Genomic DNA, 114,499 nt, shown 5'->3' on the forward strand with positions numbered 1-114,499 from the left:
AGGTAAGAACCTGTTAGCTTTTTCCTTTCCTTCCCTTTCCCTTCTTTTTCTTTCCTTTTTTTTTTTTTTTTTTTTTTTTTTTTTTTTTTTTTTTTCCTCTCCTGAGACGGAGTTTTGCTCTTGTTGCCCAGGCTGGAGTGCAATGGTTGAAATCTTGGCTCACTGCAGCCTCTGCCTCCTGGATTCAAGCAATTCTCCTGCCTCAGCCTCCCAAGTAGCTGGGATTACAGGCACCTGCCACCACACTCAGCTAATTTTTTTGTATTTTCCGTAGAGATGAGAGTTCACCATGTTGGCCAGGCCTCCTGACCTCAGGTGATCCTCCTGCCTCGGCCTCCCAAAGTGCTGGGATTACAGGCATGAGCCACCACGCCCAGCCAGATGCTGTTACCTTCAAACTAACTTTCCTAAGTTAACTTTATGTGTATATGTACACACATAAATTTTCTAAGCTTTCAAAATGTTTGGAATAAAAATTATTTTGCAAATCTTCAACTGGGCAGATGGTTGGTATCTGAAATAGAAATAAATGCAAACAAAATATTCCAAAGTGATGGAGAATGTCCACAATCTACTTAACAACATGAATTCAAGGTAGAGTGAAAAACCAAAGTGGTCTTCCTCATCATTCTCATGTCAATAATTTAGAAAAAATCCCTTCAGTACTACTGAGCTTTAGGCTTTGTAATGAGGACTGAAAAATTCCAGGGGAAAGGAAGAGGAAGAGAAAGGAAAGAAATGAGAACTAGCAAAGATCAACAAACATTTTATTAATTCTGATTCCTTTTATCTTTTGCTTTTTTATACAAAGCACTTTCAAATCAATTATCTTCAATTTATAATAGGAGTTTCTTTCAGATTCAGTTTAAAAATGACAAATAGCATTCGTTGTGCCCAAGTTGGAATTATACCAAAATTACCATGTACTGGCACATACAATCATCCCACTGGTGTCTGGAAAACTGGGTTGCAGGAGTGTCTGCCACTCAGATGGGCCACCACCCTAGTGGGCATATGGTAGAGATGAGGATGGACTAGAAGCACGCTGGGTCTGCTGGGTCTTCTGGGTTGTCTCTACTGCTTTTTCACTTCATCACCGTTTTCCCCACTGAGCTTGAACACAGGAATCTGCTGACCATCCTTGAGCTCTAAAAAGACCTCATCAAGGTGCCACCTGAGAGAAACCAAAAGTACACTATCTCTAATCTGTGAACACTGAGGCAACAGCCATAGTCAAAAAAAGGGGCACACAAAGCAGTTGTTTTGAATAATGCCTTAAATCTTTTTAAACATTTTGTGTGAGTACTGTGTCAACACAATTCGTAACATTCTACCATGGGCTTTCATTATTTAACCAGCTTCGACTTCAAGGCAGGCTTAACAATGACAGGCGAATGGAAGGGACATCAGGAAGGAGAAGGAGTAGTTTCTCATTTCCTAATTCACACTGACCTTCAGTTCCTGGCATGGAATCCAGCCAGCTCGTGCACTAATCCCAGGCTCAGAGGTCAGTGAGCCCAGGGTGAGCTAGGTGGGCCCCTCCTGCTCCTTTTGTCTTTGGGAATTAAAACACAGCCTGGCTAAACAGCAAACATCTATGAGAGAGGCTTCCCGTGGGGGAAGTGAGTGGATGTAGCTACTGGCAACCAGACAAGCAAAGCCAATTAAGGGGTGGAGAGCTTATGCGAAGAATGTGATGAATAAATTCTGGAACAAGAATCCATGCCCTTTATTCATTTGTAACAATCGAGGCAGTGAAGTGAGAAGCTGTAACATAGCATCAAATTATGACAGACCTAGATCACTATAACTGGAAAGTTTTACGAATTCAACGGCATAAGGAGAGGGCAATTCAGTAGACTGTATGGATAAACTGGACTCAGCTAAGAGCCACAGTACTGGCTTGCTGCCCAGGCCACGAAGCTTTCAGTTTCAAGCTTGAAATACAGTTCTTCCTATGCCCACAGCAATTTACCAACAAATGAAAACACAGTCAGGGTTGCTTCCGTCAGGAAGTCCTCCTCCCACCCCCTGGACTGCCGTCACCTTCCCAGGATACCTCTGAAAGAGGCCACCTCTGGAGGAGCGGACGTAGAGAAGGCCCTCTGACTTGGATCCAGAGACAGGAATCTTCAACTGTGGTGTAAAATGACAGAAAGGAGAGATGTAATTGGATACATTATTGTCATTGCAGAAGATGATGACAAAATGATGCTTTCTAGAGCTAAGCCTATAAAATCCAATGATTCTCCACAGAAGTGAGCTGTTTTCTAACAGCCCAGCTGGAGAATCCACTTGATTTTCCAAATGTCCTGCCCCTCTTTGGTTGGCTGGTAAGGTCAATGGCAGTCTTTGCATTTGGCACGGAGGCCTCCTATGATCCTACTTCCAATGATCGTTCAAAAGTCCACTGTTAAAAAGGAGCAAACTCCTGACACACGCAGCAACATGGATGAGTATCAAAAATACGCCAAGTCAAAGGGCTTTACACAGGAGAAGTATATAACTATTTATGTTCAATTCTAGAACAGGCTAAACTATGCTGGAAACCTGTTATTTTGATGGATTACAAAGTAATTTTCAAACATTAAAAGAAAAAAGAAAAGTGACTGCCTCTGGTAGAGTTGGAAGATGTGAGAAGGGACCCACTGGGTAGGGCACAAGGGAATTCAGGTGCTGGGAGCAATCTACATCTAGATAACGGCTTGAGTGACACGACTGGGTGTATTTGTTAAAACTCATCAGAGATAGGACACTTGGATTTGTGCCTTTCACCGAATGTAAATTTTACCTCAAAAAAAAAAAAAACAAACTAGGAACCATAACAAATATTAAACTCTACTTAATGATGTACGTGCTTACGTGTATAATGTTTGAAAATTACTTTGTAATCCATCTAAATAACACTATAGACTCACGGAAACAGAGCAAAATGCTAACTGTAGAATCCAGGTACCAGCTATAGGTGCTCACAGTATAAATTCTTTTATCTTTTTTGTATGTTTGAAATTTTTCATAATAAAATACCAAAAGAAATTCACTATTTTAAAGAGGAACCTATTGCCAGCAAATTGGTACATATTTTGACCTGGACCCTAAAGAACAAGCTTTAAGGAAAATATAATACATGAAGGCTTGTCTGGGAAAGACGACACGGAGTCCTGGGTTTCTCCTTCATCCCCAGCACCACAGGCTGGGTTTGCACCACAGGGTGCTGCCAGGTGCTGCCATGCCCATGCCCGGGGAGTCGGCCTGAGAGCCCCTGAGCAGTTGTTTGATTACAGTCCAATGTAGAAAAAAAAAATAGTGAATGCAATGTTTTTAGTTTCTCAAGAAAACCAAAGAAGCTATGAGCCACAATAAGGAAGCCCGTCATGAGACAGGCACCTCCCAGAGTGCCTTCCCGTGTCCTTGGTAATGGCCAAAGATACCTCCCGGAGCGGGGGCGGGGTGGGGGTGGGGGCGTATCCCACCCATTCCAAATTGCCACCAAGAAACTACTGAGGTGCACATCTGTGCTTTCCAAAACTCTTTCTTTCCTTTAAACACACCTGAAGGAAGGCACAGGATTTGGAACATGGCTCCATAACTCAGGTGAATAGGCAGTCAACTAGTCACACTTTAAGAACAAATCTTTAGCCGGGCATGGTGGCTTCCGCCTATATTCCTAGCACTTTGGGAGACCAAGGCAGGTGGATCACTTGAGGCCAGGAGTTCGAGATCAGCCTGGGCAATATGGCAAAACCCCATCTCTACTAGAAATACAAACAATTAGCCAGGCGTGGTGGTGCGCACCTATAGTCCCAGCTACTCAGGAGGCTGAGGCAGGAGAATCGCTTGAACCTGGGAGGTGGAGGCGGCAGTGAGCCAAGACCACACCGCTGTACTCCAGCCTGGGTAAGAGAGCAAGGCTCCATCTCAAGGAAAAAAAAAAAAAGAACAAATCTTCAGGGTCCCACTGTTTGAGTCAAGCTACAGCTTTTCTCTGGAGATTACAGAATTAAGCAACGGAGTATACACTGAGCATCTCTGGATGCTTTAACAAAAAAAAAAAAAAGGAAGGAGAAAAAAATGGGCAGAAGCAAGAAGGATTCTGAAGAACAGCAAACTCTGAGGGGCCAGTGTCTGAACTGTGCGTAGCTGTGCTTCCGTGTGCAGATGTGACACTTGACGGGTTGGTTCCTTCACCAGCCAGACCTTGCCAAAGATTAAAGCAGGAGTTCTGGTAAAGCAAACGTTGGTCACTGGTGACTATCTCACACACACTCTCTGGAAAAAATCCCAATGTACGACAATTACTTCATGAACAACTGAAACATCTCACCTCTGGAAAAACTGTAAGAAGTGCAAATAAAGGAATTTGGGATAAGAGGGCATATGCTGTATACAAGCATCCTTACAAACAGCTGATTATAAAGAAAGTAAGGACCCTGACAGAATGTCAAAAATAGTCCACAAATTGGAAGGCATGTGCTGAGGCTCCGGGTGGCTGTGATGCAGCAGACTCTGAACTCCTGTCACCGCGGAGTCACAGCATTTGGCAGCAGTAGAAGCCAGAACCTAGCACCACAGCCAACATAGTCACAGCATGGCCAAGGTCCCAGGGATGTGGGGAAGCCCAGGAAGGCGCCCTCTCAGCACCACTGGGTCCAAAGTGAAAGCTGGACAGAACAAAGCTCCCACCAAAACCACTATGGCCTCACCCTACTCTCACTGGGGTTCCTGGAGCACCAGATCATGGATGCTGCATCAACCAGCCCCAGCAAAGGCGCCTTTGGCACACACTTCCTCAGCGCTACAGCTGGGCTCTGTGCTGAGAGAAATGCAACAGCCAGACCTACCTGCTGGCTTTTCCAGGTTCTCAGGATTGCTGGGGTCTAGCCAAGTGACCAAAGACAAGGAAGCACAGACGGGCTCCGCCACACCATGGGAGCAATCCAGTGGCCTGGCACAGAGTGAGCACTCCACACATGCCCAGCCCTTCCCTGTGCTCCTCCCACGTGTCCTCTCACGCAGTGTCGCTGCCGTCCTTCCACTCACATCCATGCTGGACACTGGAGCATCACCTCCAACCCACCCACTCCTGATACATGACTCTTTCCAAGTTCTGCCACCTGGATGCCACGATGCCTTCACATCCATCTTTTGCTTCTCCAGGCCACACCTCTGGTTCATGCTCTCACCACTGCACACCAGTGTGGCTGCGTCTCTCTCCTAAAGGTGGCTCACTGTAGCCAGTCCCTGGACATCGCCAAGCTACACAAACACACTTTCTTTTAAAACGGAGTATTTTAATCAGAATACCAGAGCATGAATTGCTTTTGTAGTTCAAAAAAAGTCTCATTAGAGCTAGGTCCATTAAGAACATACTAAAAATAACAAAAAATAATGTAGGTCAGATCACCTCACTCTTATCCTTCCAATACTTTATGGGCTTCTGCTGCTAGAGTCAAGCACACACTTTCCAAGATGACACTGTGGCCCCCTGGTGGCCGCGGCCTCTCCTACCCGTCCACACCCACCTCGCCCACCTGTGCCTCCACTGCCATATCACACTGACAGAGGACACAGTGACGACCTTCCTGGTCATGCTGCTCCTCAGCCGGGTGTTCCTCTCCACCGTTCAAAGTCCTCACAGCCATCTCCCAGGCCTCCAGCCACTCCCCCTAGGCCTGCATAACAGTGACAGGGCTTGCCTCACCCCGTCTTACTCAGGAATTTTCAACTATAAAACCCCAAAAGCCTTCTGCACCTCTATTCCCCACACAGCTTAGAATCATTCCTCAAACTAGAGTATATACTCAAAATATGTTTGTTTGTTTGTTTTTGAGACGGAGTCTCGCTCTGTCGCCCGGGCTGGAGTGCACTGGCCGGATCTCCACTCACTGCAAGCTCCGCCTCCCGGGTTTACGCCATTCTCCTGCCTCAGCCTTCGGAGTAGCTGGGACTACAGGCGCCCGCCACCTTGCCCGACTAGTTTTTTTGTATTTTTTTAGTAGAGACGGGGTTTCACCGTGTTAGCCAGGATGGTCTCGATCTCCTGACCTCGTGATCCGCCCATCTCGGCCTCCCAAAGTGCTGGGATTACAGGCTTGAGCCACCGTGCCCGGCCAATGTTTGTTAAACAGAAGAACAAATGCATTTTACATGCAAGTGAGCGTCATCAAGTACAAAAAGATAAGTTACAGCTAAAAAAAAAATGGGTTAGTATTCTGTGGAAGCAATGTAAATAAATACACTTTAAAAATCAAAGTTTAAAGAGTTGGTTACATTTCAATGAGAACTGACTGGATACAGATGCTTTCTCTTTTTTTTATTTTAGACAGTTTCACTCTTCACCCAAGGGAGAGTGCAGTGACATGATCATAGCTCACTGCAGCCTCCAACTCCTGAGTTCAAGTGATCCTCCTGCTTCAGCCTCCTGGGTAGCTGGGATTATAGGTGTGCACTATCACACCTGGCTAAATTATAGATAGATAGATAGATAGATAGACAGACAGACAGACAGATAGATAGATAGATAGATAGATAGATAGATAGATAGATAGATAGACAGACAGACAGACTGGCTAAAAGATAGATAGATAGATAGATAGATAGATAGATAGATAGATAGATAGATAGATAGATAGATAGATAGATACATAGGTGATTGATTGATAGACAGACAGATAGATAGGCAGGCAGAGAGACAGAGAGATAGAGACAGGGTCTTGCTGTGTTGCCCAGGCTGGTCTCAAACTCCAGGGCTCAAGCTATCCTCTTACCTCAGCCTCCCAGAGTGCTGAGAGCTATCAAAGCCAACATGGTAGCAAACCGCCACTGGTCATTTCTCTACTACCCTCAATTCAAGATGGTGACTTCAGCATACCCACTGCATTCCCTGCCGCATCAATTCCCCAGAATGGAAGAAAAGTCTATAGAAATATATCTATAATATAAAATATATTTTATATAAACATTAAAATCCATAATAAAAAAACTTTTTTTAAAGGTGCTAAACCTAGCTTTACTTAGTGGATTTTCCCATCCCAAATCCATAACTCCAAGACTTTCCAGGAGACAGTAGATTCTCCTCTCCTTCAGCAGGCACCAGCCTACAGTTCGCAGGGAACGCACCCTACCTTGGCATCAGCAATGTCCACGAAGTTTTCCCTGTCAGTGAGCTTGAGATAATGGATGTTGAGAGGAGGGCCCAGAGCTTCCTGTGCCTCGGGATGGCTCTGCAGCTGTTCCATTGCCAACTTGTAATATAAACCCCTGGAATGAAGCTCTAAGGACGAAAGACACACTTATTTTCCTTATTGAACTTGGTCAGGTAGAATCTACTACAAAGAAAATTAAATAATGCAATTGACGTACAGGGTAGAAATAGAAACATGAAATTTGTGGATGGACGAATAATTAGGACCATCTACTCTAAACTGTCCATTTTACAGACTCAAAAACCAAAGCACAGGCAGGCAGTGTTTTGCAGGGATGTGCAGATGACCTTGGGCCTTGACCTCATGCAGACCCTTTCTGCTTCACCTCATTTCTACCCTCACTCATTGCCTTATTTCTACACCTAAGGGGTTTGATCAGCTCTTCCCTAAGTTTCCTCTCAAGTCTCTAAGTTTCCTCTAAAGTCCTATGATTCCATGACTTGTTCAAAGTGACACAGCTGGTCCACGGCAAAGCCGAGGCCAGAAGCCATGACACCTGACTTCTAAACATTGCCTGTTCCACTAACATGAGACGTAAAATAGGCCACAACATTAACAAAACCCTCAGGCCAAGAAACAGGATATGAGAATGTTCACTCATCGAGATTTAAGCCAACATTTCAAGTCAAACTGCTCTCAGTCTCAGGAATCATTCTGAGCCTACAGGCTACCTGGGAACTCTGGGCAGCACCTCCCAGAAGCTGTAAGTTCTAATAATCAGCTGCCCAAAGGAGGGAGCACAGGAAGGCTTCCCAAGCAGGCTGTTCAGTTTGGCCACAGAAAGTGCTTCCCTTCTGAAGGTCACATCACACTAATGAAAGGAAAGGTGACCTGACTCTGGAGAGGCCAAGGGAATCCCCTCCTGGGCTGCTTCCCAGGAATAGGGATACAGGGAATGCCACAGGAATGAACACGGTGCCAGCCATGGTAGGAAAAGAAGGGACGGAAGCAGAGTCCAGACAGGTAATCTTTATTGAGTGATTTCCATGGCCAGGCACTGTTCTCAGTACTTCACACATCTCACAACGTTCAATAGCTCTCGTGTTGTGAGATTCAATTCTCACCTCATGCACAGGCACTAATATTACCACACATCACACCAATAAGGTAACTAACGCCCAGAAAGGTGACGGACTCCCCCATAAGGCCACATAGCTGGTCAAGAGCTGGAGCCAAGATTCAACCATTCAACCCAGGCAGTCAGCTGCAGTGCCCAGGTCTCACCAACTTAGCAGCCTCCTAAGGGAGAAAGGCTGTCACACCAGAAGGCTGAACCCTGACCCAAAAATGCACCCATTCCTCTCATGTCCTGCCCCTGCCCTTTGGCAGAGGGAAGAGGCGGCCAAATTATTCAGTCTGAATCATTCCTGGGAATGCTCATCTCAAGCCCCCTCTAGACTCAGCAACTCCACCAACTCTGCAGGAAGGTGCAGAGAGGCTGCAGAGGACACTGGAGCCTGTCTGCTTGTCTGCTGGTGACACTCACATCCTGGGAAGAAGTGAAAATGTTGCAGAGTGGATGAGGAGCCAAGCTGAGTGGGGATAAAGGAGCCTTAAAAAAGTCAGTCTGGAAAAAAAATGCTGCCGCTTTGCCACCAGTAGCATTAAAATGACCTTAAATGTCCTGGCTGCTGACAGTAACTGTGGCCTGTCTTTACAAATTCAATTTTGAGTGCAGTGGGGCTGGAAGCTGCATGTATCGGGATTTTGCCATCGTGGTCTCTGCTTTTATTTTCTGCCCCTGTCAGAGTCGCTTGCTTGTGGTCCCCCCTCCATTAAATCAACAGCAGAGAATGAAAGTGCAACAAAGGCTGACAACACTGGACCCATACTCACAGCTTTCCCCACCTGTGAACCATCTGGTATTCCCCTTCCCTCTGTCCTTTCTTTATATAATCTCAGAATCTTGATGGAGCCACTGTGTGTGCACTGGACTGAAAGCCCACCGTGCTTTGCTAGGCTTCTTATGCAAATGAATCCTGGTCCTTTTATTTGTACTCGTTGCTCCTGGAAAAACTGAGATTACAGGACACAGAGGAAGCTACAGCCAATGAAATGGTGGACTAGCCTTTAAAATCACCCTCTCCTCCTTCTCTAATCTAAAGAAAGCATCTCAAGTATTTCCTCTGATAGAGGAGCAGGAGCAGGATTGCTAGGAGGAGGTCAGGCTGCACGTGGCTTGCAGGATACTTACTTTGTATGAGGTAATACACAAGGGCAAAGCCCCCAGCACCGAACACACCGCCGAAAAGGACCTTTATTCCCAGAGGAATTGACTGCCTGCTTCCTGGATACTTAAAAACAAAAGATACAAATTTATTGTAGGATTCCCTGTTTTGTGCCAAGGGGATTTGCCTGGCGTGGGCCCCTCAAGGAAAGAAGCATTAAGGAAGTCAGCAAGGAGGCCAGACCGCCCTCCCTCATTTGCTTCCTTTCCAAATGCCAGGGTTGGTTCTGGAGCCAAACTGAGTGCCCTTCTGAGGGTGCCCTCTCGAGAGTGGCCCATGTCCAGGACCCATGCTGTGGGGACCCTGCCGCCCCCAGCCTGCCCAGCACAGAGCAAGCATTCAGCCCACCATCCTGACAGACAGAGCCCAGACTGTGTGCCAAGCCCCGCGTGGCCAGGAAGCACAACCACTTTGTCTCAGGCCAACTGGTAAACAGGAAGCTTATCCTTTGTGGCAATGGCTGGTCCTTATAAGCCTGCAAATGGGCTGGAGCTGTCACTGGCTCCTTTCTTTCATATTTTGAAAAATGCCCCACCCTTGGGATGAGGAAACTTTGGTTATGACTTTCAGGCTGAATGAACAGATGGAGGGATGCCAACTCAGCAAATACAGCACACCACATCCACCCTGGCTTTAGCCCCTGTCCCCTGAAGGCCTGGGTGGGGCTGGGAGCAGCAGTGGACTCCCTGGAGCCAACTCTCCTCCTTCCTGGTGGCCATTTAACCACTGCTCACAGCAGCCTGAGGCTTTCTGAAAAGTGTAAGATACCTGACCATAAAACAGTAGGACGTGGGCTACAGGAGTAGGACAGGAAAGGACAGGAGAGGGGGTCACAATTCAAACGCCCACAGGGCCAAACAGGTCACATAAAAGACAGCAGACACTGCAAAGACAAGGACGTAAGGCCCAGCCAAGAAGACAGCTTCAACCTGGCTCCAGCTGACTGTGGCTATGTGGCCCCAGTCTCAATGGATCTTTCCATTTTTCAAGAGGGGTCAGAAATCTGATTTTTTTTTTTTTTTAAATGTGAAATTGCCTGGATTCTAAATGCTGACAACCAATTTTTAAAAATTGCTAACAAAATGCATTTGTGAATCAAATTATTTCTGTGGGTTTTCAGTTTGCTTTGACCATCAGCGCATCCCAACCCTAAGTGAGATTTAGGTAAATTCCTGTCTGTCTTTGCTGACATTTCTCCAAAACGAATAGAGATTTTGGACAGACATGGAAATTCCAGTTTTAGATAAAAGAAAAAACTCCGTAAGTGTTTGTGTCCCTACTTGAAGATTTAACCTCAGATTTTAATTGTGCTCCTTTCACAAAACAAAGCCTCTGATGTGTCCTAAAGGGGTCAGAGGTAATGCAGTGCAGAAAAGTTAGGTATAATGTGAGTTCCTTTGCTGGCTGGAACACATTCTCACCATCTGCTTCTCCACCTTCCAGAACACAGAGTAACAACTAATTGTCTACTCATCATTTCTGAAAACTTGAATGTAAAGGAATCCATAGAAACCCTGTTGGAGGAAGTTCCTCAGGGAGACATTCTTTCTGAGAACTAATAACTAAACATACCCCCTTGAATCAGGCTACGGGTGACCAGTTCTATACTAAAATATTTAATCCAGGTTTACATATATAAAGGGCTTTGATCAATTTAACAAATGAAGGAGGGTGACATTTTAGATTATCTTTGTATTATCTGCTTATATGCTGTTTTGTTCAACTAAGAAAAGGCTGTTGAAACCACAAACAAATGTACAGCAACTGCTGTGAGAGTTCTAGCTAGTGCCCTATAATATGTAAAAGTATCAAAATGAGTGTAAAGTCAATTACAGTAATGTGATCTGGGAAAAGCCATTTAGTTCTCATAATGAAAACGGTCAGAGCATCTCTGAAGAATGTATTAGTCAGATCTTGCTTAATTTGAAGAGAGCCCAACAGGGTGAGGCAGCCAGACTGGGTTATGCAGACGTTCCCAGAGTGTTACAGCTTCCAACGCCAGCATGGGACACCAGAGAAAGACAAAGCCGGAAACAATGCAGAAAATGCCCCTCCCATCCCTCCTGTGAAGTTAAAGCACAAGTGAACCCTAAAGACCAGGAGAAGCCCGTAACTATTCAGGGAGTGACTTTCTTCTATTGTCTAACTCGAGAATACCCTGGCACGTTCTAGTGGGGAACTTGGCCCTGGAATATTCCCTTACCTTTTGCCACATCATAGCACAACTCTCTTGAAAATCAGCAAAGGCAAGTTGTCCTGCAATCAGAAAAGATTTTACATTAAAATCATTTTTTAAAGCCCAATTCTCTCTAGTCTCATACAGCCAAGATTTATTACCAACCCAAGCTTTAGAACATGAACAAGAAGTTAAATTTAAACTCTAAAACAACCTTGTCTGAGAAAGGCCCTGGTTTTTCCCTCTTCTGCCAAATTAGGAAGAAAAAACAAAGCCTGCGGGTTTCCTGTCTGTGTCCTATGTACTTTTCGTTACAGCAACCAAAGAACCGGTGTGCGCAAGGGAGAACCGCAGGCAGCAAGTGCTTTGACCACAGCACAAACACGGGGCCAATCAGCAGGTGGCTGGACCCGCAGAAGCAAGATGCTAGCAATAAAAGCTGTACATGACAGAGTGAAAACAGCACTTCACAGTTAAAAAGAAACAATAGTACAATAAACCCATACATGAACTTTAACAATATTGATTAATACCTAACCTAACACTTCTCTTACTACTGTGTGTCTTGTACTATTCTAAGCACTTTACATAATTCATTTAATTCTCACAAGCCTTTGAAGTAGGAACTATTATCACCACCCTCATTTTACAGATGAGTAAACTGAGGCACAGAGAGGTTAAGTAATATGCCCAAAGGTGCACTAATAAGTGAGTAAGTGGTAGAACGGGGATTCAAACTCATGGAGTCTAGCTCCAGCATCTGCTCTTTCAACCACTGTGGTACACTAGCTTTAAGATATCTAATTAAAGCAATATTGATATGTGAAAACAGTGTCTCTGAGCTAAAATATATTCTTACTGTTCAGTGTAAAAGTCCTTGGCAGGCATGCCTTTCCTGCTATTTTTCCAGACAAGGTAGATACATATTTGTACCTTCATTCCTTCTTTTGTTTAGCAAACGGTTACTGAGGGTCTGATCTGGTCAGAGAGTAAGAATATAAAAACGGTATCAAGACATAAGGAATTTTCCTTAGTCCTGAAGGGAATACAGACAATAAAACAAATAATTATAACATAGACCTATCACATACAACTGCACAGCTATGCACTGCACAACCCTTGTAGAGCACCATGCACATTAGAGACATCAAAGATGTCTGTCTTTATTAAGACGGTTTGCCAACAGTTGGAAGTACTATGAAGTATCTTGCAGAAGGGGTGGGTGTCTTTTTCTAATTTGCACAAAGGTGCCTTCGGGCTAGCAGCAGCTTGGTTAGTGCAACCAGATATATGCACCAAGAGAGGAAGTAACGCTGAGGAAGTGGTCGACCCTGATGCAGGGAATCAGCGGAGGTTTCACAGAAGTTTACCAAGAAGAGAAAGGTGAAAGAGCAGGAAAACAGCTTCAGATCCAGGAAATGACAAACAAAGGCAGAGTGGACAGAAACAAGAACTGAAGTGTAAAGTGCAGGAGAGGGGCCACAGGAAACAGGTCCGGAAACGGAGGGGCGGCAGCATAGTGGGTGATTACTGCTAAGAAAGACCCTCGACCCTGAGCTGTGGGACTCTGCAGTTGAGGGGCTACAGAAAAATCTCTCTGGGACAGAGGGGTGGGCAGATGCGGGGAGAGAAGGCAATGCAGCAGTACTGCCAGAGGACAGCAGAGCCCAGAGCTAAGACCAAGGTAGCAAGTGTGCCGCAAAATGGTGGTTTCTTAAAATATTTAGGATGGGTCTTATTTATTTATTTACTTATTTTTATACTTACTCATTCCAAAAAGGATGATGGAGCTAACAAAGATACATACTTTAGAAGAGAAGAAAACAGATAGATGAGGAAATGAAGATAAATGAAAAATAATATTCAGAAAAGAAATAAGGCTGAAATAAAGTTAGAGCACAATAGGACATACTGTTATTCACTAGGTATTTCCTCAAGGTGCCACATAGTTGACACGGCTTCCTATCTGCTCAGCAGACAGGGAAGCTTGAGGAGCTACAAGGTCCAGAGTGTCCGTGGGGAAAGGCAAATCTACCACTGAGTTGGAAGACAACAGCTGCTAAGAATACATGAAGCCTCAGAAAGCCAAGACTCAGAGATTCTCTCGAGTGACTGGTGTCGCAAACAACCTGAGAATTAAAAACAAGATCACAAAAATAAAAAGTTCCCAACTACCAAATGACTATGTTTTATAACATCCAACTATGAAAGCCACATTCATACTCCCCCACCAACAAAAAAACAAAACAAAAAAAACAGAAGAATTATTTTACAAGCAGTCAAAAGAGTGAGGACTCAAGAGTGCTTAGGCAGTGAGGATCAACCAAGACTCCCCAGAGTCCTTCCACGTCAAAGAAGGGGTTGGGGTGCGAGTGGTGGGCAGGAAATGGATTCAGGAGTGAGTCAAGGGTAGCAAGAGCTCCTTTTCAACCAGCTTCAGTTTACCTGCTCCTTCAGTTGCCTTTTGAAGAGTGTTAAGTATTCCCCGACCTCACAAAAAAACAAAAATTAGAAAAGGCACTGTAGAGGAATAGAGATGGATTTCAGGCTAACTGCAGGAATGTTACCTCTTAGAACTAGTCTTCTAGTAAGAAGGGAAAATTTAAAAGTGTGATGTGCCATACTCTGCAATAAACTCAAGTTCAATCAGTCTACTACGTTGCCAAATAAGGGCAGATTTATTTGCTTAACAGTTTGCCAAAAGGCAAGGGTTGCATCTGTATTGAAAATCAAGGAACTTGTTAGCCACAGGAAGGTGGCACAAAGCACTGGCCAAGGTCTTTTAGGAAAGCAGTCTTAGCTCTGCTCTGATACACAAAGGGATGGCTTTGGCCTCCAAAGGCAAATAGTTTATAAACCTTTTCCAAAGTACTAAACCCTTTCTAGAGCCAAAGAACAGTCTGCTGAACAGATGCAGCAGACGCTCGAGCTGGCACAGGCTGGAGGATCCTGTCAGCCTCCCTTCAGCCAGGACCAGAGTAAGCATCACCAGGGAGATCAACAGAACAGCCAGGAAGTTCAAGCCATAGACAGGATCCCACAAGGGAAGGGTGGAAGCAGGAAGGTGGTGCAACTTCAAGCTGGGAAGCACACCAGAATCACAGGAAGAGCTTTAAAAAAAAAAAAAAAGGCCAGATGCGGTGGCTCATGCCTGTAATCCCCACCTTTCAGGAGGCCAAGGCAGGAAGATCACTTGAGCCCAGGAGTTCAAGACCAGCTGGGGTAACATGGCAGAACCCAATCTTTACAAAAAATACAAAAATCAGTCAGGTGTAGTGGCGTGCACCTGTGGTCCCAGCTACTCAGGAAGCTGAGGCAGGCAGATGGCTTGAGCCCAGGAGGTGGAGGTCGCCATGAGCCAAGACCATGCCGCTGCACTCCAGCCTAGACGACAAAGCAAGACCCTGTTTCAAAACAAACAAGGCAGATGTCCAGGCCACATCTAAACCAATTAAAATAGAATCAACAGGGGCAAGACCCAGGCAATGGTGGTTTTTAACCTTCTCAAGTAATCGCAATATGCAGCCGGGCTTGGCTGGGAACAAAGCACATAAAGCAGCATTACAGGTAGCTGAAGCAGGAGCAAGGTCAAAAGCCCGGCTATGAACACAGGCCATGTGACATTCCCAGCAGGCCTATTAACACCCAGAGTCCTCTAAAGCAGCGCTTTGCCAAGCATAACCTATTCACTTCACCTCTGCTCCTCTGGGTAACATGGCTGGCCTGGCTTGTCCTACATCTGGGTAACCACTATGGGCCAGGCACCATGCAGGATGTTTTATATGCACTACTCCTATTTCTTAAAACAATCATAAAAGGTAGATATTATTTTTGCCTTTCTGAACTAAAAAAAAAAAAAAAAAAAGCCTTAAGAAAGGTTCTGGCCGGGCGCGGTGGCTCAAGCCTGTAATCCCAGCACTTTGGGAGGCCGAGATGGGCGGATCACGAGGTCAGGAGATCGAGACCATCCTGGCTAACACGGTGAAACCCCGTCTCTACAAAAAAAATACAAAAAACTAGCCAGGCGAGGTGGCGGGCGCCTGTAGTCCCAGCTACTCGGGAGGCTGAGGCAGGAGAATGGCGTAAACCTGGGAGGCGGACCTTGCAGTGAGCTGAGATCCGGCCACTGTACTCCAGCCTGGGCGACAGAGCGAGACTCCGTCTCAAAAAAAAAAAAAAGAAAGGTTCTGAAACTTGCTTATGGTCATGCAGCTATTCCCTGTCAGAACTATTACATGCATCTGACTCCAGAGGCCATGGTTTCTCCACTAAGCCAAGACCATGGATTTCAGAACAATCAGCTTCTCACACAGGTAGGATGTGCTGTCCAAAAGCCATTTCCATCTGCCAGAAGCAAATCACTGCTACACTGGGAAAGTTTTAATCAATATATCTCCAAGTTATAATTTAAGGGAACAAGGTAAAACAAAGAGATACAAAATCACTTAGCGACTACTGGGAGGAAATGGAAAGATGATTCCTCCCTATTGTTGAATGGGCATGGCTCATTGCTACTGCCACCCCGCGGATTACATATATCGTTCAGCCTTTAAAAATCGAAAAATTGTCAAGGGCCATGGTAGAGGAGGTTGTGGGGGCAGCAGAAAGATAGTACAGAGAATTATGCTTAAGACAATAGAAATTTAAAAAGTAAGGCAATATAAATTGAAATGAAAAAGAATAAGAAACAAAACCCAAAAGGCTGAAAATAAAGATTAAAAATTTGGCATTTAAGAAAAAGAAGTATGAATGGCAAAAACAAAATAAAAGAAGACTAAACTTTTTTGAAGAATGAAATGTCTCAAATGTAAGGTAAGGGAGACAAAAGGATAGTACCAAAAAACATAATGATAAAAGCATGTGAGTAAACATAATAAAAGTTTTTTTTTTTTTAAGTAAAAGACTATGAAATTAAGCATTTTAAAAATTAAGCATACAAATGTAAGCGCTGACTTTTTAACCTCATTTTGGCTCTGAAATCATGGAATAACTTGAATGCTTGTAGAGGAAAGGCTTACTGTAACCTTTTATTCTTTTTTAATTTTTTTTTTTTAATTATACATTAAGTTCTAGGGTACATGTGCATAACGTGCAGGTTTGTTACATATGTATACTTGTGCCATGTTGGTGTGCTGCACCCATCAACTCGTCAGCACCCATCAATTCATCATTTATATCAGGTATAACTCCCAATGCAATCCCTCCCCGCTCCCCATGATAGGCCCCGGTGTTTGATGTTCCCCTTCCCGAGTCCAAGTGATCTCATTGTTCAGTTCCCACCTATGAGTGAGAACATGCGGTGTTTGGTTTTCTGTTCTTGTGATAGTTTGCTAAGAATGATGGTTTCCAGCTGCATCCATGTCCCTATCAAGGACACGAACTCATCCTTTTTTATGGCTGCATAGTATTCCATGGTGTATATGTGCCACATTTTCTTAATCCAGTCTGTCACTGATGGACATTTGGGTTGATTCCAAGTCTTTACTATGGTGAATAGTGCTGCAATAAACATACATGTGCATGTGTCTTTGTAGTAGAATAATTTATAATCCTTTGGGTATATACCCAGTAGTGGGATGGCTGGGTCATATGGTACATCTAGTTCTAGATCCTTGAGGAATTGCCATACTGTTTTCCATAATGGTTGAACTAGTTTACAATCCCACCAACAGTGTAAAAGTGTTCCTATTTCTCCACATCCTCTCCAACACCTGTTGTTTCCTGACTTTTGAATGATTGCCATTCTAACTGGTGTGAGATGGTATCTCATTGTGGTTTTGATTTGCATTTCTCTGATGGCGAGTGATGATGAGCATTTTTTCATGTGTCTGTTGGCTGTATGAATGTCTTCTTTTGAGAAATGTCTGTTCATATCCTTTGCCCAGTTTTTGATGGGGTTGTTTTTTTCTTGTATATTTGTTTGAGTTCTTTGTAGATTCTGGATATTAGCCCTTTGTCAGATGAGTACATTGCAAAAATTTTCTCCCATTCTGTAGGTTACCTGTTCTCTCTGATGGTAGTTTCTTTTGCTGTGCAGAAGCTCTTTAGTTTAATTAGATCCCATCTGTCAATTTTTGCTTTTGCTGCTGTTGCTTTTGGTGTTTTAGACATGAAGTCCTTGCCCATGCCTATGTCCTGAATGGTATTACCTAGGTTTTCTTCTAGGGTTTTTATGGTATTAGGTCTAACATTTAAGTCTCTAATCCATCTTGAATTAATCTTCGTATAAGAAGTAAGGAAAGGATCCAGTTTCAGCTTTCTACTTATGGCTAGCCAATTTTCCCAGCACCATTTATTAAATAGGGAATCCTTTCCCCATTTCTTGTTTCTCTCAGGTTTGTCAAAGATCAGATGGCTGTAGATGTGTGGTATTATTCCTGAGGACTCTGTTCTCTTCTATTGGTCTATATCTCTGTTTTGGTACCAGTACCATGCTGTTTTGGTTACTGTAGACTTGTAGTATAGTTTGAAGTCAGGTAGCCTGATGCCTCCAGCTTTGTCCTTTTGACTTAGGATTGTCTTGGCAATGTGGGCTCTTTTTTGGTTCCATATGAACTTTAAAGCAGTTTTTTCCGATTCTGTGAAGAAACTCATTGATAGCTTGATGGGGATGGCATTGAATCTATAAATAACCTTGGGCAGTATGGCCATTTTCACGATATTGATTCTTCCCATCCATGAGCATGGTATGTTCTTCCATTTGTTTGTGGTGTCCTCTTTTATTTCACTGAGCAGTGGTTTGTAGTTCTCCTTAAAGAGGTCCTTTACATCCCTTGTAAGTTGGATTCCTAGGTATTTTATTCTCTTTGAAGCAATTATGAATGGAAGTTCCTTCATGATTTGGCTGTTTGTCAGTTACTGGTGTATAAGAATGCTTGTGATTTTTGCACATTAATTTTGTATCCTGAGACTTTGCTGAAGTTGCTTATCAGCTTAAGGTGATTTTGGGCTGAGACAATGGGGTTTTCTAAACATACAATCATGTCATCTGCAAACAGGGACAATTTGACTTCTTCTTTTCCTAACTGAATACCCTTGATTTCTTTCTCTTGCCTGATTGCCCGAGCCAGAACTTCCAACACTATGTTGAATAGGAGTGGTGAGAGAGGGCATCCCTGTCTTGTGCCAGCTTTCAAAGGGAATTTTTCCAGTTTTTGCCCATTCAGTATGATATTAGCTGGGGGTTTGTCATAAATAGCTCTTATTATTTTGAGGTACGTTCCATCAATACCGAATTTATTGAGCGTTTTTAGCATGAAGGGCTGTTGAATTTTGTCAAAAGCCTTTTCTGCATCTATTGAGATAATCATGTGGTTCTTGTCTTTGGTTCTGTTTATATGCTGGATTACGTTTATTGATTTGCGAATGTTGAACCAGCCTTGCATCCCAGGGATGAAGCCCACTTGATCATGGTGGATAAGCTTTTTGATGTGCTGCTGAATCCGATTTGCCAGTATTTTATTGAGGATTTTTGCATCAATGTTCATCAGGGATATTGGTCTAAAATTCTCTTTTTTTGTTGTGTCTCTGCCAGGCTTTGGTATCAGGATGATGTTGGCCTCATAAAATGAGTTAGGGAGGATTCCCTCTTTTTCTATTGATTGGAATAGTTTCAGAAGGAATGGTACCAGCTCCTCCTTGTACCTCTGGTAGAATTCAGCTGTGAATCCATCTGGTCCTGGACTTTTTTTGGTTGGTAGGCTATTAATTGTTGCCTCAATTTCAGAGCCTGCTATTGGTCTGTTCAGGGATTCAACTTCTACCTGGTTTAGTCTTGGAAGAGTGTAAGTGTCCAGGAAATTATCCATTTCTTCTAGATTTTCTAGTTGATTTGCATAGAGGTGTTTATAGTATTCTCTGATGGTAATTTGTATTTCTGTGGGGTCGGTGGTGATATCCCCTTTATCATTTTTTATTGTGTCTATTTGATTCCTCTCTCTTTTCTTCTTTATTAGTCTTGCTAGCGGTCTGTCAATTTTGTTGATCTTTCCAAAAACCAACTCCTGGATTCATTGATTTTTTGGAGGGTTTTTTGTGTCTCTATCTCCTTCAGTTCTGCTCTGATCTTAGTTATTTCTTGCCTTCTGCTAGCTTTTGAATGTGTTTGCTCTTGCCTCTCTAGTTTGATTGTGATGTTAGAGTGTCAATTTTAGATCTTTCCTACTTTCTCTTGTGGGCATTTAGTGCTATAAATTTCCCTCTACACACTGCTTTAAATGTGTCCCAGAGATTCTGGTATGTTGTATCTTTGTTCTCATTGGTTTCAAAGAACATCTTTATTTCTGCCTTCATTTCGTTATGTACCCAGTAGTCATTCAGGAGCAGGTTGTTCAGTTTCCATGTAGTTGAGCGGTTTTGATTGAGTTTCTTAGTCCTGAGTTCTAGTTTGATTGCACTGTGGTCTGAGAGACAGTTTGTTATAATTTCTGTTCTTTTACATTTGCTGAGGAGTGCTTTACTTCCAATTATGTGGTCAATTTTGGAATAAGTGCAATGTGGTGCTGAGAAGAATGTATATTCTGTTGATTTGGGGTGGAGAGTTCTATAGATGTCTATTAGGTCCGCTTGGTGCAGAGATGAGTTCAATTCCTGGATATCCTTGTTAACTTTCTGTCTCGTTGATCTGTCTAATGTTGACAGTGGAGTGTTGAAGTCTCCCATTATTATTGTATGGGAGTCTAAGTCTCTTTGTAAGTCTCTAAGGACTTGCTTTATGAATCTGGGTGCTCCTGTATTGGGTGCATATATATTTAGGATAGTTAGCTCTTCCTGTTGAATTGATCCCTTTACCATTATGTAATGGCCTTCTTTGTCTCTTTTGATCTTTGATGGTTTAAAGTCTGTTTTATCAGAGACTAGGATTGCAACCCCTGCTTTTTTTTGTTCTCCATTTGCTTGGTAGATCTTCCTCCATCCCTTTATTTTGAACCTATGTATGTCTCTGCATGTGAGATGGGTCTCCTGAATACAGCAGACTGATGGGTCTTGACTCTTTATCCAGTTTGCCAGTCTGTGTCTTTTAATTGGAGCATTTAGTCCATTTACATTTAAGGTTAATATTGTTATGTATGAACTCGATCCTGTCATTATGATATTAACTGGTTATTTTGCTCGTTAGTTGATGCAGTTTCTTCCTAGCCTCGATGGTCTTTACATTTTGGCGTGTTTTTGCAATGGCTGGTACCGGTTGTTCCTTTCCATGTTTAGGGCTTCCTTCAGGGTCTCTTGTAAGGCAGGCCTGGTAGTGACAAAATCTCTAAGCATTTGCTTATCAGTAAAGGATTTTATTTCTCCTTCACTTATGAAACTTAGTTTGGCTGGAAATGAAATTCTGGGTTTAAAATTCTTTTCTTTAAGAATGTCGAATATTGGCCCCCACTCTCTTCTGGCTTGTAGAGTTTCTACCGAGAGATCTGCTGTTAGTCTGATGGGCTTCCCTTTGTGGGTAACCCGACCTTTCTCTCTGGCTGCCCTTAAGATTCTTTCCTTCATTTCAACTTTGGTGAATCTGGCAATTATGTGTCTTGGAGTTGCTCTTCTGGAGGAGTATCTTTGTGGCGTTCTCTGTATTTCCTGAATTTGAATGTTGGCCTGCCCTACTAGGTTGGGGAAGTTCTCCTGGATGATATCCTGAAGAGTGTTTTCCAACTTGGTTCCATTTTCCCCCTCACTTTCAGGCACCCCAATCAGACGTAGATTTGGTCTTTTTACATAATCCCATACTTCTTGCAGGCTTTGTTCATTTCTTTTTCTTCTTTTTTCTTTTGGTTTCTCTTCTCGCTTCATTTCATTCATTTGATCCTCAATCGCTGATACTCTTTCTTCCAGTTGATCGAGTCAGTTACTGAAGCTTGTGCATTTGTCACATTTTTCTCGTGTCATGGTTTTCATCTCTGTCATTTCGTTTATGACCTTCTCTGCATTAATTAGTCTAGCTGTCAATTCTTCCACTCTTTTTTCAAGATTTTTAGTTTCTTTGCGCTGGGTACGTAATTCCTCCTTTAGCTCTGAGAAGTTTGATGGACTGAAGCCTTCTTCTCTCATCTCGTCAAAGTCATTCTCTGACCAGCTTTGATCCGTTGCTGGCGATGGGCTGCGCTCCTTTGCAGGGGGAGATGCGCTCTTATTTTTTTGAATTTCCAGCTTTTCTGCCCTGCTTTTTCCCCATCTTTGTGGTTTTATCTGCCTCTGGTCTTTGATGATGGTGACGTACTGATGGGGTTTTGGTATAGGTGTCCTTCCTGTTTGATAGTTTTCCTTCTAACAGTCAGGACCCTCAGCTATAGGTCTGTTGGAGATTGCTTGAGGTCCACTCCAGACCCTGTTTGCCTGGGTATCAGCAGCAGAGGTTGCAGAAGATAGAATATTGCTGAACAGCGAGTGTACCTGTCTGATTCTTACTTTGGAAGCTTCCTCTCAGGGGTGTACTCCACCCTGTGAGGTGTGCGGTGTCAGACTGCCCCTAGTGGGGGATGTCTCCCAGTTAGGCTACTCAGGGGTCAGGGACCCACTTGAGCAGGCAGTCTGTCCCTTCTTAGATCTCAACCTCGGTGTTGGGAGATCCATTGCTCTCTTCAAAGCTGTCAGACAGTCGTTTGCATCTGCAGAGGTTCCTGCTGCTTTTGTTGTTGTTGTTAACTGTGCCCTGTCCCCAGAGGTGGAATCTACAGAGACAGGCAGGTTTCCTTGAGCTGCTGTGAGCTCCACCCAGTTCAAGCTTCCCAGCGGCTTTGTTTACCTACTTAAGCCTCAGCAATGGCAGGCGCCCCTCTCCCAGCCTCGCTGCTGACTTGCGGTTAGATCGCAGACTGCTGTGTTAGCAATGAGGGAGGCTCCGTGAGCGTGGGACCTTCCCGGCCAGGTGTGGGATATATTCTCCTGGTGTGCCCGTTTGCTTAAAGCGCAGTATTGGGGTGGGAGTCACCCGATTTTCCAGGTGTTGTGTGTCTCAGTTCCCCTGGCTAGGAAAAGGGATTCCCTTCCCCCTTGCGCTTCCCAGGTGAGGTGATGCCTCGCCCTGCTTCAGCTCTCACTGGTCGGGCTGCAGCAGCTGACCAGCATTGATTGTCCGGCACTCCCTAGTGAGATGACCCCAGTACCTCAGTTGAAAATGCAGAAATCACCGGTCTTCTGTGTCGCTCGCGCTGGGAGTTGGAGACTGGAGCTGTTCCTCTTCGGCCATCTTGCTCCGCCCCAACCTTTTATTCTTAATCACGAGGCAAGCTCCCTTTGTTGAGCTGAGTTAAGGATGTTAATAAAAGACTGTCCAACACCTTTCTACAGGTTGGCACAAATGTAATTGCGGTTTTCGCCATTGAAAGTACTGGAGAAAACCACAATTACTTTTGCACCAACCTAATATCAGAGATGTCTGTTACTCATCCCATGGAAACCAAGACTGCTTGGAGAGAGGGTCCCTGTGCCAATGGGAAGGATTAACAATTTTTTTAAAGATTAATAAACTGTAAGATGAAGGAAGATGCGGTTTAGTTTAAGAGGGCATCAAGCTGCCATTTCCTGATATGACTTCACAAATTCCATTTAAAATACCTATAAAGATACACACAAGAAAAGACAGAAAGTAGGGCCTGCTTGGAACCATAACAAGTTGCAAAAGTCTAAGGAAATTTCCACTAACCACAATGTAAGTGAAGAGAGAAGGAGAAACATGTCCATGGACAAATGAACCCTGGCACAGCTGGCCAGAACGTATGTCGGGAAATAGTTTGGCCCTTCACCTCTCTCCACACCCAGCTCAAAGTGTCTCAGTTTGTAGCAATCAGGAAACAGGCTGGCCAGCCCCAAACTGGGTATGAATCCTGCTTCCAGGGACAGCCACTGTCATTTCCCCACCCCACTCTGTTTCTATACCCATTCAGAGACTACAATCCTAAGTAAACCCAGCAGTAAGGAGACGCAGGATTGGCAGTGATGCAATAACAAACTCACTCTAAGAAATAAAAGAATATGGAGAAAAATACTGCTTTGGGTACTCAACTGGTTGTAGAAAGACTGCCTATAAGAACCACACATGATGGGAAAAAAGGACACTACACACTAAAGAAAGAAAGGGAAGAAACTCAAATAAGGAGTGATTTCAAGGAACTCACAAACTAGAATTAACACAGCAGAAAGCCAAATTCATAATGAAGTCATATTCAGGAAGTTATTGGAAAAAATCCAAATGTATAATGAAAGAACAAGAATATAAAAATGAAGAGCAAGAAAATGGCAAGTGGAGATTTAGAAACTAAGATCTATTCAACAGATCATTGCTTCTAGTGTTAAATAACTAGAGTAAATGCAAGATGAGATAAAACAAAAATGATACTAAAAGAAAACCTAAAAAAAAGACAAAAATGTAGAGCATGTTCCAGTTCCATTCACCAACACCTCCTGGTAAAATTTTACATACCATTTTCCCAAAAGGTATACCAACAAAGGATGACATATTGGAGTAGCCTTAGGTTTCTCTGTAACTACAAATTCCTGAGAATAAAGGCCCAACCAAACTGTGTGAAGAGGAAGACATTATAAATTTGGGACAAACTCAAGATACTATATAATCTATACAGACATCCTGAAAACATTATTTGAAAACATATTGCAACTTACTGAAAAAAAAGCCAAATTCCTTAAAAATAACAGCATATTAGGACTAGCAGCATGAACTGAGACCAATTAAATTAGTTTAATTCAAATAATTATTGTTTACTTATAAAATGAACAGAAACATCTAGTGCTTTATTATTTTACTTTTTATTATTTTAATTATTTTTAGTATTTTAGACAGAATTTCACTATGTTGCCCAGGCTGGTCTTCAATTCCTGGCCTCCAGTAATCATCCTGCCAAGTACTAGTACTTTTTTAAAAAAGACATACAATATTTAAATTTACAATACAGCCTAAAATTCCAGATATTGCCGGGTGTGGTGGCTCATGCCTCTAATCCCAGCACTTTGGGAGGCCAAGGCGGGCAGATCACTTAAGGTCAGGAGTTCGAGATCAGCCTGGCCAACAGGGTGAAACCCCCATCTCTACTAAAAATATAACATCAGCTGGGCGTGGTGGCAGGCACCTGGAATCCCAGCTACTCAGGAGGCTGAGGCAGAAGAATCGTTTGAATCCTGGAGTCAGAGTTTGCAGTGAGCCGAGATTGCGCCACTGCACTCTAGCCTCGGAGACAGAGTGAGACTCCATCTCAAAAAAAATAAAAAACTCCAGTATTAACACATAAAATGTAGGTAAAGACAGCCCCAGTGAACCACACCTCCTTATATCTTCCCCCAATTAATCCGACTGGCCATATGATTTGCTTCAACCAACAGGAGGAGGCAGAACTGATGCTGGAACACTTCCATATCTCCACTTTAAGGAGGCCTGGCAGTTTGCACTTTGGCACTCTTGGGAAGCCTAAGCCACTATATAAGAATTATGGTTATCCTGCTGGTGGGGTTCTTGCTATATAAAAAGATCATGTAAGAAGCCACTTTGTGAGGAAGAGGCCTAAGATGGGTGGGAGGGAGATGCCCCACTGTTCCAATATTCCAGTTGAACCCAGTCATCCCTACCAAGGCACTAGCCATGTGAATGAACTGTCATGGACATTCTAGTTTAAGTGGACTACCAGATGACTGCAGTACCAGCAGAACATCCATGGGGCAAAAGAACCATCAGCTGATCCAAGTTAACCTACAGAATCATGAAAGATAATAAAATTATTTTAGTTATAAGCTACTACATTTTGACATGATTTGTTATGCAGCAATTGAAAATGAAAATACCTTTTACAATATCTTCTGAAAGATTTTTAAAAACCTCTTTCAAATATGTTACTTTTTAGAGCAGCAATTTAAAAAGCAAAGAAAGACTTAAAAATAGAAGACTTGGAACATTCAAACAAACAAGAGGAGGGTAGAAATATTCAAAGAGCTGAATTTAAGACAAAAAGTAGGCCAGGTATGGTGGCTCATGCCTGTAATCCCAGCACTTTGGGAGGCCAAGGCAGGCAGATCACGAGGTTAAGAGATCGAGACCATCCTGGCCAGCACAGTGAAACCCTGTCTCTACTAAAAATATAAAAATTGGCTGGGCATGGTGGTGCAGCCCTAGTCCCAGCTACTCGGGAGGCTGAGGCAGGGAATCGCTTGAACCCGAGAGGCGGAGGTTTGCGTGAGCCAAGATCGTGCTACTGCACTCCAGCATGGTAACAGAGCGAGACTCTATCTCAAAAAAAAAAAAAAAAAGGCAAAAAGTATTTAATTGAGACAAAGATTAACAATAATATAGTAGTTACAAACATAACATAGCAAATATCATTATATCAAAATAGATAAAGCCAAAAACTACCACAAATATTTTAAAAAGAAAAGAACAGAACTAGACAGGGAGATCACAGATCGCTTTCCAGCTTTAGCAAATCCAGCTAACAAAAATGCAGTCAAGGCCGGGCGCAGTGGCTCACGCTTGTAATCCCAGCACTTTGGGGGTCAGAAGCAGGAGGATTCTTTGAGCCTAGGAGTTCAAGACCAGCCTGGGCAACATAGTGAGACCCTATCTCAAAAAGAAATAAAATAAAATATAAAATAAAAATAAACCAGTCAAGAACAGAAAATCTGAGTAATATAGTTTTTACCTTGCAATGTACAACATGTGTGTATGTGTTATCTGTGGCGATATATGTGTAAATATTGAGACCTTCCAGTGTCTAGTAGGTAGCTCCCATCCCATAAAGCTTTGTGGGACTGACATAACCCATCCTGTTTTCACTGCCCAGTCCTGTGACTACTTCCTGGAAAGGAAATCTGAACCACTCTGGAGAGGGCAAAGCAAGTGTACAGATTAGCAATTATATATCTTAAATCAACTTCATCTGAACCACAGTGGAAATTTCTCTCATACTACTGCAAGGGGCTAACCATTATCCCTACTTTTGAAAATTACAGTAAAAATTTGAAATTTAAGTTTTAAATTAGAAGATAGAAGATTGATGCCAAATCAGTTTGATGCCGTTTTCAATGAGAATAAAACAAACTGAAAATGTTAACAGTTGTTATCCATTCATTCAAGCAACAAATATTTGCTAACTGCATACAAAACCAGGCGCCATGCCAGGCACTGGAAATAAAAAAGAGAACAAAACAGACAGGTCATTTGTAGATGTTACCCTGTGCTGTAGTGTGAGGAGACAAACAGTAAACAAGTAAGATCACTTCAGTTAGTAATAAGTACTTAAAAAAAAGAAAATAGGGTGTTAAGAGAATAAGAAGAAAAGCCACAGACTGGGAGAAAATATTTACTAAAGACATCTGATGAAAGAATTGTTACCCAAAATATGCAAAGAACTTGTAAAATTCAACAATAAGAAAATGAACAACTTAATTTAAAAAATGGGCAAAAAAGCTAAACAAACATCTCACCAAAGATATACAGAAGGAAATAAGTATATGAAAGGTGCTCAACATTATATGTTTATTAGGAAATTGCAAATTAAAACAACGAGAGGCAGAGGCTGCAGTGAGCCAAGATCGTGCCACTGTACTTCAGCCTGAGTGACAAAGTGTGACTCTGTGTCAAAAAATAAAAATTAAAATAAAAAAATAAAGTCTATTTTATTTATTTATTTTTAAAAAGTTACCACTGAAGGCCGGTCGCAGTGGCTCACGCCTGTAATCCCAGCACTTTGGGAGGCCGAGGCGGGTGGATCACGAGGTCAGGAGATCGAGACCATCTTGGCTAACACGGTGAAACCCTGTCTCCACTAAAAATACAAAAAATTAGCTGGGCATGGTGGTGGGTACCTGTAATCCCAGGTACTTGGGAGGCTGAGGCAGGAGAATGGCGTGAACACGGGAGGCGGAGCTTGCAGCGAGCCAAGATCACACCACTGCACTCCAGCCTGGGTGACAGAACTAGACTCCGTCTCAAAAAAAAAAAAAAAAGTTACCACTGAAAAGAAATTAGCTCAAAGATGTGATAAAATGTCATCTGAGAATAAATCAAACCTCTTGAAACTAAGATATAACATAAACACCTGATAAAACGTATGCTAATGTTCACAATGAAATATAAAATCCAAATACTGAATGAAATCGAATTGTTTTCTAAACTGCACTTTCTTAAGACCAAATAACATAGTAAGGGTTGTTCTCCCTTTAAAATCTGCTCTAATTTCACTACCTCTCGCCAGTGCTATCAAAACCTTGAAATATTCAAGTGGGAAATGCCATGTGAAGACTCTCTCAAAAATAAGCAAACAAATCAATCACATGACATATACTAGAATATGAAAGGGAGAAGGCACAATTTTAACGTGGCAGTGAAGAACGGCACCTCTGCCAAGGTGACGTTTAAGTTGAAACTGGAGGGATCATTTGAAAACCAGGGGAAGGGCATGCCAAACACACCAAGGCCCTGAGGCAGCCACAGCCTCCGTATCTTCAAGAAGCCGAAGGCAGGCCATGAATGAGGTGTGGAAGAGGAGGCCAGTCAAGAGGGCAGGGTCTTCATCATGCAGGTTTTGCAGGTATGGTAGGGAGTCTGGATTTTACTCAAAGCGTAATGAGAAGATGCTGAGGGTTTCAATCAGGCAATGACACAGTATGACTTGTTTTTTGTTTAAGATTTCTCTAGAAAGGACAAGAATGGAAGGAGGGAGTCCAATTAAAAGGCTCCATGGCAGAGTTGGTGGTGGCTTGGACTAGCTGGTAGTAGCAGACCTACAAAGAAGTAAATACACTTGAGATATGAAGCAGAATTAACAGGACATGTTGACAAATTATTAACAGAAATTGGGGAAAGGGTGAAGGACAAGGCGCATAGCAGAGTGATTTCTGAATGTATCAATATTATCCTTAAACCTCCTTACAAAAAATTTAAGCATTCAAAACTACCATGCAGTTGGAACTTAGTAATGATAAAGAGTCTTGGTGGAAAGTTTTAAACAGAAAACCATGATTTCTAAATCATTAGTCATGACATCTCATCTGCTTGAACAAATACATTTCAAGGCCATTCTCTTGTACATTTTAAACCACAGCAAGAAGGTATTCAGTACTTTCTAGCATAAAAACTTCATAGAATGGACTCTGATTCATAACCATTTTGCAAATGAGTATGAGTAGGGCAAACCCTATTAAACATTTACTTCAGCATTCCTATTAAGAGCCTCCATTTTAGAAAAAGAAAGCATTTAAAAAATAAAACAATCTGGTATCAGTGACCACAAAAGGAATCTAGGAGGTTTGCGGTTGACTCTTCCCTCCCTAGAGCCCTCCCTTTATTCTCACAGACTCACATATTTGCCTTCTGCTTCTCTGGACAGTCCTCTCCCCTCCCCTGCCTGTTTTATATAGCCCCTCATTCTATGTTAGGGGCTGAATTGTGTCCTCCCAAAATTCATATGTTGAAGCCCTAATCCCCAGGTCCTCAGAACATCACAGTATTAGGAAAAAAGGTCTTTAAAAAGGTAATTAAATTAATATGAGATTTTTCAGGGTGCATCTTAATCCAGTAAGAAATCTGGACTCAGACATACACACACAACGAGAAAAGACTACGTGAAGACAAAAGGAAAGGCTGGCATCTACAAGCCAAGGCAAGAGGCCTCAGAAGAAACCAAACCTGGTGACACCTTCATCTTCAACTTCTACCTCCAGACCTGTGAGAAAATACATTCCTGTCATTTAAACATTTAAACCACCCAGTCTGTGCTATTCTGTTAATGACGAACCTAGCAAATTGATACACTCTATATACCCTTTCCTACTCCCTGAACCCAAGAACATCTCATTCAAGGGCATGAATCTAGGTCTACTAAAATAATTCCCACCTCTCTATCTCCAGGCCAGGTGTCCCTTCTGCACTTGAAATTCCTAGTAAATACTTCCACAAGTCCCCAGGTGAGCTCCTACCTTGACCCTCCTCCACTCCACACCAGCTCTCCCCTTCCTGCATTCCCTACTTGGTGAATGGAACCAACCCAGGTGCCTAAATCAGATACCTGGGAGTCACCCTCACAAAAACAAAAGTAGCTTCCATATGTTTACTCAACATGCAAGAGCTTTGCATGTATCTTATCAAATCTTCTTAAGGGTCTTACAAAGCAGGAATTACTCTCCCTATTTTATAGGTGAAGAAGCTGAGATTTGGGTTAATTGTCCAGAGCCATTCCTTTAAGAAGTGATAGAGTCAGGATTTGGGCCCAGGTCTGCCTGACTCCAGGGCCTATGCCCCTAACCTAAATTACCCCCAATCTAATCAAGCCCCCTCAAACCCATCCAATCTGTTTCCTAAATATCTTTTGATGTTTTCCACCTCATCTTTATCCCCCAAATGCCCTAATTTGGCCCCCAATATCTCTTTCAACCAAGGGGTTATCAAGACTGCTCTGCCTTTGGCTTCATTCCTCTCTAGTCTAGACTCCTTCTAATACAGAAAACTGTATCACATTCTTCAGTGGCTCCCCATCCTATTCAGAATAAAATCTAAGCTTCTTTGCATCACATGGTCCTACTGCCCAGTTTCCTCACCACATTCTTAAACCCAACTACGCTCCTGAGTTACACTAAGCAGAACATGGTAAGTGCCACAGGCCCTGGTACTTCCTGTCCACCCTGGCAACCCTAACTACCCTTTAAGTCTCAGTTCAAATGCTAATTATAATGTTAGAAGAGGTCTATGGCTTACCAAGGCAAACTTAATTTTTCTTTCATCTACACTTTCACAATAGTTACTTTAGTATGCTATGAGTGTTAATTACCTAATTCTCAACAGACATTTAACTATTTTAAGGCTAGGATTGGGTTTTCCATTTTAGAATGCCTCATATCTAACACATAGAATAGGAGCTCAACAAAATGTTTGTGGCATTAATCTAACAGGATGTTACTAGATTTGTGGTAGGTAAAGAGTGGGATTCTACTAAGAAACAGACCTTTCCAGGTCAGGTGCGGTGGCTCACACCTGTAATCCCAGCACTTTGGGAGGCCGAGGCGGGCGGATCACAAGGTCAGGAGATAGAGACCATCCTGGCTAACACGGTGAAACCCTGTCTCTATCAAAAATACAAAAATCATCCAGGCGTGGTGGTGGGCGCCTGTAGTCCCAACTACTCGGGAAGCTAAGGCAGGAGAATGGGGTGAACCTGGGAGGTGGAGCGTGCAGTGTGTGCCAAGATTGCGCCGCTGCACTCCACCCTGGGTGACAGAGCAAGACTCTGTCTCAAAAAAAAAAAATGGCTAAAGGTATACTCCCGTGAACAATATTTGGAGCATGTTTTTGTCCCCCAAAATCTCATGTTTAAATGTAATCCCCAATGTTGGAGGTGGGGCCTGGTGGGAAGTGACTGGATGATTGGGGTGGATTTCTCAGGAATGGGTGGGCACCATCCTCTTGGTGCTGTCTTCACAATAGTGAGTTATTGCGAGATCTGGTTGTTTGAAGTATGTGGCACCTCCTCTAGCCCTCTCTCTTGCTCCTGCTCTTGCCATGTGATATGCCTGGTCCTACTTCACCTTCTGCCATGAGTAAAAGCTCCCTGAGCCCCCCCTCAGAAGCTCCCCCTCAGAAGCTCCCCCTCAGAAGCTGAGCAGATACTGGCACCACACTTGTGCAGCCTCCAGAACCATGAGCCAATTAAACCTCTTTTATTAATTACCCAGTCTCAGGTATTCCTTTATAGCAAAATAAAAACAGCCTAATACAAGTCTAGTCTATGCCACTGATATATTTGTCAATCCTTGTGACAATACCACTCTGCCTTAATTACTTAGATTTATACGAATTCTTGATATCTGCGATAACTGCATTTCAACACATTTACTATATCAAAAATTAAAGACAAAAACGTACAGGCTCGTGCCTGTGGTCCCAGCTACTGAGCAGGCTGAGGCAGGGCAAGAGGATCACTTGAGCCCAAAAGTTTGAGACTACAATGAACAATGATCATGCCACTCCACTCCAGCCTCTGTGACATATAGGAAGACCCTGTCTCAAAAACAAACAAACAAACAAACAAAAAAAACCCTAAAAATCCACTGAACATTAACTCTCCATTTCCCCATCCCCCAAGCCCCGGCAACTACCATTCTATTAATACTTTCTACGAACTTTACTACTTTTAGATACCTCATTTAAATGGAATCATTTAGGCCAGGCACAGTGGCCACACCTGTAATCCCAACACTTTGCGCAGCCAAGGCAGGCAGATGGCTTGAGCTCAGGAGTTTGAGACCAGTCTGGGCAACATGGTGAAATTCCATCTCTACTAAAAAGAGAAAAATGAAGGATCTCCTGACCTTTAAGGAATCAAGCTTGACATGCAGAGCCAATAAAAGCCCCTTGGGGAGTACTGGCCTCATACCTTGTCTACAGAGTCCCCGAACAGAGATCTTAACCTGTTATCAGTAAAGAATGTCACTTTCTAACAGGTCCAGGAGCTCCAAGTTTATCTTGGGACCTCAAGAGGACAGGATCACCCAACTCACAGGTATTCTGAAGATACAAGCTCACAGCTGGACTCAGCTTTAAAGGTCTTATCTGAGATTCCTTGTGGAACAGAGTTCCATCAAAGCCAATCCAAAAGGCCTATGTAGAAATAACCATTCTTGCTGCACTTTATGCAAATAATCAAGCCAAGTGTAAGACTAAAGTTTATTCTACAAACAACACACACGATCCTATCATAATTTGTTTTTACCAAAAATAAGGGCTGGAGAGAGAAATTGTGCTCCAAAGCTTATCGTAGATTTGTCATTAAATCCTAGTCTCACTAATTGTTTTAAAGCTTTCTGCCTGCATTTTAGACTAACCCTGCTTATTCCTGTGAATCATGTGGTGATCTCCTACAGCGTGAAAGAAACAAAAAGAGATGGGTAACATAAAAATCTGGATCACTATGCTAGTTCTGGGCAATTATCCTGCAAATTCTGCCAGGTAATGAAAGTGAGTAGGGTGCCCATAACCCTGAGGTTTCTTTGTTTGGGAAATAAAAGCAAGGAAAACCCCCAAAGGGAAATTCTATATCTTGGCAAGTAAAATTTTAGATTAAAAGTATCTACTATACCACACTTGTGGGAATTGCTATACTCACTCTACTATTTGCAGTAGGGTTATACCTTCTAACTGAAATATTGGACAGAAAGCTTATGTCTTGTATTAATATTTGGACCCTGTATACTCAATACTGTAACTTGAATTGTTTCCTCTCACCTAGAAGCAAACTCCAAACAGTGCTGCAAACTGAACCACACATGGACATGCCATTCTTCCGAGGACCCTTAGATCAACCCTAGGAGAAGCCCTAGCTGCTGTTCCCCATTCGATGCCCCTTTTCAGCAGGAAATAGCCAGAAAGAGTCATCGCCCAAAACCCCTTGATGGTGACATCTCCACAGTGGGGAATGTTATAGGAGTTGATTAAGAAATTATTTTAGGCAGATAGGAAAAGGGGTCCTTGGGGAAGTTTTCATTTCCTTTAAAGCAGCTCCAGAAACACTTCTTGTCTAGCAAGAAAGCCCCAGCTCTTAGAGCCAAGTCAGTAACCTTTGATATGCAAATGCAGGCCATTAGAAACTGGGTCCACCCAAACATGGTGATTCCTGCTGACTTCTTGCCCTTGCTCACAGGTGCCTGGCAACATGGCCGTCCCCACATATCCCCATGTGTGTAGAGCATCATGGCACCCTGTATTTGCATATTAAAAAGCTAGAGTGGGAGGGCCAGTTTTTTCCGCGGGCTACGTGAGTGACATGCCTGGTCAAACCAATCCCCTGAGCCCTATGCAAATCAGGCACCACCTCCTCCAGCCTCCTCATATAAGCAGACACTTTTCTGCTGCACACACGGTTTTCTCTTAGTTCGAATCGCCCCCTCCCTTTATCTTTGTACAGGGGAGCTGTTTTCTTCTTCCTTCCTTCTTGCCTATTAAACTTTTCACTCCTTAAAACCAAAAAGATAAAAAAAAAAACCATCACATCAAATAACTTTACCCTACCCAGGATGTGCCCGACAACTCTGTTCTCGGGTGAAAATTTAAAATATTGGTTCACTCCCTGATGGAAACAGAGGAGAGAGAGAGGTGCTCAGTGACTCATTATGGACAGAATGAGGGCTGAAATTACTTGAGTGAGGAAGGAAAGGAAAGCAGGTCCCTGGCTGAGGTTAAGTACCAAACAGAAATCTGGGCTGAAGCAGGGAGACTTAGCCTGAGATTCTAGATTAGAAAAGAAAGTGTAACCTAGAGTAACTTGAATATAAAGGATTCCACTCTTATTTCCAAACTATTCTAACAGCTCTGAATAACATGGATATTTTAAAGGTTTATGTATATATGAATGGATGTGTATAAAACATTCAGGCCGGGCGCAGTGGTTCACGCCTGTAATCCCAGCACTTTGGAAGGCCGAGGCAGGAGGATCACTTGAAGTTAGGAGTTCAAGACCAGCCTAGACAACATGGTGAAACATGGTCTCTACTAAAAATACAAAAAAAAAAATTAGCTGGGTGTGGTGGCGGGTACCTGTAGTCCCAGCTACTTGGGAGGCTGAGGCAGAAGAATCACTTGAACCAGGGAGGCACAGGCTGCAGTGAGCTGAGATTGTGCCACTGCACTGCAGCCTGACTGACAAAGTGAGACTCCATCTTAAAAAAAAAAAAAAAAATCAAAAACTCAGTCCCCAAAAGTAATTAATCTATTTATTCATTCATCACAAACCCACTAAACACATACTATATCTAGATGGGACAGACTGGCAAAGACGGACCTTGACCTGAAGAAGTGTTTAGCCTAGTCGGGTAGATTACACGTGCATATAAAAATATTAACTATAAACACGGCAGGAAGACCTAAATGCACTAAAAGAGACATAGAAGGTTATGTGAAGAAAACAAAGTAATGCCCACAAACATATACTTTTGCCCTTCTCTACTGTTCCCAAATGTTTTATATCCTTCACATATCTTTTCACTCTCCACTAAAATGTAATCTTCAAGGTCAAGGGAGTCTCTGTCTTGTTTGCTGCTGTAACTCTGCAACCTAGGGCAGTGCCTGGCTCACAGGATATGTTCCATAATCATTTCTCCAATAAATTATTGGTAAATTTATTAAAATTAAAACTGCCATTTAAAAACATCTGATGAGAGTTCGGAAGTAAAGCCTTTTATCTAAGGTCATTTGATTTTCAACAAGAGTACCAAGACAATAAAATAGAGGAAGAATAGTCTTTTTAACATACGATGCTGAGACAACTTGATATTCACATACAAAATAATAAATGCAGTTGGAACCTTTCCTAACACCATACACAAAAATCGACTGAAAATGAATCAGACCTACATGTAAGCACTAAACTCTAAAACTCGTAGAAGAAACATGAGAATAAGTCTTTATTAGCTTGGATTAGACAATGGTTCCTTGGTATAACACCAAAAGCGCAAGTGACAAAAAACAAACAGATAAATTAGACTTTAACAACATTAAAAATACCTATGACAGCATGAGGAAAGTGAAAACAACCCACAGAAATGGAAAAAAAATGCAAATCATATATTTGGCAATGGACTTGTATCTAGAGTACATATAAAGAACTACTGAACTCAATAATTAAAAGACAGCCCAATCAAAAATGAACAAAAAATCCCATTTATAATGGCCACCAAAAAATTAAAAAAGAAGGTACCTAGGAATATATCTAATGAAGGAGGTTAAAGTCTGCAAGGAGAATGACAAAACATACTGCTCAAAGAAATCAGAGATGAAACAAACAAATGGAAAAACATTCCATGCTCATGGCTACAGGCCATGAGATAAATATTTTTCTACAATGAGAGAAAATATTTGCAAACTACGTGATATGGTTTGGCTGTGTACCCACCCAAAATCTCATCTTGGACTGTAATCCCCATGTGTCAAGGGCAAGACCAGGTGGAGTAATCAGATCACCGGGGCGGTTCCCCCATGCTGTTCTCCTGATAGTGAGTCTCACGAGATCTGATGGTTTTTAGAGATGACAAAGTGCTGGCGGCCCTCGCTCGCTCTCAGCGCCTCCTCGGCCTTGGCATCCACCCTGGCCATGCTTGAGGAGCCTTTCAGTCTGCCGCTGCACTGTGGGAGCCCCTCTCTGGGCTGGCTGAGGCCAGAGCCAGCTCCCTCTGCTTGCAGGTGGTGTGGAGGGAGAGGTGCGGAGGGGAACCGGGGCTGCGCACAGTGCTGGCAGGCCAGCGCACGTTCCAAGTGGACATGGGCTCAGTAGGCCCCACACTCGGAGCAGTCATCAGGCGCCACCGGCCCAGGCAGTGAGGGGCTTAGCAGGCGGGCCAGCAGCGTGGAGGAGGCACTGGGTCCCCCAGCAATGCTGGCCTGCCTGCACCAAGCTCGAATTTTCCCCCGGCCTCAGCCACCGGACAAGGCTCGGGACCTGTACCCCGCCATGCCCAAGCCCCTCCGTGGTGGGCTCCCACGGGGCCTGAGCTTCCCTAGGGGCACCGCCCCCTGCTCTGCAGCACCCAGTCCCATCTACCGCCCCAGGACTGAGGAGTGCAGGCGCGCAGCCCAGGACTGGCAGGCAGCTCTAACCGCGGCACTGGTGCAGGATCCACTAGGGGAAGCCAGCTGGGCTCCTGAGTGGGGTGGGGACTTGGAGAACTTTTATGTCTAGCCCGAGGATTGTATATGCACCAATCAGCACTCTGTGTCTAGCTTGGGGTTTGCGGATGCACCAATCAGTACTCTGTATCTAGCTAATCTGGTGGGGATTTAGAGAACCTTTATGTCTAGCTAAAGGACTGTAAATACACCAGTCTGCACTCTGTGTCTAGCTCAAGGTTTGTAAACACACCAATCAGTGCTCTGTGTCTAGCTAATCTGGTGGGGACTTGGAGAACTTTTATGTCTAGCTAGAGGATTGTAAATGCACCAATCAGCACTCTGTGTCTAGTTCAGGGATTGTAAATGCACCAGTCAGTACCCTGTCAAAATGGACCAATCAGCTCTCTATAAAATGGACCAATCAGCAGGATGTGGGTGGGGCCAGATAAGGAAATAAAAGCAGGCTGCCCAGCCAGCAGGGGCAACTCCCTCGGGTCCCCTTCCACACCGTGGAAGCTTTGTTCTTTCACTCTTTGCAATAAATCTTGCTGCTGCCCATTCTTTGGGTCTGCACTGCCTTTATGAGCTGTAACACCACAAAGGTCTGCAGCTTCACTCCTGAGGCCAGCAAGACCACGAATCTACCGGAGGAATGAACAACTCCAGACGGGAGAAATGAACAACTCCAGACGCACGGCCTTAAGAGCTGTAACACTCACCACAAAGGTCTGCAGCTTCACTCCTGAAGCCAGCGAGACCACAAACCCACCAGAAGGAAGAAACTCAACACGTCCAAACATCAGAAGGAACAAACTCCAGACACACAATCTTTAAGAACTGTAACACTCTCTGCGGCTTCATTCTTGAAGTTAGTGAGACCAAGAACCCATCAATTCCGGACACAGTTTTATAAGCGTCTACATTTCCCCTCTTGCACTCATTCTCTCTCTTGCTGCCCTGTAAAGAGGTGCCTTCTGCCATGACTCTAAGTTTCCTGAGGCCTCCCAAGCCATGTGGAACTGTGAGTAAATTAAACCTCTTTTCTTTATAAATTACTCAGTTTCAGGTATTTCTTCATAGCAGCATGAGAATGGACTAATACGCTATGCATCCAACAAAGGTCTAATAACCAGAATCTGTAAGAAATTGAAACAATTTAACAGGCAAAAACAAATAACTAACCCCATACAAAGAAGAGCTAGTATGGAACAATTCTACTGAAATTGTTTGAAAAAACTGAAGGAGGGACTCCTCACTAACTCATTATTTGAGTCCAGCATCATTCGGATACCAAAATCTGGCAGAGACACAATGAGAAAACTGCAGGCCAAGATCCCTGATGAACACAGATGCAAAAATCGTCAAAAAAAAAAAACTAGTGAATAGAATCTAGCAGCACATAAAAAGCTAATCCACCACCATCAGTAGGCTTTATTCCTGGGATTCAATGTTGGTTCAATATACACAAATCAATAAATGTGATTCATCACATAAACAGAACTAAAAACAAAAACCACATGATAATCTCAAAGTTCAAAGGCTTTCAATAAAATTCAACATCCTTCAGGTTAAAAACCCTCAACAGGCCAGGTGCAGTGGCTCACGCCTGTAATCCCAACACTTTGGGAGGCCAAGACGAGCAGATCATAAGTTCAAGAGACTGAGATCATCCTGGCCAACATGGTGAAACCCCATCTCTACTACATTAGCTGGGTGTGGTGGTGCACACCTGTAGTCCCAGCTACTCAGGAAGCTGAGGCAGGAGAATTGCTTGAACCCAGGAGGCAGAGGTTGCAGTGAGCCAAGATCACGCCACTGCACTCCAGCCTGGCGACAGAGCGAGACTCCATCTCAAAAAAAAAAAAAAAGAGCAAGAGAGAGAGAAGGAAACAGATATACCAATGGAACAGAACAGGGAACCCAGAAATAATGCCACACGCCTACAACCATCTACTCTTTGATAAAGTTAACAAAAACAAAGAATGGGGAAAGGACTCCCTATTTAATTAATGGTGCTGAAATAATGGGCTAGCCATATGCCAAAGATTGAAACTGGACCCCTTCCTTACACCATATTAAAACTATAAAAACTTTGGAAGATAACCTAGGAAATACATTCTGGATATAGGACATGACAAAGATTTCATGAAGATGCCAAAGGCAATTGCAACAAAAGCAGAAATTGACAAGTAAGATCTAATTAAGCTTCAGAGCTTCTGTGCAGCCAAGAAAATATCAACAGAGTAAACAGACAACCTACATAAGAAAATATTTGCAAATTATGCATCCAACAAAGGTCTAATATCCAGAATCTATAAGCAACTTAAATCAATAAACAACCCCATTAAAAAGTGGGCAAAGGACATGAACACTTTTCAAAAGAAGACACGTAAGTGGCCAAGAAGCATATGAAAAAATGCTCGACATCGCTAATCATTAGAGAAATGCAAATCAAAGCCACAATGAGATACCATCTCACAGCAGTCAAAATGGCTATTATTGAAAAGTCAAAAAATAACATGCTGGCAAGGTTGCGGAGAAAACGGAACACTTATATACTGCTGGTAGAAATGTAAATTAGTTCAGTCATTGTGGAAAGCAGTTTGGCAATTTCTCAATGCAAAGCAGAATTACCATTTGACTCAGCAATCTCATCATTGTGTATATACCCAAAGGTATAAAAATTGCTGTACCATAAAGACACATGCACGCGTATGTTCATCGCTGCACTATTCAATAGCAAAGACATGGAATCAACCTAAATGCCCACCAATGGTGGAACGGATAAAGAAAATGTGGTATATATACCCCATGGAATAATATTGTAGCCATAAAAAAGAACAAGATCGGCCGGGCGTGGTGGCTCACGCCTGTAATCCCAGCACTTTGGGAGGCCGAGGCGGGCGGATCACGAGGTCAGGAGATCAAGACCATCCTGGCTAACACGGTGAAACCCCGTCTCTACTAAAAATGCAAAAAATTAGTCGGGCGTGGCGGCAGGCACCTGTAGTCCCAGCTACTTGGGAGGCTGAGGCAGGAGAATGGCGTGAACCCGGGAGGCGGAGCTTGCAGTGAGCCCAGATCACGCCACTGCACTCCAGCCTGGGCGACTGAGCGAGACTCCATCTCAAAAAAAAAAAAAAAAAAAAAAAAAAAAGAACAAGATCATGTCCTTTGCAGCAACACAGACGGACCTGGCCATTATCCTAAGTGAATTCACACAGGAATAGGAAACCAAATACCATAGGTTCTCTCTTCTAAGTAGGAGCTAAACATTGGATATGTATAGACACAAAGAAAGGCACAACAGACACCAGGACCTACTTAAAGGTGGAGGGAGGGAGGAAGGTAAGGACAGAAAAACTACCTATCAGGTTCTATGCTTATTACCTGGGCGGCAAAATAATCTGTACATCAAACCCCTGTGACACAAAATCTACCTATATAACAAACCTGCACACGTACCCCCGAACCTAAAATAAAAGTTAAAAACAAAGAGAATTTACAAATAGCTTCCTAAGTAGAATTTTTAAGTCTTCTTCCTCCCCCACCCAATAATAGCTCTAACACTTCAGATTTACAGATTATAAATCTTCAACACATATCAATAACTAAGATAGTCTTTGATAAAAATCAAAACTATTCTTAAAATTCAACTCTGAGTAAACTTTCATTCTGTTTCAAGTGTTATATGGGTCCTTTTTGTTTGCCTGCAAGTAGAAACTGTGTTACTTGTCTTGTGTTCAATATAATATAATGTTTGGCAAGTGGTAATCATCTAATACACAACAAAGCTTACTTCTTTCTTGCTCCAAAACTGAAAATGGCTTTATAAAACTCTATAATTTTCAGGAAGAGTTGGAGAAATAACCCTAAACATATAAAACTGCAATGATATTACTGTGGGCAACATGATAATAAACCACTCCTTCTGTTAGAAAAGAATTAACATAGCAACTTGCTTTGTCCGTAATTTTAGTCTGATGTAATCCTAAAGCTGGAGGGTGTGATTTGTGACAAATGGACCTGAGTCAAGGACACAATTTCCTTGACGAATTGAGTTTATTCAGTTGGTCACAGAGGGAGTAAATATGTATGATTCAGCATCAAGACTTATCTTCAGGACGTTTAAGGACAAACTTCCCGTAACTACTCTTATTCAGACCAACTCTGTCCTCTTCACGGCTGAACCATGGCACGGGTATTAGGTATTTTCAAAACAGCTGATAAAGTTGATAGACGTGCTTGGCTGAAGGTAATTTTAAAGGTTAAAAGTCATCATCCAAGTTTGTTTTCAACAGATACTACACTTTGTGTTTTTCTTAGAAACCCCGAACACACGAGTAGCCCTTCCTTTTTTGTTCTTCCCCAACACAAATAGATGACATTTACAATCACAAATACTCTGTGAGGCTATAGAATAAATAAGTGCACTCACTGTCACACCATCACTTTCTCCTCTGCTCAAGGAAACAAGTCAAAACAAGAATAAGTGTAAATCCACCCTAATTTGAAGTATAGAGGTAAATTAGTTACAAACTTTAATTCTTAGATATAACAAATTACCTGCTGAACACTTGAGGACCATTCACTACTCTGAATTATAGAGAGATGTCAAGATTACAGTTTGAATGGAAAAAAGGTGCTACTAATTCAAGAGAACTTACATTTAAAAATCTTATCAAGGGATCCTATACTGAATTCTAACATCTAACATCTAATTCTAACATTAGATTAACATCTAAGCCAGATGTTAATCAATGGCTCACTTGTACTATTTGAATAAAATAATTATGGCATTATTCTGTTGATTCCTTTAATATTAAGAGACCCTTAATAGACCCCTAAAAATTACTACCCATTGGTGATAACTGCTTCTTATTCTCTTATAGGAATCCTGCCCAGCTCCCTCATAAAGTAGCTACTAATAAAGAAATCTTTTAAAAGAAATACAATTTAAAACATTAAATTTAAAATGTTAGCAGCATACCATTTTAAGAAAGTATGATTAGCCGGGCGCGGTGGCTCAAGCCTGTAATCCCAGCACTTTGGGAGGCCGAGACGGGCGGATCACGAGGTCAGGAGATCGAGACCATCCTGGCTAACACGGTGAAACCCCGTCTCTACTAAAAAATACAAAAAACTAGCCGGGCGAGGTGGCGGGCGCTTGTAGTCCCAGCTACTCGGGAGGCTGAGGCAGGAGAATGGCGTAAACCCGGGAGGCGGAGCTTGCAGTGAGCTGAGATCTGGCCACTGCACTCCAGCCTGGGCCACAGAGCAAGACTCCATCTCAAAAAAAAAAAAAAAAAAAAAGAAAGTATGATTAGTATTCACTTTGTTTTCAAAATTTTTAAAATAGGAAAATTGCCGTCCATCAACCTAGTTAAACATGATTAAATAGGTAACATTGTAAATAGAAGACCTAAGTCTTACAGATTTCCTACTGGGGGAAAAACTTACAAACAATAAAAAGAGATAAGGTTTACTGAAGCACTATTCACAATAGCCAAGATATGGAATCAACCTAGTGTCCAAAAACAGATTAATGGGTAAAGAAAATGTGGTATATCTACACAATAGAATACTATTCAGCCACAAAAAAAAAGAATGAAATTCCTGTCAGTCACAGCAACACAGATGGAACTAGAAGACATTAAGTGAAATAGGCCAGGACAGAAAGTTCACCACATCTTCACTCATGTGCAGAAGCTAAAAAAAAGTTGATCTCATAGAATTAAAAAGTAGAACAGAAGAGTCTAGTGTTCTAGTGTTCTAAAGCATGGTAGGATGATTATAGGTAACAATAATATATAGTTTCAAACAGCAAAAAAGAGGATACTGAATGTTCCCAACACAAAGAAATGATGTGTTTCAGATGATGGATATGCTAATTACCACGGCTTGATCATTACACATTGTACACATGTATCAAAATACTACATTGTACCCCATAAATATGTACAATTAATGTGTCAATTAAAAAAATCTTCAGAACACATCCAAAGTTGGCTGAAAAAAATAACTGAAAATTTTAAACTATACGGTCAATGGTAGCAAAGAGAATTTATCACTAAGAATTGTGTGAGAAAGTTCTACAATCTTAAAATAATAGAGGTACGGTACGCATTAGTATTTTTTTCTAGCTTAATTTATTTATGATACTATCGTTGCCCTTGCCAACTGTTAAGTCCCCTTGGGGTGGGTCTCTTCATCCTTTGTACAATGCCTAACAGATAAAAATGCTTAATGTTCCACTTTCTTGGCCTTAAGAATTCTTTATTTTCTTTGCTTTCTATATGTTTTTCTTGTAAGTATTTTCAAATTTCTCATGTTGAGTATTAGAAGAAAATTCATGGAAATACTACAGAGAAAAATACTCAATTCTTTCTAAACATAACTTTTACAATATTGGTAAAGAAACTGTGGAGTCTTTAAAAACTACATTATTCCTCAAGAAATGCCCTTTTAAAGCATCTGGGAAAGAAATGTAATTTCAGTTAACAACATAAAAGGAAGGACAAACTCTTAACACTATTTAATATATGTGGTGTATGAACTAATTTAATGACCAAAAAAGGAAAAATTGTTCTTTAGGAAGTTTTGGGATAATAAAACAGGTTTACCAAATAAAAGAGAGAAACAGGATGCTTTAATGATTCCCATATCCTTGACAAAAAAATTGTTTCTTTGTTCTGTAGCTGGGCGCAGTGGCTCACGCTTGTAATCCCAGCACTTTGGGAGGCCAAGGCGGGTGGATTACCTGAAGTCAGGAGTTTGAAATCAGCCTGGCCAACATGGTGAGACCCCACCTCTACTAAAAATACAAAAATTAGCTGGGTGTGGTGGTGTGTGCCTGTAATCCCAGCTACTCAGGGGGCTGAGGCAAGAGAATCGCTTGAATCTAGGAGGAGGAGGTTGCAATGAGCCAAGATCATATATCACTGCACTCCAGCCTGGGTGACAAAGGGAGGCTCTGTCTCAAAAAGAAAAAAAAAAAAAAATGTACTTTGTTCCTTTAACTAGTCTTCTAATACTTAAAAAGCTTTATAACCTAAGATGAAATTCAGACTACTGAATTTAGTTATACAAAATATATACATATAAATATATAGATATAGATATGTGCTAATGAGCTGTACCTTTTTCCCATGAAAATTGCAACCAAACAGTATTTAAAAACTAACAACACTGACCACAGGCAATTTCCCTTCTGTAGGATTTAGGGTATCACATGTGTTCTCATCAAGTTTATTTAAAACATTAATAATTTTTCCTATAACTAATAACAGTGAGTTGGGTTTGAGAGATCAACCTGCCTGTTGAAAACAGCTCAGTAATTTATTTTAAAACATCTTTTCAAAAGAATTGAAAAATTACAAGATAGTAAGAAATTACCAAGTAAAAACTAAAAAGAGAATTCAACAAATAACACTGGGAAAATAAATATCCACATGCAACAGAATGAAGCTGGACCCTTACCTTACAACATACACAAAAAATAACTCAAAATGGATAAAACACATAAACATTAGAGCTAAAAATGTAACAATCTTAGAAGACAACGTATGGGGAAACTTCTGTCACATTTGATTTGGCAGTGATTACTTGGATATGATATCAAAAGCACAAGCAGCAAAAGAAAAAAATAGACAAAACTGGACTACATCAAAACTAAAAATACTATCAACAGAGTTAAAAGGCAACTCACAGAACTGGAAAAAATATTTGCAAATCATACATCTGATAATGAACTACTATATAGAATATTTATAAAGAACTCTTAAAACTCAACAACAAAAAATAGGCTAATTCAAAAATGGGAAGAGGATTTGAATAGATGTTTTTTCAAAGAAGATATGAAATGGCCAATAGGCATATGAAAAGATGCTCAACATCATCAGAAAAACACAAATCAAAACCACAATAAGACACCACTACTTCACACCCATTAGAACGGCAATTTTTTTTTTTTTTTTTGAGACAGTCTCGCTCTGTTGCCTAGGCTGGAATGCAGTGGCGCGTTCTCAGCTCACTGCAAGCTCCACCTCCCGGGTTCACACCATTCTCCTGCCTCAGCCTCCCGAGTAGCTGGGACTACAGGCGCCCACCACCACGCCTGGCTAATTTTTTGTAGTTTTTTTTTAGTAGAGATGGGGTTTCACCGTGTTAGCCAGGATGGTCTCAATCTCCTGACCTCTTGATCCACCTGCCTCGGCCTCCCAAAGTGCTGGGATTACAGGCGTGAGCCACCACACCCAGCCAGCAATTATTTAAAACAAAAAACAAAAACAAAAACTGAAAATAACAAATGTTGGCTAGAACGTGGAGAAACTGTAACCATTACGGCATTACTGGTGAGAACATAACATGGTGCAGCTGCTGTGGAAAATATGGCAGTTCCTCAAAAAAATTAAACACAGAATTACCATATGATCCACCAATTCCACCTTTAAGTCAAAGAAAAATCAAAAGGAAAATTTTAAAGCATCTTGACGGCTGGGCGTGGTGGCTCACGCTTGTAATCCCAACAGTTTTGGAGGCCAACACGGGTTGATCACTTGAGGTCAGGAGTTCGAGACCAGCCTGGCCAAAATGGTGAAACCCCACACAAAAAAATTAGCTGGGCGTGGTGGCGTGTGCCTGTAATCCCAGCTACTCAGGAGCCTGAGGCAGGAGTATCACTTGAACTTGGGAGGCAGAGGTTGCAGTGAGCTGGGATCACAACACTGCGCTCCAGCCTGGACAACAGAGCTAAACTCCATTTAAAAAAAAAAAAAAAAAAAAAAAAAAAAAAAAAGCTAAATTTTATGTTATGTATATTTTACCACAAAAAAAAGTAAAAGGAGAATGAAAACTCAGCATGAAAAGCAAGTTCTGAAACCACATTTCCTCTAAAGTATCTTTATCGGTCATGGGAAACTAGAACCTATGTTTTAAAAGATTCTCAGGATGACCAAGATGGAAATAAAGCTGAGGGTCACACAACAAGGGCCATCTAATCTGAGATTCTCCTCACAATAAGCTGGAATCCTAAAGGGGCACGTCCTCACAGTGAGAATGACATGAACTAGATTATGGTCTAAGGTCACACTGCTTTTCTCAAACTTCAAACTCGGCTCTGTAATCATCCCCTGGACTAGAATACTCCCAAGTGCCGGTCAGACAGAAGTGTACACTGTCTAAGTACCTACGCTGTGGACTTAAAATTACTCTTGTAAATAATTCTTCAAATGCAATATCCAGGCCCCAGTCAAGGATAGCGGAGTATGCAAGAAATGTAGGGATAAGCAGCAGAAAGGAAAAGGGGTCAGGAAAGAACCTTAGAAAGTGGATTATCAGATGCAGATTCTATGTGTTTTCTGTGATAGAAGAAATAAAATGACAGGTTGGAAACATTTAGCAGAGAACTAAACACTATAAATAGTAATAGATTTTTACACGAAAAAATAGAGACACTAGAACTAAAAATAAAATATAACTCCAACTAAGAACTGAATGGAAAGGTTTAACAGATTAGATTCACCTTCAGAGATAATTAATAATGAAAAGACAAAAGGCAAGTCTAGAGATATGCTGGAAGTAGTTTGAATCAGCTTGCAAGAACCAATTATGTGTAGCTCTTCCTAATTCTGCATCAGTCAAGTCAAATTGGTTGCCTGAAACTACCATTGATAAGGATATTTATACTACGGAAATCAACAAATACTACAAATCAGGGCTTCTTTTTCCCCGGAGAGCCATTTTGCCAGCACACATTTGGAAGTTACCATACAGAATTTAGGACAGGGAGACAAAAGAAAAAAAAAAAACGTAAGTAGGGAAGAGAGGGTAAGAAATGTAAAGGGTATAAAAGAGGGCTCAGGGCCGGGCACGGTGGCTCAAGCCTGTAATCCCAGCACTTTGGGAGGGCGAGACGGGCAGATCACGAGGTCAGGAGATCGAGACCATCCTGGCTAACACGGTGAAACCCCGTCTCTACTAAAAAAATACAAAAAACTAGCCGGGCGAGGTGGCGGGCGCCTGTAGTCCCAGCTACTCGGGAGGCTGAGGCAGGAGAATGGCGTAAACCCGGGAGGCGGAGCTTGCAGTGAGCTGAAATCCGGCCACTGCACTCCAGCCCGGGCGACAGAGCAAGACTCCGTCTCAAAAAAAAAAAAAAAAGAGGGCTCAAAACATATTTAATTAAAGTTTCAAAAACTGAATAGAGAAAAGAAACACTTTTATCAGTTAGTGGCTAAGCTTTTTCCAGAACTAATTACCAAATCATAGATTTAAGAAGCCAAATGAATGCATTGCAGGATAAAAAGAAATCTGCAATGAAGACTGACTTCTGTATCATTAGAGTAGCCTTTGTGTTTTTAAATCTATGAGTTTTTCCCTTTATCTCCAAAAATTATAAATGCTACCAGAATTGAGACAGACAGAGATTTATTTTCATTAATTTTGCCTATGATGAAGCCTACGCTTTGGAACTATAGCTTCAGAACTTTTCAGCTCAAGTAGCTGGGCATGGTGGCTCACACCTGTAATCCCAGCACCATGAGAGGTGGAGGCAGGAGAATCACTTAGGCAAGGAGTTCGAGACCAGCCTGGACAACATGGCAAAACCCCGTCTCTACAAAAAATACAAAAGAATTAGCCAAGTGCGGGGCCGTGTACCTGTTAGTCACAGCTACTCGGGAGGCTGAGATGGGAGGATGGTTTAAATCCAGGAAGAAGAGGTTGCAGTGAGCCAAGATTGTGCCATTACACTCCAGCCTGGGCAATATAGTGAGACCCTGTCTCCAGGGAAAAAAAACAAAAAATAAAAAACTTTTCAGGTCAAGAAAGTTTTCTACTGCTTTTATATTTTGCTTCTGTTCCATTTATTCTGGTTTCTCCACTGGGAACTTATTCATCAGTATGGTACTTCTCTGTCTTCAGTATCTGTCATTTTCACCCTCATCATTTCCGTCATTATTTTCTCCTCCTAAAAAAACTCAAATAAATACTATAGGATTGACCCATTCATCGTATATAGGATTGACTCCATTTTCTGCAGGATCAGCTCTGCTGTGTGCAACTGCCATTACAGATTTTGGCTATTGCATTTTCAGATTATTGTCATTGTTTTCTTTTGGTCACCTTTATTCCAGCTTCTTTTAAAATCTCATTCTGATTTTTTTGTCATAACTTTATGTTTTGGTTTCCTAGAGGTCTTACTTTTTGCTCTGTTACTAAGAATAAAATCTGACACTTCTCACAAATATCTTTTGTACATGATAATAAATGATATTCAATATTATTTTTAAGACTTTCTCCCTCATCTGTGGGGTAATGGTTCCCTTATTTTATGCAGATATCTTTCATGCAGATTTCTTTCATAGTCCCCATGAAAATAATCCTTGAAAATAGATATAATTTTTAATGGCAGGGTATATAGATTGCCCTTGATTCCCATCACTATCAATTTGGATGGTGAAAAATTGCTCACACTTAATTTGGTTGGGTTTTAAGTGTACAGGCTGATATACACAGTCCATGGCTGAATTTATAGTACTAAGCAGGCAGTACAACCAAGTTGGGCTGATTTAAAATCTATTATTCCTTTCTTCTCATATTATGAGAATTCATTCCTACATCAACAGGAACACTCTGTAGTTTGTTTTTTAACAGAAAATGAATGATAACCTGAAAACCCAAAAGCACACTCCTTTTAAGGTTCTTCTAAACACAACATCTACTGCTACATCACATCCCTGGAATGTAATATCCTAACACTTTCCTTTCATTCTCTTCCATATTGCACATTGGAAATTTAGTCTCTGAATAGATGTATAAAAAATAGTGTGGAACATGCGGATTTGAAAGAGCTGGGAGAGAGAAAAATTTCTGAGGAGGTTAATGGGCTTTTAATATGTAATAAAATATATAATATGAACGAAATAGTGCAAGTTCCCATAGTCATTCATGGTAACGTGTGTCTCCAAGGTATAAACAAACAACAGGAATGGATCAAAGCCTCTTCCTATCCACTTCCCACCTTAATCTCCTGTTTTAGAAATCAAACCATAAACAGACCACTAAGACTTTTTTAGTCTACTCCAATGTAGTAAGTAGTTAGTAGAAACAACTCTAAAACTGAGAAATGATTGATCACTACTTTTCCCAATGCCATTATGGAACTATACGCATATTTTAATGAGAAACTGGAAGAAAGAATATCACACATGGCAAGCCTAAAGTAAGTATTTTTCCATAGGTACATTTTTTAAACAAAAAAGTTGATATTAATCTCCATGTTTGAACATAGTCAACTAAAATGTCATGGTGACAGGTGCTGACTGTTACAGAAAGTAATGAATTATTTCACAACAGAAGGATGAAAATTGAGACATAATTATTGTAAACATCTGAAAATTATAAATGTCTATAATGATTTTATACATAACAAAATAAACACTGATTTCTTTTCCACGTCACTTAAAGTTTGAACATGATATTTTAGGATGTCTACTCTATCGAGTAAACACAGAATTTATCATTCTAGACAAATTCTACTCTATCGAGTAAACAGAATTTGTCATTCTAGATAATCAAGGAAATGACATAAATGTGTTTCAAAAGCATTTAATGCATAGGTAGCTATAAACAGGCAAGCAAGGAAAGGCAGGGCAATTTTGAGGAGACAGCCTACCCATACAAGCTGATATTGTTTGTTTTTACAGGGTTTTTTTTTTTGGGTGGGGGGTGGGGGGTGGGGGGTGGGGAGACAGAGTCTTGCTCTGTTACCCAGGCTAGAGTGCAATGGCACGATCTTGGCTCACTGCAACCTCTGCCTCCCAAGTTCTAGTGATTCTTGTGCCTCAGCCTCCTGAATAGCTGGGATTATAGGTGCCCGCCACCACACCTGGCTAATTTTTGTAGAGACAGGGTTTTTAGTAGAGACGAGGTTTCACCATGTTGGCCAGGCTGGTCTCAAATTCCTGACCTCAAGTGATGTGCCCGCTTCAGTTTTCCAAAGTGCTGGGATTACAGGCATGAACCACCATGCCCAGCCACCAGCTGATATTCTTGAGAACAATTATCAGAATCATAACTCCTCAAATGTGGAAAATAACTTCAAATTAAGAAAAGTCGTATAATTGTGTTTTTTTCCTTTTTACATATCATAATGATCATTTCATTAGTAAAGTAACCCTGAGCTCACTATTTCTAACATAACTATGCTGCCAAAAACATTTAGTACTCAGCCAGGCGTGGTGGCTTACGCCTGTAATCCCAGCACTTTGGGAGGCCAAGGCAGGTGGATCACGAGGTCAGGAGATAGAGACCATCCTCACTAACACGGTGAAACCTCGTCTCTACCAAAAAAATACAAAAAGCCGGGCATGGTGGCAGGTTCCTGTAGTCCCAGCTACTCGGGAGGCTGAGGCAGGAGAAAGGCATGAACCCAGGAGGTAGAGCTTGCAGTGAGCCGAGATTGCACCACTGCACTCTAGCCTAGGTGACAGAGCAAAACTCTGTCTCCAAAAAAAAAAAAAAAAAATTTCAGTAGCCTAATAAATTTTTCTTAGTAAGTAGTTCAAATTCAGTGAACCTTTACTATGTGCCAGATACTGTTTTAAGAGATTTACGCCGGCCGCGGTGGCTCAAGCCTGTAATCCCAGCACTTTGGGAGGCCGAGACGGGCGGATCACGAGGTCAGGAGATCGAGACCATCCTGGCTAACACGGTGAAACCCCGTCTCTACTAAAAATACAAAAAACTAGCCGGGCGAGGTGGCGGGCGCCTGTAGTCCCAGCTACTCGGGAGGCTGAGGCAGGAGAATGGCGTGAACCCGGGAGGCGGAGCTTGCAGTGAGCTGAGATCCGGCCACTGCACTCCAGCCTGGGTGACAGAGCAAGACTCCGCCTCAAAAAAAAAAAAAAAAAAAAAAGAGATTTACACGTACTAACTGATTTCTCTGAAGAAGTACTATTATTATCCCCATTTTAAAGATTGGAAACTAGGGGACACAAAAGTCAAGAATTTGCCAAGGTTTTTATTCTTGCTGCATAAGAAATTCACCAAAATGCAACTTGAAAAAACAATTTTATCATACGCATGAATTCTGTGGGTCAGAAATTTAGAGCAAACACGAAGGTAAGGAACAATGTCTGAGGCCACAACTGAAAGGACACAACAATTAGGGATGACTCAGTGGGACCGGAGTCATTTGAGGAAATCACTTACATGTGTGATTGTTGATGCTACTGTCAGCTAGAATCTAAACTGGAGCTGTCAACTAGGGCAGCAGTCCCCAACCATTTTGACACCAGGGACCGGTTTCAAGAAAGACAATTTTTTTTCCACAGAGGAGGGCAGGGGGATGCTTTTGGGATGAAACTTTCCACCTCAGATCACCAGGCATTAGATTCTCAGAAGGAGCACACAACCTAGATCCCTCACATGCACAGCTCACAATAGGGTTTGCAATCCTGTAAGAATTCAATACAGCTGCTGATCTAACAGGAGGCCGAGCTCACCTCCTGCTGTGCAGCCAGGAGTGGGGAATGGGGAGGATGGGACTGGGGACCCCTGAACTACGGTCCTACAGATAGCCTTTCTCTGTAGCCTGAGCTTTCTTCATAGCAGGCAGCTTCAGAATAGTCAAGCATCGTACATGGCAGCACAGAGATCCAAAAGCAAGTGTCCCAGAAAACAAAGTGAAGGCTGCACTGCCTTTTCTGACTTAGCCTCAGTCATCGTGCAGTACTTTCACCATATTCTATTGGTCATAAGCTAGTTGTGGCTAGTCGTGAGCCTGTGCAGATTCAAGAGTAGAGAACAGAGACCCCTCTTCTCAATGGAGACTATAGAGAGCAAGGGGCTGAAAGTGGAAAATACACGTCTGGAAAGTATAACATGCCACCATCTTATAGCAAAGATTCACAGTGCATGCTCTTAACTACCATACTTGACTGCTTGCTCAAAAAGTGGCACACTCTATAGTACATAACAACCACACTCTTGACCAGATCTGACAGTTTTGGGGTGGCCTGAAATACCATTCAGAATATGAAATAGGCAATGGTACCTCAGAGAAAGAGACTGAGCTCCGAAGAAACTTCTTTAGACTGTAGTATCTTCACATTCATCTCCCTCTGGAAGCCATCAGTGAAGACAGTGAGAGGATTCTCTACCAAGAAAAACAAGGCTGGGAGCAGTGGCTCACACCTGTAATGCCAATACTTTGGGAAACTGAGGCAGGAGGATCACTTGAGCCCAGGAGTTTGAGGCTGCAGAGATTCATAATTGCACCATTACAATCCAGCAGTCTGGGCAACACAACAAGACCCCATCTCTTTAAAAAAAAAAAAAAAAAAAAGGAAAAGAATAAATAAAATATGTGTCTCTTATAACCTCTCCATCATGGTTATTTCCAGTGGTGGCAAATTCCATCACAAAAATCATTGTAAATGCTCTGGAAGAGGGAAAGGGGTGCCCTATAGACATCCTACTCTCACAGACTTGACTTCCAGTATCTCACCATCACCTGGTGTTCAATATTACAGATCCAACCCAAATGAGATTTTAATTTCTGATGTGTCATTAAAACATCTACAACACAAGATTTACATGCTTTACATATATATCAACAATTTTCTCATATCAGAAGGAAAGTTGCAATTCTAGGAGCAAGTTTCCAGAATCTTTTGGTTTGCGGTGGGGTGGGTGGGGGAAGTTGGGGAACTAGTCCAAACAAATATTAATTGATTATATCACAAGTACTTAATCAAAACTTACTGCTAATTCTTCTGCTGATTTCAAATGGTTTGGAAAGACTAGAGTAGAATTGAGAGTTCGAGAATCAGGCTATGAAGACCCTCTCCAACGTTAAATCTGTCAGAATCAGAGTCCTGGAACAAAGCCAGACAAAAGCAAGGTGCAAACTGTCTCACCAAACTAAACACCACAACCTTCATTAACAGCCAAGGAGACTGATGTTTTTTAAGTGGTAGGGTTATTAAGTGGGTTGTGAACAAATACCTCCCCATTAAGAGTTCTTCCGAACACTGTTGTAAACACCTCAAAGTCACCAAGAAATTTCTATTAAATCTGATTATTTGCTGAAAATAATAAAATCACTATCTTTAACAAATCCTTGGTTGATACAAAAAGAAAAATCAAGAATGCTTTCTATTTTGGTTTATGTACTAAAATGCACAGAAACAGGCTACACCTGTAGTTTATTTACAGAGAAACATTCTGGCAAAATTAACATAACTGGCTAAATATTACTTCTTTAGAAATACTGGTTTAGTAATAATTTTAAAAAACAAAAACTGCTTTACCAGTTTAACTTTATTTGAAGACTTTAGGTCAAATTTTCATTTTGAATAAAATTTCAATTAACACAAATAACAACCAAACAGTAGATAAGAAATTTAATGAATAAACTCTTTTCTGTTAAGACTTCCCTTAAGTAAATTTTTCCAGAGGTACTGTGTTCTGGCTATGTGTTCTGGCTCTGTTTCTTTTAATAAATTACAGAAAGGAAAAAGGTGGGGAGGGGAATGTGACAGTCACACTTAATCCACACCAGGCTGCCATATGTCACTTTTTGTCCTTTACTGGTTCATTGACTATTCATGAATTAACTACCTGAAAAGTGTTATATTTATCTGCACAGGCACAAAGCTGTCAATTCAGTTCAAAGCATGCTTGCTTTTGTTGTCAATGAGAAAAGGTCTCTCTATATGACACTATCCTATAAGTACTTTAAAAATCTACATTGATATAGTGAGTTTCTATGTTGATACTAGCTGTGCCTTACTACTATTTTTTAATGACTATTGTATCAAAGGAAAAATGAAGCAGTCCCAGCTTTTAGAGCCCCTGGCCTCTAAGGATTTCCACAGAAGCCCCAAATCCTATTCCCTCCTATACTTTATTATCAATGGTCTTACTGTTTTCATTTCTTTTCTTCCTTTATCCATGCTTGTTTCTGGCAGTATCCTCTGCTATTAACTTACCTCATCAAAGCTACCTGAGTACTGACCAGTGCTTCCCCAGGATGCATTACATCAGCTCTAGCTCAGAATCTGCCCTAGAGTTTCCTATTCCCTCCCACGGTCATTGCCATGAACGATTTAATGGTTCATTCATATTCCAACTTGTTTGCCAGCATCTAGATAAGACATTTTTTAAAAGGCATAAAAAGAGACACTCAGCTTTCATTACTATCAGACAAGAAAATAGGAAAAACAAGCTTGCCTAAGACATTTTAAAGTGCTTCCTCGATAGCTTCAAGCTTAAAACTACCATTACAAATCCAACATATCTGTCCTGAGACAGCAAGATCAGAGGGAGAGAGTAAATATATATAAACACATACCTGCATCCTAAAACTTCTCTGAATAGCTTAAATAAAAAAGGACTGTGAAATCTACACTCCCAAATTACTGGCATTTGAAAGTTTTATGATGATAAATAAAGCAAAAAAAGTAAATGGAATTTAATTTTCCCTAGATGTATTTGACAAAAATTGACATTAATGTTCAAAACACATAAAAGTTATTTCATAGTTAGTGATTAAGGCAAAAGACCTAATCCAAAAAGAAAATAGTGTTTTATAAATAGTTCCAACATACCATGTTTTTCCATGTTTTATTTCAACATATCTTTTGAATATCCCAAAACCTAAAAAAAAAAAATTCTTTGTAATTCAAGAAGGTGGCTGAAACCTGTACTTCCATTAACAGACAGTGATATGGTTTGGCTGTGTCCCCACCCAAATCTCATCTTGAATTGCATCTCCCAGAATTCCCATGTGTTGTGGGAGGGACCCAGAGGAAGGTAAATGAATCATGGGGGCCAGTCTTTACTGTGCTATTCTCTTGACAGTCAATAAGTCTCATAAGTCTCACGAGATCTGATGGGTTTATCAGGGATTTCCGCTTTTGTTTCTTCCACATTTTTCTCTTGCCATTGCCATGTAAGAAGTGCCTTTCACCTCCCACCATAATTCTGAGGTCTCCCCAGCCATGTGGAACTGTTGAAGTCCAATTAAACCTCTTTTTGTTCCAAGTTTTGAGTATGTCTTTATCAGCAGCATGAAAACAAACTAATATGGACAGGAAGATGAAGCAGAAGGAACCTTGATATTTCAAAGCTCCTCTAGGACATAAGACTAAGTCATCAAATTCCTAAAGTAATTAATGTATGCAATTAATGCTTATGCCTCAGAAAACAAAAGATTCAAATACAACTTGAATATTTTTATGATAAAAAACTAATTGAAGAGATTTTTCCATATTAATAGTATATAGTTGTTTTACAGTAAGTATTATGTACCCTCAGAAGCCCCTAACCTGTTTGTTTCTTCTGTATTCCATAACTTTATCAAATGTATCACTATTTGCTCAGTCTTCTAGGATTAAAAACCTCTTCATCACATTTTCTTCATTAGTCAGGATTAGGTTCAGCTGCATGCAACCACATATGACAAGAACAAAAACAGACAAAAGCAATGGCTTATGCAAGATAGAAAGTGAATGTATCGTCATAAAAAAAAAAGTAGTCCAGATGTAGTCAGTCCAGTGTATAGTTTCATAATGTCAGGGGCTCTTTCCATCTTAATGACCTGTCATTCTCAAAATGCACCTTCCACTTCCAGGCCCAAAATGGCTGTTTGAGCTCCTGCCATCAAATGTACTTAATAGCCAGTAGGAAAGAGGTAAAGCAGGGTTCAGTCCTTTCGATAATGCTTTCTAGAATTTTCACAAAGCTTCCACTTTCACTAATCTTAATACAGTGATATGGCTACATCTTGCTACAAAAAGAACTTGAAAATGTAATCTTTTTTTTTTAACAGAGCAACAATGTGCCCAGCTACAAATTACGATTCTATTACACAGAAAATAAAAAAGAAGAAAAGGGAAGCTGAGATTGGCTCACAGTCTGTGTTATTTCTCTCTAACCCCACATATTTAAACCTTCTCAGTTCTTTATCATAATTCAACTAAACCAACCCAATAAGAAGTTATATTCACACAACCATCACCTTTGCTTGGATAATAGCATCCTAACTGATCTCCTTGACCCAGATAGAAATGAGTGATTCCATTTGAGCACAGAAACTCAAGAACAATACAAACTGACTTAATCATGGAAAGAATCATGTAAGTGGGAGGCACCATGCCTTCTCCTTCAGGCTCACATAGGCCATACTGGCAAAGGAGGAACTCTCCATTCATCCATGTAATGTATTAAGGCAAGGCAGAGACTGACTGTAATCTGGTGTGTGTGTGTTTGTGGAGAATCTTGCTGGCATTCAGTGGTCAGAAATGAGGGGTCTCACAGGGCAGGAAATTAGTCTCTGTGGCAAAAGAACACTTCCCAGCAGGCAGAATGTTGAGCTAGAATTTTTTTAACTGTCAACCCAGAAGTCTATGCCCCGCCACAAATACCTTCAAAAAATGAAAGCAAAATAAATACTTCCAGACAAACAAAAGCTCAGAGAATTCACTGAAAGCAGACTTGTACTATGAGAAATGTGGATAAATGTTAAAGGCATATTTTCTCATTTTTAAGCTCTTTAAAAGTTAATTGACTAAAGCAAACCTGATAATGTATTATGGGGTTTATAACATATAGAAATAAAATATGTGACAAATAGCACAAGGGACAGCTCTAACATATAGTCTGCTGAGGAGACAAACTTTGGGTGAATTTAAGCCTCCCAGTCACATAAAAAATTACACTAGGACCTCAGCAAGATGGCAGAATAAGAGGACACCTGCTCTATCCCCTGCAAACAAGAATTCTGCATCCATCCACAGAAAAAAGAGCCTCAGGATTCAGGTAGGCATTTATAAAACCAAGGTAAAGCTCAACACCTAGGAAGCCTAATCTTAAAGTGCAGGCCAGCACTCAGGTAGCAGACCTGCTGATTGTGCTCCCGGGTTCAAACTCAGAAACAGCCCCATTCCCAAAGGGTTTGGTTACAGCCATTTGGCCCAGAGCCTGCAACCAAAATCATCTGCCCAGGTGTCCAGGAGGAATCGCACCCACTTGTGCCTCAGCAGAGAGGCTCATCTGCATACCAGCATCAGTCTCAGCAGTGGACCTGGAAGTTACCCTGTAACTTGGTTCAAGCTCCCCTTAGCTGTGGCCCCCAGCTTAGCATGGTTCACACAAAGACCCGGAGAGAGATATCCCCCATATCTCACAGCCTGGGAATTATCCAACCATCTGATCCTCTGTGATGGACCCGCCAGCCTCTGTCCCACATTTGATCCCGAGAAAAACTGATAATCACCAAGTTAATAAAAGTTCCTTTTAAAAATCAAACTTTCCTGGGCCAGGCGCAGTGGCTCATACCCATAATCCCAACATTTCAGGAGGCCGAGGCAGGCAGATCACTTAAGACCAGGAGTTCAAGACCAGCCTGGGCAACATGGTGACAAACTCTGTATCTACAAAAAATACAAATCTTAGCCGGGCATGATGGCAGGCACCTGTGGTCTCAGCTCCTTGGGAGGCTGAGCTGGGAGGATCAATTGAGCCCAGGAGGTCGAGGCTACAGAAAGCCATGATCACGTCACTGCACTACAGCCTAGGCAACACAGCGAGACCCTGTCTTGAAAAAACAAAACAACAACAACAGTACACCTTCCCCAGCAGAAGGGACAGTGGATAGAAAGGGGCACAAGTGCAACTTCTGGCTATTAGAAACGTTCTCATTTCACGGTGTACAGATGTGTATTTTTCAGCCCTCATGTAATACTTCAATAAAAAGCTCAAACCAAAACAAACAACAAATCAAACATTTACCAACAGAAAAAAAGAGTCATGAGTATGAACAGGCAATTCACAAGATAGGAAATCCAAAGGACCAATAACCTTTGTAAAGATGCCCCACCCCTCCCAAACCCCTTTCCCCATACCCTCAGAAATGCATATCCATCATTCCCAACTACTCAACCTCTTCTCTGAAGGTTCTTGCTTGGGATACAACCCAGACTTAAATGTAATGGCATATTATAATCACCTGGGGTTTTTTTTTAAACAAATTACCTATGTCCAAGCTCCACCTCAGACTGAGTCAGAATGTCCAGGGGCTAGGACCAGGAAATGGTATGTTTACAAGCCCTCGCCTGCAATTTTAATGTGCAACCAGGGCTGAGAGCCACTTCCAACTGAAATCCGGCTCTCCACTGCAGCCTTACTCAGTCACGGCTGTCTTCTCTCTTACATCCCTCTTCCCAGCAGTCCTCGAGACAGGACAGGTGTTCTTGTTTCTCATTGCCATTTCCAAATCACTATCTCATCTACCTGCCTAAGATCTCAGCTTCAAGTCTTTTATTATCACTGCATCCATCCCTACTCCTCCTTGTTGCGGGATTAGGATACCCCCAACCTCAATCCTTAAAGATTTTAGCTCCTGGCTATGACACTCTCTCCAATGTTGTTCTTGTCAAAATGCATAATGATTTTAGTATCTCTAGAGATCATCCTAGACCTCAACCTCTCCTCCCATAATCTAGTACTCCACTTGACCTCGGTGGTTCATTCCCACAATCATGCCCCAGAACTTGTCATTACCAATAGCTGACACCCTCCACAATCTCAATTTCTAGCATCCCACTCTCCTGCCATCCCCTATCTTTTCAATTCCCCTCCTCAAATGTCTTCACTCCAACATTTTTTAAGTCCATAATTTTTAAAGTTCCATAATCCACTGATCCTACCATCTTTTCACGGTCCTTCATCCAGCTTAGAGTCTAGATCCACCGTTAAGACTCAAAGTTTCCCTCCTTTGAATATACTGTCAACTATTGTACCTCATCTTCCTCTATCATTATCACCAGGAACCCCAATCCTAGATAAATCCTACTCTCTAACTAATCCGCACAAGTGAATTTGGCTGGAGGAAAAAAACAAACATAACTCAACTGACTGACCTCGCTGTGCACTTAGGACAGCTGACTCCAAGTGGGCCTTGGTACAGCCTTGTAATCACACACCATTTTAGTCTCCTGGTTGACAAGGTCACAACTTTTCCTCTTACCTCTACGTCTCCTTTGCTTTCCTCAGGCTCAGCAGATGATTTTGCTTACTAATTCACTAAGAAAATAACAGCAACAAGGATCTACCAGTTCACCTGCCAAAGTACTCTTTCCGTCTGCCTCTATGGATGCATGCTCTGTGCTCCTACTAAGACCAACCCCGCCATTGTACGCTAGATCCCAGTTCCTTTCCTCTCCTCAGCCACATTCCAGCAATTCTCCCATCTCATGAATCAATTTCCCCCTCTTGCTATATTATTCACATCAGCATCAAAAACATTATAACAGCCCCCACCTTTAAAAAAAAAAACAAAACACTCTTAATCCTATATCTTCCTCCAACAATGGTCCCATTTCTCTACTCCCCTTTGGAAAGAAATTCTTCACAAATGATGTCTATTTTTGCCATCTCCAATTCCTGTTTTCGCATTTTCTCTTGAGAATACACCAACAACTTAACTTTTAGCTCCTCACCACTCCACCAAAACAACTGTGAAAGTCTTCAATGACCTCCACATTGTTAAAACCAAAGGTCAATTCTCAGCGCTCATTTTACTCAATCTATCAGTGCATTCCATACAGCTGAGCAGTCCTTTCTTTGAAACAGCATCTATACTAGGTTTCCAAGACACACCACTCTAGGTTCTCCTCCTTATTGAGCAATTCTTTTCAATCTCTGTTTGGTAAGCTTTATCCTCTCAACTCTAAACACTGGAATAGCCCAGGGCTCACTCTGGACTTTCTCTTCTCTCTCTACACTCATTCATTCATCCTGTCTCATGGCTTTAAGCCAATCCTCTATACTGATTTATATTTATTCCTCTGAGGCCTCTTTGTATTCCAGGCTCATGTTATCACCCACGTAATTCACAGCTCAACCTGAGTGCTGAGCAGGCACCTGGAACTTGCTTGTTCAAGATTCAACTCCAGGTTTCTCCCTCTTCCTCAAACCTGCTTCTGCCACAGATCCCTTTCAATGAACGGCAACTCCAGCCTTATATCTGCCAGGCCAAAAACCTTGTACTTTTTCTCTCACACTTCCCAGCTAATACATCAGCTTATTTTGTTGATTCTATTTTCAAAATATATCTAGATCTAGACTGACCACTTTTCGCCACCTTCATTGTCCACACTCTTAGACTAAGCTACCATCTTCTCTTCCCTGGATCGTAACAGCAGCGTCCTAATAAACTCCTGCTTCCTCCCTTACAGTCCCCTCTCAACAAAGCAACTAATGTGATCCTTTTAAAGCCTAAATAAGATTGTTTCCTCTGCTCACATCCCTCAAATTTCAGATGGAATCACATTTAAGGTAAAAGACGAAGTCTTTACTATGGCCTCTCTATTGTCTCCCCTCATCTCCTTCTCCCTACCTCCTTACTCCCTCTAATCCAGTCACACTGATCTCCTTGCAGTTCTATGAGCATGTCACACATGTGGGTCTTATTTGGTATTCTCTCTGCCAGGAATGTTCTTCCTCCAGTTATCCACATGGCACATGCTCTCTACTCACTGTCTCTAGCCACAGCATTTATTACCATCTAAGATACTATGCATTTTCACATCTATTTATTTTCCATTTCCCTTCACTAGAATGTACGCACATGGGACTTAGCCTGTCACTGAGCAGTACTCAATTCATCTGTTGAATGAATGAATGAATGGTGCTTACACTCATTAATACTAAGGCAAATACAAATTAGAGAAATATAAAAAGTCATTACATACCAATCATATGCCAAAAGTTTAGTCTGATAAAACCAAGAGTGACCAAAATCTGGAACACAGTTTTATATGCCACTGTTGGGAGTGTAAATTAATCCAAACACTTTACAGAACAATTTGGCAATACTAGTAAAACTGAAAATGCATATACCCTTCAGCCTAGCAATTGCAGTTCTGCATATACATCCTAGACCCTAGGGCCTACAGCAACTCCCTCACAAATACAAAAGGAAACTTTTGCAAGAATATTGTATTAGTCCATTTTCATGCTGCTGATAAAGACATACCCGAGGACTGGGCAATTACAAAAGAAAGAGGTTGAATCGACATACAGTTCCACAGGACTAGGGAAGCCTCACAATCACGGTGGCAGGCAAGGAAGAGCAAGTCACATCTTGGAAGCCTGCCTTGGCTTCCCAGAGTGCTAGGATTAAAGTGTGAGCCACCGCACCCGACCAGAATCTTATTTGATTAAAATTTCTTTCCAAACTTCATAAATAACAATCGCCAGTTTCTTCTAATCGAAATGAACAGTAAAGAGGCAAAGAGAGAATGAACCAGCAGGGGAAATGCCGAATACTTATAAAACCATCAGATCTTGTGAGAACTCACTATTACGAGAACAGTACGGGGGGAACTGCCCCCATGACTCAGTTATCCCCCATGATTCAATTATCTCCACCTGGCCCCACCATTGACATAAGGGGAATATTGTAATTCAAGGTGAGATTTGGGTGGGGACACAGAGTCAAACCATACCAGATATTCACTGCTATTGTCTATAAAAGCAAATCAACCAGAAACTTGACTATCATCAGGAAATGTATAAACTATAATAGAAGCATACAATGGAATACTACACAGCAGCTAAAACGAATGACCAAACTACAAATACCAACATGACTGTAGTTCAAAATTACAAGGCTAAACTAATAAAAAGCAAACTGCAGAATGATATGTAAGGTATGATGGTGTGTGTGTGTAGGCTACATCCATATATAATAAAATAAAAATAGAAATGTTTATATACATACATATGTGTGTGTGTGTATATGTATGTGTGTGTGTATATATATATATACACACACAGGGGTTATTTCTGAGCAGGAAGAAAGACAGAAAAAGAGAATCAGGAAAGATTACACAGTGTGTTTCAACTGCATCCATTTGATTTTCTTTCTTTACAAAAAAGAAAAGCCTGGTCGGGCACAGTGGCTCATGCCCGTAATCTCAGCACTTTGCGAAGCCGAAGCGGGTGGATCACAAGGTCAAGAGATCGAGACCATCCTGGCCAAAATGGTGAAACCCCATCTCTACTAAAAATACAAAAATTAACTTGGCGTGGTGGTGCACACCTGTAGTCCCAGCTACTCGGGAGGCTGAGGCAGGAGAATCGCTTGAATCTGGGAGGTGGAGGCTGCAGTGAGCCAAGATCATGCCACTGCACTCCAGCCTGGCGACAGAGTGAGACTCCGTCTCAAAAAAACAAAAAAAAGAAAAAAGAAAAGAAAAGCCTGGCAAATATGGAAAAATATAAGAATCTGCTATCAGTACATGATAGGTACATGGGTATTATGTTATTCTCTAAATTCTTCTGTATGCTTAACATATTCATAATTTTAATTAAGCATATTACATCACATGGAAACTTATTTATTTCTGAGACAGAATCTTACTGTGTGGCCCAGGCTGGAGTGCAATGGCACGATCTCAGCTCACTGCAACCTCTGCCTGCCTGGTTCAAGCGATTCTCCTGTCTCGGCCTTCCGAGTACCTGGGACTACAGGGTCACGTGTCACCACGCCCAGCTAATTTTTGTATTAGACAGGGTTTCATCATGTTGGCCAGGCTGGTCTCAAACTCCTGACCTCAAGTGATCCGCCTGCCCTGGCTTCCCAAAGTGCTGGATTAAGGTATGAGTCACTGCACCCAGCTGGAAACTTACTTAATTAAAATTTCTTTCCAAACTTCATAAATGGCAATTGCCAGCTTCTTCTAATTGAAATGAATGGTAAAGCTGTCAGGGCTTTCCAGAAAATTCTGGAATTCCACAAGAAAAGATCTGGCTGCCCTCACTCAGTATTCCACCTCAGCTTCTTTCCTTAAAAAGTCCTTCCATGGCACATTTCTATTTAAATATTAATCATTTGTAAACATTCCCACATAAATGCACTGCTCTAGGCAAGGGCTGTGAAATGGAAATGCAATCTGAAGCAGACACACCATAGCAAAAGGCACCAAGACTCGTGTGAGAATCTAAAATCACCAGTTGCCATGGATGACTAACAAAAAGATAGATAGCGGCTCTTTCATTTAGGGACATGAGTTTTTTAATCACAGCAAGAGAAGGATAATCTCTTCTGCATTCTCAGACATTTTACCAAAACCAGAAAGCGCCTATGTTAGTTCAGATCAGTAGAAAAATTACTAAGATCGCTTATTAATTAGATTAATACAGGATGAAAATCCAGAAACATTAAAGCATAATCTATAGAAAAATTGACTTTGCAAAGTCAAAACACATTTATGGCATCACAGACAATATGAAAAACAAATGTTCAGCCAGTAGGTAAATCAGAAAGGTTAATTTCAGTGATAAATAATTTCAGTGATGTCAATACAACCAACTTAAACTCTTTTTTTTCCAGAATCTCACTGTTTGCTAACCGATTTGTTCTTACAGGCAAGACTACTTTTTTAAATCTCAAATGTGAAAACTGATACACAATTTACAGATACAGAGGTATAAGCCCAGCTCATTGGTATAAATGACAAACCTCTCAATGCCATGGTTTCCTTATTATAATTCAAGGTTTCCTTATTATAATTCAATACAGATATTGAAAACTTGCCATCCATCCACTAATTTTTATATAATACCTTTGAGACTCATAGGACAAAAGGCAATGCAAAGCCTCTTATACATAACCATAGTAAAGGTTTAAAGTTGATGCAGTAGGCTTCCATGAGCCAACAATGATGCCAGCCAACTAGCTCCGACAACTTTACTATGCTAATCATTTGTATAAATTGTTAGTGGCTGTGAGATGTGAATCATAAATAGCATACCATACTTACACATGATCTTTGGTTCCCAGTTTTAAAGGACACTAATCTAAGCTAGAATATGTTTTAAAAGTCCATTATCAGTTCTCACTGATTAAATCATTTAACAATTAGATATGGCTTGAAGGTTATATCATCAAGCACATATTTTTCCACCACACAAATTATGCATCTTCATAAAGACTGATAAATCCATTCTGAAAAATGAACATTTGAAAATCACAAGCCCTCATTGCCACCACCTTATATTAGCATAAATATTCTTGCAATTGTCAACCAGAAAGTTTTACATTTCTCAGCACTTTATTTTAGCACTGAAGTGACATCTAGGGCTTGGGAAAACTCAGAACAGCGTGGGTTAGGAAAGCTACAATTATATATCTTGACTGCCTTCACCAAATTACAGGAGTGGGAGGTAAAGACATTAACTGAGACACTCATAAAAGAACACACCCTTAAAAGTGAACCCTGTACTCCAATACACTTTTTCTGGATTAAATCCAGAAAATAAAAATTTTAAAAAAACACACATATACCCCTCACTTAGTGAATTTCACAGACAGCACAGCAACAAGAAGTACCTAGTTCATAACTCGTTGAGAGGAGAAATTCATGCATCCTTCTGGCTGTAACCAAGGCAGTTATTACGATTTAATTAGAAGTTCTTATTCACTTTATTAATTACAGAGTTAATTATGTCTGCTTAAAGTGAACTGTGGGATTTGCAGAGCCAACCTACTATTTGTATTTTTTAAAAAGTGAATATGTTTTAAGTACCAATTAGCAAGGGTATGTTTTATATTTGCTCCTAGTACAGTTTCCAGTCTTGAAAGATTAGATTTCCACTTGACTCTCTAACACAGACAGCAAAACTGCCACACAGACATGAGAAGCAAATGTAAAACAATTGTGATAAAGAATGTTTTGTTTCAGTATGTCCTACACAGACGCTTATTTGATGGCTTCATAGTGACACTAAGCATATTTAGAATGCTGTCAACATCCCAATACCTAATTAGCATATCATAAACAGTATCATTTCAGAACTAGAGCTATCTTAGAAGTTATGGCCAAAGGCACTTGAGAAATATGTTGAAAGAGAAATTAAGCAGTAGGTGCGGAATTCTTGAGGCATGATTAGAGTCAGTCTTACAAAAACAGAGTCAGATACACAAATGCCAGTGCTTGGGATTATTCTAGGTATGTTTTTGGTTTGTCCTTTGACTTTTCATCTAGTAACTATTAAATATATATATACATATATATCTCTCTCTCTATCATCGCTCTGTAAACACTCTAAGGACAAGTGAAGACTTAACTTCAACCTCTTCAGTGTCCGCCTTAAAAAATAAAAACATGAAGTGAAGTATACTTATGGCAAAAAAACAAAAATCAAGACTGTACCAGCAAATCCCGGATGCTCAATGGCTTTCATGGAGCTTGTCCAAATTGGCATCTTAATATTTAGCACCATCTAGTGGCAAATCTATTTTTTAAGTCGGAGAAAAAACATGGATCACAATCAAAAGTATTGAAAAACCTCAATCAGTAGTAATATTTCAACATCAGTACAAATTAATGCTTTTGATAGCTGTTGAATACACATGATAGTTAACGCGGGTATCCACTACCTATCTAACAGGCTCTTTAAATCTGTGTATACATAAAGTTTTCTAGGACAAAAGAACAAAAAAAGCAAAGCCTCTGAAAGTAGTCTGATTTGTCTCATAGAAAATTCTTCTAGACCCATATTCTGACTCATTCCGGCCTGAGATTTCAAATATGTTGCCATCACAGAAAAAAACTGACAAAGACGCCCTGTAATCAGCTTTTATAAAAATGTAGGCAGATTTATATATACATATATTAGAGTAAGGCACCTAAATGGCTACTTTAATATTCAATGCTCACACTAACCTTTCTGCATTTTCTTACAATAGTCCTATTTTAAACAAAAAACAACCTGGCAAATGTTCTTCACAGTTTACAAGTGTAGTGAGTTAAGAAAATGAAGCCGGCCGGGTGCGGTGGCTCAAGCCTGTAATCCCAGCACTTTGGGAGGCCGAGACGGGCGGATCACGAGGTCAGGAGATCGAGACCATCCTGGCTAACACAGTGAAACCCCGTCTCTACTAAAAAATACAAAAAAACTAGCTGGGCGAGGTGGTGGGCGCCTGTAGTCCCAGCTACTCTGGAGGCTGAGGCAGGAGAATAGTGTGAACCCAGGAGGCGGAGCTTGCAGTGAGCTGAGATGCGGCCACTGCACTCCAGCCTGGGTGACAGAGCGAGACTCCGTCTCAGGAAAAAAAAAAAAAAAAAAGAAAATGAAGCCATAGCAACACTGGCCACCGCACCCAAAACAAACACCTCCCTACTAGGTGCTCTGTAAAGAAGTAGGTACATCTCAGGCTATTACTGGAAACACAGAAACCTCCTTTGACTCACAGCAATGATGCCATAAACAAAGCATTTTGCCAACAGTGGCAATAAGCTTATGCTGATAAATCCTGCCTGTCTCACCTGCTTTCCCTCCTACAAAAACAAGCAAGCTATAAACAAAACCAAACAGTTTACATAGACTTACAGCAATATATTTTGAAGATTCTTTTCCCATAACAAAGTTGAAATACCTCCTTGTCACAAAATTATCTTTTTCACTTTTTAAAATCTTTTTGAACTTTTTAGGTCTGTGGTATATGTGCAGATTTTTTACATGGGTATACTGCGTGTCACTGGGTTTGGTGAACAAATGATTTCCCAGATAGTAAGCATAGTACCCAATAGGTAGTTTTTCAACCCTCACCCTCCCTCCCACTCTCCATCCTCAAATCCCCCATCAACAGCCCCAGTGTCTGTTGTTCCCCTTTGTGTCTTCATGCATTCAATGTTCAGCTCTCACTTATAAGTGAGAACATGTGGTATTTGGTTTTCTATTCCTGTGTTAATCTGCTTAGGATAATGGCCTCCAGCTGCATCCACGTTGCTGTAAAGAACATGATTCTGTTCTTTTTTATGGCTGCACAGTATTCCATGGTGTAAATGTACCAAATTTTCCTCATCCAGTCCACCACTGACAGGCACCTGGGTGCCCATATCTTTGCTATTGTGAATAGCGCTGCAGTAAATGTACAAATGCATGTATCTTCTTAGAGGTAGAACAATTTACATTCCTTTGGGGTTCAGTAATGGGGTTAGTAGTTCCGTTTTCAGTTGAGGAATCGTCACAACTGCTTTCCATAATGGTTGAACAAATTTAACTCCCACCAGCAGTGCATATGCATTCCCTTTTCTCTGCAACCTTGCCAGCATCTGTTACTGTTTGACTTGTTAATAATAGCTGCTCTGACTGGTGTGAGATAGTATCTCATTGTAGTTTTCATTTGCATTTCTCTAATAATTAAGTGATATTGAGCATTTTTTCATGTTTGTTGGCCATATATATGTCTTCTTTTAAAAGTGTCTGTTCATGTCCTCTGCCCACTCTTTAATGGGGTTGTTTTCTGCTTGTAAGTTTGCTTAAGTTCCTTATAGATTCTGGATATTAGATATTTGTCAGATGAACAGTTTGCAAATATTTTCTCCACTCTGTAAGGTGTCTGTTTACTCTGTTGATAGTTTATTTCACTGTGCAGAAGCTCTTTACTTAAACTAGGTCTCGCTTATCTATTTTTGTTTTGTTGCAATTGCTTTGGAAGACTGTCATGAAATCTTTGCAAAGGTCTATGTCCAGAATGTTGGACCTATGACAAAACCTATGACATAACTGTCCTAGGTTTTCTTCTAGAGTTTTTATAGTTTTAGATTTTACATTTAAGTCTTTAATCCATCTTGAGTTTATTTTTGTATATGATGAAAGGCAGGGCTCCAGTTTCATTCCTCTGTATATGGCAAGCCAGTTATTCCAGCCCTATCTATTGAATAGGAGAGTCTTTTCCCCATTGCTTACTGTTGTCAACACTGTTGAAGACCAGATGATTGTAGGTATGCAGCTTTATTTCCAGGCTCTCTAGTCTGTTCCATTGGTCTATGTGTCTGTTTTTCTACAGGTACTACGCTGTTTTGGTTCCTGTAGCCTTGTAGCAAAGTTTGAAGTCGGACAGTATGATGCCTCCAACTTTGTTCTTTTTGTTTAGGATTGCTTTCACCATTTTTGGGTTCAATCTTGGGGGGCTGTATGTTTCCAGAAATTTATCCATTTATTCTAGGTTTTCCAGTTTCTGTGCATAGACGTGTTCATCAGAGTCTCTGAGGGTTTTTGTATTTCTGTGGGTTTGGTGGTAATGTCACCTTTGTCGTATCCAATTGTGTTTATTTGGATCTTCTCTTTATCAAACTACCTAGCAACCTATCAATCTTATTTATTCTTTCAAAGAACCAACTTTTGGTTTCATTGATCTTTTGTATAGATTTTCATGTCTCAATTTTGTTCAGTTCAGCTATGATTTTGGTTATTGCTTTTCTTCTGCTAGATTTGAGGTTGGTTTGCTCTTGTTTTTCTAGAGTTCCTCCAGGTGTGGCATTGGGTCATAATTTGAGATCTTTCTAAATTCTTGATGTAGGCATTTAGCACTATAAACTTTCCTCTTAACACTTCTTTAGTTGTGTCCCAAAGATTCTCGTATGTTGTGGCTTTGTTTTCATTAGTTTCAAATAGTTGTTTTTCTGCCTTAATTTCATTCTTTACCCAAAAGTCATTCAGGAACAGGTTGTTTAATTTTCATATAATTGCATGGTTTGGGGATCTTCTTGGTATTGATTTCTATTTTTATTGCACTGCGGTCTGAGTGTGGTTGGCATGATTTTAGTTTTTGTTTTAGAATTGCTTTATGGCCAAGCATGTGGTCAATATTAGCATAGGTACCATGTATAAATTAGAAGAATGTATATTCTGTTTGTGTTGGGGGAAGTATTTTGTAGATGTCTGTTAGGTCCATTTGGTCAAGTGTCAAGTTTAGGTCCCAAATATCTTTATTAGTTTTCTGCATCGATGCTCTAACACTGTCAGCAGGGTATTGAAGTTCCCACTATTGCTGTGTGGTCATCTAACTTTCTTTGCAGGTCTCTAAGAACTTGTTTTATGAATCTGGGTGCTCTAGTGTTGGGTGCATATATATTTAGGATGATTAAGTCTTCTAGTTGAATTGAATCTTTTATCATCCACTATGTAATGCCCTTCTTTGTCCTTTCTGATTATTGTTGGTTTAAAGTCGGTTTTGTCTGAAATAAGAATAGCAATCCCCGCCCTGTTTTGTTTGTGTTCTGTTTGCTTACTTGACAGGTCTTTCTCCATCCCTTCACTTTGAGCCTACGGATGTCACTGCATGCAAGATGAGTCTCTTGAAAACAGCATATAGTTGGGTCTTGCTTCTTTATCCAGTTAGCCACTCTTTTAAGTAGGTCATTTACATTCAAGGTTAATATTGCTATGTGAGAATTTCATCCTGTCATGTTGTTAGCTAGTTGTTATGCAGATAATATACTTGCTTTATTGTGTCAGTGGGCTATGTACTTAAGTGCGTTTTTGTGGTGGCAGGTATCAGTATTTAATTTCCATGTTTAGCACTCCCTTAAGGACCTCTTGTAAGTCTGGTGGTAACGAATTCTCTTAGCATTTGCTTGCCTGAAAATGATTTTATTTTTCTTTCACTTATAAAGCTTAGTTTGGCCAGATATAAAATTCTTGGTTGGAATTTCTTTTCTTTGAGGATGCTGAATATAATCTCTTCTGGCATGTAAGGTTTCTGCCAAAAGGCCTCCTATTAGCTGAATAGGGCTACCTTTTTATGTGACCTGCACCTTCTATACAGCTGCCTTGAAGATTTTTTATTTCATGATGACTTTGGACAATCTGGTGACTATGTGTCTTGGGGAAGGTCACCTTGTATAGTATGCGGGTATGCTACAGGGCTTCTCTGAACTTCCTAAATTTGCATGTCACTCTATAGCAAGGTTGGGGAAATTTTCATGGACAATATCCTCAATTATGTCTTCCAAGACATGGCTCTCCCTCCATCTCTTTTAGGAATGCCAGTGGGTCATAGGTTTGGTCTATTTACATAATCCCATATTTTTTGGAGATTTTGTTCATTTTTAAACTATTTTTTCCTTTTTGTCTACCTGCATTGATTCAAAGGAGCAGTCTTCAAGTTCTAAGATTCTTTCCTCAGCTTGATCTATTCTGTTATTAATGCTTCCAATTGCATTCTGAAATTCCTGTAGTAAATTTTCATTTCCAGAAGCTCAGTCTGGTTCTTTCTTAAAATGGCTATGTGGTCTTTCAACTCTTGCACTCTTCCTGTGTTCCCTGGATTGGGTTTCAACCTTTTCCTCTATGTCGACTAGCTTCCTTGCCATCCAGATTCTGAATTCTATGTCTGTCATTTCAGTCTTTTCAGTCTGGTTAAGAACCATTACTGGGGAGCTAGTGCAGTCGTTTGGAGGTTAAAAAAAACACTCTGGGCCGGGTGCGGTGGCTCAAGCCTGTAATCCCAGCACTTTGGGAGGCCGAGATGGGTGGATCACGAGGTCAGGAGTTCGAGACCATCCTGGCTAACATGGTGAAACCCCGTCTCTACTAAAAAATACAAAAAGCTAGCCGGGCGAGGTGGCTGGCGCCTGTAGTCCCAGCTCCTCGGGAGGCTGAGGCAGGAGAATGGTGTGAACCCAGGAGGCGGAGCTTGCAGTGAGCTGAGATCCGGCCACTGCACTCCAGCCCCGGCGACAGAGCGAGACTCCGCCTCAAAAAAAAAAACAAAAAAAAAAACACTCTGGCTTTTAGAGTTGCCAGAGTTCTTGCACTGGTTCTTTCTTACCTGTGTGGGCTGATACCCTGTAATCTTTGAAGTTATTACTTTTTGCATTGGGCCTTCTTGCTTTTATATTATTTGATGCTCTTGAAAGTTTGATTAATATTTGTTTGGTTTAGTCAACTGGCTTCATTGTGGATGCTTTCAGGAGGTCAAGGCTCAAATGAGCACTCCTGGGCTACATGCTCTAATCCTTGTGATGCTGGGGCCAGGCCTGTGGCTTTCTTTTCTGGCTCCTTGAGGTTAAGTACCTGCTGCTCTGGAGGAGCTGAGATGTTCCCAGTCTGCTGGCAACAACACTCCGATGGCAGCTGCCAACAAAAGCACTCTGGTGGGGCAGCAGTAGGCTCCCATGCACATGCATGTCTGCAGACTGGCACAGGGAAGCTGTGGGCAAATGCACATTGGCAGGAGAAGGCTGCAAGTGGGTGCATGCCAGCAGGGGAAGGCTACTGGTAGATGCACATTGGCAGGGGTCCGGGTCCATTTGCAAAACTACTCCAATGGACAGATACGGTCTTACAGCAAAAAGCTATGGCGATGGCCGCTGGCAAGCTGACGCTATGCTGCAAGCAGGTACAGCCAGGCAGGGAGGGACCCTAGGAGAGGCCAGCAACGGGGAGTTGGGGGAGGTCCTCAGATCAGATTGAAACCATTCCACAAGCAAGCCAGCCCCGTATTGTCCAGGTCTGGTAGCCAACAAAGGCTAGAGCTGCCTAGAGGAGTATGGTGGGCCTTGGGTTATGCATATCCATAGCCGTGCTCCACTGCAACTGTTCCCACAACAAACCCTCTGGGCTCCACACAGGCTGGAGTTCCATCTCTGCCAACTCTCCAGGAAGTTCTCCCTGCCATCTCAGATGTTGATGAGAATCATGGGGTCTCCCGCAGCTAGGCTCCCAGAGGTCTGTGGCAAGAGTGGGCCATTCCACATCTATTTCACTCACCCCTTCCCTAGGAGCCACTCAGGGCCAGGGACAAACCGTGGTGCTTGGCAACCCTGCGTAGGGTTTCCAGCTTCCTCCCCTTTCGGCCTGGCATCTGCATCCTCCCTCTGTCCACTCTCAATGCCTTCTTTCCAAAGATCTGTTCAGAGTGTGCTGGCCTACTTGATGGTCTGGTCTCTCTCAGTGAGAGAGGCTCTTCCTAGCTGCCTCTAGTTAGCCATCTTGCTATTTGTCCAAAATTATTATTAAAGAATAAAGTATGAAAGCAATTTTCATAACTTGAATAAAAGTAAAGTTTTCATCTCCTACACTGCTGGAAAAAAAATCTCTTTTACACAAATGCTTATTTTGATTCAAAAGCTAAAAAAAAATGTATTAATATTAGAATCCAAGCCAGGCACAGTGGCTCACGCCTGCAATCCCAGTACTTTGGGAGGCTGAGGCAGGCAGATCACTTGAGCCCAGCCTAAGAAACATGGTGAAATCTCATCTCTACAAAAAAAAAATACAAAAATTAACCACAACCACACATGGTGGTGCACACCTGTGGTCCCAGCTACTTAGAAGGCTGAGGTGGGAGAATCACTTGAGCCCAGGAGGCAGAGGTTGCAGTGAGCCAAGACCATGGCACTGCACTCCAGCCTGGGTAACAAAACAAGAACATATCTTTAAAAAAAAAAAAAGAAAGAAAAAAAAAGAAAAATCTAGCCAGGTGCAGTGGCTCACACCTATAGTCACAGAACTTTAGGAGGGCAAAGTCAGCAGGTCACTTGAGCCCAGGAGTTTAAAATCAGCCTGGACAACATAGTGAAAGCCTGTCTCTACAAAAAATACAAAAATTAGCTGGGCATGGTGGTGCACGCCTGAGGTCCCAGATACTTGAGAGGCTGAGATGGGAGGATTGCTTGAGTCTGGGAGGTTGAGGCTGCAGTGAGCTGTGATGGAATCACTGCACTCCAGCTTGGGCGACAGAGCAAGACCTTGTCTCAAAAAAAAAAAAAAAAGAAGAAGAAGAAGAAAGAAGAAAGAAGAAAGAAGAGGAAGAGGAAGAGGAAGAGGAAGAGGAAGAAAGAAGAGAAGAAGAAGAAGAAGGAAGAAGAAGAAGAAAAGAAGAAAGGAAAGAAAGAAAGAAAGAAGAAAGAAAGAAAGAAAGAAAGAAAGAAAGAAAGAAAGAAAGAAAGAAAGAAGAGGAAGAAGAAGAGGAAGAAGAGGAAGAAAGAAAGAAGAAGAGGAGGAGGAGAAGGAGAGGAGGAGGAGGAGGAGGGGAGGAGGAAGAGGAAGAGGAGAAGAAGAAGAAGAAGAAGAAGAAGAAGAAGAAGAGGAGGAAGAAGAAGAAGAAGGAGGAAGAAAAGAAAGAAGAAAGAAGAACGAAGAACGAAGAAAGAAGAAAGAAGAAAGAAGCAGCAGCAGCAGCCAGGTATGGTGGCTCACACCTGTAATCCCAGCACTCTGGGAGGCTGAGGTGGGCGGATCACTTGAGATCAGGAGTTTGAGACCAGCCTGACCAACATGGAGATGCCCATCTTTTCTGAAAACACAAAAATTAGCTGGGCATGGTGACAAGACATCTATAATCCCCGCTAGCTACTCGGTAGGCTGAGGCAGGAGAATTTCTTGAACCCAGGAGGCTGAGGTTGCAGTGAGCCAAGATCACGTCCAGTCTGAGTGGATTTTCAAGGGCAAAGCCTCTTCATGGATGCTGGCTAAAAATGTCCCTAGTAATTTTAAAAGAGTTCAGTCAAATTAATAAATACAACATCAAGACTGAAACAGATTAATGGGCAAAAGGCATATGCAAATACTTACAAATTAGATGGAGGAGGAGGAAGATCTCATATTGAATATTCGCTGGGTATTAAAAACTGAGTGGTTCTTTTTTTAAAAAAGTCTATCACACAAAGAAAAATGCACAAAACATAAATGTTCAGCCCCATAAATTAAAACAAAGCAAGCACCCATGTAACCACCAGAGTCCTAGAAATTGAGGATTGCCAGAAGCCCATCAGTTCCTTCCCATTTCTTTCCAATCATTAACCCCTCCCTCCTCTCCAAAGGTAACTACCATCTTGACTTCTAACATTCTAGTTTTGTACTGATTTTAAAATCTATTTAAGTGGAATCACATACAGTAGTATGGATTCTTGTGTGTGGGTTTTGTTCAACATCATGTTTTTAAGGTTCATCCATATTGTGTAAATTGAGTTTGTTCGTTTTCATTACAGTATAGTAGTCCAAGTTTGAAATGTATCATAATTTACTTACCTACTATACCGTTGATGGAAATCTCCCCACACAACAATTTGGAGCTAGTAAAAATGCGGTGCTATAAACATTCTTATACACACTACTTTGTTGCACACATGCCCACCATTTCTGTGGGCACTCCCTTAAGGAGGGAAATTCTGGAAGTAAAAATTACAGTCATAGAGCATGCACATATTCTGATTCTACACTGTCAGGTTATCAAAGTGGTTATATCCAACAGTATAAAAAAATTTCCTTGGGCATGGTGGCTCATGCCTATAATCCTAACACTTCCAGCCTGACCAATATGGTGAAACCCCGTCTCTACTAAAAATACAAAAATTAGCCAGGCACGGTGGCACGCGCCTGTAATCCCAGCTACTCAGGAGGCTGAGGCAGGAGAATTGTTTGAACCTGGGAGATGGAGGTTGCAGTGAGCCAAGATCACGCCACTGTACTTCAGCCTGGGCGACAGAGTGACACTCCATCTCAAAAAAAAAAGTCCTAACACTTTGGGAGGCTGAGGCGGAGGGATCACTTGAGTTCAAGATCAATCTGGGCAACATAGTGAGACTTCATCTCTACAAAAAAAGTTAGCTGTGTGTGGTGACACATGCCTGTAGTCCCAACTACTCAGGAGGCTGAAGTGAGAGGATTGCTTGAGCCTGGGAGGTCAAGACTGCAGTGAGCTGAGATCGTACCACTGCACTCCAGCCTGGGTAACAAAGCAAGACCTTTCCTTAAAAAAAAAAAAAAAAAAAAAAAAAAAAAAAAAAAATTCCTTGCTCTATTGCTCCATATTCCCACAATCCCTCTGCATTATTAATCCTTCTAATTTTAGTATTCTGGCAGGTGTGTAACAGTTGTATGCCATTATGATTTTAATTTGCATTTCTCTAATGATTTGTGGTCTTTGGCACCTTTTCTTATTTTTACTGGCCACTTGGATATTCTTTTTGGTGAAGTGCCTATTCAAGTCTCTTACCCATTATTCTACTGGTTTATCTTTTTCTCTCTTACCCATTATTCTATTGGCTTGTCTTTTTCTCTCTTACCCATTATTCTACTGGCCTTCTTCTCACTGATTTGTAGTCTTTCCCATATCCTATACATACATAATCCCTTTGTCACAGAGTTGCAACCATCTTTTCCTACTCTTTGGCTTCCCTTTCACTCTCTTAAACATGATTTTTGATAAGCAGAAATTCTTGGTTTTAATAAACTCCAATATATCATTTTTTATGGTTCTTTTTTGTGTCCATTTAAGAAAACTCTTCATACTGTAAGGTCACATAGATATTTTCCTATATTTTCCTATATTATCTCCTATAATTTTTTTTTTTTTTTTTTTTTTTGAGACAGAGTCCAACTGTCTCTCCCAGTCTGGAGTGCAGTGGCGCGATTTCTGCTCACTGCAAGCTCCGCCTCCTGGGTTCATGCCATTCTCCACCTCAGCCTCCCAAGTAGCTGAGACTACAGGCGCCCGCCACCATGCCTGGCTAATTTTTTGTATTTTTTTTAGCAGAGATAGTGTTTCACCGTGTTAGCCAGGATGGTCTCGATCTCCCGACCTCGTGATCCACCCGCCTTGGCCTCCCAAAGTGCTGGGATTACAGGTGTGAGCCACCGCACCCGGCCTATCTCCTATAACCTTTACTGTTTTGCCTTTCACAGGTAGATCCACAATCCACTGAGAATTCATTTGTGGTGTAGTATTAGATACAGGTCTTGATTCACTTTGTTTTATTATATATGTGTATGTGTGTGTATGTGTGTACACATGAACATGCAGATATATAAAATGCTCCAGCACTATTTACTGAAATATATTGTCACTGTTCTGCATGTTATCTTTACAATAAATTATCTACATATGCACATGTCTATTTCTGTATTCCTTATTCTGTTCCACTGATCTACTATACTAACCAAGACTGTTGTGTATCCCTGCACCAATATAACACTGTCTTTGTTAATCTAGTTTTATTTTTTTAATTCCATATCTGATAAAACAAATTGTTCCACTTTACTCTTGAAGAGTATCTTGGCTCTTCTTGGCCTTCTGCACTTTCATATAAATTTATCTTTTAATGATGTGATAGCCCGTAAGTACATCTTATTAACATACTTAAAAAATATCATAAAGCCAGCCTAGAAGGGGTAGCTAACTTGCCTGAGGTCCTAAGACTGCAAAACTTAGATTTGAACCTAGGAGTGTCTCTGTGCAAAGTGCACACTTTTTCACTATAACATCCTGCAGGGCTAAACTCACACATGAAAATGTTAAGCCTAAAAATAAAAATATATGAAAGTAAAAATAACAATGAAGCATTATTCCAACACCAACTCAAATTATTATGAGTTGCCAGACGCAGTGGTGCACATCTGTAATCCCAGCACTTTGGGAGGCTGAGGGAGGCAGATCACTTGAGGTCAGGAGTTTGAGACCAGCCTGGCCAACATGGCAAAACCCTGCCTCTACTAAAAATACAAAAATCAGCCAGGTGTGGTGGCACACGCCTGTAATCCCAGCCACTTGGGAGGCTGAGGCAGGAGAATCGCTTGAACCTGGGAGGAGGTTGCAATGAACTGAGATCACACCACTGCATTCCAGCTTGGGCGAAAGAGCAAGAGACTCTGTCTCAAAAAGAAAAAAAAAATTATATATATATATATATATATATATATATATGATGGGTAATTTTAATATATGTCCTAAAGAGTTGATTTATTAATAGTTACTGCCTAAAGTCCAATGTTATAAAATGTGGGTCATGTCTCATTCTCTTTCTACAGCTACTAAGATGAAATGGATAGCTCTTTGGTAAGCAAATAATAGAAAAGATTTATGGATGATTCCCAGATGTCTAGCTTGAGCAAAGGATGTTTACAGAAGGAAAATAATATTTCTTTAACAACTAGGCAGTGTAGCAGGTGCTTGACATAAACTATCTCATTTTATTCTCCCAACTCCAGCAGGTATTATTGGTGACCCAAATTACAAACAAACAAAAGGATTCGGAAAGGTTAGGTAAACTTGTCCAAAGTGAAAAATAAATTACTGGATATCAGATCTTAACTGAAACCTCAGGTGCTAAGCCCTTTCCAAAACACCACAGTGCTGATATCTGTGATATTTGCTTCATAACTGAGCTGAAAAACTAAATTTTCCACCAGGGAATATATAAGGGACACTAAAACAATAAGCAGCTGCCAGGGTTTCATTGTGATTAAATGTAGCAAATCACATGGGAGCCTTTTGACATAACTGCCCCAACCAGCAATCTTTAAGAACGACACTGTATTTGTTTATGGTTTTTTTTTTCATTTTTGTAAAAAGATGTTGGATCCTTAATACATGTTAGAGCACATGTAATATCCCATCCCACATTTTTTACAATTTCAGTGCAGTGACAGCAGAAATCTTGTGGTTTGGTTCTTAACATATTCTGAGAGAAATTAAAATGAGGGTATTAAAGGCTCATGAAAAAATAAGGGATCACTAGGATACACCTCGGTGTAACTAATCAGAGACCAACAATTTCCATATATACATATATAAGAGAGAATGGTAACTCAACGTAGGGAAATAATGTACCCACTTTATTATGTGCTCATCATACCACATCAGTAATACTAGGTAACACAATAAGAACAACAGATCAACTACAGTAATATTCTTACCAAAGAGTAAGACTTATAATGCAGATTCCTGACCATTATTTAGAAAATTTCTGGCCAGGTGTGGTGGCTCACGCCTGTAGTATCATCACTTTGGGAGACTGAGGCGGGCAGATCACGAGGTCAGGAGTTCAAGATCAGCCTGGCCAACATGGTAAAACCACATCTCTAGTAAAAATACAAAAATTAGCCAGGCGTGGTGGTACGCACCTGTAATCCCAGCTACTCGAGAGGCTGAGGCAGGAGAATTGCTTGAACCCAGGAGGTGGAGGTTGCAATGAGCTGAGATCACGCCACTGCACTCCAGCCTGGGTGACAGAGCAAGACTCCATCTCAGAAAAAAAAGAAAGAAAGAAAGAAAGTCTCTGATCCATTGAGTCAAAAGGTGGGAATCTGCTTTTTAAAAAGTTTGTATTTTCACGTGTATCAAATAGTCATGTGTCACCTAACAATCAGGATACATTCTAAGAAATGTATAGTTAGGCAATTTCATCATTGTGCAAACATCACAGCATGCACTTACACAAACCTAGACGGTACAGCCTACAACACAGCTAAGCTGTATGGTATGGCCTACTGCTCCTAGGCTATAAACATGTACAGCATGTCACTGTACTGAATACTGTAGCCAATTATAATACAACAATAAGCATTTGTATATCTAAACACAGAAAAGGTGCAGTACAAATATAGTACTATCATCTTATGGGACCAGGGTCATATATGCAGTTCACTGTTGACTGAAATGTTACTAGTGGCACATGACTGCACATTTAAGAATATATAAAATATATATGTGAATATGAAGAGAAATACAATAAACTCCCAAGAGTCCACTATCCCTATTAAAACACAGATTTTTACCAAGACATTAAAGACACCCTGATCCCACTCCCTTCCCTCCACCAAGGTAGCTATTATCCTGATTTTTTTTTTTTTTTTTTTTTGAGGCGGAGTCTCGCTCTGTCGCCGGGGCTGGAGTGCAGTGGCCAGATCTCAGCTCACTGCAAGCTCCGCCTCCCGGATTTACGCCATTCTCCTGCCTCAGCCTCCCAAGTAGCTGGCCCTACAGGCGCCCGCCACCTCGCCCGGCTAGTTTCTGTATTTTTTTTTTTTTTTTAGTAGAGACGAGGTTTCACCGTGTCAGCCAGGATGGTCTCGATCTCCTGACCTCATGATCCGCCCATCTCGGCCTCCCAAAGTGCTGGAATTACAGGCTTGAGCCACCGCGCCCGGCCCCGCTATTATCCTGATTTAATCATTCCCTTGCTTTGCTTTTCCTTTTTTGTTTTTCTTCTATCCCTCTAGGGAAAAAGCAGCTTTTTTTTTTTTTTTTTTTTTGAGACGGCATCTCACTCTGTCTCCCAGGCTGGAGTGCAATGGCATGATCTCGGCTCACTGCAACCTCCGCCTCTCAGGTTCAAGTGATTCTCCTGCCTCAGTCTCCAGAGTACCTGGGATTACAGGCACCTGCCACCACGCCCAGCTAATTTTTGTATTTTTGGTACAGACGGGGTTTCACCATGTTGGCCAGGCTGGTCTTGAACTCCTGACCTCAGGTAACCCACCCGCCTCGGCCCCACAAAGTGCTGGGATTACAGGTGTGAGCTACCGCACTCAGTCTCCTCCAGAATTTTGAAGGCGGCATTGCTTCACTGCTTTCACACTTCCAGGTTGCTATAGAGAAATCCAAAGCCATTCTGATTCTTGATCCTGTATATGTGATCTGGGTTTTTTTCATTCCAGAATCATCTCTTTACCACACGGTGTCCTGAAATTTCCTAATGATGGGTCCCAGCATGGGTACATTTATTAGGCTGGACACATGGCAGGCACATCCAATCTGCAAACTTCAATCTTCCACTGTTGGCCATTTTCTTGAATTATTTTCATCTTTTCATTTCCTCCTAATTTATCTGCAACTCAACTGTATAAATACTGAACCTCAGCAATAGTCAGCTAAGTGTCCTCTGTCTTTTTGCCTACTTTCTAGGGGATTTCCTGAACATTCAACCTTCCAAAGATTTTCATTTCCACTATCATGTTTTAAACTTTTTTCATTTTCTAGCCGGACTTTTTTTTTTTTATTGACACATTATCATTACATATATTTGAGGGGTAAAATTTGAGGTGTAAATACATATATATGGTTTTTGTTTTGTTTTCTTTTGTTATTTGAGACAGAGTCTCATTCTGTCACCCAAGCTGGAGTGCAGTGGCATGATCTCAGCTCACTGCAAACTTTGCCTCCTGGCTAAATCAATTCTCCTGCCTCAACCTCCCAAGTAGCTAGGATTACAGGATATACCACCATGCCTGGCTAATTTTTGTATTTTTAGTAGAAACAAGGTTTTGCCAAGTTGCCCAGGCTGGTCTCGAACTCCTGACCTCAAGTAATCTGCTCACCTTGGCCTCCCAAAGTGCTGGGGTTACAGGCATGAGCGACCATGCCCAGCCTCAATACATATACATGTTACATAATGATCAAATCAGAGTATTTAGCATGTCCATCATCTCACGCACTTATCATTTCCTTCTGGTAAGAACGCTCAAAAGCCTCTCTTCTAGCTATTTTGCTATAATACCTTACTATTAACCATAATCACCCTTCTGTGGAATAGAATACCAGAACTTATTCCTCCTAACTGTAACTTTGTACTCATTTGAATGACCCCTCCCTACCTACCTTCCCTTCTCCCTGCCCAAGTCTCTGGTAAGTTTTATGGCTAGTCTTTTATACAGCATCCTGTTTTTATTAATCTTCATCTCATCTCTCTGAATATTTCCGCAATTGGGGTAGGAGGTTGTTGGTAATTGCTTTTTTTCCCTGCAAAGTCTGTATTTCTTCCAAGTTACTTTTCTGTTTTGCTTAATTCTCACCATCCACCTTCGATGTTGGATGTTTTCCTCAAATAACTGGTAATCCTTGAGTATTTGCTTATGATTAAAGACTGGGGGTCTGGGGCTGGGTGCACTGGTTCAGGCCTATAATTTCAGCACTTTGGGAGGCCAAAGTGGGCAGATCATTTGAGGTCAGGAGTTCGAGCCTAGCCTGACCAACATGGTGAAAGCCTGTTTCTACTAAAAATACAAAAATTAGCCAGGCATGGTAGCTATACCTATACACACCTGTAATCTCAGCTACTCAGGAGGCTGAGGCAGGAGAATTCCTTGAACCAAAGAGACAAAGGTTGCAGTGAGCCGAGATCACACGACTGCACTCTGTTTAAAAATATATATATTAAAATACAGATGGCAGGAAAAAAAATTAGCCAGGCATGGTGATATGCACCAATAGTCCCAGCTACTCAGGAGGGAGGATCACTTGAGTCCGGGACTTCTAGGTTGCAACGAGGTAGGATCACGCCACTGCACTCTAGCCTGGGTGATAGAGCAAAACCATGCCTCTAAAAAAATAAAAAATAAAAATAAATAGTGAATCATCTTTCTGTAATACAGTTATACTAAAACTTTGAAAGATTTTCTGCTTAAAAAATAAGGATATAATAATAAACCTATGGCTTATTACTAGTATGAACCAATACCCTATAAAGATTATATATTGGGCCGGGCGCGGTGGCTCAAGCCTGTAATCCCAGCACTTTGGGAGGCCGAGGCGGGCGGATCACAAGGTCAGGAGATCGAGACCATCCTGGCTCACACGGTGAAACCCCGTCTCTACTAAAAAATACAAAAAAAAAAAAAAAACTAGCCGGGCGAGGTGGCGGGCGCCTGTAGTCCCAGCTACTCGGGAGGCTGAGGCAGGAGAATGGCATGAACCCGGGAGGCGGAGCTTGCAGTAGCTGAGATCTGGCCAGTGCACTCCAGCTTGGGTGACAGAGCGAGACTCCGTCTCAAAAAAAAAAAAAAAAAGATTATATATTGAAGCCAGGCATGGTGGCTCACGCCTGTAATCCCAGCACTTTGGGAGGCCGAGAAGGGTGAACTGCCTGAGGTCAGAAGTTCGAGGCTAGCCTGGCCAACATGGTGAAACCCCATCTCTACCAAAAAATACAAAAATTAGCCAGGCATGGTGGTGCAAGCCTGTAATCGCAGCTACTTGGGAGGCTGAGGCAGAAGAATCGCTTGAACCCAGGAAGTGGAGGTTGCAGTGAGCTGAGCCAGTGCCATTGCACTCCAACCTGGGCTACAAGAGCAAAACTCTGTCTCAAACAAACTAAAATATATATATATTGAGAAAATGTATAAAAATGATTTGTATCTGACACAGACACGGGATACTAGAAGAAATTAAAAAAGAAACAATAGGCTGGGCGCAGTGGCTCACATCTGTAATCCCAGCACTTTGGGAGACCAACGAGGATGGATCACTTGAAGTCAGGAGTTCGAGACCAGCCTGGCCAACATGGTGAAATCACGTCTCTACTAAAACGACAAAAAATTTAGCTGGACATGGTGGTGCACACCTATAATCCCAGCTACTCAGGGGGCTGAGACACAAGAATCACTTGAGCCCGGGAGGTAGCAGTTGCAGTGAGCCAAGATTGCACCACTGCACTCCAGCCTGGGAAACAGAGCAAGTCTCTTGTCTCAAAAAAAAAAAAAAGAAACATTTAATACAAAAATAAATGCCAAATAAAAATCATTCTAAAAACTGAAATACTATATTTAGAAGTTATTCTTAATATAAAAGCTTGAAACACACCAAGTATTACTTGCCTTTTCCAATAGTCTTGATCTTTCTTTCATAATATGCCTGATACAGGAAAAAATTCATCTATTTAACATTGACATTGATCAAATTAATCTGAGTGCATCAAAACACATCTTTAAATTGAATGTTAAGAGAATGTTGCTTGGTGAAACCCCGTCTCTACCAAAAATACAAAAAATTAGCTGGGTGTGGTGGCAGGTGCCTGTAGTCCCAGCTACTTGGGAGGCTGAGGCAGGAGAATGGCGTGAACCTGGGAGGCAGAGCTTGCAGTGAGCGGAGATCGTGCCACTGCACTCCAGCCTGGGCCACAGAGCAAGACTCCATCTCAAATAAATAAATAAATAAATAAATAAATAAATAAAGAGTATGTTGCTTCATGTAAGCTTGTTTACCTTCTTAATGTTAACTATTTTGTCCGCCTCCTCTCATTTCTGTTTTGCCTTTGAATATTGCTTTCACTAATTTTAGATCAAGTTCTCATTTCATGTTGAAGTATCCCACAAAAACACTCATATCTGTTTCTCTTGCAATTCCTCTCCTAAAGTATTTACAAAGGATGACAGTCTATAGTGAATATTTAAACTCAAAAACACCAACAAACATTATTGGGTAGCATTTAAATACACAACATAGCAAGAATACTACTACCTGATACGATTTGGCTCTGTGTCCCCACCCAAATCTCATCATGAATTGTACTCCCATAATTCCCACGTGTTGTGGGAGGGACCCAGTGGGAGATAATTGAATCATGGGGGCAGTTTTCCCCATACTGTTCCCATGGTAGTGAATAGTCTCATGAGATCTGATGGTTTTATCAGGGATTTCCACTTTTGCATCCTCCTCATTCTCTCTTTGCCTGCTGCCATTCGTGTAAGATGGGACTTGCTCCTCCTTGCCTTCCACCATGATTGTGAGGCTTCCCCAGCCACATGGGACTGTAAGTCCAATTAAACCTCTTTCTTTTGTAAATTGCCCAGTCTCGGGTATATCTTTATCAACACATGAAAACGGACTAATAAAGTAAATTGGTACCAGGGGTGGGGTGTTGAAAAGATACCCAAAAATGTGGAAGTGACTTTGGAAGCGGGTAACAAGCAGAGGCTGGAACAGTTTGGAGGGCTCAAAAGAAGACAGGAAAATGTGGGAAGGTTTGGAACTTCCTAGAGACTTGTTGAACAGATTTGACAAAAATGCTAATAGTGATATGAACAGCAAGGTTCCAAGCTGAGGTGGTCTCAGATGGAGATGAGGAACTTGTTGGGAACTGGAGCAAAGGTGACTCGTTATGTTTTAGCAAGACACTGGCAGCATTTTGCCCCATCCTAGAGATTTGTGGAACTTGGAACTTGAGAGAAATAATTTTTAGGGTATCTGGCTGAAGAAATTTCTAAGCATTCAAAAGGTAACTTGAGTGCTGTTAAAAGCATTCCATTTTAACAGGGAAACAGGGCATAAAAGTTCAGAAAATTTGCAGCCTGACAATGTGATAGGAAAGAAAAGCCCATTTTATGAGGAGAAATTCAAGCCGGCTACAGAAATTTGCAAAAGTAGCAAGGAGCCCAATGTTAATCACCAAGACCATGGGGAAAATGTATCCAGGCCATATCAGAGACTTTCATGGCAACCCCTCCCATCACAGGACCAGAGGCCCAGGAGGAAAAAATGATTTTGTGGTCCAGGCCCAAGGTCCCCATGCTGTACGCAGCCTAGGAACTTGGTGCCCTGTGTCCCCACCACTCCAGCTGTGGCTGAAAGGAGCCAATGTAGAGCTTGGGCTGTGGCTTCAGAGAATGGAAGCCCCAACCTTGGCAGCTCCCACATGGTGGTGAGTCTACAGGCACACACAAGCTAAGAACTGAGGTATGGGAACCTCCGCCTAGATTTCAGAAGATGTATGGAAATGTCTGGACGCCCAGGCAAAAGCTTGCCGCAGGGGCAGGGCCCTCATGGAGAACCTCTGCTAGAGCAGTCGGAAGGGAAATGTGGGGTTGGACCCCCCCATACTGAGTCCCTACTGGGACACTGCCTAGTGAAGCTGTGAGAAGAGGGCCCAGAATGGCAGATCCACTGACAGCTTGCACCATGCACCTGGAAAAGTCACAGACACTCAACCCCAGCCTGTGAAAGCAGCCTGGAGAGAGGCTGTGCCCTGCAAAGCCACAGGGGTGGAGCTGCCCAAGACCATAGGCAGCTCCATCAGCATGACCCAGATGTGAGACCTGGAGTCAAAGGAGATCATTTTGGAGCTTTAAATTTGACTGCCCCGCTGGATTTCAGTCTTGCATGGGCCCTGAAACCCCTTTGTTTTGGCCAATTTCTCCCATTAGGAACTGTATTTACCCAATACCTGTAACCCCATCGTATCTAGAAAGTAAATAGGTTGTGTTTGATTTTTACAGGCTTATAGGCAGAAGGGACTTGCCTTCTCTCAGACGTTGGACGGTGGACTTCTGGGTTAATGCTGAAATGAGTTAAGATTTTGGGGGACTGTTGGGAAGGCATGATTGGTTTTGAAATGTGAGGATATGAGATTTTGCAGGGGCCAGGGGAGGAACAATATGGTTTGGCTCTGTGTCCCTACTCAAATCTCATCTTGAATTGTACTCCTATGATTCTCATGTGTTGTGGGAGGGACCCAATGGGAGATAATTGAATCATGGGGGCGGCTTCCCCCATACTTTTCTTGTGGTAGTGAACAAGTCTCATAAGATCTGATGGTTTTATCAAGGGTTTCCACTTTGCATCTTTCTCATTCTCTCTTTGCCTGCCACCACCATAGGACTTGCTCCTCCTTGCCTTCCACCATGACTATGAGGCTTCCCCAGCCACATGAAACAGTAAGTCCAGTTAAACCTCTTTCTTTTGTAAAGTGCCCAATCCCAGGTATGTCTTTATCAGCAGTGTGAAAACGGACCAATATACTACCATACAGAATAATATATTGTATTGTCAACTTTAGGACTTATTTTGCTTTCAGATTTTTTATTTATTGAAACACCACTAATAGGATTTATATGAAGTGGACTATGGATACAAATGTATTATTATTTATTTGTAAGAATAACTGTTAGCAGCAGATGAGTATAAAAACACATTTATTTATAAGATGGTAACAGCTATGAGACTGGTTGTTTAGATCACAAGCTTATCTCCTAGATGCTGTTGTCTCAGCTCCCAGAGATGTACACCTTAAGGTTTTAGTCGGTGTCGGCATGTCCTGCTCTTAATTTCCACTTGACATTAGTGGAGCTCTAAGAGCCAATCATATCTAATAGTATTGACTACTGATCTTCAATTCTCATGAAAATGATTCTGTTTTCCCAACTTGGAATTACCAGTAACTTTCCTCAGAGTTTGGGATTTAAAATAACATACAAATTTCCTGAGAAATTCTGGGAGTGACTTCCCATATGGAAACACAACTTTATCCAGAGATCACCTGCTCTGAACCTCCAGAATCTGTCCCAAAGTGAATAGCATGCATTGGGAGAGTTGTTTCTTAGCAACATTTATCCAATCTTTCTTATTTCATGTCTTTTGCACCCCAATTTTCAGAGACACCTGGCTTTGTTACTTCTTGAGCTTTAGGAGGATTTAGAGGATAAATCTGATTGGTTCATAGTTTTTCCCTCTGGCGACTCAGGATTCGTAAGTCTTGGGTGTCAGGTAATTTCAGCTCATTCTTAGGCTTTTCAGAAATCTACACTGTGTTGATGTTGTCTGTTTTCCATGTCCATTGGGTTTTTACTGCAGTTTTAATGGAGTTTCAACAGGGAGCAAGATTAGAAGTACAGATTCAATCTACCAGGAATCTACGTTTTTTTTTTTTTTTTTTTTTGCTTTTTGTTTTTTTTTTTTTTGAGATGGAGTCTCACTCTTCGCCCAGGCTGGAGTGCAGTGGCACGATCTCAGCTCACTGCAGGTTCCACCTCCCAGGTTCAAGCAATTCTCCTGCCTCAGCCTCGCAAGTAGCTGGGATTACATGCGCCACCACACCCAGCTAATTTTTGTATTTTTAGTAGAGATAGGGTTTCACCATGTTGGCCAGGCTGGTCTCGAACTCCTGACCTCAAGTGATCTGCCCAGCTCAGCCTCCCAAAGTGCTGGGATTACAGGCGTGAGACACCGCACCTGGCCAAGAAGAGCTTCTTAATAAATAAAACTAACTCCAGCAGGAATGAACTGCTTTGTGAAACAAGAAACTCAAGCACAGACTGCACAACTATCACTTATTAGGGATGCCACGAATAGCATCTAAGCCCCAGATGGCTGTATAGTCCAACTGGCTGGTGAGGCAAGGCTGTCACACAGAAAAAACAAAGTTAATAAATAATGAAATGCTAGAAGAATGAAATTACAAAAATAAAGTCAAACTAAGCGAGAGCTACCAAATATAAAGGATTATCCACAGCTAACAGTATTACAGGTAATCACTGTCGAGTTCTAAATTTCCTTTTCTATTAGAACATAACTTTCCCCACACACAGAATCTGTACTCAAATGTGCATTTATCCCTAGATTCAATCTGAGGAGTTGAAAAGTGACAAAGGGATGGATGGCTTCCTGAATACTATGAAAATGTCCCCTGACCCACAAATTTCAATATACTATTAAGCATTTTTTTCATTACCCGAAATGTATGTTCGCTTACAAACAGGTTTCCTTGCATCTATTCTCCCCACCTCCTCCACTCAAGGAGCAAAGAGAACACCACAGAAGCTGCAGCACAGTGAACAAGGGGAAACTAGCATGAGATGAGGCTACGAAAGAAGAGAGGCCCGATCACAGAACAGGGAGGAGGGAGGAATGTTGTGGGTCAAGTTAAATATTCGGGGTTTATTCTAAGTACAATAAAAAGTAAAAGGCTGGGCGTGGTGGCTCGCACCTGTAATCCCAGCACTTTGGGAGGCCAAGGTGGGTGGGTCATTTGAGGTCAGGAGTTCAAGACCAGCCTGGCCAATATGGTGAAACTCCATCTCTACTAAAAATATAAAAATTAGCCAGGCATGGTGGCAGGCACCTGTAATCCCAGCTACTCGGGAGGCTGAGGCAGGAGAATTGCTTGAAATCAGGAGGCAAGATTGCAGTGAGCCAAGATCGCACCACTGCACTCCAGCCGGGGCAACAAAATGAAACTCTGTCAAAAAAAAGGAAAAAAAGAGTTTCAATGCTCAATATATTTGTGTGTTTTGATTGTGGGAAGCAGTAACGTTGCATCCCTGCCCTTCCTCTTTATTAAGGGTTTTATCTAAGTATGACGGACTAAAAAGGATAAAATCAACACAGTTCCTTTTCTTTTTCTTTTTCTTTTTTTTTTTTTCAGAAACTTACAAACTTTCTCACAAACTTGTTTAGGAATAAAAACATAGGGAGTGACAAGATCAGATTTTACATTTTTTAAAAATGGCTGTTGTGTGAAAAATGGGGGTAATAATATATCCTGGCAAATCAATTAGGAAGCAGTATATCTAGGTGAAAAATCATTGTTCTTTTCAATGAGAGAGGTAGAGACGAAGTGGCCATATTTGAAAATATTTAGGAGGTAGAATTTAGAGAACACTGAGGGGTCTTAAAGTGACCCTGAATATTACTCAGGAGCATCTGGATGAATGGCAGCCCCAGTCCCTAGGGAAGTATATACTGCCAGACATTAAGTTGCTGGAAGTATAAAGAAAAAGAGAATCCATTTTTTGGTTGGGTTAGCTTTGAAAACCTGAGTCACCCAAGTGCAAATGTCTCACAAGCTTCCACTTCATCATTTCTCACTGAACATCTCCATTAAGGCTTCACAATCAGGAAGCTGGCAATTAGAACCTGTATCTTTCTTCCATGTCTGCTCCATTTACTGATCAATGCCACCAACTACCAGAGATGTTATAAAGGGATTCCTACACGTAATAGAGAAGGCTGAAACATAAAACATCTGAAGTCGCACTGATAAGACTCTATGACTCACAGATTCATCCACAACACTAGAGTTATTCCTGCCACAAAGGTTAACCTTAAGGAAAGAGTTAATTCATAATTCTGCAAACTCTGAAAACAAATACAAATGTATTAAGGAATACTTTTATCCATAGACTGCTTTACTAGTAACATTATAAGGATAAGATGAATTTTGAAATAGACTTTAAAAAATAATTTCAATAGTTAAACGTCAGTTCTTAATTAACCATCTTGATTTTCTGACATAAAAATGTACAGCAATTATTGTCCAGCTGACAAAAAGGCACAATCTTTAGTAGTAAGTCCTATTATATAGCACAACACTGCCACCTGTTGGAAGACATTGCTAGCCAAATGTTTTTATTCCTAAACACTAAATGCATGAAAAAGTTTATGAATTTCTGAAAAAAAATGAAGAGCCTATGTTGACTTTCTCCTTTCTAGCCCATTATGCTTAGATTAAATCCCTAATAAAGAGGAAAAGCAAGGACGCAACGTAACTGCTTCCCACAATAAAAACACAAAATGGTATTTACTTGTTGGTTTTGGTAACTTGGATGAGGGGAAGGTTTAACCATGCAGAGATAGCACTAGGGAGTTTTTGAGGTGAGGCAACTATTCTGCATCTTGACTATGGTGGTGGTTATACAAATCAGTACATGGGTTAAAATTTATAATATAAAAAGTTTATTTTGCTGTATGGTAATTAAAAAAAAAAAAACAGGTAAGACAATACAAATACTCAGTACCATGGGAAAAATCATAAGTTATAATGTGAAAGTATTCACATAAATTTCAAAGTTTTGCTACTTATAGCTCAAAGGCTTGAGGCTCAAAAAACATTAGAAAAATTCTAATGTAATACCGCATGATGACATACTTAAATATGGATGTAGAATAGAAGTGTTTCTAAAGGCTACCACTGCACATCAGAAGTCAATCTTTGCCCCTAGCATATAACATTTCAACGAAAGGAACAACCTATAACCAAAAGTTAGGAATATTCACCTTTGATTCTGGTAACTTTTATTTATTTGTTTGTTTTTGTTTTGTTTTGTTTTGTTTTTGAGACAGGGTCTGACTCTGTCACTCAGGCTGGAGTGCAGTGGTACCACTGCAACTCACTGCAGCCTCGACCTCCCAGACTCAGGTGATCTTCCCACCTCAGCCTCCTGAGTAGCTGGGACCAAAGGTGTGCACCACCATGCCCGGCTAGTTCTTCTGTATTTTTAGTAGAGAGATGGGGTTTCGCCATTTTGCCCAAGCTGGTCTCAAGCTGCTGGACTCAAGTGATCTGCCCACCCTGGCCTCCCAAAGTGCTGGGATTACAGGCATGAGCCATCACACCTGGCTAGGAAATGCTTTTCCCTACAACAAAACGAGAGTCTTGTTCTGTCACCCAGGCTAGAGTGTGATGGCACAATCTCAGCTCCCTGCAACCTCTGCCTCTCAGGTTCAAGCGATTCTTTTGCCTGGTGCCTCAGCCTGCGAGTAGCTAGGACTATAGACACTTGCCACCAGGCCCAGCTAATTTTTATATTTTTGGTAGAGACAGGGTTTCACCATGTTGGCCAGGCTGGTCTGAACTCCTGACCTCAAGTGATCCGACTGCCTTGGCCTCCCAAAGTGCTGAGATTACAGGCATGAGCCACCACGCCCATCTAGTACATTCTTCATGTGATTATGTTTCATCTCCCTCAAAAAGCTGGTGCATAAACAGGGAAAGTTGAGTGCTTAGCATCTAAGTAATCTTGGTATTGGCTAGATCACTTATGAATGTAAGTGACATCAAAGTTCCATGATATCTGGAACATCTAAATCCATCTAGGGACCTTTCCAGTGCATTTGCAAATGCCAAATGTCTTAAGGCACCAAGAGCCCACAAGATAACAGATCACCAGATCAGAGTCCAAATGACAAAGAGACCCAAACTAAGAGCAAAAGTCACATTAACACACCAGTTCCTCCCATCTCTCCCGATAATACACTTACTGTTAATAAAATGATATCGGTTGTAACAGCAATGATGGAATATTAAACTGAGACCTTATGAAAGATGTTGCAATGGGAGGGAGAGGTTGGTAGAGAAGGTGTAACACATAAAAATCCTCTACCCTTTATCCCTTAGGGCTGCCCTTAAGCCATCCTGTTCCCAGGATCCGGCAGCCACACGCAATCTTAGTTTTCTAAGTTTTGGTTGAGCCATACTGTTGTCTGTTTTTCTACATTTTCCCAGTGATCCCTGGGAGGTCACAGCTATTCAAAGGGACTGCAGTACCCACAATAATTTGCAGTTCCAACAACAGGAGAATAGTTGAAAAAAGAATGATACAGTCGTAAAAGAGAATAATGCTGGTCATCTCCTAATCTTCAACTAACTAATGACATGGTTATCTTTGCACTGAGGAAGGTAAACTTGCCTGTCAGAAGCAGCAATAGTCACAGCACACCAGGGTAATTGCCAAAGCATCCAAATGGAGCAGTAGTATGATACCAGAACAATTCACAGACTTTTGGAACTATACAAGTTTGCAAACTCACCTCCCTTTTAGAGTCTGTCATGATGGGTAATTTCCCCAAAAAGACTAAAAATACAGAAAGCATAAAAAAAAAAAAAAAAAAAAAAAGGCTAGGCGAGGTGGCTCACACCTGTAACCCCAGCACTTTGGGAGGCTGAAGCAGGTTGACTGCTTGAGCTCAGGAGTTTGAGCCTAGCCTGGGCAACATGGCAAAAATCCCATCTCTACAAAAAATACAAAAATTAGCCGGGCATGGTGGCATGTGCCTGTAGCCCCAACTGCTGGAGGGGCTGAAGCAGGAGGATTACTTGAGCCCGTGAGGTCAAGGCTGCAGTGAGCTATGTTATGGCACCGCATTCCGGCCTGGGTGACAAGGTGAGACCCTGTCTCAAAAAACAACAACAACAACAAAAATCTTGGATCATAGAGATGTTTAGGATTTGGAAAACTATCCAAGATAAACCTTTTATTTAGTCTGAACTGCAATAATTTTAAAACTCAAAGATCTCCAAGTCCTAATACAAAAACACCTACACCCCTTCAAGTAGGAAATGGCCCTTTGGAAAGGTAAATGTGACAATCCATGGCTAAATTACACAATTCTTTTAAATCTCATCTTTTATGTAAATAACAAAAACACTAAAGCATACGGGCAGTTCCTCAAAAATCAAAAGAATTACCCTACAATCCAGCAATTCCACTTCTGGGTACGTATACCTAAAAGAACTGAAAGCACAGCCAGGCATGGTGGTTCACACCTGTTATCCCAGCACTTTGGGACGCTGAGGCGGGCGGATCCCTTGAGGTCAGGAGTTCAAGACCAACCTGACCAACACAGCAAAACCCTGTCTCTACTAAAAATATAAAAATTAGCCGGCATGATGGTGCATGCCTGTAGCCCCAGCTACTCAAGAGGCTGACGCAGGAGAATCACTTGAACCATGAGGCGGAGGTTGCAGTGAGCCAAGATCACACCACTGTACTCCAGCCTGGGAGACAGAGCAAGACTCCATCTCAAAGAAAAAAAAAAAAAAAGAATTGAAAGCAGGAACTCTTGACATTTGTATACCAATGTTCATAGCAGCACTATTCACAATAGCCAAAAGGTGGCAACAACCCAAATATCTATCGACTAATGAATGGATAAACAAAATGTGTTCTATGGAATACAATGTAATATTATTCAGTCTTTAAAAAGAAGAAAATTCTAACACATGCCACAACATGAATTAACCTTGAAGACATGCTACGTAAAATAAACCAGACACAAAAGGACAAATATTTTATGATTCCACTTTTATGAGGACCCTAGAAGAGTCATATTCATAGAGACAGAAAATATAATGGTAGTTGCCAGGGGCTGGAGAGAGGGAGGAACAGAGATTTATCATTTAATGGGTGCAGCGTGTGGAGATAAACGTGTTCTGGGTCGGGTACAGTGGTTCATGCATGTAATCCCAGCACTTTGGGAGGCTGAGGTGGGCAGATCACCTGAGGTCAGGAGTTCAAGACCAGCATGACCAGCATGGAGAAACCCCGTCTGTACTAAAAATACAAAATTAGCTGGGCATGGTGGTGCATGCCTGTAATCCCAGCTATTCGGGAGGCTGAGGCAGAAGAATCACTTGAACCCGGGAGGTGGAGGTTGCGGTGAGCCGAGATCACGTCATTGCACTCCAGCCAGGGCAACAAAGAAAAAAGTATTCTGGAGATAGATGGTGGTTATGGTTACACAACAATGAGAAAGTACTTAATGGCACTGAACTGTACCTTTACAAATAGTTAAAATGGTCAATTTTATGTTACGTATATTCTATCACAATTTTAAAAAAGAAAAGACAAAACGCTGAAACAAGAAGCACAGAGTTCTAACTGGAATCAAGCCATGGGGAAAGAATGAAATTTTGGCCATTATATGTAAACAGAGAGACGTAATTTTTTCTGGAAGCTATTGTACATCACTTTCCTTAGATTGTCAAAATGCTCAGTTTCTAAAAATACTTTTACTACTGGCTGGGTGCAATGGCTCACGCCTATAATCCCAACACTTTGGGAGGCTAAGGCAGTGAGGTCAGGAGTTCCAGACCAACCTAGTCAACAAGGTGAAACCCCGTCTCTACTAAAAACACAAAAATTAGCTGGGAGTGGTGGCAGCCTCCTGTAATCCCAGCTACTCAGGAGGCTGGGGCAGGAGAATCACTTGAACCCAGGAGGCAGAGGTTGCAGTAAGCTGAGATCACACCATTGCACTCCAGTCTGGGTAACGAGCGAAACTCCGTCTCAAAAAAAAATATACACACACACACACACACATATATATATAACTACTACTACTGCCTTTTAACCAATAAAATTTTTTAAAAATTACAATGTTAACAGGATTTTATAAAACTACTTTTTCCAACACGCCCCAAACAATACAGAACACAATAGTTACACTCAACCTCTGCATACATTAAATCTTCAAATAAATACCTGCTAGTATGAAAAAAGTACCTAATATTTGGTGACCAACTGTCCAATACGGCTCTCACAAATCTAATGCAGTATATGAAACATGAACAAGAGAATAAAAGAATAACTTCTTGGAGTCTGTTTAAAGTAGAGAGTTAAATGAACAAAGTTGAAGCAGATCATGGCATATTTTTCGAGGCAGAGAGACAGGGAGGCACCAATGTCTGAAACAATGAACACTATTAGGCTAAACATAACACCAGGGACTCAGATGTCACACTAACTGGGAAGTACTATGTCAGTTTCTCTAACTCCTGTAATTAAAGAACAACATCCTAAACTACTGGCCAGAAGGCTTTTAGAGGAAAAGTCCTGACTACACAAAAATGTAAAACAACAGTATAGATAAAACAAAGTTAACTAAATAGATTGAAGATATCTGCCACACACCTAACAGTCAATGGCTTAATATTCCTGCACAAAGAAACTCCTAAAAATCAATAAAGAAAGACAAAACTCAATACGGAATGGCAAATTACAAAGTTTCCCCTTGCTTCATTTTTCGAGTCTTAAAACGCTCCTCACAGGTTCTTTCACAGCATTTTTCCTGGGCCTGGCCTCCCACGTAGCTGTCGGAAAACCATCACTCTCTAAACTAGAGTCACACACCCACAAGGAGGTCTCCAGGGCTACTAAAAGTTAATCTCATGTGCTTTTCATTTAAAACAACGGTAGCATAATCTAAAAGACTGTCACATATCTGATAAATGACTTGTATCTAGAATATATAAAGAACTCTTGCAATTCAATTACAAAAAAGAACCCAATTTAAAAATGGGCAAAGGATCTGAGCAGACATTTCTCCAAAGAAGATACACAAATGGGCAATAAGCACTTGAAAAGATGCTCAACATCATTAGCCATCAGGGAAATGCGATTTGAAACCACAATATTTTCAAAAAGTTAGGAGATTTTTAATGGTCGCAACACAAAGAAAATATGAATGTTTGAGGTGATGGACATGCTAATTACCTGATTTGATCATTACACATTGTATACATTTATCAAAATATCATTCTGTAGTCCCTAAATATGTACAATTATTACATGTCAACGAAAAAAAAAATGAAAACACAATGACACACACTTCACACCCACTAGAATGGCCAGAATCAGAAAGACAGATAATGACAAGTGTTGGCAAGGAGTGAGAAATCAAAACCCTAATACACTACTGGTGAGAATGTTAAAAAGATGCACACTGATGCTTTGGAAAACAGTCTGACCGTTTCTTAAAATGTTAAACAGAGATACCATATGACCCAGCCATTTCACTCCTAGGCACACATGCAAGAGAAATGAAAACATGATATGTCCACACAAAAACCTGTAGGTGAATGTTCACAGCAGCATTATACATAATAGCCAAAAGGTGGAAACAATCCAAACGTCCACTAACTAATGGAAAATAAATCGTGGTAATACCCATAAAATAAAAGATTAACCAGCAATTAAAGAAGTACTGACACATGCTATTAAATACAACACAGACGAACATGAATGTTAAGTAAAAGAAGCCAGCTGAAAAAGACCACATGCTGTATGATTTCACTCACATGAGTAATCCAGAATAGTCAAATATACAGTCAGTCAATTCACAGTTGCTTAGGGCTTAGAATGGGGAGTGGGGATGGGGAAGTCAGGTGAGCCTGAGCCTGCTGAATAAGTACAGGGTTTCTTTCTGGAGTGATGAAAATGTTTGAAAATTGTTCCAATATGGTTCTCACAAACTGAATGCAGCATATCAAACATGAACAAAAGAATACAAGAATAATTTACTGGAGTCTGTCTGAAATAGAAAATTAAACCAACTAATGAAGTTGAAGAAGATTACAGCATATTTTCTGATGATGGTTGTACAACCTTGCGAATGTACTAATTAACTTTAGGTTTGGTTTTTTTGTTGTTTTTTTTTTTTTTGAGACGGAGTCTAGCTCTGTCGCCCAGGCTGGAGTGCAGTGGTGCGATCTCCGCTCACCGCAAGCTCCACCTCCCGGGTTCACACCATCCTCCTGCCTCAGCCTCCTGAGTAGCTGGAACTACAGGCGCCCGCCACCACGCCCGGCTAATTTTTTGTATTTTTAGTGGAGACGGGGTTTCACCGTGTTAGCCAGAATGGTCTCGATCTCCTGACCTCGTGATCCGCCCACCTCAGCCTCTCAAAGTGCTGGGATTACAGGCGTGAGCCACCACTACATTTTAAATGGTGAATTCTATGGTGGGTGAACTATGTGTCAGAAAGTTGTTTTAGTTTTTTAAAGGACTGAAGACTGTTTTGTTTTCATTTTATCCCGTTTTTTAAAACAGTGCCTAGCAATATTATGAATTCAATCAATTTTGGCTAAATGTTAAAACAAAAATAAAAACTTGGGTAAACCATGTAAAACTTTGCCATATCTAAAGTTATTAAATTACTGTAAACTGGCATGGTGGGAGCATAATATGAGTGTACCTGCAGGTGTGTTTTCCATGAAAGTAGCAAAGACTGAAAAATTCAGCAGAATCAAGACCCTGAAGGCCCCTGAAGTTAGGCTAAGAAATGTGTATTACCCTGAAGGCAACGGGAAGTCCAGGAAGATTCGGAGGACAGAAATAACACAATCAGATATGTTTTAAACGTGCAAGTGTAAGCGAAAAGTTGCTACTTCTATCCAAAAGTGAGCCACCTTAGAAATAGAGCAATATCCCCCGGGGGAAAATGGGGAGGAATTAGGGGAAGACTGGAGAAACAGGTTATCAAATTATCATAATCTCCATATATTTTTAAAAATCACACACCATCCACCCCAAACACACATACAGACTGACAGGCACTGATACATACATAAATACATCCAATGTCCCCTATACAGAAAATCACTTTTGTAGTCAGCTCCTGTTGGGAGGGTTTTTCTGTCATTCAAATGCGGCGGGGACAAAAAGCATTATAACCACTAAACCAGATAATTCTTTCCTACAATAATTTGGGCAGCGTACTCCTCAGGTGTTGAAATTTAGGACTACCAACAAAAGTACCCAGTCCCAACTCTTCGAGAGAACCCCAACTCTTTACAGTGTGCTGTTGGGGATGCCCAGCAAAAACTGCAGGACAAAGTCAAGGTTAGCTCGACACAGCGCGGGTTACCAGGAGCCAAAGAAGCAGAGCAGGGAGGTCGCGACTCGGAGCCGGCGCGAACCTCCGCAATGTGACCCGTGAGGGAACTCTCCAAGCAGCAGCGCACCCCGCGCGCCAAGGCGGCGGCCCGGATTGCAGGAACAAACGCTTCTTGCTGGCGGGGGAAGACGAAGACTCTTACTGCCCCGGGAGACTAACCTGTGAGCAACAGATGCACCACGTGAGGAGTTCTTTCAAGCGTTGGGGGAGCACGGGTAAATGACCGCGGTCCTGCGCGCCAGCGGGGAGCAGTCGAGACTTCCGGCGTCTGCAGCTCGCAGGGCTAGAGCGTCGAACCGGGGCAACCGGAGGCTTCAGCTCACCCCGGATTGTAAATGCTAACGCGGGTCTTTGGGACGGCTGATCTAGGACTTAGGTCGCCGGGACGTGTGGCTTCTGCTTCTCAGAGGCTCGGACTCGCGCTGGGAAGGGGTTCGCCTCCCTTGGTCCCCGCTTTTTTTTTTTCTGCGTCCGGTTATTGCAAATGCATTCAGTCCAGTAGCACTAGCCCAGGAAATTTAAGCCACCGGCTCACGTTGCTCCTCGCAGGTATGCGGCGTTTCCGCTGGCCTCTAAGGACACAAAGCCCCGGGCCGTCTGACCCCCACTCCAGCACTGAAATCCATGCCGCCCCGTTCAGCTGACAAATTTGGCAGCACTAAATTTTATTTTATTCGACAAATTGAGTGCCCAGTTAACACCAGGGAGTACCGGGGTAAGAAAATTTCAGAAGTCAGGTGGATAATAATAGCATTTACCTCATAAGTTTGTTATGAGGATGTAAAGCGCTTAGAATGGTGTCTGACACTTTGTAGGCGCTCAGTAAATGTTAGCTGTTATTCTTTTTATATTGATTATTCCATAGTCACCACTATTATCATCTTAATGTCAAGCTTGAAATCCAGTATCTTTCCTCTGCGAAGCCATGACTCCAAGACTAAAAAAAAATTTACATGTATCATGTATGGCATTAATATATTATGCATGCTATAAAACTTTCACAAGACATCAAACTTTTTTTAAGTGAGGTAAAAACAATTTTTAAACTTTTTTTAAAACTTCTAACAGAAGTTCTTTTCTTCCTACACAGTTAGATTGCCAAACATACATTCTATCACTCTGGAATCCACTAGCTAAATGAGCACATTATCAAAGCAACCTACCGTTAAATTCTGAGTTCCCAGAATGTTTCTTTTCCAAAGAATTAATAGAAACTAATCAGATTGTGAGATGCTTGAACCATAAGGACTATTTAAATGGTTCTTAGAGAAAAAGAAGAAATAAAAATAGGCATCCGCTGAGTAATATTCATTGATGCAACATTGACTCTTGACTTCTTACATTTTCAAAGAAAGAGATTGAGGTTATATTACCTTACACCAAGCTTAATATTTCAAAGAATAAATCAACTAATAAAAAGCTTATGAGGTTTAGTATATGTGCATTTCATACAACATTCATGAAAATGAACCCCAGATCAGTTAGCTCCTGTTCTGTACCAGACAGAGAAATATGTTTACTTTGTAAGTAATAAAACATTAAAGAGGCTTTTCTGACCATTTGCTTGAAAACTCAGAACTTAGCATTTCTATCACTGGACTTAAATCTGCTAAAGTTTTCGTCTAAATTTTACATTAAAAACAAAACTCTATGGTGAATAATGTTACCTATCCAATATTCATTTTCCTCTAACTCCTTTGTACTAAAATCCTTATTTCATTCAGATAGCTGCCCTGTTCCAGAATCTAAATGATACTGATTAAACCAGTCATCATACAGAATTTTTTTGGAAATAGTTGCTGATCAAGGAATGAGTATATGACCCAAGTTGGCTCAATCTGACTGAAGGAAAAGACCACTATTTCATGCTCAGGAGAATTCTGATAAACTGTCTTCTTGAGGTGGAAACATTTATCCCACACTGTCATTAACAGCCATCCTGCCCATCACGAGGAATAAAACTGATGGACCAATGCTGAGGACAACTGAACAAGTTATAAAAAGATGTCCTTGGTGACATCATTCCAAACCTGGAGCTCGCCCTGTATCTGAACGCCTTGTAGGGATGTCTAATAAGTTTCCTTATTGTTTTTGTTTCTTGTTTTTCTGAGACTGAGTCTCACTCTGTCACCCAGGCTGGAGTGCAGTGGCACGATCTCAGCTCACTGCAACCTGCACTTCCCAGGTTCAAGCGATTCGCCTGCTTCAACCTCCCAAATAGCTGTAACTACAGGCATGCACCACCACACCTGGCTAATTTTTGTATTTTTAGTTGAGAAGGGGTTTCGCCATGTTGGCCAGGCTTCTCTTGAACTCCTGACCTCGGTGATCCACCCACCTTGGCCTCCCAGAGTGCTGGGATCCTTACTGTTTTCTGATAAAGATGCCATAAAGATTAAATGGGTTAAAATAGTGCTGATCATATTGTAAGTATTGTAAGAGTGCTTGATAAATTTTAGTTATTATTAACTCACCTTAAGTCAGGGATTCTGTTTCTTATAGCCAGAAGTACCCATCAAATACACAGTCTACTCCTCTTTTTCTATATATTTAAAGAAAGGGTCTGTTTTGATACTTCTCAACTTCTAAGGAGCCAGGGAAGGGGTAGGAGGTGGAGAGAGGAGGGACTGACTATAATGCCGTATGAGGGATACTGTTAAGTGGTTAAATGGCCACTTTGAGAAATTCACTCAAGAGCAGCAGGATCCTAGAACTATCAAATCTGAATGGGGTTACTACACATCGTGGTTGTATGTATACATGAAAGTATCATTTCCTGCATATTAATATCATGATCCACTGCCTTACTAAGTTGCTTTATTGTTTGGAGTTCATTCTCGTAGAGTTTCTAGGATTACAATCTTATCATTGAAATAGTTTTACCTACTTCTTTCCAAGTTTTATGCCTCTACTTTCTCATATCTAATTGCTTTGGCTACTAGCTCCAGTAAAATATTTAATAATAATAATGACGGTAGACTTTTATGTCTTATTCCTATCTTTAATGAGATATCTCTAGAATTTTCTCATTAAGCGTGATGCTGGTTTTAAGGACCGAAGTAGATATCTTTTATCATGTTAAGGAACTATCCACCTACTGGGAAAATGAAGAAAATTTTGGCATAAGAGCTTTGAGAAAACAAAGCATTGAGCGTGCCATACTGTCCTGTCATAAAAATAAGTAAAAGTTAGACAGTATTTACCTCAAAGATACTAAGAAAATTAACATTAGCTAGGTTGGTATGAATGTCCTTTCTTGCTTATCTTACTACCAGCATGAAATTCAGTCCTGCCTAGTTTGTTTACAAGAAATTCACCTGTGATATCCTGATTTTTAACCCTGAAAAAGTTATTTATCTCTTACAATATGTCCTGTTTAATGTAAAGTTAATGCTTGCTCTACATGTTTTTTTTTTTTTTTTTTTTGCTTTTGTGTTTGCTTTTACATGTACTCCAAGTACATGCTCTACATGTTTGTTATAGAAAATCATGTGCACCTCCTATAGTTTTGTTATAAGAAATTGTAGCTGTTCAGATATGCTGGTTGCAAAAAGTAAGGGACTTTTTTTTTTTTGAGACGGAGTCTCGCTCTGTCGCCCGGGCTGGAGTGCAGTGACCGGATCTCGGCTCACTGCAAGCCCCGCCTCCCGGGTTTACGCCATTCTCCTTCCTCAGCCTCCCGAGTAGCTGGGACTACAGGCACCGCCACCTCGCCCGGCTAGTTTTTTGTATTTTTTAGTAGAGACAGGGTTTCACCGTGTTAGCCAGGATGGTCTCGATCATCCTGACCTCGGATCCACCCGTCTCGGCCTCCCAAAGTGCTGGGATTACAGGCTTGAGCCACTGCGCCAGGCCCGACATTTTATAATAATAATTGGGTTAGATCATCAAGAAGATATAACAGTCTTAAATTTGTGTGAATCTGGCCAGGCGCAGTGGCTCACACCTGTAATCCCAGCACTGTGGGAGGCTGAGGTGAGTGGATCACGAGGTCAGGAGGAGTTCAAGACCAGCGTGACCAACATGGTGAAACCTCATCTCTACTAAAAATACAAAAATTGGCCAGGCGTCATAGTGTGCACCTGTAATCCCAGCTACTCAGGAGGCTGAGGCAGGAGAATCACTTCAACCTGGGAGGCAGAGGTTGCAGTGAGCCAAGATTGCACCACTGCACTCCAGCCTGGGCAACAGAGCAAGACTCTGTCTCAAAAAAAAATTGTTTGGAACTAATAGCAGAGCTTCAATAAATGTGAAGCAAAGACCAAAAGGACAATTCAAAAAACTTGAAATTGTAGGCCGGGTGGGCTCACACCTGTAATCCCAGCACTTTGGGAGGCCGAGGTGGGCAGATCACGAGGTCAGGAGTTCAAGACCAGCCTGACCAACAGGGTGAAACCCCATCTCTACTAAAAATACAAAAATCAGCCAGGCATGATGGCACACACCTGTAATCCCAGCTACTCAGGAGGCTGAGGCAGGAGAATTGCTTAAACCCAGGAGGTGGAGGTTGCAGTGAACCAAGATCGCAGCACTGCACTCCAGCCTCAGTGACAGAGCCTCCATCTAAAAAAAAAAAGAAAAAAAGAAAAGAAAAATTGAAAATCGTAGTGGAGATTTTAACATTCATCTCTCAGCAATTAATAGAAAAACTAGACAAAAAAAATCAGTAAGTGCATAAAAAACCGGAGCAACACTACTAACCAACTTGACCTATTTAATGTTTATAGAAAACTCCATAAATAGCTAAATGCACCTTTTAAGTGTGTAGAATATTTTTATGCTAGTTCATAAAATAAACATTGATAAACTTAAATAGATTGAAATTGTATACAGTATGTTGTCTTACCATAATTATAAATCAGTAACAGATATGTGGAAAACCCAAATATTTTGAAATTAAGTAACACACTTCTTTTGAAATTAAGTACACACTTTGACTCATGGGTCAAAGTAGTAATGGTAAAGGAAACAAGCATATTTTGAACTGAATAAAAATAAAAATATATGTCAAAAAGCATTGAATCCAGTTAAAGTAGTGCTTTAGAGAGGAAAATTATAGCATTACATGCTTAATATAAGGAATAAAAATATAAGAAAAGAAAAAGTATAAGTTAAATTATTTTAGCTTCCACTTTAAGAAGTTAGGGGGGAAACTAAAAATAATAGAAAATGAAATAATAAAGATAATTTTGGAAATCAATTAAATAAAAGAGCTATTTCTTTTTTCAGTTTATTTATTTATTTTTGAGATGAAGTCTTGCTACATTGCCTAGGCTGGTCACAAAATTCTGAGCTCAAGCAATCCTCCCACCTCAGCCTTTGGAGTAGCTGGGGATTACAGGCACTCAACACTGCACCCAGCTAAAAGAACTGGTTTTTTTAAAAGACTTGTAGGGTCCAGCCCTATGGGGCTTAGTGGGTGTTCTCCCTGTGTGCGGAGACAAGAGATTGTAATAAATAAAGACACAAGACAAAGAGATAAAGAGAAAGCAGCTGGGCCCGGGGGACCACTACCATCAAGATGCAGAGACCAGTAGTGGCCCCGAATGGCTGGGCTAGCTGACATTTACTGCATACAAGACAAGGGGGCAGGGTAAGGAGGGTGAATCTTCTAAGTGATTGACAAGGTGAAGCAAGTCACATGATCCTAGTACAGGGGGCCCTTCCTTCTTAGGTAACCGAAGCAGAGAAAAAAAGAGAAGGCAGCATACATCAGCATCTTCTATGCACTTATAAGAAAGATCAAAGACTTTAAGACTTTCACTATTTCTTCTACCGCTATCTACCACGAACTTCAAAGAGGAACCAGGAGTACGGGAGGAACATGAAAGTGGACAAGGACCATGACCATTGAAGCATAGCACCACAGGGAGGGATTTATGCCTCCAGATGACTGTGGGCAGGCCTGGATAATATCCAGCCTTCCAAAAAAAGCTGGTAGAGCAGAGTGTTCCCTGACTCCTCCAAGGAAAGGGAGACTCCCTTTCGCGGTCTGCTAAGTAACAGGTGCCTTCCCAGACACCGGCATTACCGCTTGACCAAGGAGTCCTCAAGCGACCCTCATGTGGGCATGACAGAAGGCTCACCTCTTGCCTTCAAGGTCACTTCTCACAATGTCCCTTCAGCACCTGACCCTATACCCATCGGTTATTCCTAGATTATATTAATAATGCAACAAAGAGTAATGTTAAAAGCTAATGATTAATAATGCTTATAATAATGATTGGTAATTGTCCATGATCATCTCTATATCTAATTTGTATTATGGTTATTCTCATTCTAACTATTTTCCTTATTAAACTGAAACAGTTTGTGCTTTCAGTCTCTTGCCTCAGCACCTAGGTGATCCTCCACCCACAAGACCAATAAAATTGGTAAACCTTTAGCTAAACTGATCAGTCGAAAGAGACAGAGAACACAAATTACCAATATCAGGAATGAAAGAAGAGAAATCAGTAGAGATCAGGAGAGCCATTAGAAGAAAAATAAGGAGTTCTGTTTCTGGTTACAACTGAGTACCTCCTATTGGACCAATCTTCCCATAGATAAAAACTAAAAACTCTGGACCAAGTACAAAAAATAACTACCTGAAGATACTGGAGAACACCCTAAGAAGGTAGATACCAGAGGGAAGTTGATGCTGGGAAGAAAGGAATGGGACCCAGGGAGTTTCCCATTGTCATGGGTTTTCTGCTTGAGTACGGGGCCCAGTTGTTACTCTCAATCTTACTGGCTTCAAAAACCAGAAGACAGAGTTTGGGATACATAGCACATCTGGAAAGTGGGGGAAAATCCAAGAAAGGAAATCCCCCAAAAAGGAAAGAAGTCAGAGAGAAGGAAAACCAAACTATTTGTATGTATGAGCTGCCCACATTTCTGGCTGACACCTGAAACATACATGTGTCAAACATTTTGAGCCATCTAAGACTCAAAAACTGAAGGGAGGCCAGGCACAGTGGCTCACTCCTATAAACCTAGCACTTTGGTAGGCCAAGGCAGGAGGATTCCTTGGACCAGGAGTTCAAGATCAGCTTAGGCAAGATAGCAGGACCTCATCTCTAAAAAAACAAAATTGTTTTTGAATAGCCAAGTATGGTGGCACACGCCCTCAGTCCCAGCTACAGATGTGAGGCTGAGGTGAGAGGATTGCTTGAGCCCAGGACTTCGAGGTTATAGTGAGCTATGATTGCACCATTGCATTCCAGCTAGAGCAACAGAGTGAGATAAGGAAGGAAGGAAGGAAGGAAGGAAGGAAGGAAGGAAGGAAGGAAGGAAGGAAGGAAGGAAGGAAGGAAGGAAGGAAGGAAGGAAGGAAGGAAGGAAGGAAGGAAAGAAAGAAAGAAAGAAAGAAAGAAAGAAAGAAAGAAGGAGGGCGGGCAAATTAACAATATCAGGTATGGAAGAGGAGTTATTACAGATCCTGCAAGCATGAAAAGTTCTGAAGATGGTATGACCTTCACAGATGTCCTGAAATGAAGCAAAAGGTTAAACTTTAACAACCCCACATTGTATATCAGCCACTCTAGGAGGGAACCACGACCAAGGATGAAACAGTTCTTTTCCACTGAGGTAATTCCTGAAGGAAGCGCCTAAGTGGTGGTGTAATGAGCATTTCATTCCTAGGCTATGCACCACAGCAACCACCATCCACCTATGAGAGGAAGGGAGGAAAATATTTGGAGACAGTCTGATTAGATCTAAGATGTAATCAGTAGCCCAACAAAAGAACAAGAAAAAAATTAACTAGGCAAAGCATCGTGGAAGATGTCCTTTAAAAGTAGAATTTAGGCAATGGAAAAGAAGAGCATTTCCACCAAGGAAATACTGAGACAAAGCACAGAGTTACAAAAAGGAGGAGCTAATTTCTAAAATTCTTGAAACTTTATGTGGATTTCCAAATATCTTGCTTTTTTTAAAAAAAATTTATTTTGAAATAATTATAGATTCACAGGAAATTTAGGAGAAAAAATGCAAAGAGCAGTCCTGTGTACCCTTCACCCAGTATTCTGCAGTAGTAACATCTTACATAGCTATACAACAACAGTGTTGAAACCAGTGATGGCAGTGACTGCTGCCATCATGGCGACTGCAGCCGGGAAGCATGGCTGGGGCTGCACATGCCATGGAGCCAGTGGGAGCCTTGCCACTTCTGAGTTGGGACAGCTCCCAAACCACAGCTGCAGACCCAGGCCTCGTGCTCTAAGGAGCAGGCAGGAACCCTGCCCTCCTGGGCAGAGCTACAGCCACCCAAACTGCAGCTGTGGATCCGAGTCTCCCTGTGCTCTTAGGGGAGCCAGGAATAGGCAGGATCTGCCCTCCCAGGTGCAGCTGCAGCTGCCCATGCCCATGGCTGCAGACGTGGGTCTCCTGGCTCCAGGAAGCAGGCAGGAGGTGGGGATAAGCAGGAGCCCTGCCCCTTCTGAGTTGGCAGGGTGGGAGCTCCCAGGTGCAGCTGTGGCCGCCCCCTTTCCTCCCCCTCGCCAACATCCCTGCAGGCTCAGGGGTGTCTTCTCCTGCTGCCTGGCCTCTCTCCACTCCCAGCACCTGCTCTGATCTCTGACTGGGGATTGGGGCCGAGCCCTAGGGTCATGAATGGCAGCAGGAGGCATATTAATTCCTGGGCAGAAAAGGGCAGGTCCCCAGTAAGGCCCCATCTTCAGGCCAGGGAGGGCCTGAAGACTGGGGGCCAGGCTGCCAGTCCCACCACCGGAGTGGGGACTTCTGGTGCCTCTTCCGGGTGCCCATGGCTGCCCATGGACCAATCAGCAGGCCCTTCCCCCCCTCTGAGGTCCATAAAGCCTTGGGCTCAGCCAGAGGAGGGCAGAGGATGGCCAGAGGAGGAAGGGGACAGAGAGAGGATGGGAGGACCAGCTGCAGAGAGGAGTACCCTCTCCACTGAGAGCTGCAGAGACTACCTGCTGGCAGAGAGGAGCTACCCTCTCTGGAAGAGCTTCAGAGACCTGCAGAGACATCCAAATGACTTGCCTACGGAGAGGAGCCAGCCTCTCCAGGGCCTCCTCTCTGCTGAGAGCTGAACACTCAATGAGAAGACCTGCATACAGAGAGTAGCTACCCACTCCTCTGAACTAGTCTAACACTAAATAAAACTCTTCTTCTTCACCCTTCACTTGCCTGCATACCTCATTCTTCCTGAACGCAGGACAAGAACTCAGGCAAAGGCACCTCGGCCACAAAGGTTTCTGACCAGAAAAGTTGACACCCCAGAGATCCTGTAACACCAGGAAGTTGACATTGGTACGATACACAAAATTTATTCAGATTTCACCAGTTTTATATGCACATTTGTGTGTGTGTGTGTGTGTGTGGTTCAATGCAATTTTATCACATTTCTATTCATCTAACCATCACCCCAGTTAAGATTCCAAACAATTTCATCAAAGGATCCCTGCTACTTCCCTTTCATAGTCACAGTCAATTCCTGTCTTTCCTGCCAGACCCTCTCTGTAAGCTCTAGCAACCACTAATCTGTTCTCCATCTCTATAACTTTATGGCAAGTATGCTGTCTTTTCAGTTACAATATAGCTTTCACTATAGCCAGTGTTACTTTGTGAGAACCTTGGTAGCGTCTTCACCTTGGATTTTTAAAGCTTCTAATAAATTCCTTCATTTAGTAGTCAGATTATCCAAGACACTTTATACCAAGGTTATTGCAAACCTGTCATTAAATTTCTATTCTCCAGTTCTTCCTCTTACTCTGAAAAATGATTATTTTTTCTAGTGCTTTACAAAACAACTATGACCAGCAGATGTGAGTGATTTTACCTTTTTTTTTTTTTTTTTTTTTTTTTTTTTTTTTTTTGAGACAGATTCTCACTTTCTGACCCAGGCTGGAGTGCAGTGGCGAGATCTTGGCTCACTGAAATCTCTACCTTCCGAATTCAAGCAATTCTCCTGCCTCAGCCTCCTAAGTAGCTGGGATTACAGGTGCCCACGACCACGACAGACTAATTTTTGTATTTTTAGTATAAACAGGGTTTTCCTATGTTGTCCAGGCTGGTCTCGAACTCCTGACCTCAGGTGATCCAACCACCTCGGCCTCCCAAAGTGCTGAGATTACAGGCATGAGCCACTGCACAAGACTGGGTAATTTATTTTTATTTTTTATTTTTTTATTTTTTTTGAGACGGAGTCTTGCTCTGTCGCCCAGGCTGGAGTGCAGTGGCCGGATCTCAGCTCACTGCAAGCTCCGCCTCCCGGGTTCACGCCATTCTCCTGCCTGAGCCTCCCGAGTAGCTGGGACTACAGGCACCCGCCACCTCGCCCGGCTAGTTTTTTGTATTTTTTAGTAGAGACGGGGTTTCACCGTGTTAGCCAGGATGGTCTCGATCTCCTGACCTCGTGATCCACCCATCTCGGCCTCCCAAAGTGCTGGGATTACAGGCTTGAGCCACCGCGCCCGGCCAAGACTGGGTAATTTATAAGAAAATGGCTCACAGTTCTGCAGGCTATACAGGAAGCATAGTGCATCTGCTTCTGGGGAGGCTTCAGGGAGCTTTGAATCATGGCAGAAGGCAAAGGAGGAAGTTAGAGTCTTACACAGCAGGAGCAGGAGCAAGAGAGAGAGTTGGAGGGAGGTGCTACACCCTTTCGAATTACCAGATCTTTTGAGAACTCACTATCACGAGGACAGCACCAAGAGAATGGTGCTAAACCATTCATGAAGAATCCACCCCCATGATCCAATCACCTCCCACCACACCTCACATCCAATACTGAGGATTACAATTCACCATGAAATGACAAACTATACCACTATTCTACTGGATGCAAAATGGTATTTCATTGTGTTTTATATTTGCATTTCCTTGATAAGTACTGGTGTTGAGCATCTTTTCAAGTGCTTATATATATCTCCTTTGCAGAAATGCCTGTCTAGATCCTTAACCCCTTTTTAAATTGGTTTCTTGGTCTTTTTTAAAAAATGAGTTGCAATACTTCTTTGTATATTCTAGATACAAGTCCCTTATCAGATACATAATTTGCAAAAAAAAAAAAAAAATTATGTTATTCTATGAGTTGTCTTTTTACTTTCTTGATGGTGTTCTTTGAAGCACAAAAGATTACCAAAATTGATCACATTCTTTGTTATAAGAAAACTTATTTCCATAAAAGAAATAGAGAATGTTATTAAGAAACTACTCCCCAAAAGCACCAGGCCCAGATAGTTTCATAGAGAAATTCCACTGAACTTTCAAAGACCAAATAGTTCCAATGTTTTCTACATTATTCTAGAACATTGAAAAGGAAGAAAAACTTAACTCCTTTCATAAAGCAAGTGTAACACTGATACCAAACCAGATAAAGTCAGTGCTAAGAAAGAAAACTACAGGTCAATGTCATGAATATTGATGCAGAAACATAAATATTAGCAAATGGAATCTAACAGCACATTAAGAAAACAAGACACCATGAATAAATGGATTTATTCCAGGATGCAACATTGGTCCAATATCAGGAGAAATTCACATGGTTCTTTCCATAAATGACGAAAAAGCCTTTGATAAATTTTCATACCTTTTCATGATTTAAACAAAGAAACCTCTTAAGAAAAAAGGAATTGAAGGAGACTTTCCTAATATGACAACGTTTACACACATACGTACATATACACACATTTTAGTTTTAAAGTCAATATCTTACTTAATGGGAAACACTAGAAGTATTTCCACCAGGATCAGAAACAAAGTAACTATTTTCACTACAATGTGACATTGTAGAGAGAAATCCAATGGGTCAGAAGAATGAGTAACATATAAGTAACACTATTTTTTTTTTTTTTTTTTTAGGCAGGCTCTCACTCTGTCACCCAGGCTGGAGTGCAATGGTGCAATCTCGGCTCACTGCAACCTCTGCCTCCCAGGTTCAAGCGATTCTCGTGCCTCAGCCTCCCAAATAGCTGGAACTATAGGCGCACGTCACCATGACCAACTAATTTTTGTATTTTTCGGTAGAGATGGGGTTTCACCATGTTGGCCAGGCTGGTCTCGAACTCCTGGCCCCAAGTGATCTGCCAGTGTCAGCCTCCCAAAGTGCTGGGATTACAGGTGTGAGCCACTGTGCCCAACCGTAACTATTTTTGTTTGCAGATGACATGATAGTAAAACCTGAAAACCCTCAGATAAACAATAATAAAAATAACTCAAGTAGTGACATGATTTATTAAAAATGCAGGCCATAAAGTTAATATATGATGATCATATATATGCCTTCATAGACACAGACATTAAACAGAGGACAAAAAGGTAGAGAAAACCCTATTTATGATAGCAACAAAAAAGATTAAATACTTGGATTGAATTTATCAAGAAATATGCAAAACCTACCTGAGAAGCATTTCAAAACACCCGTGAAAGATACAAATACAACAGACTAGAACACCACCACTAAAAAAAAAAAAAAAAAAAAAAAAAAAAAAAAAAAACCTTGACCGGGCTCCGTGGCTGTAATCCCAGCACTTTGGGAGGCCAAGGCGGGCGGATCACGAGGTCAGGAGATCAAAACCATGGTGAAACCCCGTCTCTACTAAAAATACAAAAAAGTAGCCGGCGGGCGCCTGTAGTCCCAGCTACTCGGGAGGCTGAGGCACGAGAATGGCGTGAACCCGGGAGGCGGAGCTTGCTGTGAGCCGAGATGGCTCCACTGCACTCCAGCCTGGGGCGACAGAGTGAGACTCCGTCTCAAAAAAAAAAAAACCTCAACATTATAAAGATGACAGTTCTCCCTAAGTTAATTTATAAATTCAGTGCAATCTAAAAGAAATTACCAACAAGCTATTTTAGAGCATTAGACAAGTCAATACTTAAGTTTATATAGAAAAGTTTATATGGAAAAGCAGAGATTCCAGAGTTGCCAGGAAAACAATGAAAAAGAAAAACTGTGAGGGTAGCCTTATTAGACATTAAAACATACTATAAAGCTGCTATAATTGAAACAATGATACAGACATATGAATAGATAAGTAGATAAGTGGAATATTATAGAAAGCCTAGAAATAGACCCAAGTACTGTACATACGGAAATTTAGATAGAAGCCATATCTCAAATCACTGAGGTAGACATTTTAGTAAATGATGCTGAGAAAACTAGGTAGCCACTTGGAAAAATGATAAAATCATATTCATACTTCACACCATAAACAAGAAGAAACTCCAAATGGATTAAAACTCTATATGTAAAAAATAAAACTATACAAGTAAGGGGGGGAAAAAGACCATGGGTGAATTCCTATTACACTTTGGAGTAGGAAAACGTTTTCAAAACTATGACTTCAAATCTAGAAGCATTAAAAGATTGATAAATTTGGCCAGGCTCAGTGGCTCATGCCTGTAATCCCAGCACTTTGGGAGACTAAGGTAGGCGGATCATGAGGTCAGGAGTTGGAGACCAGCCTGGTCAACATGGTGAAACTCCATCTCTACTAAAAACACAAAAAGTTAGCCAGGCAAGGTGCCAGGCACCTGTAATCCCAGCTACTCGGAAGGCTGAGGCAGGAGAATTGCTTGAACCTGGGAAGCAGAGGTTGTAGTGAGCTGAGACCATGCCACTGCACTCCAGCCTAGGCAACAGAGCAAGACTCCATCTCAAAAACAAAACAAAACAAAACAAAACAAAATTGATAAATTTGACAGAAAATTAAATTTTAAAATTTTGCATGACAAAAGCACCATAAACAAAATCTGAAGACAACTTAGAAAATGTAAGAAAATATTCAATTTGCAATATATCTTGTGGCTGGGTACACAATGTATTATGTGGCTGGGTACAATACATCATGTGGCTGTACCCACATGATGTATTGTAGGGCACTTTGGGAGGCTCAGGAGGGAGGATCATTTAAGGCCAGGAGTCTAAGATCAGCCTAGGCAACATAGTGTGACCCCTTCTGTATAAAGAAAATAATTAAAAATTATCCAGGCATGGTGACATGCACCTGTAGTCCCAAGGAGGCCAAGGCAGGAGGATCACTTCAATCCAGGAATTCGAGGCTGCAGTAAGCTCTGATCACATCACTGCACTCCAGCCTGGGTGACAAAGTAAGACGCTGTCTCTAAAAATAGAAATAAATATATCATGTAAAAATGACTAATATCCCTAATTTACAAAGAAATCTTGTCAGTTGAGGGATAAAGAAACAAAAATCCAATACAAACTTGGAAAAAGACATGAACTGACAATTCACAATATAAAGGTCATGAAAAATAGGAAAAAGGTGCAAACTCATTCACTATAGAAAAATATAAGTGGCATAATAATTTACCCTTAGGCAAAAATGTTAAAGCATGACAATACATCTATTGGTGAGGCTGTAGGGAAATAAACCTCATTGCTGGTGAATTTTCAAATTTGTGCAACTCTTCTGAAAGGGAATTTTGGCCATGTCTAACAAAGCTAATAGGTACTTTTTGACACAGCCATCCTACTTCTGGGAATCTACTGTGAATATACAACTTTAAGCAATATGAAAATGTACATCCATGAGCATTGTTTTTAATGCATAGCATTGGAAATAACCTAAATTCCCATTTTATAGGAAATAGGGGAGGAAACAGAGATGGAAAGTAATCCTCTGAAAATACCAAGTTTTATGGTTATATTTTGGAACCAAATATATGTTATAATTTAAAACAAAAATTTTTTTTTTTTTTTTTTTTTTTTTTTTTTTTTTTTTTTTTGAGAAGGAGTCTCACTCTGTCACCCAGGCTGGAGTGCAGTGGCCAGATCTCAGCTCACTGCAAACTCCGCCTCCCGGGTTTACGCCATTCTCCTGCCTCAGCCTCCCGAGTAGCTGGGACTACAGGCGCCCGCCACCTCGCCCGGCTAGTTTTTTGTATTTTTTTAGTAGAGACGGGGTTTCACCGTGTTAGCCAGGATAGTCTCGATCTCCTGACCTCGTGATCCGCCCGCCTCGGCCTCCCAAAGTGCTGGGATTACAGGCTTGAGCCACCGCGCCCGGCCTAAAACAAAAATTTTAATTAAAAATACATTTAAATGTCAAACTCTAAAAACAAAGGAAAAATGAAACAAATGAGACTAATTCTACATGAAGTTAGGACCAGGTGCAGTGGCTAACGCCCGTAATCCCAGCACCTGGGGAAGCCAAGGTAAGCAGACTGCTGGAGGTCAGGAGCTCGAGACCAGCCTGGGCAACATGGCGAAACCCTGTCTCTACTAAAAATACAAAAATTAGCCCAGCGTGGTGGTATGCACCTGTTGTCCCAACTACTCAGAAGGCTGAGGCAGGATTACTGGAATCTGGGAGGCAGAGGTTACAGTGAGCCAAGATCATGCCACTGCACTCCTGCCTGGGTTACAGAGTGAGACTCTGTCTCAAAAAAAAAAAAAAAAAAAAAAGGTAGTGGTATAAATACTTGGAGAAAGATCATCATGACTTTATGGTTTTTTTCCTTTTCTTTTTTTTTTTTTTTTTTTTTTTTTTTGAGACAGAGTCTCACTCTGTCACCTAGGCTGGAGTACAGTGGTTCAAGCTCAACTCACTGCAACTTCCGCCTCCCAGGTTCAAGGAATTCTCCTGCCTCAGCCTCTCGAGTAGCTGGGGCTACAGGCGCCCACCACCATGCCTGGCTTTTTTTTATTTTTGTTTTTGTTTTTGTTTTTGTTTTTGTATTTTAGTAGAGACAGGGTTTCACCATGTTGCCCAGGCTGGTCTCAAACTCCTGAGCTCAGGCAATCCGCCCACCTTGGCCTCCCAAAATGCTAGGATTACAGGTGTGAGCCACCACGCCCGGGTTTTTTTGTTTGTTTTTGTTTTTGTTTTTTTGAGATACAGTCGCACTCTGTCACCCAGGCTGGGAATGGAGCGGCTCAATCTCGGCTCACTGCAACCTCCACCTCCCAGGTTCAAGCGATTCTTATGCCTCAGCCTCCCAAGCAGCTGGGATTACAGGCCAAGTGCCACCACGCCTGGCTAATTTTTTATTTTTAGTAGAGACAGGGTTTCACCATGTTGACCAGGCTGGTCTCGAACTCCTGACCTCAAGTGATCCACCTGCCTCAGCCTCCCAAAGTGCTGGGATTGCAGGTGGCGTGAGCTACTGCACCCGGCCATGATTATCATGACTTTAAAGCACTGTATTTTAACTATACATCTCATGACAAAAATATCTGCAAATAAATTATAAATTGAATTCAGTACGTTTCTATTTGGAGTAATATTTTGATGTTATTATAATAGTTCATATATTTAATGTATATGTGTGTATTAGGATAAAAGACAAAAAATAATTATATAAGTGTTGCTGTGAGCCAATATTTTCACAACAAGAAAATGAGATGCAAATACAAAATCGAAGAATAAAAACCTAGTAGTCTTCATTTTGAATTAAAAGTATTGGTAATAAGTATAGAATTAACTTATTTTTCTCTCCCAAAGAAATAAATATTTCCAGGCCAGGCATGATGGCTCATGCCTGTAATCCCAGCACTTTGGGAGGTAGAAGTGGGAGGATTGCTTGAGTCCAGCAGTTGGAGATTATAACGAGCTATGGCCACACCATTGCACGCTAGCTTGGACAACAGAATAAGACCCGGTCTCAAACAAACAAACAAATAATAAATATCATATCCTAGCCCTGTTTACTAAAAAGTCCTACAAATAATGATAACCCATTAGCAATGAATATCCCTAGTGCTCAGATTGTGGTCTTTTTTTTTTTTTTTTTTTTTTTTTTTTTGAGACAGAGTCTCACTCTGTCACCCAGGCTGGAGTGCAAGGGCTCCGGGGTTCACGCCATTCTCCTGCCTCGGCCTCCCGAGTAGCTGGGACCACAGGCGCCTGCGACCACGCTTGGCAGAATTCTTGTATTTTTAATAGAGACGGGGTTTCACTGTGTTAGCCAATATGGTCTTGATCTACTGACCTCGTGATCCGCCCACCTCAGCCTCCCTAAGTGCTGGAACTACAGGCGTGAGCCACGGCGCCGGCCTGGACTGTGTTCTTTAATACCATTCCTCTCCAAGAGAAACCAGGGCTCTTTGAAGAAATTATCATCTCCAGGTATGGAATTGGAAATACGAAAAATGAGCCTGAAATATCTTGTTATATCTGAAAGCAGGAAAGCTATCAAAGACGACTGGAATCATGTTAAAAGAATGCAGACATCAACTGGACCTGGCCAAATATGAGGCAAATTTGAGAATCAAAATAAATAATGACTATTTTGAATCAAAATTCATTAAATCTATATGAAAACCTATGAGTTCATAGTGATAATTACAGAAAACACATTTCCTGATTCTTTTTGATGGTTGTTAGAACACCAACACAGTGTTCTGAATATAGGTAAATAAGGATAAACAAGTAAGCATTCACCTGCATTTTCTGTATATATTATATTTCAGGGTAACCAAATAACTGATGAGGGAAAATTCTTCTGAATAGAAGAATTCCAACTAATAAACAAAAGGAGAATAACAGATTTATTTCATTTTATTCTATTTTTTTGAAGCAGTCTCACTCTGTTGCCCAGGCTCACGTACAGTGGCACCATCTTGGCTCACTCCAACCTCTACTGCCAGGGTTCAAGAGATTCTCCTGCTTCAGTCTCCTGACTAGCTGGGATTACAGGTGCGTGCCACCACACCTAACTAATTTTGTGTTTTTAGTAGAGACGGGGTTCCACCGTGTTGGCCAGGCTGGTCTCCAACTCCTGACCTCAAGTGATCAGCCCACCTTGGCCTTCCAACATGCTGGGAGTACAGGTGTGAGCCACTGTGCCAAGCCCAAGAATGACAGATTTAGAAGATCACCTGGAACAAAATAGGCAGCTGGGCATATAGGTTTGAACTTCAGAGAGCAATCTAGCCTGAAGGTACATATTCAGAAGTCATTAGAATATGATGCATGATGAAAGCCTGGGGAATTTGTGGGAATCCAGGAGGGGACTGAATGAGAACCATGGGTGCAACTGGCCATATTGTCAACATGAAGGGCTAGGCAGAGGAAGAGTAACTAATGAAAGTGGCTAAGCTGAATTAGGCAGAGATGTATGAGGAAGAAACATGGCAGGATAGGTTAGTGCTGCAGAACGCAACGGAGAGCTTCATGAAAGCAGGAAGGAAGGGGGCCATGGGGAGAAGGAGCTGCAGAAGGGGGTCACCATGGCAGATGCAATGGAGAGGCTAAGTAGAGTGACACCTGGGAAGCCCATGCTGGCAGTAGGGATCTTCAGTGACAGTGGAGAACAGAGGTAGAAGCCAGACTTCAACACACTGAGAAACACTGAGCAAAGTCTGTTGGTAAAAGAAAAAAAAACAGGAAGAGTGGCCTGAGAGCTATGTAGATTCCATGAGAATTTCTAGGAGTCCAGCCAGTTTGTAACTTCACAGGGTCCTGTAAGGACAGAGTCAGAGAATAAGAGAGAAGAACTGAGCTTTGTGATCCAAAAAGTTAAGAAGAGGCTGGGTGTGGTGGCTCATAGCTTGTAATCCCAGCACTTTGGGAGGCCAAGGCAGGTGGATCACCTGAGGTCAGGAGTTTGAGACCAGCCCGGCCAACATAGTGAAACCTTGTCTCTACTGAACATACAAAAATTAGCCGGGGGTGGTGGTGGGCGCCTGTAATCCCAGCTACTTGGGAGGCTGAGGCAGGAGAATCACTTGAACCAGGAGGCAGATGTTGTGGTGAGCCAAGATTGCACCACCACACTCCAGCCTGGGTGACAGAGTGAGACTCTGTCTCAAAAAAAAAAAAAAAAAAAAAAAAAAACGTAAAAAGATTCTGGCTTGATGGTATTTAAAAAAATAAAAATTATTAAAAGACAGTTGCTGAAACAATGATTCCCCAAAATACAGTGGCTTAAACAAAAGATATTTCTCTATAGAAGACCAGTTAACTCTCCCCTACCGCTCATACCTTGATAGTGTTGGGACCAGAAGCTTTTTATTATCTTTTTTTCTTTTTTGAGACAGGGTCTCACTCTGTTGCCCAGGCTGGAATGCAGTGGAACAAT

The 114,499-nt window shown here is 41.5% G+C and overlaps 1 protein-coding gene across 3 annotated transcripts; it reads right to left on the reverse strand.

Moving 5' to 3' along the window:
* Positions 1-750: 750 nt before the first annotated feature.
* Positions 751-95,765, reverse strand: LOC104676701 (cytochrome c oxidase assembly factor 1 homolog). 3 transcript variants are annotated; one of them, XM_010381583.2, is made up of 6 exons: positions 95,669-95,765; positions 11,637-11,689; positions 9,400-9,499; positions 7,125-7,273; positions 2,060-2,136; positions 751-1,174 (listed from the first exon to the last, which is right to left on the reverse strand). In XM_010381583.2, exons 2-6 carry the CDS (start codon positions 11,649-11,651, stop codon positions 1,075-1,077), a joined length of 441 nt encoding a protein of 146 aa, XP_010379885.1. In that variant the 5' UTR covers positions 11,652-11,689; positions 95,669-95,765; the 3' UTR covers positions 751-1,074. The 3 variants fall into 3 exon arrangements, with proteins under 3 accessions (XP_010379885.1, XP_030787925.1, XP_030787926.1); XM_030932065.1 differs by lacking the exon at positions 95,669-95,765 and adding an exon at positions 11,824-11,943; XM_030932066.1 differs by lacking the exon at positions 95,669-95,765 and adding an exon at positions 11,775-11,824.
* Positions 95,766-114,499: the final 18,734 nt, after the last annotated feature.

Source organism: Rhinopithecus roxellana, chromosome 6, assembly GCF_007565055.1.
Source record: "Rhinopithecus roxellana isolate Shanxi Qingling chromosome 6, ASM756505v1, whole genome shotgun sequence".
In the NCBI taxonomy this organism is placed as follows: Eukaryota; Metazoa; Chordata; class Mammalia; order Primates; family Cercopithecidae; genus Rhinopithecus; species Rhinopithecus roxellana.

What these genes read in the sequence shown, in the direction of transcription:
- LOC104676701 (XM_010381583.2), bottom strand. An exon ending in TGTGTATTACCTCATACAAA is followed by an intron (nt 7,274 to 9,399) that starts GTAAGTATCCTG and finishes TTTCGTCCTTAG; the next exon opens with AGCTTCATTCCAGGGGTTTA. An exon ending in TGGACATTGCTGATGCCAAG is followed by an intron (nt 2,137 to 7,124) that starts GTAGGGTGCGTT and finishes TTTACACCACAG; the next exon opens with TTGAAGATTCCTGTCTCTGG.